Consider the following 144,179-nt stretch of genomic DNA (forward strand, 5'->3'; position numbering starts at 1 on the left):
TCAGTGTTGACCATCAGGTGATGTCCATGTGTAGAGTCATCTCTTTTGTTGTTGGAAGAGAGTGTTTGCTATGACCAGTGCGTTCTCTAGACAAAACTCTACTAGCCTTTGCCCCGCTCCATACCTGGTTCATGGTAGATACAAGCTAAACCATTGGAAAGCAAGTTTATTAGAGAAAAACATAGCTAAGCAGAGCACTCCTGAGTTCAGAATATACCTCAGATACTGACTTACAAAAGTTTCCCTGCAAAACACCCTGAACCCTTGGGGTCAGATGCTATTTATACTACCAAGATATTATTTAAAAAAAAAAAAAAACTATAGCATAATCCCTCAACAAATGGTGAAGGCTCAGTCAGTTCAGTCGCTCAAACGTGCCCAACTCTGCAACCCCATGAGCCGCAGGCTTCCCTATCCATCACCAACTCCCAGATCTTGCTCAAACTCATGTCCATCAAGTCGGTGATGCCAACCAACCATCTCATCCTCTGTCTTCCCCTTCTCCTCCCACCTTCAAACTTTCTCGGCATCAGTGTCTTTTCCAATGAGTCAATTCTTCACATCAGGTGGTGAAGGCTCACAGTAAGAAAAGAGGCAATCAGAAGGAGTGCTCTAGTAAAACCACTATTACCCCAGGGAATGTGATTATGCCAAAGCTGCACCCTCCATGTAGCCATATCAGAGCCTTTACACTGTTGGGGAAACAAAATTCACTTAAATAGTCTATTTAGTCACTAAAAAAATAATAGTAACAGTATCTGGAACTGGAGAGGACTAGTATTCAGAGTTCTCTATTATCTAAAAGTTACAGTTTTTAACAAACACTTCACAAGACATGTAAAGAAATAGAAAAATATGACCTTAATGTGGAAAAGAACTGGCAATAGTATCTGCCTGTGAGAGAAACTGATAATTGTTTCTAACAGGGAAAATATTCAAAGTAACTATTGTCAATGGATTCAGTAACTTAAAGGAAACTACCAAGAATACAAGACTTTGAACAAATTATATAGAAACTAAAATAAAAATATAAATGACTATAAGAGACTATTGGTATGTCTAAATGAAATGGACAACTTAGAAGAAATGGATTAATTATTGGAAGTACTCATCTACTTTAAGGAAACCATGCTTAAAAAGTAAAAAATTATAATAACCATGTTCCATCTGATAGTCTTTAAGCAAGAGATAGAATTCATATTTTGCAAAAGTAAAATGGAAATTTTGAAGTTGAAAATTAAAATATATGAAATAAAAAAGTCACTAGAGAATGTCAACAATAGCTTTGAAAAAGTTGATTTTTTAAAAAGCTGAAAACTTGGATATCAATCAATAAGATAATAAAATCCAAGGAACAATGGGAAAAATGAATGAAGAAAAAGGAGCAGAAGTATTGAAATCTGTGGGACATAATTAAGCACAGTAACATACACAAAATAGGAGTGCCATTCAAAATTTCTTCAATACTACTTTGAAGTTTTTCTGTGTTAGAGCCAATCATTAGTTCTTCTCACAGGCAGATCAGATTGTTTGCTTTTACCCCAATGCAGGTCATATCTTCCCATTTTTTAAATATGTCTTATGAAGTATTTGTTAACATACACAAAATGGGAGTGCATAGAACAGTATTTTTAAAAATAATGCCTGAAAATATTCCAAATATGATGAAAAGCATTTATCTGCATATCCCAATTGTTCAACCAATTCCAAGTAGGATAAACAGAGGAGAACCATACACAGACACCAATGAAATGTTGAAAACTGAAAACAGAAAATGTTGAAGCACTAAAAGAAATGTATCCATACTTGTGAACACCAAAAAGACACTATTTATATCTCAGCAGAAACAATGATGCTCACGCTGTTTACAATAGCCAAAACATGGAAGCAACCTAAATGTCCATTGACAGAGGAAAATTTAAGAAAATATGGTACATATATACAATGGACTATTACTCAGCCATTAAAAAGAATGAAAAAATGCCATTTGCAGCTATATAGACGGATAGAACTAGAGAGTGTCATTCTGAGTGAAGTATGACAAAGTGAAATCAGACAAAGAAGGAGAAATATCATATGATATCCCTTATATGTGCAATCTAAAAAGAAATTATACAAATGAACTTATTTAGAAAGCAGGCTCACAGAACTAGAGAATAAATATATAGTTGCCAGAGGGAAAGAACAGGGGGAAGATATAGGGCATTTGGGATCAACATGTATACACTCCTATACCTAAAACAGATAACCAACAAGGTCCTACTGTATCACACAGGGAACTCTGTTCAATGTTATGTGGCAGCCTGAATGGGAGAGGAGTCTGGGGGAGAATGGATACATGCATATATATATATATAGCTCCGTCCCTTCGCCTTCCACCTACAATTATCACAACATGGTTAATCAGTCACACTGCAATATAAAATAAAATCTTTTTAAAAAAAAAATGATGGAGGACTTCCCTGGCAGCACACTAGAGCCCTCATGCCACAACTACTAAGCCCAAGTACTGCAACTACTGAAGCCCATACCCCTAGGGCCTGTATCTGCAATAAGAGAAGTCACCACAATGAGAAGCATACATACTAAAATGAAGAGTAACCCCCATTAGCTGCAACCAGAGAAAGCCTGAAGCAAAAAAAGCAATGAAGGCCTGGTGAAGGCAAAACTGAATAAATAAAAATAATTTTTAAAAAATTTTAGAAAGAGAAAATGAAAGTAAAATAGACCACAATGATATCATTATTTAAAAAAAAGAAATATTGGATGTTCTCTGGCGGTGGTATGACATACTCAAAGTGCTAAAAGACAAAACTGTCAACCAAAAGTTCTGTATCAAGCAAACTACCTCTCAAAAGGAGAGCAAAAGATAGATATACTTCTCCCCCCACTTTGTCCTACCAAAAAAATTCATTGCTGGGAAATCTGCCCTATAGAAAAAACTGAAGGGAATTCTTCAAACTGAAGGAAGTAAACTTAGATTGCAATTCTAACCTCCACATTAAAGCAAATGCGCTGATGAAGATACAAGACCATGTAAGTGCATATATATCGTCTCCTTCTTTCTCTTAATAAACATAAAAAGCAAGCATGTAAAAAAATGTATAGAACTCTAGTCCTAGGCATTTGTCATATAGATAATATATTTGAGGCAGTCAGTGGTATTATATCCTTGAGATGACAGGGTTCAACAATGGCTTGGGTCCTTGGGGTCCAGGGTTCTATAGCAGCAAAGCCTGGAGGTGATGGGCCAAGATTCCAATTCTGGCCCTAGTGAAAGTCTCAGAGCAGCAGCAACGTGTTCCCAGTGATGGCCTGTTAAAGCCACAGGTCAAATCACCGGTGTGGGGTGCAGAGCCCCAGCAGTGTGGCCATAGTAATCACGGATCAGAACCCTGACTAGGACCCAGGGTGAGGAACAGAGTAGCAGCACTTTGATTTTTCTGTTCACTCAGTCATGTCCAACTAACTGTGCAATCCAGTGAACAGCAAGCAACACGCCAGGCTTCTCTATGCTTCACCATTTCCCAGAGTTTGGTCAAACTCATGTCTATTGAATTGAGGATGCCATCCAACCATCTCATCCTCTGTCACCCTCTTCTCATCCTGCCCTCAATCTTTCCCAGCATCAGGATCTTTTCTAATGAGTCGGCTCCTCATCTCAGGTGGCCAAAATATTGTAGCTTCAATTTCAGCATCAGTCCTTCCAACGAACATTCAGGGTCGATTGCCTTTAGGATTGACTGGTTTGATCTCCTTGCTATCGAAGGGATCTCAAGAGTCTTCTCCAGCACCATCGTTTGAAAGCATCAGTTTGAAGGCACTCAGCCTTCTTTATGGTCCAACTCTCACATCTGCACATGACGACTGGAAAAACCATAGCTTTGACTATATGGACCTTTGTCAGCAAAGTGATATCTTTGTTTTGGAATATGCTGTCTAGGTCTGTCATAACTTTTCTTCCAAGGAGCAAGTGTCTTTTAATTTCATGGCTGCAGTCACAATCCACAGTGATTTTTGAGCCCAAGAAATTAAATATCTGCCCCTGTTTCTATTTTTCCCCATTTGGCATGAAGTGATGGGACCAGTGCCATGATCTTAGTTTTTTCAATGTTGAGTTTTAAGTGGCAGTTTGCCCCAGCAATGATAGGCTAAAACCATTCTGACTTAGAACCCAGAAATGGTGTATAAAATAGCAGCTCAACCTACATAATAGCCACTCAAAGCCACAACTAGGAATACAGAGTTAGGTCCAAATAAACAGCAGCATTGCCCTAGTTATGGCCAGACAAAGCACTAACTTAGTACCAGGGGGCAGGGCACAGAGCAACAGTCCCAATCTCATAGAAGTCAAAGCACTATGACATCTCATCCATGGCAAGCAGGATACAGGAGTGGTGGGGCCCCAAAGTCAGGTCTCACCACAGTGACATTTCCAACCTCAAGAAAGATGCAAAAGCAAGGACTCTGGGCAGCTCTGTCAAATGGAATCAGTGCTGGTGAAGACTGTAAGTCCTCAGTGTCTAAAATCTGCACACGCCTATGATGGTGAGGCTTACTGGGATTCTCTTGCTGTCCTTTTCCCCATAGGGTGAAATCCCTTTGAAGGAATCTCTGCTGGTGCCAAGTTCCTCTGAACTAAAGGATGGGGTAATGTAGGTAAAATCTTTCCAAGCTTTTCTGCACAGTCATCCTCAGGTTTTGCAATCTGCAGAGCTTGTGAAACTTCTTCATTGTCATCCAGAACTTTCCCAAAGTAATTTATATTAGTTTGTAGTTGTTATTTATTGCTTTTGTTGTTTTTGTAAGGGATGCAAGTGTCAGAAATTCCTAAGTTTCCATCTTGTTGCTGTCTCCTTATCTCTAATTCCATGTCAAGGAGAAATTCTTACTTGCTTTTGTTTTTACACTAGTCTTCTCTGTTACACAATATAATTGATCTGCATGTGCAAGGTCTTTGCTTTTTGGATGGGTGACAGCATTGAGAAAACAAAATTAAACACATTGTATAAACATGAACTATTCTACACTTTACCATTTCACTTACTTTCCACAACTGCTGACTGCTCATATAAAGTCACTACTAAAGGCGTAGGAGTTATAATTTAACATCATGATCAATTTCTCCTTGGATATAAACATGAATGATGGCAAAAGGATACAGCAATTTTTGAAAAGTTCTGCATATGAATATGATGTCTATGAAATGGCTGTCATTTCTGCTGCTGCTACAGCTGACTTGCTACTTCAACTCTGGAAATTGTGGAAAGGTGCTGGTGTGGCCAGTGGAATATAGTCACTGGATAAATATAAAGGCAATTCTGGAAGAACTGGTCTCACGGGGTCATGAGGTGACTGTTATGACATCTTCAGCTTCCATTTTCATTAATACCAGAAAAGAATTTGGTATCAAATTTGAGAATTTCCCTGTATCTTTAACTAAAGATGATTTTGAGTATATTTTCCAGTATTTGCTTGAGAAATGGACATATATGGAAAAAGATTCATTTTTGTCATATTTTTCAGCAGTGCAAAGTTTATTTTGGAAATATTCTGATGTTGCCATGAAGATGTGTAAAGAAGCTGTTTCAAACAAGAAACTTATAACAAAACTACGGGAATCAAGTTTTGATGTCATTCTTGCAGATGCCATTGGACCCTGTGGTGAACTGCTAGCTGAGATACTTAAAGTACCTTTAGTGTACAGTCTCCGCTTCTCTCCTGGCTTTTTAATTGAAAAGTATAGTGGAGGGCTTTCATTTCCACCATCCTATGTACCTGTTATTATGTCAGAATTAAGTGATCATATGACATTCATGGAGAGGGTAAAAAATATAATATATGTACTTTATTTTGACTTTTGGTTCCGGACATTTAATGAGAAAAAGTGGAATCAATTTTACAGTGAAGTACTAGGTAAGTCATGTTTTTAATTGGTAGCATGAAGTCCTAACTTTCCTAGTGCCTTGGAAAATGAATTTGTATAAAGTCACAAAATTTTGTCTCATAAGTGAAACAACAAAATGAAAATATAAAATTATCTAATAAATATATAAAAATATTAAATTATAGAATAAGGTACAACCCTGTTGCCCATTACTTGTCCAGATACTTCAGGAAGTCATAAACCACAAATTTGAAGCACTTAGGAATTTTCCGAGCAGTTATATATTCATATGACCGAACTTCCTTTTTTAATGTAAAAAAAGTCACTAAAAACCTCATAAAGTGTCTCAATAAAAGAAGACAGATAGGTTGAAGTATACAAATATCTGTAGCACAAGTATCTAGGTAGCATTTAGAATTTTTTTTTTTCTATTTGTGTACCTAGGCTTCTGTATTATGTTATGTTCTATTATATAATGTGACAGGATATGATAAGATATAATATGATATTATATGCCACTGTTGTTGCTTAGTCATTAAGTTGGGTCCAACTCTTTGCAACCCCATGGACTGCAGCATGCCAGGCTCCTCCATCCATGAGATTCCCCAGGCAAGAATATTTGAGTGGGTTGCCATTTCATTCTCCAGGGGACCTTCCCAACCCAGGGGTTGAACCCACGTCTCCTGCAATGACAGGTGGATTCTTTTCCAATGAGCCACCAGGGAAGACATGTACTATAGACATTCATATTTATTTGCTTTACCAGAATACATACACTTTCAAATATCTTTGACTATATCATTCCAAGCTCCTTTCAAAAAATTAGCTAATATACTCACATGACAATTTTATCATTTCATCTAATTCTTTTTGTTTTTACTTTTCATTGTAGGAAGACAGACTACATTATCAGAGACAATGGGAAAAGCTGAAATGTGGCTCATTCGAACCTACTGGGATTTTCAATTTCCTCACCCACTACTACCAAATTTTGAATTTGTTGGAGGCCTTCACTGCAAACCTGCCAAACCCTTGCCTAAGGTTACCTATTCCTGTTTATTGTGTTTTGTCTACATTGCATTTTTGATAAGAGTAATCCTACATTATTTATTTAGAATGCTCAGTTATAATGAGATGTGGGATGCTAGATAGTGGCCTGCCAATTAGAAACTCTTATATTTATTTCTATAGCTACACAAGTATCTAAATTTCAGTATCAATACAGAATAAAGTGGGATCAGTGGGACAATTTGAGAATATGACAGTAAAAATATGACCTTCATTATTCAGCACATAGTAAAGAATGATATTTAGGAGAATTTTAAAATAAAAAGAATAATTTTTAAAATGACTAGCATATTCTAGAAGTAAGTGCTAATATGCAGAGAAATGGTGTAGATACAGTTTCTGCCACCAACCACTCTACTGGAAACATAGAATACCAATGAGTAATAAAAATTGTGTGAAAATTGTTATAATAAGGGAAGACCACAATAATAAGGAAACACCCAGCATGAATTATAGAAAGTGTCTCTGAAGCACTGATATTAAAATTGAGATCTAAAGGATGTTCAGGAATAAGTAGAAGAGATAGGGAAGATGTGGAGGAAGACTCAAAAGGAAAGCTGGTAGTATAGTAATGATGGTACCAAAGAAGTCCGACACCACCCTTATGGCAGAAAGAGAAAAAGAACTAAAGAGCCTCTTGGTGAAAGTGAAAGAGGAGAGTAAAAAGCTGGCTTAAAGCTCAACATTCAGGAAATTAAGATCATCATCTGGTCCCATCACTTCATGGCATATAGATGGGGAAACAGTGGTAGACTTTTTTTTTTTTCCATTTATTTTTATTAGTTGGAGGATAATTACTTTACAATATTGTAGCGATTTTTGCCATACATTAACAGATTTTATTTTTTTGGGCTCCAAAATCACTGCAGATGGTGACTGCAGCCATGAAATTAAAATATGCTTATTCCTTGGCAGGAAAGTTATGACCTGCCTAAACAGCATATTAAAAAAGCAAAGATATTACTTTGCCAACAAATGTCAGTCTAGTCAAGGCTGTGGTTTTTCCAGTAGTCACGTATGGATGTGAGAGTTGGACTATAAGGAAAGCTGAGCGCCGAAGAATTGATGCTTTTGAACTGTGGGTTTGGAGAAGACTCTTGAGAGTCCCTTGGACTGCAAGGAGATCTAACCAGTCCATCCTAAGGGAAATCAGTCCTGAATATTAATTGGAAGGACTGATGTTAAAGCTGAAACTCCAATACTTTGGCCACCTGATGTGAAGAACTCCAATACTTTCCACCTGATGTGGAAAACACTGATGCTGGGAAAGATTGAAGGTGGGAAAAGAAGGGGACAACAGAGGATGAGGTGGTTGGATGGCATCACCAACTCAATTGACATGAGTTTGAGTAAACTCCAGGAGTTGGTGATGGACAGGGAGGCCTGGCGTGCTGCAGTCTGTGGGGGTCACAAAGAGTCGGACATGACTGAGGAACTGAACTGAACTGAACTGAAGCATCTAGTAAGAGCATTAGGGAGAAAACGAAAAGGGTAAAGAGGGAGAGAGATGATCACCTTACCAAAAAAATCACACACAGGATTTAGTCACTGTGTTGCCTTGTAAAGGGGCAAGAGTGGAAAGGGACACCATTGAGCAGTTTGTTGTGAATTACAGGCAACAATGATGCAAAACTTGACTATGATATTCATAGAGATATGACCACACTAACTCTTATAATGATAGAATCAACTTCATATTGTCCTGGGGAAAAATATTTGTTAGTATGAAACAAATGCCTCTGGCACTTATTCAGTGAGTCAAAAGAAATATTAACTATTGTAATCATTTTCATTTTGTTGCTATTCTATATTATCAATAACCCAGTGTGTACCAGCCACTTGGATCTAATTTCTAAGCTAGTGGAAACTGGTTTTCCAATACATCAAGATTATATCAATATAATCTAGCAAAGTCCTAGAAAGTATACATCCCAAGGAGTTGTTTAAAAGTAAAGATTTTTTAATTAAAAAATAAAAGTAATTAAATAATAATGTTTAATAAAATTTAAGTTAAAATATAATTTAAGACATTCAATTTAAAAGTTTTTAATGTTAAGAATTTTTTTTAAGGTTTGGCTATCAGATAAAGATGAAATGCTAAAATTCTTTATAAAGGATTGCAGCTCTTCACCAGTCCTCTAGCTAAAATAGACCATTCTTCAACAATATAAATGTATGACTTAACAGTTTTTACAGTCAAATTCAGCACTACCTAGCTTTCACATCAACATTTAAACCAGTCTTCATTTGCAGTCCCAGGGTTTTACAGATTAAAAAAGGTCACTAAGTTTATTATGACAACTGTTTTGTGTCTACACCTACACTAAAGAAAAGCTCAGTAAAGCTCCCTTTAGGAATGTGCATTTCAACATCATAGTTGTCTAAGAGAATGAGCACAGGAAAAATATAAACTGCATGTAGAAGAACCATAAATTCTGCAAAGACACTAAAGAGCAAATAATTTGCACCTCTTGAATCTGAAAACTTCCCATACTTTAAAATTACAAAGAATCCCTTATGAAGGTAAGCAAGAATCTGAAGAGGAATAAGAAAAAAGAAAAGATTAATAGTAGGATAATGGAAACTAGTTAATAGTAGCTGTTGTTATTAAGTTGAAAACAAGATTTAAATCCAAGTCAATGATTGTAAAGATTTCATTATATAAAGAAACTATTCCATCAAACTCCTAACTTTTCCATTCATTATTAGATTCTCAGAAAATTTCTGTAATATTTTTTTATAAAGCCCACTTGACCATGATGTATGATCTTTTTTATTTTAAATTTATTTAATTTTTAATTACAGGATAATTGCTTTACAGAATTGTGTTGGTTTCTGCCAAACATCATCATGAATCAACTGTGGGTTATACATATGTCCCTTTGCTCTTGTTTAAAGAATTAAGACATTTGGGAAAATGCATGAAGAATCTTAAAAATGCTTACAGCTTTTGATTTCATAGTATACACCCATGAAACCATACAGAGAAAAATAAAGAAGTACAGAACAATATTTTGGGCAGTAATTCATAAAATGCAACACTAGAAGTAATTTAAATATCCAAAATTAAGCAATAATTAAATAAATTATAGTATACATATCATACCATGCCAATCATTTTATCAAACAGTACTTAATTACATTCAATTGGCTATAGTATGGAAAATATAGATATAATAAGATCAAGTTTTCTTGTAGGATAAAAATATAAGCTAAAATGCAACTTTCAAAATATATGTCACAATGTGTATTTCATTATAAGAGTGGAATAAAATTAGAATGAAAACACAAGTTTTAGCATAAAGCCCTCAAAGCCCATTTATGTTGTCAAAAATGGCAGGATTCCCTTCTTTCTCATGGATGAATAACATCTCATTCTGTGTGTCTGTATGTGTATTTAGAATACACATCTTTAATGTATTCATTCGTTAATGGCTACTTGATTCTTTCCCTTGGCTCCTGTGAATAATGGTACAATAAACTTGGGCTTCCCTGGTAGCTCAGCTGGTAAAGAATCCGCCTGCAATACAGGAGACCCCGGTTCAATTCCTTGGTTGGGAAGATCTCCTGAAGAAGGGAACTGCTACCCATTCTAGTATTCTGACCTGGAGAATTCCATGAACTGTATAGTCCAGGGGGTCGCAAAGAATCAGAGTGGACTTTCAAAAACATGGGAGCACATATATCTCTTTGCTATCCTGTTTTTATCTCTTCAGAATATGCATCAAAAATTGGAATTACCAGATCATATAGTATTTTTAATTTTTTAATAACTATTTTTAATTTTTTTAAACAAACCTTCATTTTGTTTTCCATGGTGTCTCAATAAATTTACATTCCCACTGACAATGTACAAGCATTCACTTTTCTCCACGTTCTCACCAACAGTTTTCTCCTCCTGGTGGTAAACTTCTAACAGGTGTGAGGTGATAGTTCATTGTAGTTTTGATTTGAATTTCTTTGATAATTAGTGACGTTGAGCATCTTTTCATATACCTAATGGCCGTTTAGATCTCTTATTTGGAAAATTGTCTATTTTATTTGTTTCCCCATTCTTTAACTAAATTTTTATTTCTGTGTTGTATGAGTTACATATAAATGTAATTCATATGTATATATATATATATATATGTATATATATATATATATATATATATGGTTTTCATGGTGGCTCAGATGGTAAAGAATTCACCTGCAATGCAGGAGACCCTGGTTCAATCCCTGGGTCAGGAAGATCTATATATATATATCTATATGTATGTGTATATAAGTATATATATGTAAATCATACAACACAAAAGAAAAATTTAAAGAATGGAGAAAAAAGAAAATAGCAGTTTTCGAAAGGAAACATCTAAATGGCCATTAAGTATGTGAAAAGATGCTCAACATCACTAATTATCAAGGAAATTCAAATCAAAACTACTGTGAGCTATCACCTCACACCTGTTAGAAGTTTGTATAATATGGGCTTCCCTGGTGGCTCAGATGGTAAGAATCCACCTATAATGTGGGAGACCCGGGTTCAATCCCTGGGTGGATAAGATCCCATGGAGAAGGACATGGCAACCCACTCCAGTATTATTGCCTGGAGAATCTCCATGGACAGAGGAGCATGCCCAGTTACAGTCCATGGGGTCACAAAGAATCAAACACAACTAAGCGACTAAGCACAGCACATGTATATAATCTATATTTATACATATTATGTATAAATATGTATATATGTATGATATTAGCCCTTCAATATGTGGTTTGCAAAATTTTTCTTCTATTCTTTATGCATATTTTTATCTGGTTGATTCTTTTATGGTGGAAAAGCTTGTAAGTTTCAAGTAGTTCTACTTATTGACTTTTTCTTTTGTCATGGTTTTGGTGTCATTTCCAAAGAAAATATTTCCAAAACCAATGTCAAGGAGCTTTCTCCCTATGTTTTCTTTTAGGAGTGTTATAGTGTTTGGCCTTATTTTAAGTCTGATTCCTTTTGACTTGATTTTTGTGACAGGTGTAACAAAGGGGTCTCATTTCACTTTTTCATATGTGTTTATCCAGTTTCCTCATTGAATGTTCTTGCCTCCTTTGTTGAATATTAGTTGACTATAAATGCAGTGTTTTATTTATTTATTTATTGTAATTGGAGGCTAATTACTTTACAATATTGTAGTGGGTTTTGCCATACATTGACATGAATCAGCCATGGGTGTACATGTGTCCCCCATTCTGAATCCCCCTCCAACCTCCCTCCCCATCCCATCCCTCAGAGTTGTTGCAGTGCACCAGCTTTGAGTGCCCTGTTTCATGCATTGAACTTGGACTAGTGATCTATTTCATATATGGTAATATACATGTTTTAATGCTATTCTCTCAGAACATCCCACCCTCGCCTTCTCCCACAGTCTAAAAATCTGTTCTTTACATCTGTGTCTCTTTTGCTGTCTCGCATATAGTCACCATCTTTCTAAATTCCATGTACATATGATAATATACTGTTACTGGTATTTTTCTTTCTGACTTACTTCACTCTGTATAATAGGCTCCAGTTTCACCCACCTCATTAGAACTGATTCAAATGCATTCTTTTCAATAGCTGAGTAATATTACATTGTGTATATGTGCCACAGCTTTCTTATCCATTTGTCTGCTGATGGATATATAGGTTGCTTCCATGTCCTGGCTATTGTAAACAGTGCTGTGATACACTGGGGTACAGGTGCCTCTTTCAATTCTGGTTTCTTCAGTGTGTAAGCCCAGCAGTGGGATTGCTGGGTCATATGGCAGTTCTATTTCCAGTTTTTTAAAGAATCTGCACACTGTTCTCGATAGTGGCTGTACTAATATGCATTCTGACCAACAGTGTAAGAGGGTTCCCTTTTCTCCACACCCTCTCCAGCATTTAATGTTTGTGGACTTTTGGATAGCAGCCATCCTGACTGGCGTGTAATAGTACCTCACTGCAGTTTTAATTTGCATTTCTCTGATAATGAGTGATGTTGAGCATCTTTTAATGTATTTGTTAGCCATATTATGTCTTCTTTGGAGAAATGTCTGTTTAGTTCTTTGGTCCATTTCTTGACTGTGTCGTTTATTTTCTGTAATTGAGCTGCAGGAGCTGCTTGTATATTTTTGAGATTAATTCTTTGTCAATTGCTTCATTTGCTATTATTTTCTCCCATTCTAAGGCTGTCTTTTCACCTTGCTTATAGTTTCCATCGTTGTTCAAAAGTTTTCGAGTTTAATTCAGTCCCATTTGTTTATTTTTGCTTTTATTTCTATTACTCTGGGAGGTGGGTCATAGAGGATCTTGCTGTGATTTATGTCAGAGAGTGTTTTGCCTATGTTTTCCTCTAGGAGTTTTATAGTTTCTGGCCTTACATTTAGATCTTTAATCCATTTTGAGTTTATTTTTGTGTATGGTGTTAGAAATTGTTCTAGTTTCATTCTTTTACATGTGATTGACCAGCTTTCCCAGCACCACTTGCTGAAGAGATTGTCTTTTCTCCATTGTATATTCTTGCCTCCTTTATCAAAGATAAGGTGCCCATAGGTGTGTGGATTTATCTCTGGGGTTTCTATTTTGTTCCATTGATCTATATTTCTGTCTTTGTGCCAGTATCATACTGTCTTGATGACTGTAGCTTTGTAGTATAGTCTGAAATCATGCGGGTTGATTCTTCCAGTTCCATTCTTCTTTCTCAAGATTGCTTTGGCTATTCAAGGCATACAAATTGTGAAATTATTTGTTCTAGTTCTGTGAAAAATGCTGTTGGCAGCTTGAAAGGGACTGCATTAAATCTATAGATTGCTTTGGGATAGTATACTCATTTTCACTATATTGATTCTTCTGATCCATGAACATAGTATATTTCTCCATCTATCTGTGTCATCTTTGATTTCTTTCATTGGTGTTTTTTAGTCTTCTATATATAGGCCTTTTGTTTCTTTAGATAGATTTATCCCTGAGTATTTTATTCTTTTCATTGCAATGATGAATGGAATTGTTTCCTTAATTTCTCTTTGTGTTCTCTCATTGTTAGTGTATAGAAATGCAAGGGATTTCTGCATGCTAATTTTATATTCTGCAACTTTACTATATTCATTGATTAGCTCTAGTACTTTTCTGGTGGAGTCTTTAGGGTTTTATATGTAGAGGATCATGATGGCATCTGCAAACAGTGAGATTTTACTTCTTTTTCAATCTGGATTCCTTTTATTTCTTGTTCTTCTCTGATTGCTATGGCTAGGACTTCCAAAACTATATTGAATAGTAGTGGTGAGAGTGGACACCCTTTTCTTGTTCCTGACTTTAGGGGAAATGCTTTCAATTTTTCACCATTGAGGATAATGTTTGCTGTCGGTTTATCATATATGGTTTTCATTATGTTGAGGTATGTTCCTTCTATGCCTGCTTTTTGGAGTGTTTTTATCATAAATGGATATTGAATTTTGTCAAAGGCTTTCCCTGTAAATGCAGGGTTTCAATTCTGGATCCTGTATTCTGTTCCACTGATCTAGTTGTCTTTTTTAGGCCTGTGCCATATTGTTTTAAACATCATAGTTTTGTACTATTTGAAATAGTGAGATATGGTGCCTTTGGCTTTGGGTAGTGTCAATATTTTAAAAATATTACCTCTTGAGATCATGAACATAAGATGACTTTACATTTATTTGTGCTTTATTCTATTTCTTTCTACAAAGTCTTGTAATTATCACGATACAGATCTTTCACCTCATTGGTTAAACTTATTTCTAGTTATTTTCTAATTTTTCATCCAACTGTGAATGGGATAGTTCTTTTTTCTGATGTTTCATTATTATTTAGAAATCCAACTAACATTATTTTTCAAACTCACTGTTAATCATGGAAATGCAAATTAAAATATGTTTCAAGCATCAGATTTAACAAATTTGTTAAAAGCATATAATATTCAGTGCAATTTAAGTACATTGTGCTTGAAGGCTCAGTCATTTTTCGTGCATGGACTTAGATCCCTGTGGCATGTGGGGCCTTAGTTCCCAGATGAAGGATCAAATCATGTACACTGCAATGCCAGATGGATTCTTAATCACTGGACCACCAGGAAAGCCCTTATAATGTGAAATTTAATACAACTAATTTCCTTATGCTAATTTCCTATCCCACAATTTTACTGAAGTTGCCAATTAATTCAGGTTTTTGGCTGAATCTCTGGGATTTTCTGTATTAAAAATATATATATATCACTTGCAAAAGAAGTGATTTTACCTCTTCCTTCCTGACTTGGATGTTTAATTTCTTTGTCTTGCCTAGTTACTCTGGCTAGGACTTCTAATACTATAATATATGTAATGAGTGTGATAGTGGGCATCCTTGTCTTGTTCCTGATATTAGAGAAAAAGCTTTCAAATTTTCACTGTTGAACATGATGCTAATTTTGGGTTTGTTATATATGACTTATGTTGAAATACCTTCCTTCTACAGTCACAGCATTGAGGGTTTTTATCAGGAAATAATGTTGCATCTTGTCAAATGTTATTCCACACCTATCAGCATGAACAAGTGTTTTAAATTTCATTTTATTAATGGAATATATTACATTAATTGATTTAGATACATTGAGCCATCCTTTACATCCAAGGAATAAATCTCATCTGGTCACAGTATGTAATGCTTTCAATGTGTTCTTGAATTTGACTTGCAGATATTTGGATGAGAATTTCTGCATCTATATTCATATCCTTATTGATTTGGTATAAAGGTAATACTGGTCTTGTAGAATGAGTTTCAGAAGCATTCCTTCTTTTTAATTTTTTGGAAAAGTTTTAGAAGAACTGGCATTAATTATTTTTTAAATATTTCATCTATTTTGTCAGTGAAGCTATTGAGGTCCTGGGGTTTTCTTCATTGGGAGGCTTTTGAAACTAAGTGAATATCTTTAGCTATTATGACTTGTCAAGATTTTCCAGCTCTTCCTGATTCAGTCTTGATAAACTGTGTGTTTCTAGAAATTTATTCATTCTTCTTGGTAATGTAATTTGTTGGTATATAATTCTACACAATAATTTCTTAAGAGTCTATGTAGTTGTAGTAACAGCTGTAATGTCTCCACTTTCATTTCTAATTTTATTTGTATGAGTCTTTTTCTTTCTTTTGTTAGTCTAGCTAAAACTTGGTATTTTTGTTTATTTTTTGAAAAGACAGAGAGAGCCAAATACTATATGATATCCCTTAAATGTGGAATCTTAAAAAGTCAAACTTTTAAAAGTAGACAGTAATATTAATATGATGGTTACCAGGATCTGTGGGGTAGGAGAATAGAAGAGATGTCTTTCAAGAGTGCAAACTTGCCTCTCATAGAGAAATAAATCCTGGAGCTCTAAGATAGAGAACAGTGAATATAGACAACAATATTATGTTATAATTGTCAAATTTGCTAAGAGACTACATCTTAATTAATTATTCCAATCACAAAAAGAAATGATAACTATGCAGCATGATAGAGGCATGAAATATCATGAAAATGGCAATTCTATTACAATATATAAATGCAAATCAATATATTACATGCATGATCATATGCATGATGCATATATGCATCAATATATTATACATATTAAATAATGTCTTATGTAAAATGTAAAAAATCTTTTTCATCTTTAAAATGAGCATATGAATTTTAAACTATTTCTTGACAGTGAAAATGAGTACATTTTACTTTATTTTTAAATTTTTTTTGTATTTTGCATACTTTTTCACCATGGGCTCATATTATTTTCATAAAGATGTCTAAAAGTGAGAATGAACAGTCCATATCAGTGATTAATTATTAAATAAAGGAACTTCTCCAATAATATGATAGGGATCCATTTACCACGGAAAAGACAAGCAGCTTTAGGTAGTAAGAGAATGAGACAAAACAATGAAGACAGGTAACTTTAAAAGCTGCTACAGGTCCTTGGAAATACAATACCTGGATGGACCATGTTAAATCATAGGAAAGTTCAGTGAACTTAATATTGAAACTGATATCAGAGTGACATTATACTTTCAAACAATGTACTACATAATATAGTCAGCAAGGTTAAAGTTTGAAAAAAAAATCTTATTCTTTCTGTAAAAAATGCTTTTTAAAAGAAGTTTAATGACAATGGTTATGATCAGAAAATAAACACTTTATGGTGAAAGAGTTGGGTCATTGTTTTCCAGAAAGAAAAGAATAATGAGTTTGAAACAGAAAAGAGAAATTTAAAAGATGAATATATGATTTTGACCAAATATCCAGGAAAATTTTTACCTCTACATTTTTTTTTTTTTTTGTAATGAAGGGCACCGAATAATGTGGAATTATTTTAGTGTGGAGAGTAATGATTTTTTACTTGGAAAAGTATGAAGGACAAAGTGACAAAATAATTATGAAACAATGCCAAGTGAATACAGCTTCTCCAGGAGCTGTTTAGTTTGATGTGGACTACTCAGAATGTGACAAGATCTCTGCTGCAGAAAGCCCTGAGGCACTTCTTGCACTGTGGGAAAGGTGCTCCCTGGGAAACTCAGTGAGGTAATGATGATGATGGTCCCTCAAAGCCGTTGCACATAGCACATCCTACTGTGACATCAATTACAAAAAATGAGTTCATGGCAAAGGGTGTCATATGTAAACAAAACCAGTAATAAGATTATTCAAATATGTGAGTACACAAGTATACATCTGGGTTATAAAAGATCTCATAGTATGAGACTGTTGGATTATAAATAGTCCTCATCAGACTGTTTCACAGAAACTTCAAACTACAATACCAGACTCCTCACTGTCACTGATAAGTAATATATAGAGAGAGTTAGGAAAGTTGTGACAAAATTTAAGATAAGGAACAAGGATTATAGAGCTATAGAATGACAGACATAAAGTGATTCTAATCATAATTTTTTTCAGTGCTAATAGCCATGGAAATGAAATTCGAAAGCCTATGCTAAAATAATTCTGCCTGGAAAAAAAAAACAACAATTTAGTAGAACTATAATAAAAAAAAAATAAGGGTGAGATAAATCCTGGAGTGTAGCTTTCTTCCAAGAATCTATGTTAATAATTAATAACATTATAGATGAAGAGTCTGAATCTAACAGTAGTCTTAGTCTAAACAGTAATTGTTTAACAGTATCTCCTCATCACTGGTGGCTCAGATGGTAAAGAATCCACCTGCATGCTGGAGACCCGGGTTCAATCCCTGGGTTGGGAAGATCCCTTGAAGGAGGACATGGCAAACCATTCCAGTATTCTGGCCTGGAGAATCCCCATGGACAGAGGAGCCTGGTGAGCTGCAGTCCATAGGGTTGCAAAGTGTTGGACACAGCACCTCATCACTACTGTGTACTGGCTCTATTTTATTTCTTACTTGTACATACACACAAGTGCACAAACACACACAATAGAAAAAATTGACCCCATATGACACATCTTCTTCCAAAGGACCTCAGAAATTATGTCTGATGGAAAAAAAAAAAAACACCCATTGCTTAAAACATTATGGAGTTTCCTCAAAAAATAAATGACCATATGATCCAGCAATTCCTCTTCTGGGCATACCCAAAAAGAATTGAAATGAGGATCCCAATGAGATATTTGCACACCATACTCATGAAAGCACTATCCACTAGAGCCAAAGGAGTGAAGCAACTCAAGTGTCCGTCAACAGATAAATCCATAAACAAAATGTGGTATCTACAAACAATAAAATATTATTCAGCCATTAAAAGGAAATATGACACATGGAACACCATGGGTGAATTTTAAATGAAATAAGACAGTCCAAAAAGTCAAATACTAAATAATTCAACTTATACAAGGTATAGAGACTAAATTTGTAGAAACATGGAGAGGACTGAAGTTTGCCAGATGCTGGAGAAAGAAGAAAATGGAGTTTCTTAGTAGGATCAGACATCCAGTCTTTCAAGATGAAGACTTCTGGAGACCGGTTGCACAACATGAATATACTTAACACTACTGAACCATAAGGGATTCGCTGGTAGCTCATCTGGTAAAGAATCTGCCTGCAATGCAGGAGACCTGGGTTCAATCCCTGGGTCAGGAAGATCCCCCTGGGGAATGGAATGGCAACCCACTTCAGTATTCTTGCCTGGAGAATTCTATGGACAGAGGAACCTGGCAAGATACAGCCCATGGGGTCACAGTCAGACATGACTGAGTGCCTAACACTTGACTTGACTAACACTTGACTGAATCATTTAGGAGTGATTAAGATGGCAAATTTATCTTATGTGTATTTTATAGTTTTTTAAAAGTCACTACTCTAATAATTCTGTAAATCCATGGCTGATTCATGTCAATGTATGGCAAAAACCACTACAATATTGTAAAGTAATTAGCCTCCCACTAATAAAAATAAATGGAAAAAAAAAGATTAGATTTTCTCTCTTTAGCTGTTTGTAGGCATCCTTTAAGTAATGTTCACTATGTTGTTGCTCTTTTGTGATAGAGAAAATTCTTTTTTTTTTTTTTTTTTTTTGAATTCTTTTTTATAGGAAATGGAAGAGTTTGTCCAGAGCTCTGGAGAAAATGGTATTGTGGTGTTTACTTTGGGGTCAATGATCACTAGCATGACAGAAGAAAGAGCTAATACAATTGCATCAGCCCTTGCCCAGATTCCACAAAAGGTACATATAATAATTTAAAAGTGTCAACTATTTAATGAGTCTCTTAAATAATGTAAAAGATCTGATTACAAATATATCCTGCAAGAAAAATAAACTATTACAATAGCTCCAACTTATCTCAAAATAAACGTGTAGATTATTAGTAATTTGCCACAATATTTTGACAATAGAATCAAAACCACCTAACAATTTCTTAAATAGTTAAATTTGTCAAGGAAAATCTCATTCGTCTATGGCATCATGTGTGAAATCTGACTGCATGCCTTACCTAATTTAACGTGACAAGTGTGTAAAATGTGTGCATTTCTGTTCAGGCCAATGCATTAGTAGTTTTTACTTAAAATCTCTGATCCTTATTTCCTTATCTGTCATACACAAGACATTTATCTAGATGTCTTTAAACCTGTACAAAATTCTAATGCTAGAACTGTGAAGTTCAACTTATGAAATAAGGTATTTCCTCTACTCTAACAGGTGCTATGGAGATACAGTGGCAAAAAACCAGACACCTTAGGACCCAATACTCGGCTGTATGAATGGATCCCTCAGAACGACCTCCTTGGTGAGACTTGGTAGAACAAACATTAAAACAAGAATAACAGCTGAGCAGACTGATAGTACTTCAATATGAAACAAACTTGTTGAGTATTTATTATTGAAAAATTAAAAAAGAAAAAGTTATTTCCTCATTGTTATTTCCAGCCTTAGGTGGAAAAAAAAAAAAGAAAATACAAAAATTCTAATTTCATTATACACAATACATTTCTTATGGTACAAATCAAAAATCTTTATTTTAACTGTAATTCCTTCTCACAGTGAAATTGTAAATAACTTTGTAGATTGTTGTTCTGCCTCTGAACTCTCTCTTTACACTTGTCCGCTCTATAGGGATCTTTTGAATGCTACTAAAACATAACAGCTCATCTTTTATTACCCATATTCTCTATTTCCTATAATAGAAAATATATATAATCTTGTTTTATAATAGAGTCTTGTTGGTTGCCTATTTTAAATATAGTAGTGTGTACCCTGTCAATCCAAAACCCCGTCTGTCCCTCCCCACCCCACAGTTCCCCCTGATAAGAATGAATTCATTCTCTAAATCTGTGAGTCAGTTCCTGTTAAATAAACAATTTCATTTGTATCACAATATTTTTCTTGAAAAATTATACATTTTATGATAAAATACAGATTTTCCATCCCTGGGTTCCATTACCACTAGTACTACCCTTCCTTTGGACTTGAAACCCTTCCTATCAAACTAAATGTCTTCAGAATTTCTTTAATAGACTATATTTCTGACATCCCCTCCCTGTTTGTTTGTTTTGATGTGATTGTTGTTCATGTGGTTTCTTTTACCCAGAATGTTCTTTCAATTTGTTTACCTGCCAATCTTGAATTTATGAAGTTCAAGTGACAAACTCTTCTTTTAGGAAGCCTTCACTTAACCTCTCCAGCAGAATTAGCGGATTCTTGCTCAGAGTTCTGATAGCAATTTAAATGAAGTTTCCTGTGTATAGTCATCTGTTATCTAAAATACACTGTTTCTTTCAGTGCCTTCTAGTACTCATTTTATTTCTAAGACTCAATTAATAATTTAACTGAAATTCACTCAATCCTAGGTCATCCAAAAACCAAAGCCTTTATAACTCATGGTGGAACCAATGGCATTTACGAGGCCATCTACCATGGGATCCCTATGGTGGGCATTCCTTTGTTTGCTGATCAACCTGACAACATCGCTCATATGAAGGCCAAGGGAGCAGCTGTCAAATTGGACTTGGAAACAATGTCAACAAGAGATTTGCTTAATGCATTGAATGAAGTCATTAATAATCCCTCGTGAGTATATATATATGTATATGTACATGTATATATATATATATTACTATTATTTCTAGAGACGTTCTCTTGGGAAGACATGGGAGGCAGCAAAGGGTTGTCACATAAAAACAGAGGAGTAAAATTTTGCTCAATGTTTTGAAAACAGTCAACAATAGCCTACTGTGTCACCTTAAGTTTTTTCCATGGTTGTAGGGAAAAGGTTTGTCAAAGGCTCAAGGATGGTGGATAAATTTTGAAAGAGATGGGAATACCAGGTTGAGAAGGAATATTAAGTTGAGAAGAATCCCTCAAAGGAAACAAGGATTAAGAGGAAGAACTGAGAACAAAGCTAAAGTAGGGAACCATGAATGCTATGAGTACTCATCTGCATACTTTCTTTCGGCATGTAAAATCCACAAATGTTTTAAATTCTTCTAAGATGGTTTAATTTTAGTAATTCACAGTGACATAATTCATCTCAAATTCCCACTACATTAGGACTTTCCAGGGAGCTCAGAAAGTAAAGAATCTGTTTGCAATGCAGGAGACCTGGGTTCAATCCCTGGATCAGGAAGATCCCCGGAAGAAGTGAATAGCAACCCACTCCAGTATTCTTGCCTGGAGAATTCTATGGCCAGAGGAGCCTGGTGGGCTACAGTTGGTGGGGTCACAAAGAGTCAGACATGACTGAACAACTAACACTTTCACTTTGTACTTCTTTATAGTCTCTCCCTATTGTATTACAAAAATATTTCTGAATCCCTGCCCTCTTCTCAAAAACGCAGTGCTTCCACTGTTTTTTATAGAACAAGTCTTCAATCTTTCCCAGCATCAAGGTCTTTTCTAATGAGTCTGCCCTTCACATCAGGTGGCAAAAGTATTGAAGCTTCAGTTTCAGCATCAGTCCTTCCAGTGAATATTCAGGGTTGATGTCCTTTAAGATTGGCTGGCTTGATCTCCTTGCAGTCCAAGGAACTCTCAAGAGTCTCCTCCAGCACCATAATTCAAAAACAAATTTTTTGGCCTTCAGTCTTCTTTATAGCCTAATTCTCACATTTGCACATGACTACTGGAAAAACTATAGCTTTGACTACGCAGACCTTTGTTGGCAAAGTGATGCCTCTTCTTTTTAAAATGCTGTCTAGGTTTGTCATAGCTTTTCTTCCAAGGAGCAAACATCTTTTAATTTTGTGGGTACAGTCACCATCCACAGTGAATTTGGAGCCCAAGAAAATAAAATCTGCTTTTTTAAAGTCACTGCTTTCACTTTCTCCCCTTCTATTTGCCTTGAAGTGATGGGACCTGATGCCATGATGTTAGTTTCTTGAATGTTGAGTTTTAAATCAGCTTTTTCACTCTCCTCTTTTACCCTCTTGAAGAGGCTCTTTAGTTCCTCTTCTCTTTCTGCCCTTAGAGTGGTAACCTCATCTGCATATATGAGATTTTTTATGTTTCTCCTGACAATCTTGATTCCAGCTTGTGATTCATCTAGTCTGTCAATTCACATGATGTTCTCTGAATAGAAGTTAAAAAAGCAGGGTGACAATATAGAGCCTTGAGATACTCCTTTCCCAATTTTGAAGTAGTCCATTTTTCCATGTCTGGTTCTAACTACTACTTCTTGACCTCCATATAGGTTTCTTAGAAGATAGGTAAGGTAGTCTGGTATTCCCATCTCTTTAGGAATTTTGCACATTTTGTTGTGATCCACACAGTCAAAGCCTTTAGCATAGGCAATTAAGTAGAACTAGATGTTTTTCTGGAATTCACTTGCTCTCTCCATGATCAAGCAAATGTTGGCAATTTGATCTCTGGTTCCTCTACCTTTCCTAAACCCAGATTGTACATCTGGAAGTTTTTGGTTCACATTGCTGAAGTCCAGCTTGAAGGATTTTGCTTATAACCTTGCTAATATATGAAATAAGCACAGCTGTATGGTAGCTTGAACATTCTTTGGCATTGCCCTTCTTTGGAATTGGAATGAAAATTGACCTTTTTCTGTCCTGTGGCCACTGCTGAGTTTTCCAAATCTGTTGGCATGTTGAGTGCAGCACTTTAACAGCATCATCTTTTAGGATTTGAAATAGTTCAGCTGGAATTCTATTACCTCCACTAGTTTTGTTCATAGTAATGCTTCCTAAGACCCACTTGATTTTACACTCCAGGCTCTCTGTAGTCTTTCCCTTCTCCAGGGGATCTTCCCAACCCAGGGATCGAACCAGGTCTCCCACTTTGCAGGGAGATTCTTTACCAGCTGAACCATATGGGAAGCCAAGAATACTGGAGTGGGTAGAATACTGGATTGGGTAGCCTATCCCTTCTCCAGAGGATCTTCCCAACCCAGGAATTGAACCAGGGCCTCCTGCATTGCAGGCAGACTCTGTACCAACTGAGCTAAGAGGGAAGCCCAAGAATATCCCTAAGAATCAATGTATTATTCCTCCAGATAATCAGAAAAGATACTATTCCTAACATTCCATTTGACAATTTAAAAAAAGCAAGCAATCAGAGTTAAGATTCAAACCAAGGCACTTCATTCCACACTTCTAAATATTACTTCACTAATATGATGTCAACATCAACTCCTGACCAGCACTTCCTGGACATGTCCCTGAGTCTCATCATGGATATGTCTCCTATTTCTGGATTATGATAGTATTTTAAAATCTATTACCAACTCCTTACTGCATGGGTCAAACTTTGAACACTCAAAATATGTATTTCCTTTCTCTTTTCTGGCCTTTGGGATTTCATTCATTCATTCTTTAAGTTACAAATGCTTCTCTTTCCAGTTTTCTCTTTTTTCATGGCTTAACATTCTATGCATTTAATAAATTACATAAGCTAAGGCCTCTAATCAACTTGGAGGGAAACAATCTGTACTTCTCCCACTCAATGAAGCACTCAATTTTACCATCTGTATGAAATGTTACATACTTCTCTTTTCTAGTTCATTCTATAAACTGATGTCTATCTGATTTTTCTTCAGATACAAACAGAATGTGATGTGGTTATCAACCATTCACCATGATCAGCCTGTAAAGCCCCTGGACCGAGCAGTCTTCTGGATTGAGTTCGTCATGCGCCACAGAGGAGCCAAGCACCTGCGGCCAGCCGCCCACGACCTCACCTGGTACCAGTACCACTCTCTGGACGTGATCGGGTTCCTGCTGGGCTGTGTGGCAACTGCTGCATTTGTCATCACAAAATGTTGTCTATTCTGTTACCGGAAGTTTCTTAAAACAGGAAAGAAGAAGAGGGAGTAGCTGTATGTGAGGCCTGAAGCAGATATGCCCCATAGCTGGAACTCTTCTAGCTAATTCCAACAGGAAGGAGTTAAGGCTCCCATCCTCCTGTGACAAAATGGCTAGTCACAGTTTAGCACCTCAGATCAAAATTAGTTTTTAAGGGATTTTCTATGCTTAAGAGTAGAGAGATGTCATGTCAGAGAAAGTTAAATAAAAATAAAACTATATGAGTATATATTGAAATTCATATATTTGTTTTATTCATTTTGATTTTAGTTCAAGTTATACAAAAAAGTATTGAATATAACAATGTTTCACATATTGTGCACAGAAACAAGTTTATTCATAGTACCCATGTTATCTTGTAGATATTTAGAATATTTTAATTTTATTTTGATGCAGAATTTTATAGTTTTAGCTTGCTACAGAAACTGTACAATAATCAGAATTGTGTTGATTCACCTTTTTGTTTCATTTATGAGACCAGTAACACTTCTTGCTTTACACTGTGCATCCAGCCTCACCATTATTTCTTACCTAAAGCCATGACATAGCATTTGCCTTCATCCAGCTTAACTCATTTCCCAGGGGAATGCTTGTAGAATTAGAAACATGGCCTCTGCTACCTGCTTCCTATTAAAAAATAAAAACTGAGATATTTGGGAAAATTTTTGATATTGTGACCTAATTATTTTTTCCTCATAACCTTTAAAAATAATTACCTTATCTCTTTAGCTTCTATATTCAGCCTTCAATAATGGATGTAGGTCTCAACTGTATTTTAAGATAATATAATAAATGGTCTTACTGAATTTTCATTTTCTCCAAATGCACATGAATATATATGTATATAAACTTAGGCACATTATGTCTGGCATAATAACAATGAGCAGAATACAAAAATTATGTAAATTTCATGGAAATTGATAAATCAAATGAAAGCAATCTTAAGGCACACCTGAAAATTGAACATCAGGAAAGCAGTGTACAACCAAAGTGGTCCAGCTGAGGAAAGCATACTTGTCTTATTGGTCAAGAGGATCACCATCCACGTCATATGGCAAACATTTATCAACCTGAGGCATAATTTATTTTAAAAATAAAGTAAAACACTGACACTTGGAGAATTATAGGAAAAATTTACCACTGAATTTTCCATGAAAACTGTCTAAATAATTGACACATTTTTAAAGAAAAACAGAACTAATATGGTGCCATAGTAGATAGTATTGTTCAATCACACATAAGTTTAAGTAATTTTTCTCAAATCTATCCTGCAATACAGGTAACAGAAAAAGGACTGGTAGTCACTGTACAATGAGAACTACTACAAATCTCCAAAGAAAAGTCAACCAGCCCAATATGAATATGAATATATGAAGTATATGAACAGGAATTTCACAGAAGTTAACTGGCCAGTGACATATAAAAGGTGTCAATGATCACTGATTCTTTATGAAATGGAAATTACATCAATAAACTACTTTCCTATAGATGATTTGCAAAACAAATTATATGGGAAGACTATTTTTCTGGAAGTATAATGTGGAAATAACTTTTTAAAGAAGATTTAAACATAATGCTGATATTGCCACTCTACATCTAGAAATCTGCCATGCAGAAAGATTTGCACATGTTTATAACTATATTCTGAACATTCCCAGTACCTCTTAAAGGGCTATCAGCTAATGAACACACTCATCTACAACATAAGTATGGGGCAATAGGTAAGAGAGAAAATAGATTATGGGCAATGTTGGTGAATACTGCCATGTCACACTGCTAAATAAAAACCAAGTTCTAGAAATTATAAAAAATAAGCATGACTTTATTCTTTCAAAATAAAATGAAATATATGTAAATTTGTATGCTACAGAAGAAATGATCTTAAAGAATACACCAAATTTCCAATGATGAGAATTTAAATTTTTATTCTATATATGTATTTATTATTTGACCTTTAACAATAATGTTTCCACTTATTAATTTTGGGGTTTAAAAATAATTGATTCCATATATTAAGTTCTAAGATGTTCATACAATGTAATCAATGTGTTAGTTTCATTCAGAACACTTGACTGAAAAAATCTGGCATACTATCCAATATATCAAATGATAAACTTTTTTAGGATACTTACTTTGTGTTTCAAATATTATAAGTAAATATATTAGAATATATATATACAATTTCAATAGCTTCAAAAATTAACTCACAAAATTTTAATGACTTTACTGTGGTTTTAATAACAATATTTAATGAATTTTACAAGAGCTTGGGGACCTCTATTGGCTTATTTCAAATATTTATATTTGTGGTCCTTTTGAGACATGACTACAAGTATTTTGACAGGTCTCCCACCAAGTCGGAGGAAGCAATGACAACCCACTCCAGTACTCTTGCCTGGAAAATCCCATGGACAGAGGAGCCAGGTAGGCTGCAGTCCATGGGGTCAGGAAGAGTCAGACACGACTGAGTGACTTCACTTTCACTTTTCACTTTCCTTCGTTGGAGAAGGAAATGACAACCCACTCCAGTGTTCTGGCCTGGAGAATCCCAGAGACAGCGGAGCCTTGTGGGCTGCTGTCTATGGTGTCGCACAGAGTCGGACATGACTGAAGTGACTTAGCAATAACAGCAGCCCACCAAGTAATTTCTTTTTTTTTTTTTTAGTTGAAGAGAACAACATCCTTGCTTTTATTTTTATTTTTCATTTATTTTTATTAGTTGGAGGCTAATTACTTTACAATATTGTAGTGGCTTTTGCCATATATTGACATGAATCAGCCATGGATTTACATGTGTTCACCATCCTGAACCCCCCTCCCGCCTCCTTCCCCATCCCTCCACTTCCCAGTGAACCAGCCCTGAGCACTTGTCTCATGCATCCAACCTGGGCTGGTGATCTGTTTCAAGCTTGATAGTATTCTTGTTTCAATGCTATTCTCTCAGAACATCCCACACTCACCTTCTCCCACAGAGTCCATAAGTCTGTTCCCACTCCTCAACATACACACCAAGGAAACCACCAAGTAATTTCCTCTCCTGAACTTGAGTAAGTCTTGTTGACATCTCAAAATGTTTCAGCTTCACCTTCAAGGCTCAGTTAGAAAATGCAACACATTCTGTATCTATATTTCTTCTGTGTGTGTATCTCTCCATAATCTCTCTGTCTCTCTACTCACTATGGAACCTTATACCATATGGAAAGTCTCTATGATAAAAGACCATTTGTGGACAGATATGGTTTTCCCAGTGGTCACATACGGTTGTGAGAGCTGGACCATCAAGAAGGCAGTGCGCCAAAGAGTTGATGCCTTCAAATTGTGGTGCTGGAGAAGACTCCTGAGAGCCCATTGGACAGCAAGGAGATCGAATCAATCAATCTTAAGGGAAATCAACACTGAATACTCATTTGAAGGACTGATGCTGAAGTTGAAACTCCAGCATTTTGGTCATCTGATGTGACTCATTGGAAAAGTCCCTGATGCTATGAAAGATTGAAGGCGGAAAGAGAAGACAGCATCAGAGGATGAGATGGCTGGATGGTATCAAATACAATGGACATGAACTTGGGCAAACTTTGGGAGATGGTGAGGGATAGGGAGGCCTGGCATGTTGATGCCATGGGGTCACAAAGAGTCAGACATGACTGAGTGACTAAACAACAAAATAGATATTTCCAGTGGTCATGTATGGATGTGAGAGTTGGACTGCGAAGAAAGCTGAGTGCCAAAAAATTGATGCTTTTGAACTGTGGTGTTGGAGAAGACTCGAGAGTCCAGTGGACTGCAAGGAGATCCAACCAGTCCATCCTGAAGGAGATAAGTCCTGGGTGTTCATTGGAAGGACTGATGCTGAAGCTGAAACTCCAATACTTTGGCCACCTCATGCAAAGAGTTGACTCATTGGAAAAGACCCTGATGCTTGGAGGGATTGGGGGCAGGAGGAGAAGGGGATGACAGAGGATGAGGTGGCTGGATGGCATCACAGACTCAATGGGCATGAGTTTAAGTAAACTCCAGGAGTTTGTGATGTACAGGGAGGCCTGGCGTGCTGCGATTGATGGGGTCGTGAAGAGTCGGACACAACTGAGTGACTGAACTGACTGACTGACTGAACTGAACAATTCCTCCTAATTCCAGCCCAGCAGCAGTTTGAGTCTTCATAAACCAATCACCAGGTATGTTCAGATGATTACAACCCCAGCCACCACAAGACAGTAACCACCTGAGAAACTTTCTGTAAGAACCACTTTGCTGATCCCAACGCCCAGAACTATGAGCTCTAAGTCCCTTCATTTAAGGGCAGTTTTTGTGCACTAATATATAACTGAACAATAATTATACTTCTGTAATAATATTATAATTATGACATATCTTAATGGGAAACTTAATATTTAATTTTGAAGGTAACTATAACACAGAACGGGGAGCCACCTTGCCATACTGTTTAAGAGGCTGCAGTTTGAACACAGTATATCCATAAGTCACCATGAAACAACCACAGAGTTACATGAGTTTGGACCAGATGCTTAACCTCCCTATGCCTCATCAGTGGAATGCAGATGAAGTAACAGTATCATCTATTTCATAGGCTGTTAAAAGTCCAAATATATTAATATTGTAAAGCACTGAATAGTTGCTGTATATAGAAAAATGTAGTTTGCATTGAGTATTCCCTGGTGGCTCAGATGGTAAAGAATCCGCCTGCAATGCAGGAGACCTGGATTCTATCCCTGGGTTGAGACCATCCCCTGGAGGAGGGCATGGCAACCCCCTCCAGTACTCTTGCCTGGAGAATCCCCTATGAACAGAGGAGCCTGGCAGGTTACAGTCCATGGGGTTGCAAAGAGTCAGACATGACTGAACAATTAAGCTCATTCTCACTTAAATACATAGAAAATTTCCACAATGATTTTAGTCTTCACATTGACTTAATATATTTTAATGTAACATGCAAATGACAATAAGAAGATCAAATCAGTCAATCCTAAAGGAAATCAACCCTGAGTATTCATTGGAATGATTGATGCTGAGCTAAAGCTTCAATACTTTGGCCACCTGATGCAAAGAGCTGGATCATTGGAAAATGCTGGGAAAGATTGAAGGTAAAAGGAAAAGCGGGGGAGGAGCAGAAGGTGAGATGGTTGGATAGCATCACCAACTCAGTGGACATGAATTTGAGTAAACTCGGAGATAGTAAAGGACAGGGAAGCCTGGCGAGTTGCAGTCCATGAGGTTACAAAGAGTCAGACATAACTTAGTGACTGAACAACAATAACAACAAAATGATAATTTCCTGAGAAATATTTAGAAATTAAATGTGTAGGAATTAAACTTATGGTTTAGAATCTGACAAGATAATGGTGTATGAGGATGTCAAACCCCTTTCCCTAGAAAACACATCAAAAATACATCTTCATGTGTAACAATTCACAGAGAAAACTAACTGGAAACTGGCAAAACTCCTATAAAAATATAGCTGCAGGAAACATTTCCTTGTAATCGAGTGCTTAGTCACTCGGTCGTGTCTGACTCTTTGCGACCCCATGGACTGTAGGCCCGCCAGGCTCCTCTTTCCATGAGAATTCTCCAAGCAACAATACTGGAGTGGGTTGCCATCCCCTCCTCCAGGGGATGTTCCCAACCCCGGGATCGAATCCAGGTCTCCTGCACTGCAGATGGATTCCTTACCATCTCAGTCACCAGGGAAGTCCCAAAACACTGGAGTGGGTAGCCAACCCCTTCTCCAGGGGAACTTCCTGACCCAGGAATCGAACAGGAGTCTCCTGCATTCCAGGCACATTCTTTACCAGCTGAGTTACCTGAGAAGCCTTATAATCATGTAGGACAGAAAAAAAGGCATAGAACTGGAACCTCAGCCCCTGAGAGAGATCTGAAAAAAAGAGAACTCCCTCACAGGTGGACTCTCATCCTAGAGAGCTAGCAAGCAGAACTACTGATCAGACAGCCCATCCTGGGGTCCTATATGGCTGCTGGGAAACTACTGAGACAAACATCAGGGTTGCAAATGCCTAGGTGCTGCTGTCAAAAGCTGCAGAAGTGGCTGACTTACTAACAAACAGTAAGGAGAAGCTCCACACCAGCAGCTGTCACTTTGCCATGCTCCTGAGTCCAAGCAGCACAAACACCCCAGGCCTGTTCATTTCACATATCAGCTGGGAAAAGACTTAGACTGACTATACATATACTACTATACTATATCTGGGGGTTTGGAGTATGGTCCAGGTGGGAAGTCACGTCAATACTGGCACTTATTAGGCAGTGTTTCAAGAGTCACCACTACCAGCATAGCATGATCCATCTACCAAAGACTGACCCTACCCACTTCATACCACAGCCTTGCATTGCATCTGGGACAACCACAGAAAAGGAAGTGACATGAATTTAATTCCAAGTTGCATGTGAGCAGAGCCACAGATGCCTACATAGGTTGTATATAGGACATCTGTGAGCACACAGACCTCATTGCTTCAGCACTGCCCACCCTTAAGGCAAGGAACACAATGATAGCTTATGGTGAATGATGTAGGATTCATGATATCCAAAGAAGATTTAGCTTTGGGATCAGGGACCAAGCTTGATCACTCAAGAGCTTTTGTGTAGCAGAGTTTTATTAAAGTGAAAAAGGACAGAGAAAGCTTCTGACATAAACATCAGAAGGGGGACAGAGAGTTCCCCCCTGGCTAGTCTGAGCAAGGAAGTTATATACTTTTCAATTGGTTATTACAGTAAATCAAAAGAATGTCACAAGTTTATAAAGTTCTTATAAAGTTCTTATAAATTTTTGATGCTGGGAAAGATTGAAGGCAAGAGGAGAAGGGGATGACAGAGAATGAGATGGTTGAATGGCATTACCCACTTGATGGACATGAGTTTGAACAAGCTCTAGGAGTTGGTAATGGACAGGGAGGCCTGGGGTGCTGCAGTCCATGTGGTCACAAAGAGTCGGACACGACTGAGCAACTGAACTGAACTGAACTGAGTCTGACCCCAAAGCTTCTACTCCAAAAAGCAAATATTAGATCCTACCTCTGACAGGGCAATGAAAGCCCTGTTCAGTTCAGTTCAGAAAGCCATGAGAAGAAGTCCTGCCTCCCAACCTGCACAGGCTTCAGACATTCTGACCACAACAACATCCCCTATCAAGGCGATAATGCCCAGGGCACATTGATAAAAGTTGTGACTGACATTCATTTCTAAACCACTGCTCACAACAGAAACACACTGGAAACAGGCAGCCTATACAGGGACACTCCCACATAAAAATGCCATTTCATGACCATGATAAAGAACTATTTCTCCTAAATTCATGGAGACAAAGTTAAGTGAAATGGAAAGCTAGAGAAAATACTCCCCAACAGAAGAGCAAGAGACATCCCCTGAAAGAATAAAAAATGAAACACAGATACCAGTCTACCATACACTGAGTTCAAAAAGTAGGTAATAAATATACTAACTGAATTAAGAAAATTATAGACATAAATACAGATCACTGTAACAAGGGATTAGAGATTTTAAATTTCAATTGATCAAAAAGGAACAATTTCTGAGATAAAGCACAATCTAGAAGCAATGAATAGTTGACTAAATGACACAGAAAAATGAGTAAGTGATCTGGAAGACAGAATAATGGAAATGACTCAATCAGAACAGCAAACAGAAAAAGAAATTTTTAAAAATGAAGGCAAATAGGAGATCCAGGGGATGATATAAAATGTGCCAATTTATGCATTATAGAGGTTGTAGAAAGAGAAGAGATAGAGAAGTGGATCAAAAATGTATTTGAAAAATTATGGATGGAAACTTCCCAGACTTAGAAAAGGAAACAGGTTTCCAGGCACAGAAAACACAAAAGGTATAAAACAAAATAAACCCAAAAAGAGACACAACAAAACATACAATTATATGCAAAAGTTAACAATAAAGACAGAATTTAAGGAAGCAAGAAAAAAAATATTTTTAAAAGAACCCTCTTAAGTCTATCAGCTGATTTCTTGATACAAATTTTGCAAGCCATAGAGTGAGTGCTGCCATATACAAAGTTCTGAATGGGAAAACCTTAAAACCTAGGATACTCTCTGACCAGCAAGGTTATCATTCAGAATAGAAAGAAAGAAAAAGAATTTCTCAGACATGCAGAAACTAGAAATTACATGAAGCATCATTTAAATCGCACTAGAAACCCCCTACAAAAAAGAAAAAGATGGAAAGAATTAATACATTGACACTATTCAGCATGCTTCTAAAGAAAACAATGGGTCAACAGTGAAATCAAAGAAGAAATGAGAAAACACCACAAGCAATCGAAAATGAAAACACAGTTGTACAAAATCTATGGGATGTAACAAAAACAATTTTAAAAGGAAGGTCATCGTGATGCAAGCCTTCCTCAAGAAACAACAAAAATTTCAAATGTAACCTACCTTCCAAAACAATTAGAGGGAAAAAAAAAGAACAAAGAAAGACCAAATTTATCAGAAAAAAAGAAAATGCAAGGGATTAACATCCCAGATATACAAACAGCTCATACAATTTAATATCAAAAAGCAAACAAGTTAATCAAAAAGTGGGCAGAACACCCAAAGAAAAGATTTTCTTTCCCAAAGAGGATATACAGATGTCTAACCAACACATGAAAAGATGCTCAACATTGAATTATTAGAGAAGTGGAAGTCAAAACCACAATGAGGTATCACTTCACACAGTTTAGAATGACTAACATCAAAAAGTCTATAAATAATAAATGCTGAAGATGTGGAGAAAGGGAACTTTCATATACTATTCCTGGAAATATAAATTGAAGCAACCATTATGGTAAACAGTATAGAGGTTCCTTAAAAAGTAATAATAGAACTACCACAATATCTAGCAATTCCATGCCTAGGTATATATCCAAAAAAATAGAAAAGTGTAATTCAAAATGATACATCCACCCCGATATTCATAGCAGTACAATAGCCAAAACACAGAAGCCCTGAAGTACCCAGCCACAAGTGACTGTCTTAGGAAGATGTGGGATATGTTTACAGTGAAATATTAGTCATAAGCAAGAATGAAATGATGTCATTTATGGCAATGTAGGTGGGCCTAGAGAATATTGTGCTAAGTGATATAAATCAGTCAGGGAAAGACACATACATAAGATATAAATTATATTCTGAATCTAAAAATTAACACAAATTGAATCTATATACGAAACAGACTCACAGACATAGATAATAAATTTATGGTTACCTGGGGAAGGGGGAAGAACAAATTAAGAATACAGTATAACCAATACAAACTACTATACTTAAAAGAAACAAGTATTTACTGAATAGCAAGGGGAATTATGGGCTTACCTGATAGCTCAGCTGGTAACAAATCCACCTGCAATGCAGGAGACCCCGGTTTGATCCCTCGGTTGGGAAGATCCCCTGAAGAAGGGAACGGCTCCCCACTCCGGTATTCTAGCCTGAAGAATTCCATGGACTGTGTAATCCACGGGGTCACAAAGAGTCAGACATGACTGAGCAACTTTCACTCATTCACTCACTCACAAGGGGAATTATACCAAATATCTAATAATAAACTATAATGAAATACAATCTACAAAAACACTGAATCATTTTGCTGAACATGTGAAACTAACAAAAAATTATAAATCAACTAACATAAATAAGCAATCAAATATATATATGTACAAATTAAGGGCTGCAAAACCATGGCCTCTGACCTGACTCTTGGTAACCATTTGTGTTTTTCCATTGAGGTAAAATTCATGTTACAGGAAATTCATCTTTTTAACTGTAATAAATTGTATAATTCTGTGTTAAGTTAATGAATGTACAAAGATGTGCAACTGTCACCTGTATCTGGATCCAGAGTATTTAAACTCTATAGGCTTTAGATAGTTATTTCCTGTTCACCCACTCCCAGGCCCTAGCAAGTAAGCCTTGTGGTTTCATCACTGTACAGCATTTAAGTAATACCAGAAAACAAACAAAAAAATGCAAGACTAAAACTTTAACCAGGCTTCTTTCTGTACTTTTCATGTATTTTCTTGGTTCTTAAATTAAAATTAGCTGATGAATTAAAATTTACTATTAATTCCTTGGTTGTTCTTTTATTGAATGTATATAAGAACATAGAATGTATCAAAGCATCAGAATATAGAGAAACTTTTCAAGAACACTTTGAACCTCCCAATTTCTGAATGGCAGTATGGCATGTTCCACAGACTAGCTCCCACGTGAAACAAGCATCACAGGTGAAAAATATTTTTAAGACAACTATTTAAAGTGTCTTTTAAAGAAATTTTCCTAAAGACATATAGCAAATAAAGATACATTTATTCCAGAAATACACTAATAGTAAAATGAGTGATGCCTGTAGCATTTGAACCTCAACTTGCTCCCTCTCTCACCCTCTTTACTCAGAGTGAGAAACTCTATTTCAGGTAGGTTCAGAAAGAGCATGGGGTTCTCAGTCCCCACAGCTCCCTTTTGAATGCTGTGGTATCTTCATGAAAGGGTCAAGTTACTTGACTTTCTATATCTCTCTCACACACACAGTTATGTGTTACAGAGGCAAAGTTCAGACAAGTGTTGCTGAGAGGGATCTTCCTTATTCCCTAGCCCCACTGATAGGAAGACGTTCCATTAATGCACAACATATTGAGAATACTAAATTTCAAATACTCATTGCCCCAGGTCATTCATAGGATGGAGTTTCCATGAGGAAACAGGCAAACTAAAAATAGAGGCTGTGGTCTTACTGCTAAAGTGGGGATGTCACTCAGAAAAAAGTATGCCACTGTTATTCCCCAGCTCTGGAAGACAAGGTTCAGAGAATTTGTCCAGAGGGAGACTCAGGACATAAACACAGAGCTCTAAGCTATTCCATAAGAAACTCACTTTATTTGAAAACTCCTGTGGGAAGTTCAAACCTAAGAATGCCCACAAACTATGAAAGATAATTTGGTAAGCAATTAAGAGAAATCTGGTTGCCTCATAACAGATACAGGTCAAACCATTGGCAAACAAGTTTATCAAGGACACAGCTATGAAGAAAGAGCCTTCCTGAGGTAAAAATCCACCTCAGATGCTGGCTTCAAAGAGTATGCCTGCAAAAGAGCCTAAACTTTCTGGGATCAGATTCTGAGGCAATTTATGCTCCCAAGATATTATCAGAAAATATTACTAATCACCCAACAATCAGCAAAAGCTAAAAGTAAGAAAAGGGGCAGTTAAAAGGAGCACCGTACTAAAATCACTGCTGTCCAGTAATGTGAATATACCCGAGGCTACATCCTCCAAGAAACCATATCAGAGCCTTAACACAGTAGGGGAAAAAGACTTCACTAAAATAGTCCATGTAGTCACTAAATAAATAGCAATAACAATACATGGAGCTGGAGAGGGCCAGTATCCAGAGTCGCTACACTCTATTGTCTAAATGCAAAGTTTAACAATAACTTCACAACATATAAAAAAAATTTGAATATGTGACCTATATAAAAAACAGACAAAACAAACTGCCTGTTAGAGGTACTAATGGCTGGCTTTAACAGGAAAAACTTCAAATTAGCTAATGTCAATGGGCTCAGTGACCCAAAGGAAACTACCAAAAAAAGTCAAAGCACTGAAATATGTAAAATGAGAAACTTCAATAAAAAATATAAATGATCATAAGAAACTATTGAGAATAGTATTATTCCTACAAATTGGAGGATTTAGAAGAAATGGACAAATTCTTGGAAGTATACAACCTACCCTCAGGAAACTATGCTTAAAGAAGAGAGGTATACTAAAAATGTCCCACCTAATAGAGTCTACAAGTAATAGATAGAAATCATATTTTATGAAGTAACAAATGAATATTTTGAAGTAGAAAATTAAAATATCTGAAATGAAAAATTCACTAAGGTGGGAGGTATTTAACAGTAGATTTGAAGAACTGATGAAAAAGCCAGAAAACTTAAGATAGACCAACAATCTAATCCAAAGAACAGAGAGAAAAAAAAGAGTAAAGAAAAATAAACAGAGGGGTAGATAATTGTGGAACATAATTAAGCACAATACATACACAAGGGGCTGACCCTGTGATCCAGTGGGAAAAAAATCTGCCTGTAATGCAGGACATGTGAAAGGAGCCATAGGTTCGATCTTTGGGAGGTCCCCTGGAGAAGGAAATGGCAACCAATTCCAATATTCTTGCCTGGAAAATCCCAGGGACAGAGGAGCCTGACATGACTCAGTGACTAAAACAACAATAACACACACAAAAGGGGAGTGTCAGAAGAAAAATGTAAAAGCAAAATCTTCAAAAAACAATGCCTGAAAACATCCCAATTATGATGAAAAATATTAATCTACACACTGCATTTGCTCAACCAATTTCAAGTAGGATAAACACAGGAAAGCCATAAAAAGACATTAGCAAAATGTTGAAAGCTAATGACAGAAAATCTTGATGCATTAAGAGAAAAATTATTCATCCATAAAACCAAACTCCAGTAAGATACTACTTATTTTTCATCAGAAACAATGGACGTTCTATGGCAGTGGGATGTTATGTTCAAAGTGCTCAAAGTCAAAACTGTCAGCCAAAAATTCTGTCAAACAAAGCTATCTTTCAAAACTGATGGCAAAATACATACATTCCTCTATACTCCACCCCCAGAAAGAATTCTTTGCTATGAATTCTGACATACAGGAAAAGCCAAAGAGAGGTTTTCAGACTAAAGAAAATAAATTCAGACTACAATTCTAATCACCATAATCAACCAAAGAGCACTGGTGAAGATAACTAAAGAATTACACAAGACAGTACAAACACACAATGGTTCTAGAGAAGACTCTTGAGAGTCCCTTGAACTGCATGGGGATGAAACCAGTCAATCCTAAAGGAAATCAATCCTGAACATTCATTGGAAGGACTGATGCTGAAGCTGACACTCCAGTACTTTGGCCACCTGATTGAAGAACTGACTCTTTGGAAAAGACCCTGATGCTGGGAATGATTGAAGGCAGGAGAAGGGGATGACAGAGGAAGAGATGGTTGGATGGCATCACTGGCTCAATGGACATGAATATGAGCAAACTCTCAGCGATAGTGAAGGACAGGGAAGCCTGGCGTGCCAAAGTCCACCAGGTCACAAAGAGTTGAATATGACTGAATGACTGAACAACAGCAAACACACATTTCTTCTCCTTTCTTCCCTTAACAAACATAAAATGCAAGCATGTAAATCAAGCTTATTGTTAAGCACATGACAATATAGTTAATATATTAATATTAGATGGGGAGCTGTTGCTGCAGTGGTACAGCATGACAGATTAAAGCTGTGACTTAGGATGCAGAGAGGCTGTGTCGAACAGCAGCAGCTCAGCCTAGGTATGGCCAAAGTCACAATTAAGAATACAAGGTGCTGTGCTAAGTTGCTTCTGTCATGTACAACTACGTGCAACCTTGTGGACTGCAGCCCACCAGACTCCTCTGTCCATAGGGTTCTCCAGGCAAGAATACTGGAGTGGGTTGTGTGGACTTCTCCAGGGCATCTTCCAGACTCAGGGATCGAACCTGAGTCTCTTATGTCTAATCTGCATGGACAGGTGGGTTCTTTACCAGGAACACTACCCGGGAACCTCCAGGAATACAGAGTGATGTCCAAGGAAACAGCAAATTGGCCCTAGTTATGGCAAGAAAAGCACTGACTTAGAACCTGGGGCCAGGACATAGAATAGCAGCTCCAGTCTCATAGATGGTAAGGCACTGTAACATTTCAACCAAGGAAAGCAAGGTACAGGAGTGATAGGGCCCCAAGCTCAGGTCTCACCACAGTGACATTTCCAGCCTCAAGAAAGACACAGCAGCAGCGACTCTTGGCAGTTCCATCAAATGGAATCAGTGCTTGTGAAGACTGTGGAAGTCCTCAGTAACAAAGGCTGCAGATGCTTATAGCGGTGATGCTCTTTGGAATTCTCCTGCTCTTTTTCTCTCCATGGGGAAGATCCTGTTGGAGGGATCCTTAATGCTGCCAAGCTGGTCTGAACTGAAGGATATATGTATGTAAAATCTTTCCCATGGCTTCTTACATGGACATCTTCAGTTTTTGCTTTGCCCTCTTCAGGGTTTCTACTCCTCCATTATAATAGAACTTTCCCAAAATAATTTACATTGGCTTGTACTTGTTCATTTATTATTTTTCTTGTTTTTGTGAGGGATACACGTGTTGGGACCTCCTAGCCCTTCATCTTGAAGATGTCACCTTATTTCAAATTCTGTGTCAAGGAGACTGCAGACAAAAGTGCCTCTCATTCCTACTGTTTTTACATTAGTCTTATCTCTTACATAACACAGTGAATTTGTTGTACAAGATCCTTGACTTTTAGATGACTGATAGCACTGACAAAGCAGTGTATGAAACACACCGTGTTATCTGGAAGCGTTCTACATTTTGCCCTTGCACTGCTTTCCACACCTGCTGACTGTTTATATCATGTATTTACTTGAAATGTAGGAGTTATAATTTAACTTCCAGATTGACTTCTCCTTGGCTATAAGCTTGAGCAATGGCAAAAGGATAGTTATTTTAATGAAGTACTGCATATGAACACGATGTCTATGAAATGGCTCTCGTTTCTGCTGCTGCTACAACTGACTTGTTTCTCTAGCTCTGGGAGTTGCGGAAAGGTGCTGGTGTGGCCAGTGGAATTTAGTCATTGGATGAATATGAAGATCATTCTGGATGAACTTGTCACGAGGGGTCATGAGGTGACTGTTTTGACATCTTCAGCTTCCATTCTTATTGATCCCAACACACCATCTGCCATCAAATTTGAGAATTTCCCCACATCTTTAACTAAAGATGATCTTGAGAATGTTTTCACGCATTTTGTCAGGAAATGGACAGATCTGGCAAATTCATTTTGGACATTTCTTTTGTCACTGCAAAGCTTATTTGAATATTATTCTGATCTTACTCTAAAGATCTGTAAAGAAGTTGTTTCAAACAAGAAACTGATGGCAAAACTACATGAATCGAGGTTTGATGTTGTCCTTGCAGATAACATTGGACCCTGTGGAGAGCTGTCGGCTGAGACACTTAAAGTACCTTTAGTGTACAGTCTTCGCTTCACTCCTGGTTATTCAATTGAAAGGAAGAGTAGGAAACTTCCGTACTCACCATCCTATGTACCTGTTATATTGTCTGAATTAAGTGATCACATGACATTCATGGAGAGGGTCAAAAATATGATATATGTACTTTATTTTGACTTTTGCTTCCAGATGTTTAATGAGAAGAAGTAGGACCAGTTTTACAGTGAAGTACTAGGTAAGTCAGGTTTTTAGTTGGTGGCATGAAGTCCTAACTTTCCTTGGAATAAAAGCTTGTATAAAGTCACAGAAATTTGTCTATTATAAGTAAAATGATGAAAAGAAAATATAAAATGTTCCATCAATCTCATAAATAGTGTAGAAACATTAAATGATAGGGTAAGATATAATCCTGTGGTCCGTTACTAGTACAGGACACTCGGGGAGTCATAAACCATAAATTGAAACACTTAGGACTTCTCTAAGCAATTGTAAATCCATCTTGCTAAACTTCTTTTTTAACTTGAAAAAAGTCACTAGAAAACTCATAAAATGTCTTAATAAATGAAGACGTGTAGATTTGAAGAGTTACACACATATTTGTAACACAAGCTTCTAGGCAGCATTTAATTTTTTTTATTTATGTAGTTCAGTTTTCAGATATTTTATGTTTAATATATATTATACACATACATATATATTGGCTTTATCAAGTACAGAAACATTCAAACATCTTTGGCTACATCATTCCAATCTTTTTTCCAAAACTTACCTAATATATACATATGGCAATATTCTCATTTGATCTGAGTCTTGTTTGTTTTTTTTTAATCTTCTTTCCAGGAAGACCAACTACATTATTAGAGACAATGGGTAAAGCTGAATTTTGGCTCTTTCGATCCTACTGGGATTTTGAATATCCTTGCCCACTACTACCAAATGTTGAATTTATTGGAGGCCTCCACTGCAAACCTGCCAAACCTCTGCCTAAGGTCACCTACTCTTCTCTGTTGTTCTTCTTTAACTTTGCATTTTCAGTAGGAATAATTTTACATTCTTTATTTATAATGTTTAATTATAGTGAGAGTGATGTAGGAAACTAAAGTGACTTCCAATTAGAAACTCATATTCCACACCAACACAGTATCTGAATTTCATTAACATTACAGAATAAAAGAGGGATACCTGGGAGATTTTGAGAGTATGTCAGTTAAATTATGAATTCATCATTTAATGCATAATAAAGCATTAGACACTCATTAAAAAATAATTATAAATTGACTAGCATATTCCAGAAGTATGTGATAATATGCAGACAAATGGTAGAGACCCAGTTTCTGCCACTTGACACTCTACCTGGAAAGACAGAATACAAACAAGTAATAAAACGTGTGTGTTAATTTTTACAATATGGAAAGACCATGATGATAAGGAAATATCTAACAGCAATCACAGAAATATCTCTGAGTCATTAATAATTAAGGTGAGATCCAAAGGATATTCAGGAATAATTGAAGGTACAGGGCAGAAGTGGATGCAAAAGGAAAGCAGGTTGAGTAGTAACAATAGTGGCCAAGAAGTCCAAGTTTAGTCAAAAGAGGAAGAGGCTGAGTGAAGAGGAAGATGATGCTGAAGAGGTAAGTTGGAGACAGATGATTATAAGGGGTTTGAAACATCTAGTAAAGGTGTTTGGTAGAACTTTAAAAGGGTCAAGTGAGAGACTTGATCACATTAAAAAAATACCTACCAAGGATATAGTCACTGGGTTAGATTGTAAAGGGGGAAGAGTAGAAAGGGACACAGTTTAGCAAGTTGCTATGAAATACAGGAAACAAGGATGGAAAAGATATGGCCACACTAAGTCATGATAATAGTGCCAACCTCATACTGTTCTTGTGGGGAAGAAAACTGTACATATGAAACATCCAAAATGTCCCTGACATACACTCAGTGGTCTAGGAGAAATATTAACTATTGTTTTTTTGCTGTTACTCATTATTGGTGGAAAAATTAGACTGATATCTTTTCCAAAGGGAAAACTGTCTAGATTGCAAATTGTTTGAGTTACCTGTGGTAATTTTCACTACCTATGATAGTGTCCAAAGGCTGAAATAAGATTAGTGACAGTCCTTCACTACTTAACCATGTATTTTGAAAGATTTCACCATTCTCATTTCAGGAACATGATATTGTTAGTAGGAAGGGAGGTTAGAAGGAAAGGGATAATGACAAGGAAACATGAACAGTAGGATAATGATAATAATCAGTAAATGTAGCTGTTGCTATTAAGTTGTAAAACAAGATTTGAATCCAAGTCAATTATTGTGGTGATTTCATTATACAGAAAAACTATTCCTTCAAACAATAACTTTTCTATTAATTATTAGGTTCTCAGAAATTTTCATTTTTAGTTCCTCTTCACTTTCTGCCATAAGGGTGGTGTCATCTGCATATCTGTGGTTATTGATATTTCTTCCAGAAATCTTGATTCCAGCTTGTGCTTCCTCCAGCTCAGCGTTTCTCATGATGTACTCTGCATATAAGTTAAATAAACATGTTGACAATATATAGCCTTGACCAGCCTAGACAGCATATTAAAAAGCAGAGACATTACTTTGTCAACAAAGTTCCGTCTAATCAAGGCTATGGTTTTTCCAGTAGTCATGTATGGAAGTGAGAGTTGGACTATAAAGAAAGCTGAACACTGAAGAATTGATGCTTTTGAACTGTGGTGTTGGAGAAGATTCTTCAGAGTCCCTTGTACTGCAAGGAGATCCAACGAGTCCATCCTATAGGAGATCAGTCTTGGGTGTTCATTGGAAGGACTTATGTTGAAGCTGAAATTCCAATACTTTGGCCACCTGATGTGAAGAGCTGACTCATTTGAAAAGACCCTGATGCTGGGAAAGGTTGAGGGCAGGAGGAGAAGGGGATGACAAAGGATGAGATGGTTGGATGGCATCCCGACTCAATGGACATGGGTTTGGGTGGACTCAGGGAGTTGGTGGTGGACAGGTAGGCCTGGCGTGCTGCAGTTCACGGGGTCACAAAGAGTCGGACACAACTGAGCAACTGAAATGAAGTGAACTGAACTGAACTGATGGGACCAGACGCCATGATCTTAGTTTTCTGAATGTTGAGCTTTAAGCCAACTTCTTCACTCTCCTCTTTCACTTTCATCAAGAGGTTCTTTAGTTCTTCTTTGCTTTCTGCCACAAGGGTGGTGTCATCTGATATCTGAGGTTATTGCTGTTTCTCCCTGCAATCTTGATTCCAGCTTGTGCTTCATCCAGCCTGGCATTTCTCATGATGTACTCTGCATACAAGTTAAATAAGCAGGGTGAGAGTACACAGCCTTGATGTACTCCTTTCCCTATTTGGAACCATTCTGTTGTTCCATGTCCAGTTCTAACTGTTGCTTCTTGATCTGAATACAGATTTCTCAAGAGGCAGGTCAGGTGGTCTGGTATTCCCATCTCCTTTAGAATTTTCCACAGTTTATTGTGATCCACACAGTCAAAACTTTGGTAAAGTCCATAAAGCAGAAATAGATGTTTTTTTTTTCTGGAACTCTCTTGCTTTTTCAATGATCCAGCAGATGTTGGCAATTAGATCTCTGGTTCTTCTGCCTTTTCTGAAACCAGCTTGAACTTCTGGAAGTTCAAGGTTCACATACTGTTGAAGCCTGACTTGGAATATTTTGAGCATTATTTTACTAGCGTGTTAGATGAGTGCAAATGTGTGGTAGTTTGAGCATTATTTGGCATTGCCTTTCTTGAGGACTGGAACAAAAACTGACCTTATCCAGTCCTGTGGCCACTGCAAATTTCCAAATTTGCTGGCATGTTGAATGCAGCACTTTCAGAGCATCATCTTTTAGGATTTGAAATAGTTCAACTGGAATTCCATCACCTCCACTAGCTTTGTTCATAGCAATGCTTCCTAAGGCCCACTTGACTTCATATTCCAGGATGTCTGGCTCTAGATAGTGATCATACCTTTGTGATTATCTGGATCGTGAAGACCTTTTCTGTATAGATCTTCTGTGTATTTTGCCACCTCTTCTTAATATCTTCTGCTTCTGTTAGGTCCATACCATTTCTGTCCTTTATTGAGCCCGTCTTTCCAAGAAATATTCCCTTGGTATCTCTAATTTTCTTGAAGAGATCTCTAGTCTTTCCCATTCTATTGCTTTCCTCTATTTCTTTGCATTGATAAGGAAGGCTTTCTTATCTCTCCTTGCTATTCTTTGGAACTCTGCATTCAAATGGGTATATCTTTCCTTTTCTCCATTGCTTTTTTGTGTCTCTTCTTCTCACAGCTATTTGTAAGGGCTCCTCAGACAACCATTTGCCTTTTGCATTTTTTTTTCCTTAGGGATGTTCTTGATCCCTGTCTCCTGTACAATGTCATGAACCTCCATCCATAGTTCATCAGGCACTCTGTGTATCATATCTGGTCCCTTGAATCTGTTTCTCACTTCCACTACATAATCATAAGCTATTTGATTTAGTTCATACATGAATGGTCTAGTGGTTTTCCCTACTTTCTTCAATTTAAGTCTGAATTTGGCAATAAGGGGTTCCTGATCTGAGCCAAGTCAGCTCCCACTCTTGTTTTTGCTGACTATGTAGAGCTTCTTCATCTTTGGCTGCAAAGAATGTAATCAATCTGATTTCGATGTTGACCATCTGTTGATGTCTATGTGTAGAGTTTTCTCTTGTGTTGTTGGGAGAGGGCATTTGCTATGACCAGTTCATTTTCTTGGCAAAACTTTATTAATTTTTCCCTGCTTCATTCTGTATGCCAAGGCCAAATTACCTGTTACTCCAGGTGTTTCTTGACTTCCTACTTTTGCATTCCAGTCCCCTATGAAAAGGACATCTTTTTTGGGTGTTAGTTCTAGAAGGTCTTGTAGGTCTTCATAGAACTGTTCAACTTCAGCTTCTTCAGCATCACTGGTCGGGGCATAGACTTGGATTACTCTGATATTGAATGGTTTGCCTTGGAAATGAACAGAGATCATTCTGTCGTTTTTGAGATTGCAACCTAGTACTGCATTCCGGGCTCTTTGGCTGACCATGATGGCGACTCCATTTCTTCTAAGGGATTCCTGCCCACAGTAGTAGATATAATGGTCATCTCATCTCATTCCATGGGTCATCTTCACCCATTCCAGGCCACTTTAATTCGCTGATTCCTAAAATGTCGATGTTCACTATTTCCATCTCCTGTTTGACCACTCCCAATTTGCCTTGATTCATGGACCGAACACTCCAGTTTCCTCTGCAATATTGCTCTTTACAGCATTGGACTTTGCTTCTATCACCAGTCACATCCACAAATGGGCATTGTTTTTGCTTTGGCTCCAACTCTTCATCCTTTCTGGAGTTATTTCTCCACTGATCTCCAGTAGTATATTGGGCACCTACTGATCTGGGGAGTTCATCTTTCATTGTCCTATCTTTTTGCCTTTTCGTACTGTTCATGGGGTTCTCAAGGCAAGAATACTGAAGTGGTTTGCCCATTCCCTTCTCCAGAGGACCACGTTTTGTCAGAACTCTCCACCATGACCCATCCGTCTTGGGTGGCCCTACATGGCATGTCTCATAGTTTCATTGATTTAGACAAGGCTGTGGTCCGTGTGCGGAGAAGGCAATGGCGCCCCACTCCAGTACTCTTGCCTTGAAAATCCCATGGATGGGGGAGCCTGGTAGGCTGCAGTCCATGGGGTCGCACAGAGTCAGACACGAATGAAGCGACTTAGCAGCAGCAGCGGCAGGGGTCCGTGTGATCAGATTGATTAGTTTTCTGTGGTTGTGGTTTTCATTCTGTCTGCCCTCTGATAGAGAAGAATAAGAGGCTTATGGAAGCTTGCTGATGAGAGAGACAGAATGAGGGTGAAACTGGGTCTTGTTCTGATGGGTGGGGCCATGTTCAGTAAATCTGTAATCCAATTTTCTGTTGATGGGTAGAGCTGTGTCCCCTCCCTGCTCTTTACCTGGGCCAACTATGGTGGAGGTAATGAAGATAATGGGACCTCCTTCAAACGATCCCATGCATGTACTGCTACACTCACTGTCCCCAACTTTGCAGCAGGCCACCACCAACCCACACCTCCACTGGACTCTCCTGGACACTCCCTGGCAAGTCTGGGTCAGTCTCTTGTGGGGTCACTGCTCCTTTCTCCTGGGTCCTGGTGCACACAAAGTTCTGTTTGTGCCCTCCAAGAGTCTATTTCCCAGCCCTGTGAAAGTTCTGGCAGCTCTATGGTGTGGTTAATGCTGACCTCCTCCAAGAGGGCTTATCCATACCCAGGTCTGCTGCACCCAGAGCCCCCATCTCCGTGGCAGTCCACTGCTGACCTGTACCTCCACAGGAGATGCTCAACACAGCTGTGTCTCTGTGGGGTCCCTGGGTCCTGGTGCACACAAGGTTGGTTTGAGCCCTCTGAGCCTCTCTGGAGGAAATGGGGTTTGATTCAAAATCCAAATTCACCCCTCCTACCGTCTTGCTGGGGCTTCTTGTTTGCGCTTAGGCGTGGGGTACCTCCGCACAGCCGCTCCAACGCTGCGCGGCTGCCGCTCCAGGGCCTATCCTCTTGCTGGGGTTTCTCTGGCCTTGGACATAGGGTACCACCTCATAAGCATGGGGAGATATAAGCATGAGCAATGGCAAAAGGATTCAGCAATTTTTGCATATGAATAGATGTCTATAAAATGTCTGTCATTTCTGTTGCTGCTAAGGCTGACTTGCTACTTTAGCTCTGGAAGTTGTGGAAATGTGCTGGTGTGGCCAGGGGAATATAGTCATTGGATTAACATGAAGATGATTCTGGATCAACTTGTCACAAGGGGTCATGATGTGACTGTTTTGACGTCTTCAGTTTAACAAACCATCTGCTATTAAGTTTGAGGCTTTCCATGCATCTTTAGCTAACAATGATTACAAAAAATTTATCAAGCGTATTGTCAAGAAGTGTGTATGGATGTGTCAAAAGACTCATTTTTGACACATTTCTCAACACTGAAAAATGCAATTTTGGAATATCCTGATACTATCATGAAGCTTTGAGAAGATGTTGTTTCAAACAAGAAACTTATGACAAAGTTACAGGAATCAATGCTCAAGGTCGTTCTTGCAGATGCCATTGGACTTGTGGTGAGTTTCTGGCTGAGATACTTAAAATACCTTTAATGTACAGTTTTCGTTTCACCCCTGGTTATTCAATTGAAAAGTATAGTGGAAAAATTCCATTCCCACCATCCTAGGTACCTGTTATTATGTCAGAAATAAATGACTATATGACATTCATGGAAAGGCTAAAAAATATGACATATGTACTTTATTTTGACCTCTGTTTCCAGACATTTAATGTAAACAAGTGGAATCTGTTTTACAGCGAAGTACTAGGTAAGTTATCTTTTAGTTTTTAGGATGAGCCCTAACTTTTCTAGTGCCTCAGAAAGTGTGTTTGTATAAAGTTCCAAGAATTTTTCTCCTGTAAGTGTGAAGATGAACTGAAAATATAAAATGATCCACTGCTCTCATAAATAGTACAGAAAAACTTAAATTATATGGTAAAGTAGAACCAGAGATCAAATTGCCAACATCTGTTGGATCATCGAAAAAGCAAGAGAGTTCCAGAAAAATATCTACATCTACTTTACTGACTATACCAAAGTTTGTGGATGACCACAAACTGTGGAAAATTCTTAAAGAGATGGGGACACCAGACCACCTTACCTGCCTCCTGAGAAATTTGTATGCAGGTCAGGAAGTAACAGTTAGAACTGGATATGGAACAACATATTGGTTCCAAATAGGGAAAGGAGTATGTCAAGGTTGTATATTCTCACCCTGCTTATTTGGAAGGACTGATGTTGAAGCTGAAACTCCAACACTTTGGCCACCTGATGTGAAGAGCTGACTCACTGGAAAAGACCCTGATGCTGGGAAAGATTGAAGGTGGAAAGAGAAGGGGATGACAGAGGATGAGATGGTCGGAAGGCATCACTGACTTGATGGACATGAATTTGGGTAAGCTCCAGGAGTTGGTGATGGACAGGAAAGCCTGGCGTGCTGCAGTCCATGGGGTTGCAAAGAGTTGGACACAACTGAGTAACTGAACTGAACTGAAAGTAGAACCCTGTCGACTATCAGTAAGACAGATCATTTCAGGAAGTAACAAGCCACAAACTGAAGAACTTGGAAATTCTCCAAGCAATTATATTTCCAACTTAGTAAATTTTTTTTTAACTTAAAAAAAAAATCACTGGAAACCCCATAAAATATCTTGATAGCTGAAGTCATTTAAATTGAGAAATGACACACATATTTGGAGCACAAGTATCTAGGTAGGATTAAGAAATTATTTCTATTTGGTTATCTCAGTTTCTATACTGTATTATTTGTGTCCAACTCTTTGCGACCCCATGGACTATACAGTCCATGGAATTCTCCAGGCCAGAATACTGGAGTGGGTAGCCTTTCCTGTCTCTAGGGTATCTTCCCAACCCAGGGATCAAAACTAGGTCTCCTGCATTGCAGGCGAATTCTTTACCAGCCGAGCAAAAAGGAAAGCCCATATTATATTGTAATATAATATTATTCTATTGTTATATTATTATATTATAGGGCTTCCCAAGTGGCTTAGTGGTAGAGAATCTGCCTGCCAATGCAGGAGATGCAAGAAACCCAGGTCTGATCCCTGGGTTGGGAAGATTCCCTGGAGGAGGACACAGCAACCCACTCCATTATTCTTCCCTGCAGAATCCCATGGACAGAGGAGCCTAGCAGGCTACAGTCCATGGGGTCTCAAAGAGCTGGACATGACTGAGAGGCTGAACACACATGCATATTACATTATAAACACATCTAATTGCTTTATCAAAGAACAGACACTTTCAAACATCTTTGGCTATTGTGGGGAGCCGGCCTGCTCAAGGCCCAAAAAGGCCCTGGGAAAGCCTTGAAAGAGGCCATTCCCTGTCCCGCCACCCCATGATAAAGTAGTAGAACATTTGCTGGGTCTCTTTTATTCTTCCTTGAGAGAAACATAGTAGTGACCTTCACTTAGTAGTTTATCTTGGAATACCAAAAACAAGATGTAAACTTCTGCAATCACTTAAGACAAAGAAATTGTATTGATGTGGTTAAAACCAGGTGGCATTCCTTATGTATGATGTCTCCTACTTGTACTAGTATAAAAGTAGCTGTTTCACTCAATAAAGTTGCTGACTTGCCTAAAGAGCATTCAGTCCTCTCGACCCCATTCTTTACTTTCGGCTTCCTTTTTCTCAGGATTCCGTGCCATTGCGATTGGGACTTGTTCCTTTTGCTGGCTGGTCCCTGGCAGGCTGTATCATTCCAAGCTCCTTTCTAAAAATTACTTAAAATATTCACATGGTAGCATTCTCATTTTGTCTAATCTTCCTTCATGCTTTTGTTTTTGTTTTTCCTTTCAAGAAGACCCACTACATTATCAGAGACAATGGGGAAAGCTAAGATGTGGCTCATTCAAATCTTCTGTGATTTTGAATTCCCTTGCCTTCTGCTACCAAATTTTGAATTTGTTGGAGGCCTCCACTGCAAACCTGACAAACCCCTGCCTAAGGTGGCATATTCCTATTTGCTTTGTTTTGTTTACTTCGCATTTTCAATAACAATAAGTCTGCTTGCTTTATTTAGAATATTTGATTTCAATGAGTCAGATGTAGAAAGCTTACCAAAGTGATCTGCCAACTAAAAACATTTATTTCTATGCCAACACAGTATCTGAATTTTATTATCATTACAGAATAAACTGGGAAGGAGAGTATCCTGGAGAAATGAGAAACCCAGGAGACTTTGAGAATATGTTGATCAAATTATGAATTCATTATTGAACACATAATAAAGCATCAGACATTCATTCAAAAATAACTGAAATGGTGACTAGCATATTCCAGAAGTGCTAATATGCAGAGACATGGTGTAGACACAGTTTCTGCCACCTGATTCTCTATGTGGAAAGATAGAATGGGAAAGTCGCTCAGTCATGTCTGACTCTTTGCAACCCTGTGGGCTGTAGCCTACCAGGCTCCCCCATCCCTGGGATTCTCCAGGCAAGAACACTGGAGTGGGTTGCCATTTCCTTCTCCAGCGCATGAAAGTGAAAAGTGAAAGTGAAGTCTCTCAGTCGTGTCCGACTCTTAGCGACCCCATGGACTGCAGACTACCAGGCTCATCTGTCCATGGGATTTCCCAGGCAAGAGTACTGGAGTGGGGTGCCAGTGCCTTCTCCATCCCAAGAAGTCTAAGTTTGGTCTAAACAGGAAGAGACTGAGTAAAGAAGCAGGTGATGCCAGAGAGGTAAGTTGGAGACATAATTACAAGGAGTTTGAAACATCTAGTAGGAGCACTACAGAGAAAATTAAAACGGTTAAGAAAGGGAGAGAGATGATCACATTTAAAAAGAAACACAAGATTTAGTCACTGTGTTGGATTGTAAAGGGGCTAGAGTGGAAACGGCCATCATTTAGCAGGCAAGATACAGACAACAATGATGGAAAACTAGACTACAATGTTCATAGAGATATAAGCACACTAACATGATAACGGTACCAACCTCATATTGTCAATTTAGGGAAAAAAAAATTTAGTAGGTATGCAGCACCTAAAATGTCTCTGACACATACTCAGTGATCCAGAAGAAATATTAACTATTGTCATTATTGTAATTTTGTTACTATAGCATACTATCAATAACCCAATGTGCACCAGCCACTTGTATTTTATTTGTGAATTGATACTTAGAAATCAGTTTTCCAATACATCAAGATTATATAATCCAGTAAAGTCCTAGAGAGTAGATATCCTAGGGAGTTGTCTAAAAGTAAATTTTTAAATGTTTTATGTTAAAAATAAAGGCAATCAAAAATTTTAATACATTAAATAAAGTTTAAGTTAAATGAAATATAATCAGTTCAGTCACTCAGTTGTGTCCGACTCTGTGACCCCATGGACCACAGCACATCAGGCCTCCCTGTCCATCACCAACTCCTGGAGTTTACTCAAACTCATGTCCATAAAAAAAAAAAAAAATTCTTCAACAATATAAATGTATGAAATGTATGACCTAACAATTTTTGCAACAAAATCCAACATTTCCTCACCTTCACACCAGCATTTAAACCATTCCTCATTAAAAACTCCAGGGTTTTGCATCTTACAGCATGAAAGGGAGGATTTCTTCTCATTTATTCTAATGACCAGGTGTTTTCTGCCTATACTAAGCCTAAAGAAAACATCAAAAAAGCTCCCTTAAAAGAATGTAGGTCTCAATATCATAGCTGCCTGATAGGATTTACACTGCACACATAAGAACCATAAATTCTGCACATGTAATAAAGACCAGGTAATTATTCATACATGAATCTGAAAATTGCCCATATTTTCAAATTATAAAAAATTCTCTTCAGTTTAGATAACAGTCCATATGAAGGAAAGAAAGAATCTAATCTGTGAACTATTTTGTGATCTCTTAAGAAATCCTTCTTGTCTCTTATTGGTGGAAAAATGAAACATCTTTTTCAAAGGTAAAACACAGTATCACTTTTGATTTAAAAAGCTTGGATTATCTCTGGTAACTTTCAGAGTGTCCAAAGGCTGAGATAAGATTAGTGAAAGTTCTGTGCTACCTAACTCCATTTTTTGAAAAATTTCCCCATTCTCATTTCAGCAAAGTGACAAAGTTAATAGGAGAAGAGATGAGCAGGAGAGGAAGAAGGTAAAAGAGAAAGATGAATAGCAGTAAATCACAATAATTAGTAATAATATGTGTTGTTATTAAGTTGAAGAAACAAGATTTGAATCCAAGTCAATGACTGTGAAGACTTTATTATACAGAGAAACTGTTCTTTCAAACTACCACTTTTTCCATTAATTATTAGGTTCTCAGAAAATTTCTGTACTTTTTAAGAAAAAAGATGTTCAGCAAATGTGTCCAGAATCTTAAAAATGCTTATAGCCTTTGGCTTCACAATATACTCCTATTAAATGATACAGAAAAAAATAATCAAGATGTGAAAAAACAATATTTTGGGCAGTAATTCACAAGAGTCAACAAAGGAAGCAATCTAAATATCCAATATTAAGCAATGATTAAACAGTGTATCAATCACTGTTTAATTGATCACTGATGTGATCAATGCACATCACACCATTATAATTGAGTACTTAATTACCCTAAATAATCTACATATGAGACTTATTTGGAAACAAGTGGAAACAAACATAACAAGATCATAATTTTCTTGTAGGATAAAAAAGAATATAAGTTAGATTACAATTTTCAAAATATATGTCATAAACATATTTAATTGTAGAAGTAGATAAAAGATTAGAATGAATGAAGAAATTCTAGCATAATATTGTCAAAGCCCATCAATGTCATCAAATATGACAGAATTTATTTCCCATGGATGAATATTATTCTGTCTGTGCCTCTGTGTGTGGGGGTGTGGGGGTGTATATTTCAGATCTTGTATATGCATTCAAGTGATGGGCACTTAGGCCTTTTCCCTTCAGTTCAGTACAGTTCAATCACTCAGTCGTGTCTGACTCTTTGCAACCCCATGGACTGCAGCACACCAGGCCTCCCCGTCTACCACCAACTCCCAGAGTTTACTCAAACTCATGTCCATTGAGTCGGTGATGCCATGCAACCATCTCATCCTCTGTCGTCCCCTTCTCCTCCTGCCCTCAAGCTTTCCCAGCATCAGGGTCTTTTCAAATGAGTCAGCTCTTTGTATCAGGTGGCCAAAGTATTGGAGTTTCAGCTTCAGCATCAGTCCTTCCAATGAACACCCAGGACTGATCTCCTTCAGGATGGACTGGTTGGATCTCCTTGCAGTCCAAGGGACTCTCAAGCATCTTCTCCAACACCACAGTTCAAAAGCATCAATTCTTTGGTGCTCAGCTTTCTTTACAGTCCAACTCTCACATTCATACATGATTAATGGAAAAATCATAGCCTTAACTAGACGGACCTTTGCTAGCAAAGTAACATCTCTGCTCTTTAATATGCTGTCTAGGTTGGTCATAAATTTCCTTCCAAGGAGTAAGCATCTTTTTAATTTCATGGCTTCAACGACCATCTGCAGTGATTCTGGAGACCAAAAAAATCAAGTGCCACTGTTTCCACTGTTTCTCCATCTATTTGCCATGAAGTGATGGGACTGGGTACCATGATCTTAGTTTTCAGAATGTTGAGTGTTAAGCCAACTTTTTAACTCTCCTCTTTCACTTTCATCAAGAGGCTCTTTAGCTCTTCTTTGCTTTCTGCCATAAGGGTGGTGTCCTGTGCATATCTGAAGTTACTGATGTTTCTCCCTGCAGTCTTGATTCCAGCTTGTGCTTCATCCAGCCCAGCATTTCTCTGCATATGTACTCTGCAAATAAGTTAAATAAGCAGGGTGAGATTACACAGCCTTGACATACTCTTTTTCCTATTTGGAACCAGTCTGTTGTTCCATGTCCAGTTCTAACTGTTGCTTTTTGACCTGAATACAGATTTCTCAAGAGGCAGGTCAGATGGTCTGGTATTCCTATCTCTTTCAGAATTTTCCACACTTTATTGTGATCCACACAGTCAAAGGCTTTGGCATAGTCAATAAAGCAGAAATAGATGTTTTTCTGGAATTTTCTTGCTTTTTTGATCATCCAGCAGATGTTGGCAATTTGATCTCTGGTTCCTCTGCCTTTTCTAAAACCAACTTGAACATCTGGAAGTTCACAGTTCACGTATTGCTAAAGCCTGACTTGGAGAATTTTGAGCATTACTTTACTAGCGTGTGAGATGAGTGCAATTGTGCAGTAGCTTGAGCATTCTTTGGCATTGCCTTCCTTAGGAATTGTAATGAAAACTGACATTATCCAGTCCTGTGGCCACTGCTGAGTTTTCTAAATTTGCGGGCATATTGAGTACAGCATTTTCAGAGCATCATCTTTTAGGTTTTGAAATAGCTCAACTGGAATTCCACCACCTCCACTAGCTTTGTTCATAGTGATGCTTCCTAAAAGCCACTTGACTTTGCATTCCAGGATATCTGGCTCTAGGTGAGTGATCACACCATCATGATTATCTGGGTTGTGAAGATCTTTTTTGTACAGTTCTTCTGTGTATTCTTGCTACCTCTTCTTAATATCTTCTGCTTCGGTTAGGTTGATACCTTTTCTGCCCTTTATTGAGCCCATCTTTGCATGAAATATTCCGTTGGTATCTCTAATTTTCTTGAAGAGATCTCTAATCTTTCCCATTCTATTGTTTTCCTCTATTTCTTTGCACTGATCACTAAGGAAGGCTTTCTTTTTTTTTTTTTTTTTTTTTCATTTATTTTTATTAGTTGGAGGCTAATTACTTTACAATATTGTAGTGGTTTTTGTCATACATTGACATGAATCTGCCTTGGATTTACATGTATTCCCCATCCTGATCCCCCCTCCCACCTCCCTCTCCACGTGATGCACTGGGAAGACCCAGAGGGATCCGGTGGTAAGGAAGGCTTTCTTATCTCTCCTTGCTATTCTTTGGAACCATGCATTCAAATGGGTATGTCTTTCCTTTTCTCCTTTGCTTTTTGCTTCTCTTCTTTTCACAGCTATTTGTAAGGCCTCCTCAGACAGCCATTTTGCTTTTTCATTATAAAGGACTGGAATTTTTCCCTTGGCTCCATGAATAATGCTGCAATATACATAGGAGCATATATCTCTTCACTACACTACTTTTGTTTTCTTCAGGTATATACCCAGAAGTGAAATTTCTGGATCACATAATAGATCTATTTCTAATTTTGTAGAAAACTTCATTTTATTTTCCATAGACACTCAACTAATTTAATTTCCTTTTCTTCACATTCTCATCAACACATATTGCTTATATTCTTGGTGACAGACTTTCTAGCAGGTATGAGATGGTATCTCACTGAGGTTTTTATTTCCATTTCCCTGAGTATCAGTGATATTGAACATCTTTTCATATACCTGTTGGCCATTTGTGTACCTTTGGAAAAATATCTACCCTGTCTATCTGCCAATTGCAATTAATTTTTTGGTTATTGAGATGTATGAGTTATATATATTAGATGTTAATGCCTCTTTTCATGTGTGGTTTGCAATATTTTTTTCCTATACTGTAGGTTACATTTTTATCTTACTGATTGTGTCTTTTGCTGTGGAGAAACTTTTAAGTTTGATTTAGTCTCACTTAGTTGATTTCTTTTTCTTCTGTTGTGATTTTGGTGTTATATCCAAAAAAGTCATTTTTAAGATCAAGGTCAAGGAGCTTCTTTTAGGAGTGTTATGATTTTTGTCTTATATTTAAACCATTGATCCATTTTCAAATAATTTTTATGAGTGTTGTAAGTTAGGGGTCTTATTTCATTCTTTTTTTTTTTTTTTTTTACATGTGTTAATCTAGTTTCCTCAGAAGAGAAAGAAAAGACTATCCTTTCAAGATTGCCTTCATTGTCAAATACTAGTTGACTGTACATGCAAGGATTTAATTCTGGATCCTGTATTCTGTTCCATTGTCCTATGTGTCTGTTTTTAGGCCAATACTATATTGTTTTAAATACTGTAACTTTGTAGTATAATTTGAAATTGAGAGGTGTGTTCTCTTTGGCTTTGGATAGTGTAGACACTTTAACTATTAATTCTTCCAATCCATGAACACAAGATGCCTTTCCATTCCTTTGTGTTTTATTCTATTTCTTTCAACAAAGTCTTGTAGTTATCATTATATAGATCTTTCACTTCATTGGTTAAATTTATTTACAATTATTGTCTTATTCTTGATGTTACTGTGAATGGGATATTGTTTTTTTTTTTTTTTTCAGATGTTTCATTGTTAGTATACAGAAATACAACTGATTTCTGTACGTTGATTTTATGTCATGCAACTTTACTTAATTTGTTGATTAGTTCAGTTTTATGGTTGATTGTCTGGGATTTTCTATACAAAAAAGTTTGTCATCTGCAAAAAGTGATTATTTTTATTCTTCCTTTTTGATTTGGATCCTTTGATTCCTTTGTCTTACCTAGTTGCTCTAGCAAGAACTTCTAGGTTAAACTGACTAAGTGTGGGAGTGGGCCTCCTGGCCTTGTTCCTGATCTTAGATAAAAACCTTTAACTTTTCACCATTATGTATAATATTACCTTCGGATTTGTCACATATGGCTGTTTTTATTGAGGTGTGTTCTTTCTATATCCAGTATGTTGAGGATTTTTAATCATAAAAGGATGTTTTTGCCTTGTCAAATGCATTTTCTGCATCTACTGAGATGATCAAGTTATTTTGTCTTGTATTCTACTGGTATAAAGTATTATATTTGATTTTGGTATGTTGAACCATTCTTTCATCTCAGGGATAAATCTCATTTGGTCATGCTATATGATCCTCTTAATGCATTCTTGAATTTGGTTTGCTGATATTTGGATGAGAATTTTTGCATGTATATTCATCCTGGATATTCTTATAGTTTTTTATTGTAATGTTCCTATTTATTTTGTATCAAGGTAATGCTGTCCCACTGGGGAGCAGGTGCTCTCTGGGGTACCCATTGAGGTGATGGCAAGAGTCCCTCACAGCAGTTGCATATAGCACAGCCTACTGTGACATTGATCATACCATATGAGCTCAGGGAAAAGGGTGCAATATGTAAACAAACCCAGCAATATGGTCACTGAAATATGTAATAACAGGTATATCTCTGGGTCATATATAAATAGGACTCAAAGGATTGTTTCACAGAACTTCCAAACAATAATATTAGACTCTTCAATGTCAATGATTAGTAATTTAGATATAGAGTTTGAGATTCTGAAAAAATTTAAAGTAAGGCATAAAAATTACAGAGCTGACCAACTGATAAAGTCATTTATAATTCTTTCTTAGTGCTCATAGTCAGAGAAGTGAAACAGTAATGACTAAGCTAAAATAATTCCCTAGAAAGTCTGACTGGAGTAAACAGATGATATAGTAGAACTACAACAATAAAGAATTAAAGGTGACTTAAGATCCTGTGGTCATGCCTCCTGCCAAGAATCTATGTTAGTAATTAATAACATTACTGATAAAGAGTCTAAGTATAATTTGTTACCAAGATGATATTATTCCCTCATTACTATGTGTACTGGCTCTATCTCATTTCTTGCTTACACACAGACACATATACACATACACAAACATTCTCATAAATATACCTAATAGAAAAAAAACTGTCCTCAAATCACACATATCCTTCTCAAGGACCTAAGGAGAGAAGTCTTAAAAGACAGCTATTACTGAAAACAATTTGGATATTCTTCAAAAATTTGAAAATATAATTATAGTCCAGAAATTTCTCTTCTGGGCATGTATCCAAAAGAACTGATATTAGGATCCCAAGACCTATTTGCACACCACATTCATGAAAGCACTATTCACAAGAGCCAAGACGCTGAAGCAACGAAACTGTCCATCAACAGATAAATCCATAAACAAAATGTGGTATCTACAATGAAATATTACTCAGGCTTTAAAAGAAAATTTTGACATTTGTCACAATGAAGAATCTTACATGACTGAAATAAGTAAATCACAAAAAAACAAATACTGCAAAACTCAACTTATATGAGGTATCCAGACTAGTCAAATTTGTAGAAACATAGAGAATAATGAAGGTTGCCAGGAACTGGGGAAAGAGGAAAATGGAGCTTCTTAATGGACACAGACCACCACTTTTGTCAGATGAGAAAGTTCTGGAGATTGGTTGCAGAATATGAATATACTTTACTAAGCTATACATTTAGGAGTAGTTAGGTGGTAAGCTTTATGTTACTTCTATTTTACCACAATATTTTGAAAAACAGCTGCAACTCTAATAATTCCTCAAAATATCAGATTTTCTCTTTAACTTTTTGTAGTCATCCTTCAACAAATGTTTGCTATGCTGTTGTTCTTTTGTGATGGAGCAAATGCTTTTTTTCACAGGAAATGGAAGAGCTTGTGCAGAGCTCTGGAGAAAATGGTATTGTGGTATTTTCTTTGGGGTCAATTATCACTAACATGTCAGAAGAAAGAGCTAATATGATTACATCAGCCCTTGCCCAGATTCCACAAAAGGTACGCACAGTAACTTAATAGTGGACAACTACTAATATTTAATGTCGGTTACACTCTATAAAAGGTCAGATTTTAGACATCTTCTGTAAGAAAGGTAAACCATTTTAATAGCTTCAGCTTATCTCAAATGTTTCTGTTGTTGCTATTGCTTAGTCACTGAGTTGTATCTGACTCTTTGGTGGCCCCACGGACTATAGCCTGCCAGGCTTCTGTCTGGGGGATTTCCCAGGCAAGAATATTGAAGTGGACTGCCATTTTCTTCTCCAAAGGATCTTCCCAACCCAGGAACTGAACTGTATCTCCTGCACTGCAAGTGGATTCCTTACCATTGATCCAGCATGGAAGCCCCTCAGATACATACATATATAAACCAAAATATACACAGCAGGTGCTAAAGTAGCACAGAGTGTCTTTGATTGACAAGAATTTTGAAGTAATATTGTGATAAAAAAGAAGTATATTTAAGAGATGCATTGTGAATTTTGGTATTGCAATAGTAGTGTGGCAGGTACAGAAATTGCCAAATTATGCCTTGTCATTTACTCCTTTACCTTGAAGGACTCTTGAGGATACAATACACATATAGATGTTCTCAAGAGTTAAATTTTAACAGTAAGCATCGGTCAGTCAGTCAGTTCAGTCGCTCAGTTGTGTCCGACCCTTTGCAATCCCATGAACCGCAGCACGCCAGGCCTACCTGTTCATCACCAACTCCCAGAGTCTGCCCAAACCTATGTCCATAGAGTTTGTGATATCATTCAATGATCTCACCCTCTGTCATCCCCTTCTCCTCCTGCCCTCAATCTTTCCCAGCATCAGAGTCTTTTCAGATGAATCAGCTCTTTGCATCAGGTAGCTAAAGTATTGGAATTTCAGCTTCAACATAAGTCCTTCCAATGAACACCTAGGACTGATCTCCTTTAGGATGGACTGGTTGGATCTCCTTGCAGTCCAAGGGACTCTCAAGAGTCTTCTCCAACACCACAGTTCAAAAGCATCAATTCTTCAGCGCTCAGCTTTCTTTATAGTCCAACTCTCACATCCATACATGACCACTGGAAAAACCATATCCTTGACTAGACGGATGTTTGTTGATAAAGTAATGTCTCTGCTTTTTAATATGCTGTCTAGGTTGGTCATGGAGAAGGCAATGGCAACCCACTCCAATACTCTTGCCTGGAAAATCCCATGGACAGAGGAGCCTGGTAGGCTGCAGTCCATGGTGTTGCGAAGAGTCAGACACGACTGAGCGACTTCACTTTCATTTTTCACTTTCATGCATTGGAGAAGGAAATGGCAACCCACTCCAGTATTCTTGCCTGGAGAATCTCAGGGATGGTGGAGCCTGGTGGGCTGCCATCTATGGGGTCACACAGAGCCAGACCTGAATGAAGCAACTTACCAGCAGCAGCTAAGTTGGTCGTAACTTTCCTTCCAAGGAATAAGCGTCTTTTAATTTCATGGCTGCAATCACCATCTGCAGTGATTTTGGAGCCCAGAAAAATAAAGTCAGCCAGTTTCCACTGTTTCGCCATCTAGTTCCCATGAAGTGATGAGATCGAATGCCATGATCTATTTTCTGAATGTTGAGCTTTAAGCCAACTTTTTTACTCTCCTCTTTCACCTTCATTAAGAGGCTGTTTAGCTCTTTTTAGCTTTCTGCCATTAGGGTGGTGGTCATCTGCATATCTGAAGTTATTGATATTTCTCCTGGCAATATTGATTCCAGCTTGTGCTTCCTCCAGCCCAGGATATCTCATGATGTACTCTGCATATAAGTTAAATAAGCAGGGTGACAATATACAGCCTTGACATACTCCTTTTCCTATTTGGAACCAGTCTGTTGTTCCATGTCCAGTTCTAACTATTGCTTCCTGACCTGCATACAGGTTTCTCAGGAGGCAGGTCAGGTGGTCTGGTATTTCTATCTCTTTAAGAATTTTCCACAGTTTATTTTGATCCACACAGTCAAAGGCTTTGGCATAGTCACTGAAGCAGAAATAGATGTTTTTCTGGAACTCTCTGGCTTTTTGATGATCTAGTAAGCACAGTAGCATAATAATGTTAATTGTGACAAAAGCCTGAAACGTGCCATGCTATTTGTACTTGCCAGGTAATCCTAGCTCCTTTCATTTCCTCTAAATTTTGGTGTGCCATTCAGTGTGCTTTTCAGCTTTTACCTAGAGAAAGGATGGTCAGGGCTCCCCAAACTGCCTCCAGACATCCGACCAGCCCCAGTGATTTAGAGAAAGAGAAACATCAGCATCCCTGGTTGACTGGGCCCTGCCAGATCAGAGATCAAAGGTCAAGTGTGAAGGTGGGCTCCTGCCCTTAGAATGAACGCTGTCCATTGTAGAGTCTGACCCTTAGTGGACTCTGTTTCTCCTCCAAGCTGAGGAAGGAAAAGAGACTATTAGAAGGTGTCATGTATGAGGAAGACTGGCATGGAAAAGATTCAGTTGCCTCCTCCTCCATAAAATGTAGTAGTAATTTATTTTCTACTATGTAAAATACCCTTGGGTGTTATTTTCTACTATGTAAAATATCATTTTGGAAATTTGTGAACTACTTTTTAGTTTGCTATCTGATATTATAGTCTTCTTCTAAGCACCTACACTAATTTTTTGCTGAGAACTTAAAGTTATTTTACATTCACATGATGAGCAGATGTCAAACGCTAGTAAATTAAAATACAGTTAAAGGAATTGCTTGGGAATCAAAGTTGGTTATCTTATTTTGGTACTGGGCAAACAAACCACATTAATCAATGCTGTCAATGCTTTGTGCTTCATTGTTAAAATATTCAGGGTTGGTTCAGTCAACTTCAGCAACATAATTTTGGAACTTAATTTGTAACACAGTTTTCTTTTCTAAATTCAAACAATTTTCAAATTTGTAATAGTGCTAATACTCTGGATTAATGTAAGATACTACTAGTTGCCATTTTTGTTGGAAGCTGGGCTTAACAATTTGTAATATAAAAGAACTTATTCTTCCTAGGCAGCATAAATTAAATTGATTATTGATAAATTAAAGACTTCCCTATAACTCAGACAGTAAAGAATCTGCCTGCAATGCAGAAGACCTGGATTTGACCCCTGGGTCAGGAAGATCCCCTTGGAGAAGGAAATAGCAACCCACTCCAGTATTCTTGCTGGGAGAATCCCATGGACAGAGGAGCCTGGCGGGCTACAGTCCATGGAGTCACAAAGAATTGGACACAATTACATCAATTTGTAATTGATAAATTACAAATAAGAAAAAATATTTCTCATTGCATGCATGATTGCATGCACTTTCCTTTCTGTAAATAAAAAGATAAAAACTCTAATGAAATAATGAGCTATATTGTGGATATAAGTTAGCTCCCTTCTGTAACAGTCAAAAAGAAATAAACCAGTAACTGTTAAATTTGAGAGCTAGTATACAAAATAAATTGCAAGTTATTAGTAATCTGTGACTGTTTTTGCACTAGAATTAATACCACCTAATGATTTCTCAAATATTTATACCTGTCATTGAAAATCTCATTTGTCTATGCCGTTATGTGTAAAAGGTCATGGCTGCATACAAAGTGATAAGTACATAAAATGTGGGCCTTCCATATCACATTTCATGATAAAATTTGGTTTTTCCTCCCTCTGCTTGCAGTTCCACTACAATTATGCTTCCTGTTGCCTTGACTCCCTTCTTATCTGAATAAATGGCCTCACTATTTCTTTAAGAGAGCATATTTCTGACATGCCCTTCCCTGGTTTTTTTGTTCATGTGCTTCCTTTTATCCAGACTGTTCTTTCAATTTGTTCACCTGCCAATCTTGGATTCACTTGTGGAATTAAAGTGACAAAGCACTTTTTTCAGGAAGTCTTCACTTAGGTCTTCAGCAGACTTAATGGATTCTTGCTCCAACTTCTGAAAGCAGTTTAAATGCAGTTTCCCATATCATCATCTGTTATCTAAAAGACACTGCTTCTTTCAGTGCCTTATAATACCCATTTTTCATTTTATTTCTAAGACTTAAAGTTATTAATTCTACTGAAATTCACTCAATCCTAGGCCATCCAAAACCCAAAGCTTTCATAACTCATGGTGAAACCAATGGCATTTACAAGACAATCTACCATGGGATCCCTATGGTGGGCCTTCCTTTGTTTATTGATCAACATGATAACATCAGTCATATGAAGGCCAAGGGAGCAGCCATCAGATTGGACTTGGAAACAATGTTAAGAACAGATTTTCTCAATGCTTTGACGCAAGTCATTAATAATCCTTTGTAAGTACAGTTTTTTCTAGATACTCTTCCTAGAGAAGTTCTCATATGAAGACAAATGAGTCTCCATATAAACACAACAAGGAGTAAGATTATTCAACACTTTGAAAAGTCATCAGTAACCATTTTGAGTGTCACATTGAGTTATTTCTCTGTGGTTTTTAGGGAAAAGGTTTGTCTCAGGTTTAGGGATAGTGGAGCAATTTTGGAAGAGCTACTCATTAGAATGAGAAGAATCACTGAAATGGTAACAGAAGGATTAAGAAGCATCCAGAACAGAGTAAGAGTAGGGACTGTGAATGTTACAAGATTATTCATCTGACAGTTAACACTTTCTTTTGGTATGTAAACTCCACAAATGCTTTGGAACTCCTCTAAGATGGCTTATTTTCAGGAAACCAGCATGACATAATCCAGCTCAAATTCCAATTACATTGCATACTTTCCAAATTTTCTATGCTTATATTTTGACCCCACCACTGATAAACAGTAAACCACCAGAACCTTCTAATTTACCCAATTTCAACTATGTAGATACCACTTACAAATATAGGTATATTCTTAGTTCTTTTGGTTGTTATCTTATTTAGAAGAATGTAAAATCATAACATAATTGATTTAGAAGATATACATTGGGACACTCCTGTAGAAAAGCCAAATTTTCTAAAACCAGGAATATTTGATTTCCAAATTATTTCAGGATATGCATTAATTTGAATTATTAATATCATTACTATGATGTATATATTTTCCCCCATTTGCTTCATGATAACTTTGGAAAGAAAACATTTTGAGAATATATTGGTAATAATAGCACAGTGACAGTGGACAATTTTGTTTTAAAAGTAGTATTATTTTTATTTTATCACAAATACAGTAAATGAGTACCATATAAATCACATTGTCTTCTTTTTTAAGAGCTATATTTCATTTGGTGGCTTTTATGTAAAAGTACATCTCTCTAGTATCTTTATACATTTCTTAATCTTTAGTACTGTAAAGCTGTTGTCCAAAAATGAAAATAATTTATTACCTGATATATACTGAATGTTTATGGAACTCTACAAGGTGTACTAAGTCTTTTGCACATACCAAGTAACTTTTTCATCCATAGTCTTTCCCTAGAGTATAACAAAAATGTTTCTGGATTACCAACCTTTTCTCAAAAACCCAGTGCTCCCCATGTGTTTTGTACAGAACAGGGAGATAAATTACCCCAATAATTATTGCTACAGTGCCATGTTGTAGCACTTTGTGATCTAGAGCTCCTGAGCCATATTTCTCTATTCCTCCTTCTTTCTTGACTGTTAGTTCATCATCATTTCAACTGTAGAAACAAATGTAACTGTAAAGCCTGAAAATGAAATGTTGAGCCTTCTCCAGATTCTAAAATAACTAACAAGGAAAACAACAACAATACTAGCAAACATTTACTGAGAGTCTACTTTATGCTAGAACTGCCTCTAAGAATCAATACATTATTCCTCAAAATAATCAGATAAGGTACTATTTCCATTCATTCCATTTAACAATAAAAAACTGTGAACTAGGAAGAATGAAAAACAGGCAGCAAATAAGTGTCAGTCAGGATTCAAATCAAGGCAATTCACTTCCACACTTTTAACTGCTACTTCACTAATAAAAGGTCAACATTTGTGGGCTCCTCCTGCTCATCCCTGCCTGGATGTGTCTCTGAACCTCATCATAGATATACCAGCTATCTCTCGGTTATGACAGCATTTTAAAACTTACCTGGTATCGGGGAGAGAGGGAGGTGGGAGGGGGGATCGGGATGGGGAATACATGTAAATCCATGGCTGATTCATGTCAATGTATGACAAAAACCACTACAATATTGTAAAGTAATTAGCCTCCAACTAATAAAAATAAATGGAAAAAAAAAGAAAAAAAAACTTATCTATTAAAAATTCTTTACTGGATGATTCAAGCTTTGAACACTCAAATCATGTATCTCTTCTCTTCTTTTTCTTTGCCTTAGGGACTTAACTCATTCAACTCTTTAGGCTTTGATGTTTCTCATCTTTTCTCTTTTTCATAGCTTGAAATTCTATGCATTTAACAAATTCTAGCCCATAAGCTAATTGTCCCTAAGGAAAATGATATATTTTCCTTCCTCTATGTGGCATTAATTTATACCATCTACATGAAAATTTCACACGTTTATCTTTTCTGGCTCATTGTATAAATTAATGTCTCTGGTTTTCCTTTAGGTATACAGAGAATGTGATGAGGTTATCAGCCACCCTACATGATCAGCATATGAAGCCCCTGGACGGAGCAGTCTTCTGGATCGAGTTTGTCATGTGCCACAAAGGAGCCAAGCACCTGTGGCCAGCTGCCGACCTCACCTGCTTCCAGTACCACTCTCTGGACGTGACTGGGTTCTTGCTGGCCTGTGTGACAACTGGTATTTTCCTTATCATAAAAGGTTGATTGTTTTGCTATCAAAAGTTTGTTAAGACAGGAAAGAAGAAAAAGAGGGAGTAGACTTTGAGACCTCAGGCTAGCAGACATGATAGATAGTATTATTCCATTTAATTCAACCACTATGGATCAGGTTGTGACAAGATTTTCCTCCATATTTGACAAGAACTGTGCCTTCCTGTTTTACCCAAAATTTTAATCTTGATTGAACATATTGTGTTAGTTAATGCACTCAATTCTAAGGATGAAAATAATCCTGTGTATTTCTTGATAAACACTTAAATATTCCTCTTGAAATGATCAGTTCTGTTCATCAAACCAAAGAAAAATGGTACCTAAAAATATAAGGTGGATTATCGTCAACTTAAAATTCTAATTTCATAAATCTTTCAGTAATTAATTCTACTTTTTAAAATGCTGATTTATGTATTATTCTACAACAACAAAAAAAGAAAATTACAAGTGAATATCTTTGATGCATATTGATGCAAAAATCCTTTTAAAATATTAGCTAACAAAAAAATTAGTAAACTGAACTCAATTATACATAAAAATAATCACATACCAAGATCAATTTGGATTTATTCTAAGATTACAAAGATGGTTCAACATATGCAAGTCAATCAATGTGATACACTACAGTAACAAAAGACAAGATAAAAATCACACGAAACTCACCAATTTGATAAATTTCAGTATCTATTCATGACAAAAACTCTCATCAAAGTGGGTACAGAGGAAACATATTTCAACATAGGGGCTTCCCCAGTGGCTCAGGGATAAAGAATCAGCCTGCAATTCAGGAGACACAGGACATGCGGGTTGGAACCCTGGGTCGGGAAGATCCACTAGAAGAAGGAATGGCAACCTACTTCAGTACGCATGCCGAGAAAATCCTATGGACAGAGGAGCCTGGCAGGCTACAGTCCATGGGGTAGCAAAAAGAGTCAGACACAACTGAGCATATTTCAACATAATTAAGGCCATTTATGACAAACCCACAGCAAACATGTTAATAAATAAATAATAAATCAAAATACAATAAGATATGTCTGTATCACAAAGCTGAATTTGGAGTTGAAACAATAAATTGAAAACTGGTATAACAGACAACAATAGAACTTCAAATTTTTCATCCATTAACATCCCAAAGTTTTTTGCATCCTTGGGCACAGCATCATAATAAAATTCAGGTGAATAGAGGCATGTGTGGGTGCTCAGTCATGTATGACTCTGTGATCCAATGGACTGCAGTCCACCAGGCTCCTCTGACCACGGGATTTCCTAAGCAAGAATACTGGAGTGGGTTGCCATTTCCCTCTCCAGGGGATCTTCCTGATCCAGGGAATGAACCTGTACCTTCTGCACTGGCAGGCAGATTCTTTACCACTGTGCCACCTGGGAAGCCAAAGAAAAGGCAAAGCTTGTGTTTAAAATGAAGTTCATAGAAGTGGTAGTAGATAGAGCTCCTGACAAAAGTGAGTAAGAGTAGGCCCCCTTGGGTCTGCAGCACCCCTGGTGGTCACTTCTTTAATGTCCAAATGTATGGTAGAAGAGATTAGATTTTTTACTTCAGTAACAGCTAGCTCAGTCTAGGTTACAGGAAATCCATTATGTTGGACCTGGAGGTGAGCCGAATATGCCATCCCAAACTATGCCACTTTAGCATGTTACTTTGAATTAAATACTTAGGAAAGTAACTTCGGAGAAAGCTGGTGTAAGGATACTCCGACTTTCTTCTATCCCCACTGATAGCAGGAAATAAATTGCCCCGTGAGGCTACCCTGTATTCCAGAATAGAAGACATCCTTATCAACAGAGATAAGGAATCTAGGGCTGAGAAAAATATTTAAAGAAAACTTGTTACTTTTTCATGAATTTGCTATGCCAAGGGCAAACCCCTTTATCTTGCCAATTCTTCTTCAAGGTATTATTTGTCTAAAAAGTATAAAATCTGCCTGTTTGGTCATTTCTTAGAGTCTCATATTTTTATGGGCTCTTGTATATACAAAATTAAATTTGTTTTTCCCTGTTTATTTGTCTTGTGTAAATTTAATTATTAGATCAGACAATGAACCAGAAGGAGAAGGAAAGTCTTCCTCCCCTAAAAGCCCACATAAGCTTTCATCTCTGAACCCATCACCAATCTGTTCACACATCCATCAAACCAGCACTAGAGTGACCAGGTAATTGGTGTTTCTTCTATGATGGATATTAAATCAAACAATCCAAAATATATGGAAATACAGTATTTTATTAACTGGCAAATCTCTATTAATATGATTGCCCATTTTTTGGTCTGGTGGTTTTGGTTTGTTGTTGTTTTTTAATCCATTCCAGACTCTTTTTTGTATGTACTGAACTCTTTTTCTATTATGGTGCTTTTCTACTGATTCTTCCTTGGCTTAGAGAAGGTATGAAAGGTCAATTTGTCATTTGTAAAAACAAAAAATCTAGAATCCCAGAGTCATGGATGACCATGACTGAAAGTGACTGGCAAAGAAACAAGATTCACAAAAGATAGATTAACTAGTGAAAATTAACCAGAAATTCAAGGTCAGAGAAGTTGAGCTTTGGAGCTGGGTTGATCAGGCATAATGAGGACATGCAGGTTACATGACCCAGGAAAGAATGAAATAAAAAGGGAGGCAAACACACTGAATCAGATCACAAATAACACAATGTAGCACAGGATGGGTAAGTACGGCCAAGGAAACAATTAGAAACATGAGAACTTCAAAAGCACCACAGATAATCAGGAGAGCTCTGATGTAATGTATTAGCAAATAAACACACATTCTAATCAATTCACTGAAAACTCCTAGAGCCTTCAGGTCTAGAGGCTCTATCTCTTAAGGTTCAGTCAGAAAAACAGAAAATTCACTAATTCTATCTACAACTTCTCATATCCATTCTTCTGTTCATCCATTCAGTTCCATTTTAGTTCATATAATCAATGAATATACTTCTGATTTCTAGAATTTCTAAATGGTTCTTTTTATAGTCATCTTCCCACTCCAACCCATTCTTAACTGCACTTTCATCTCTGAACAGTCTAAACATGCTTTCCGAAAAAAAAATTTATTGGCAGTTGATTTACAATGTTATGTTAATTTCTGGTGTACAGCAAAGTGATTTATATATATATATATATATATATATAAAGAATATATATAAAAGAATATATATATATCTTTTCCATTAATTAGAGTTTATTACAAAATACTGAATACAGCTCCCTGTGCTATACAGTAGGACCTTGTTGTTATCTATTTTATATATAGCAGTTTGCAGTTTTTATCTGCTAACCCCCAAATCCTAATTTATCCTTTCCCTAACTTCTACTTTGGTAACCATGGATGTGTTTTCTATGTGAGTCTCTTTCTGTTTTTGTGAATAAATTTGTATTATTTTTTAGATTCCACATACAAACGATATCACATGATATTTATCTGACTTACTTCACCTAGTACAATAATCTCTAGGTCCATCCATATTGTTGCAAATGGCATTATTTCATTCTTTTTATGGTTGAGTGGGGCTTTCCAGGTGGCTCAGTGGTATGAGAATCTGGCTGCCAATTAAGGAGACTTGGATTCAACCCCTGGGTTGGGAAGATCCCTTGGAGTAGGAAATGGCAACCCACTCCAATATTCTTGCCTGGAAATTTCCATAAACTAAGGAACTTCGCAGGCTACAGTCAATGGGGTCACAAAGAGTAGGATATGACTGAGCATGCATACACTTATGTTTGAGTAATATTCCACTATGTTTATGTGTGTTTGTGTGCACGCACTACATCTTCTTGATCCATTCATCCGCCAGTGGACATTTAGGTTGCTTCCTTGTCTTTGCTAAACAGTGCTGCTATGAACATCAGAGTGATTGTATCTTTTCAAATTAAAGCATTTTCAGGTAAGACATTTCCTTTAAATTATTTTTTATTTTATTGAAGTCAACAGATGTTTCATATAAATACTTTAGAATTCGTTGAGATTTCATTTGTGACCCTGCCCAAGGTCAATCTTATAAAAATGTTCCGTGTGTGTGTGCTCTTGAAAAGAATGTATATACTCTATATGGAGCTACAGAATTCAGAAGATGAAACTTGTTTCTGTTCCCAATACAATCAAGTTTCATACTAATTTTTGTTTCCTTGATCTATCAGTTTCCAAGAGTACATTAAAATCTCACAATTTTTATGTGTTATTTCTTAGTTACTTCTATCCATACAAATGTTGGTCTTTATCACATTTCATACTTTTCATTTTTCATTCTACTTGTTTGCTATTAATAGTATTACGTCAATTTTTATTTAGTATTAGAATGTATACATTGAATAATATATACATAGAATTCTAAGTAATTGAAAAAGCAAGAGAGTTCCAGAAAAACATCTATTTCTGCTTTATAGATTATGCCAAAGCCTTTGACTGTGTGGATCACAATAAACTGTGGAAAATTCTGAAAGAGATGGGAATACCAGACCACCTCACCGGCCTTTTGAGAAATCTGTATTCATGTCAAAAAGCAACAGTTAGAACTGGACATGGAACAACAGACTGGTTCCAAATAGGAAAAGGGAGTAAGAAAGGATATATATTGTCACACTTCTTATTTAACTTGTATGCAGAGTACCTCATGAGAAACGCTAAGCTGGAGGAAGCACAAGCTAGAATCAAGATTGCCGGGAGAAATAATGATAACCTCAGATATGCAGATGACACCACCCTTATGGCAGAAAGTGAAGAACTAAAGAGCCTCTTGATGAAAGAGGAGAGGAGTGAAAAAGTGAAGAGGAAAAAGGAAAAAGTGAAAGTGAAAGAGGAGTGAAAAAGTTGGCTTAAAGCTCAACATTCAGAAAACTAAGATCATGGCATCCAATCCCATCACTTCATGGCAAAAAGATGGAGAAACAGTGGACACAGTGGCTGACTTTAGATGGTGATTGCAGCCATGAAATTAAAAGACGCTTGCTTACTCCTTGCAAGGAAACTTATGATGAACCTAGACAGCATATTGAAAAGCAGACACATTACTTTGTCAACAAAGGTCCGTCTAGTCAAGGATATGGTTTTTCCAGTGGTCATGTATGGATGCGAGAGACGGACTATAAAGGCCGAGTGCTGAAGAATTGATGCTTCTGAACTGTGGTGTTGGAGAAGACTCTTGAGAGTCCCTTGGACTGCAAGGAGATCCAACCAGTCCATCCTAAAGGAGATCAGTCCTGGGTGTTCATTGGAAGGAATGATGTTGAACTGAAACTCCAATATCTTGGCCACCTGATACAAAGAGCTGACTCAATTGAAAAGACCCTGATGTTGGGAAAGATTGAAGGCAGGAAGAGAAGGGGACGACAGAGGATGAGATGGTTGGATTGCATCACCGACTCAATGGGCATGAGTTTGGGTGGACTCAGGGAGTTGGTGATGGACAGGGAAGCTGGGTATGCTGCAGTTCATGAGGTTGCAAAGAGTCGGACACAGCTAAGCAACTGAACTGACTGAATTCATTTTAAATTTTAAAAATTTTAATTGTACAGTACAGAAACCTGCAAGCATCATCTTAACCAAGTGATCAAAGATAGTATCACCATTAATGAGACATAGAAATATCCTCTGTCTCCTGAAAATGATATCCTAAGAAAAGCACATCACTGCAGTATTTCCAAAAACACATAATTTGAATTGAATCATAAGTAAACATCAAGCCTACCTAAACTGAGGGTCATCCTATAAAATAACTAGCCAATAATTTATCAAACTGTCAAAATTAAGAAAAAATGGGGGGGGGGGGGAAGAGACCGACCAAGGATTATCTAAAAGATTAATTATCTAAGATTAAAAGAGACTAAAAAAATCACAATGGTCTGATCACTCAACTAGAGCCAGACATCCTGGAATGTGAAGTCAAGTGGGTCTTAGGGAGCATTACTACAAACAAAGCTAGTGGAGGTGATGGAATTCTAGTTGAGCTATTTCAAATCCTGAAAGAAGATGCTGTAAAAGTGCTGCACTCAATATGCCAGCACATTTGGAAAACTCAGCAGTGGCCACAGGACTGGAAAAGGTGTCTTCATTCCAATCCCAAAGAAAGGCAATGCCAGAGCATGCTCAAACTACCCAATTGCACTCACCTCACACCCTAGTAAAGTAGCGCTCAAAATTCTCCAAGCCAGTCTTCAGCAATACAGGAACCGTGAACTTCCAGATGTTCAAGCTGGTTTTAGAAAATGCAGAGGAACCAGAGATCAAATTGCCAACATCTGCTGGATCATTGAAAAAGCCAGAGAGTTCCAAAAAAACAACTATTTCTGCTTTATTGACTATGCCAAAGCCTTTGACTGTGTGAATCACAATAAACTATGGAAAATTCTGAAAGAGATGGGAATACCAGAACACCTGACCTGCCTCTTGAGAAACCTGTATGCAGGTCAGGAGGCAACAGTTAGAACTGGACATGGAACAACAGACTGGTTCCAAATAGGAAAAAAGAGTACATCATGGCTGTATATTGTCATCCTGCTTATTTAACTTGTATGCAGAGTACATCATGAGAAACGCTGGGCTGGGAGGAAGCACAAGATGGAATCAAGAATGCTGGGAGAAATATCAATAACCTCAGATATGCAGATGACACCACCCTTAAGGCAGAAAAGTGAAGAACTAAAGAGCCTCTTGATGAAAGAGGAGAGTGAAAAAGTTGGCTTAACACTCAACACTCAGAAAACTGAGATCATGGCATCCTATCCCATAATGTCATGGCAAATAGATGAGGAAACAGAGGAAACGGTGGCTGACTTTATTTTTCAGGGGCTCCAAAATCACTGCAGATGGTGATTGCAGCCATGAAATTAAAAGACACTTACTCCTTGGAAGGAAAGTTATGACCAACCTAGCTGCTACCGCTGCAGCTGTCGCTTCAGTCTGGTCCGACTCTGTGCAACCCCATAGACGGCAGCCCACCAGGCTCCGCCATCCCTGGGATTCTCCAGACAAGAACAGTGGAGTGGGTTGCCATTTCCTACTCCAATGCATGACAGTGAAAAGTGAAAGTGAAGTCGCTCATTCATGTCCAACTCTTCGTGACCCCATGGACTGCAGCCTACCAGGCTCCCCTGTTCATGGTATTTTCCAGGGAAGAGTACTGGAGTGGGTTGCCATGCCTTCCCCATGACCAACCTAAACAGCATATTGAAAAGCAGACACATTACTTTGTCACAAAGGTCTGTCTAATCAAGGCTATGGCTTTTCCAGTAGTCATGTATGGATGTGAGTTGGACTGTGAAGAAAGCTAAGCGCTGAAGAATTGATGCTTTTGAACTGTGGTGTTGGAGAAGACTCTTGAGAGTCCCTTGGACTGCAAGGACATCCAACCAGTCCATCCTGAAAGAGATCAGTCCTGGGTGTTCACTGGAAGGACTGATGTTGAAGCTGAAACTCTAATACTTTGGACACCTGATGCAAAGAGCTGATTCATCTGAAAAGAACCTGATGCTGGGAAAGACTGAGGGCAGCAGAAGGGGAAGACAGAGGAGGAGATGGCTGGATGCCATCATCGACTCAATGGACATTGGTTTGGGTGGATTCAGAGTTGGTGATGGACAAGGAGGCCTGGCGTGCTGCAGTTCATGGGGTCGCAAAGAGTCAGACAGGACTGAGGGACTGATCTGATAAAGATATGACAACTAAATGCTAAGATTAAAAGATTAACTAAGATTAAAAGAGACTAAGATATGACAACTAAATGCAATCTATGAATCTGGATTGGATCCTGGTGCAGAAAAAGTTAGTGAGAGAAGAGAAAAATCTGAAGCTAGACTGTTATACTGTGGTTTCTACATTCTACCTACCCTCATTTGTCAACCCCCCCCCCCCAACTCCAAGAATTATAGTTTTTTTGTAAAGAAATTGAAAAATTATCCAGGGAGAAATAAAGTACCTAAAGTCACTGTAACACATCAAAGTAAATCCTTTCTCATTCTGACATGTATGGGTCCCTTGGGTAATGTCTAGTAATACACACAGCATAAAAATCAAAAGCACATAATTAAGAAGTCCTTTACAGGTACAGAGCAATCCCAGTGATGTCTTTGATCTATTGCTCATGCTAAAATACAGAGAGACAAGCAAAGATCAGAAAATATTTATGGATAGCTTATAAATGGCAGATTAAGGCCAGCACATACAATACACACACACATGCACACAGCAGAATAAACATAATGAATTAGAAATTAAAAAAGTTTAACCTTATTTAGTAACCTCAGAAGTAGTCAAAAATATTCCATTCATAATTACTACAAAATGAAATGAGGAAAAAGGGAGGGCTCTTGTATATTTCACACCTCTTATGTCCTATCTCCTACCTTTTTAACCCATTTTGCTCACTAGCTTTTGCTGTGCCAAGGAGCTTCTGCAGTTATAATTTGATAGCAGATATCTCTTTCTACACAAGAGCTTCTTTAACACCACTGCATGAAACTGCTGAAGGAACTCATCTCACACATGCATAATCTAGCAGAATGTTGAATAGGAGCCCTCTCCCATCGTTCAGGTGGTCATTTGTGAGTATATTCTACATGGCTTCTTACTGGGTCCCAGTAGACTTAGGTTCCACTTGCTCATTAGCTTCGTAATACATGTACTAACTTTTCTCGCTTCCGGTTTCATCCTTTCCAGTTACCTACTCCTGTACCCTAGGATTTCTCAAAATAAACTACTGCTTTCTGACCCTCATCTCAGGCTCTGTTTTCTGAGAATATACTGAGATAGGCTGTACCAGAACTGGCTCTAAAAAGCAGACCTGCATGATAAGATGTGGGAACTGTCTAACTCATTAATAACTAGCAATAACAATCTCACTCCTGATGACATGTGCAACACTGAGAGCTCCTAGCATTTGATAACATTACAATTTATAAGAATCGTACAACCGGTGAGGGGTGTGGAGAAGATAAAGTATTGATTTATGGACAGTACACTGTGAAAGTGTTAGTCACTCAGTCATGTCCAACTCTCTGCAACCCATGGACTATAGCCTGCCAGGCTTGCTTGTCCATGGAGTTCTTCAGGCAAGAATACTGGAGTGGGTAGACATTCCCTTTTCCAGGGGATCTTCCCGACCCAGGAATGGAACCCAGGTCTCCTGTGCTGCAGGCAGATTCTTTACCATCTGAGCCACCAGATAATGCCTCTGTGGAAATTACTATTGGTAATAATACAATTTACAGAATGACATTGTTTTTCTTAAACAAAGTTTTAGAAGTCTTGTAAATGATAAACTCAATTTAAGTAGACAGCAAATCAAAATACACTGTTCAATTCAGAAGTTCTCCCTGGCAGTGTTTAGACTCTTTTCTTCTGCAGCAGCAGCAAACAAGGCTTAGAATATAATTGCAAAGAAAGCAGTCTACTGAGAAGACTCAACTGACAACCTCAACAGTTTTCCTACCAAAGTCAGGGTCTAGATAGAAAAATGGGGAACTCTTGAGACCTGGGTTGGGGGAGTGAGCCTGAAAATGCTCAATACCCAGGTCCTTCTAGGTTCTGCTTCTGGGGGTACGATAGTGAAGACAGTTCTATCAGGGGTCACAGTAAAGTTACCACTAAACATAAAGCTATGAATATCACATTTTGGACTCCTCATACCAGTGACACGCTGGGCAAAGAAAACAGTAACTGTTAGCAGGGACAACGGACCCTGCTATCAGTCAGGAGATGGGATCATAGTTACATGACAGGGAAAGAAGGGATTAATCCGAGACTCAGGATGCAGTGTGCTATGCTGTGTGCTCAAGTCTATCAGTCATGTCCAACTCTTTGCAACCTCATGGACTGTAGCCTGCCAAGGTCCTCTGTCCAAGGGATTCTCCAGACAATACTGGAATGGGCTGCTGTACCTTTCTCCAGGGTATCTTCCCAACCGAGGGGTTGAACCTAAGTCTCTTACTTCTCCTGCATTGGCAGGTGAGTTCTTAACCACTAGCACCACCTGGGAAGCCCCAGGATGCAGAGGGGTGCCTAAAATTTAGGGGGGGGTGGAACTCAGTGCTAGTGATAACCACGAACTGACAAGGGTAAGGTAGTTAGAGGGTCAAGGTTCATGTCATCCCATCAGACTAGCAATTTAGAACAGCCAAAGTGCTGGCAAAGGGAGAGAAATAAGAGAATCTGTAGTAAAGGAAGATGATGAAGAGACAAGCAAAGCTTTTTCTAAAGCAAAAGATAGTGGTCACAGTTCCTCTGTGGAGGGATTGAGATAAAAAACACGGCTGATACTGAAAGAAGCAAAAATTTTTATGATGGTTGGGTAACTAAATTAAATGTATGTACACATTTCCTGATGCGTGGAAAAATTGAAGGCGGGAGAAGGGGACAACAGAGGAAGAGATGGTCGGATGGCATCACCAACTCAATGGACATGAGTTTGAGTAAACTGCGGGAGTTGGTGATGGACAGGGAGGCCTGGCGTGCTGCACACCATGGGGTCGCAAAGAGTCAGACACAACTGAGCAACTGAACTGATATTAACTTGTAAAATGTACTGATGAATATAAACAAAATGTTAGTGAAATGCATTACCAATTGGTTTAATCAAAGGCAATGTTGATTCAGAATCAAGGTTTCTTAATACATAGGTGTTCTTTCTTCTCAACCCCACTGCAGAAATTTAAAATAAATCCTTTTTTTGAAAGACTCTCTGAAAGGCAGGAAGAGAAGGGGATGGCAGAGGACAAGATGAATGGATTGCATCACTGACTCAATGGACATGAGTTTTTGAGCAAGCTCCAGGAGATAGCGAAGGACAGGGAGGCCTGGTGTGCTACAGTCCATGGGGTCACAAAGAGCCAGACACAACTGAGCAACTGAACAATATATATCTATTAGGCTGGTACAAATGTTAACTGTGGTTTTGGACTGTGAATTTTAATCATTATAACTAGACTCAAACACATCTTTATTAATCAAAGTAGGAACCACTGCAATCAACACATTTTTGCCAACCAGAAGCAAGTTTGCTTACTCCTGTGGCACAAAAATCCATGCTTCAGGATTCAATGAACTCTTGGAAAGCATTTTCTACCTCCTGCTGGTTGTAGAAGCATTTACCCTGCAAAAAGTTGTCCAAATGCTTTAAGAAGTGGTAGTTGGCAAGAGGTCAGGTAAATACAGTGAATGAAGCAAAACTTCATAGCCCAGTTCTTTCAACTTCTGAAGCATTGGTTGAGCGGTCAGGCATTGTGGTGGAGAAGAACTGGGCGTTTTTGGTGCAGCTCATCAATCTGCTGAGCATACTTCTTGGATGTAATGTTTTGCCGGGATCCAGAAAGCTGTAGTGGATCAGACTGACAACAGACCACCAGTAACCATGACCTTCTGGAGGTGCAAGTTGGCTTTGGGAAGTGTTTTGGAGCTTCTTGGTCCAACCAGAGCTGATTGTCGCATAAAAGCCATGTTGAACTCAAATTAGAAAATCGCTTGAATTTGCTTTTTGTCTAACATCATTTTTCTAGTCTAAATTAAACAGCAATGTCTTTAGCAAAAACATAAAGTGAGAAATATGCTAAAATGATGTATAACATAACCACATTTATTTAAGAATATATTTCAATATCAAACGACAAATCCAACAATGCAAAACCACAATTACTTTTGCACCAACCTAAATACTAATTGCGAGCACATGAAAAAATATGATGTCAGTGAGAATATGAAAGCAGTAAACTGACAGTTTTAAAAATTGTTCAACAGTAAAGATCTTGTGTTCTTTTGAAACTAATAAAATTATAAACATGATCTAGCACAGAATTATGACAATGTATGAAAATGAAAAAATGTTATCAAACATGCAAATATCCCAAATATTTAAATATTCAACGTAACAAAGGCCAAAATGGTAACTTAAAATACAGCTCTTTCAGCCATCTTGGGTCCTGTGGAGGCCTGCTGGGAACAAGATGTCTAAAACGACAGATATGTCTGGAAGGCTGTGGTACAAGGCCATTTTGCTGGCTAAAGGTGGGGTCTATGGAGCCAGAGGGAGCACACAGCTCTGCTGAAAATTGTATATGCTTGGGATGAATTCTATCCAGGCAAGAGATGTGCTTACGTGTACAAAGCAGAGAACACCACAGTAACTCCTAGCAGATAATCTAACAAAACCAGAATAATCTGGAGAAAGATAACTCACGCTCATAGAAACAGAGGCATGGTTCATGCCAAATTCCAAAGCAACCTTCCTGCTATTGGACACAGAATCTGTGTGATGTTGCACCCTTCAAGTATTTAAACTTACTGAAAAGTAAATAAATAAAACATGTGGATTTATGAAAAAAATTTTAAAATCTCTTACAAACTAGATTTTATACAGCTTGTTACTACTGAGAGGGATTAATGATCAACTTGAGTAACGATATGAGGGTTAATTTTAAAGATGTATTTTAAAAGTAAAATAGGAAATAGCTAACTTATCAAAGATGAATACAAAACCTGAAAAACCAAAATAATAATCCTGTAACCAAAGTAGATCCAAAAATGCTACCAAATGAATAAATATCTTAACCAAAATATCAATGGGAAATTCCACTGTGTACCATTAGTTCTTACATTAGAAACAAAAGTAAGCATTCATATATAATTGACTTAGGTTATTCACTTTCGATAAAATATGCAAAAAAGATAAATGGGGTTCCCACAATTCTAAGCACAAAGCATTTTTTTATGTCCACTAATAGGTTGGTCAAAAAGTTCATTTGGGTCTTTCCATAACATCATACGGGAACATCCAAATGAACTTTTTGGCCAACCCATACATCATACACAAGAAACCAAACTTGCGTTCAGACAAGAAAGAAACACAAGAGATAAGTGTCAATCTTTACCAATTTATTTTATACAAAACAGTAGCAATGTAGAATATGGGAATTATCTTCCGCTGCCACACACGCAAGTTGTGAACATTCCAAGCCAATGTATACAGTTTGGAGAAGGCTAAACCAATAGCATCAACCATGCTACTGAACATAGGAATTTTTCCTATCTAAAAAGATTAAAAATTAGATAGCAATGTCTTCTTAATATTGCTCTCATCATTGAAGACGAAGAAAAATAAAAAGTGACTTTTTTAAGATTAAAAAAAAGAGGGAAAGGAAGAAACCAAGAGGCTGCTACAACACTGCCATAGAGTCAAACCATCATACTTCAATATTTGCATACTTGATAGCAGCATTATTTTTACTGAACCGTGTGCAACTACATTTAGAAATACATCAAAGCAAAATACCATGGCAGTCATCAATCAAGATCCAAAACAAAGAAAGTGAACAAAAAATAACTCTAGGATGAACACCCTATAAGCAGATGAAGATTTACAGAGACTGAATCAGTATCTACATTCTTGGACTGTTCCATTTTGTCCCAATAAAAGTGTCAACTCAAATTGTCAACTGTGCATTTTTGGAGGATTTGAGTTTTTCCAGTTCTTATTATACTGCATGCTTGGAACAAAGAGGGTCATAATAAATCCTTCTACACAATGAACTTTAAGTAGACAGTTGAAAATAAATTTACTACTTGTAAACACACACAAAAAGAAAAATACAAGATTCTGTATTTTTAAACAATCAGTGCTTCCAAAAGCGCATTATCTCCTATATCTACCTCTCTCCCCTCGGTCTCTGTCCCGATCACATAATCGCTCTCTTTCTCTTTCTCTATCACGTCCTCTATCTCGCTCTCTGTCTCTTCTGTTATCTCTAGGGCGGTCTCGTTCTCGCTCCCGATCTCTTTCACGGGGTCTACTTCTCCGGCCACTGACAACAGCCTGTGTTCGACGGAGGAAATCATCCACCCTCATATCATAATCATGCTAGAAAAGGTAAGAAATGGATAAGGTATGTCAAATATCAAACGGAATTTATGAGTCCATTTATGGTAATTATTGTCTGGTAGAGAGAAGAATCTAAAGAAATACCTTAATGCATCAATTCACAGAAAGCAATTTTGACACTGTTTAGAAAAAGGATTCTGATGTCTTATTACACAACAGATGATTTACTCAGATCTCATTAAAAAAATCATTTCTTGCAGTCAGTTTTCTATTTAATTTCTCTACCCAATCTCTTTAATAAGACTTATGCCAAAATAAACACCTAATGATGACCTTCAACCACATGATCAATAACATCAGTACATGCTGCCACCTATGCTAAATGTCACTGTTTTTCTGCAACAGGTGGATTCTACCTAATTTTTCCTCCTTTGAGTCTACAAACTAAAGCAAACCAACTCCGCCCTCTAAAGGTGAAATTAGGAATTCTTCCATTCCTGATTTTCTTTCAAACTAAATCACTGTTAACAATTTATGGAACTTGACAGAATTTTTTTAAAAAGATTGTGAAGTCTACTTCACACAGAGCTAATAATACACATAAGGCTGAGGAGGACCGTGAAGGGTAAGATAAGCAACTAAGTGAGGTGCAAGGCTGTCACTGTGGCTACTACTAAGCTTGACCCCTGCTCTAGAGTTCCTCTTTCAGTTCTCAACTCATCTTTACTTACTGAACTTTGTTTCTTCAAAAGTCAGCTTATAAGGTTCAAATTTTCACACTACCTTTCATATATTTTTTAAAAAAGCGATTAAATAAATACAAAATATATTATACATATATATTAACCAGAAAGCTACTATATAATGGTGCATGAAGCACAACCTGTTAAAAAGTACAAAAATATTTTGTAAGAGTCTCAGAAAAACTTCCTTTTTGAAAATAATGTGATCATTTAAAAAAGGCATTTTTAAAAACACCACAACCTAGCTATTCAACGAAGATTTCATCATATATTGGCTGTGTACTTCTTTGAGTGGTGGGGAAAAAAACAAACACTGCTAAAAGTCTACTGCTGTTCAGTTGTGAAGTCATATCCAACTCCTTTTGTGACTCCATGAACTGCATGCAGCCTGCCAGGTTCCTCTGTCTACAGGCTTTTCCAGGCTAGAATACTGCAGTGGGCTGCCATTTCCTTCTCGAGATGTCTGTTAGAATTCTCAGATTGTTTTACTAAATATTAATGGTCCTAGTGTGACTTTATTTTGAAGGATTAATAACTTAATGAGATAAGGAAATAAATGACAGATGAAAAGTATCTCAAAGATAGGAAACTACTGCTCTGATTGGTTCTCAGACATGCATGTTCTTCATCATGTGGGAAGATAAAAAGAAGTTTATGTGGCCCAGCAGAGTCATCATGTGTGTAGCATTTAATAAACAAACCCAGCCCAACTATTATATTGAAGACCCAGAAATATTAACTCAAAAATAATCCACTTAAATAATCATAGGGATTAGCCTAAACAATCTGCAGTAGGAATATGAAACCATTATCTGTTAATCAACATAATCTGGTTGTTGTTCAGTCAGTAAGTTATGTCAGACTCTTTTTGACCCCATGGACTGCAGCATACCAGGCTACCCTGTCCTTCACTATCTCCAGGAGCTTGCTCAAACTCATGTCCATTGAGTTGGGATGCCTTCCAACTATCTCATGCTCTGTCCCCCTTTTCCTCTTGGTCTCTAATCCTTCCCAATATCAGGGTCTTTTCCAGTAAGTCGGTGTCCCCCACATTTAAATTATCTACAGAATTCTAAGTAGTTCCCTCACGCTTTTGCCTTCTTGTGCACTTACTACTCGTTTATCTCTGTATCTTGCTTCATGTGGTACTGGGTGATGTCCTGAATAAGGGGGATGAGCTTGAGGAGGTGGAGCATGGTGCTGATAGTAAGGATGGTGGGGAGGTTGTTCCATTCCAGGATAAGGAGTCTAAAAAAAGAAAACCATTCCCATAAGCATCTAAAAAACATCCTTGTAACAAGTCATTCTTAGAATCCGCCATCCAAACCACCCATCCCAAAGAAAGAATTTACTCTGTTCAAGCTATTTACTTTGATGACATTAACATTCTTTAACACACCTCTTTATTTGCTTGTTGAAAGAAAATGTGTGTAATAAACTCCTGAATATTTAAACTCCATCATCGAACATTTAACGTTTATACTTACATATCATATAAATACCACTAGAAATCAAAAGCCTATCCTATGTAGTGATTACTATTGTCCAGGCACCGTCCTAAGCACAAGTCTCTAATCCCCACAGCAACCCTACAGATAGGTACTAACAGAATTACAGGTAATAGTATTATTATGTAATCCTAGTTTATAAAAAGGGAAATTGAAGCACCAAATGGTTAGGTCACTTGCTCAAATTCACACTGCTACTAAAGGGGGTAGAAGTTAGACACAACATCAGACATTCTGACTCAAGAATCAGTCATCTTAATACTATGTACAAATGTATTTAAAGAGCTAATGACTTTAAATGCAATTATAAAATGAATGATGGAAAATCAAGGTAGTTCTCCCCCTAGTTAGGGCCAAGATATTACTATTAAATATTTTTTAAACTTCATACTCTAAAGGAAAGAAATAATTCATCTGTCTATATACAGTACCTTAAGTGAAACAAAAGTCAGATGAAAAGGCCACATTACAGGCAGCATTTTAAGATAAAAAGGTAAGAAACAATCAGAACAAATTAAACTTCCAAGTTGTTTTATTTTATTAGGAATTAATGCTTCAGCTATATTTAATACCTTAAAATATACTCTAAGAAGAACATCCAGTTTTCTTAGAGAAAGAAAAAAATTAAAGTTTAGGAACAAGATTTAGTTAACCTTATTTAATATAGAGAATTTACTGAATATCAGGGTCAGGCACTATGCTAAACTTAACATGTATTTTGCAAACTTAGCTTCTTGACAGTCCTACAAGGCTGACACTATTCCACTGCATTTTAAACTATACAAGCACAGGCATACGGTCCGATTTATTCACCGATGTGCACCCAGAGCAAACAGTGCCGTGCAAAGAGCAGGTGCTAAATAGTCTGATGAGTCAAAGAATGAATGGATGCCCGAATTTCACAGATAAGGAAAACTAAGACAAAAATGTATTATGAAACTTATCTAAAGTCAGAGTTGAGAAGGGAAGGTATTTGAACCCTGTAGAGTTTACATTACTAGCCACCACAATAATAAATCATAACATTTATCAACTAAGCCTCCACTATACAAATCCAACCATTCATAAGCCTTTACTTTAAAAACAGCATGCAATTTTACTTATCACCAAAGACATGTATTTTAAGTCTCTTAATGGGTAACTATAACAATCATACTCCAAGTAAGCATTCAAAACATATGGAACTGCCAATGAAGTTATATAACTTGCAAAAACAGAATACAAACCATTCCTTGCCAAGGTGGTGGTGGTCCCATGTTATGAAATTCCCTCACATAATCATTGTAGGACTAAAATGAAAGATGATAATGTCAATAAATAAAAAACCCAGAACTTACGAAATAAATCAGATACTGATTTTATGTGCATTAAATAAAAAAAAATGAAATGCTTACCCCATTTAAAAATACATCTCGGCGAACTCCTGAAAACCGTCTGTTGGGAATAAGATTTGTGAAACTAAATTCAGGTGGTTCATAAACTAGTTCCAAGAATGTAATTCAAAACTGAACAAAAATGAACCCAACTTACCTATCTACTTCCTGGTATCGTGGATCCTTTAAATACCCTGTTCAAACATCAAGCATTTTAGTATATCAAACTTATATTTTTTATTATGGCATCATAATTAAACCTTCCTTACCACTCATTTCAATTCTTCCCAAGATATAATAGTGATGCTATTAAATGATGCTATTATCATACTGTTCCATTTTCAGATTTTCTTCTCAGATTACATGATAATTAGAAAGTAACTAAATAACTTACTGATATCACAGAATTATAAACTGTTAGAGGTTTGTATATGGATCTTCTAAATCCACACCCCAATTCTTGCTAGACAGAAATTTCTTCATGCTGCACCATAGGAAGGTAAGGACAGAGGAATTATCTTGAGGACACTGTAATAGGTCTTCCTTAAAACAAATGTTTACCTTCCACCTTGCTAAGTCAACCAAAACTTTAAAAAATGCAAACTTAAGGGGAGAAAAACAAAATTAAAAGTTGCAAAAAGTAAAATAAATACATTTTAAAGGAAAGAACCATGGTAATCAGAGAAATATTCTCCCCTCTTCTTCTCATAAGGACTTAGTAAATTAAAATGTGAAAAAGTCTAAGTGGCCAAGTTACTAGGGAAAAATTTTACTTCTTCAGAATATCTCAGTTTGGAGAAGAATGAGGCTTATCAAGCCATCTGTCATGTAACAATGCTGTAATGCTCGCTAATGCCAACTTCCAAATGGTCTGCTCTTTATAAGTGTATCACTGACTTTTAAATAAATACCTTCTCTTGACTACAGTGTGCCTTTTTCAACTCCAGTAAGGGAAAGGTTAACTGAAAAGCTGTTTTTAGATTACAAACCAAGCATTTCCCATTCCTCTCTAAAAATATGAAAGTCAAAGATGTTTTTATTTAGAAAAATATAGCATAATTTCAGTTTCCAATTAAAGCTTTCTACCACAGGAAATACGAAGTATCAAAGAGAATAAAAATCCTACTAATAGTGTAAGATCACTGCTTTCCCTAACTACATTTAAATCTTAAAACACAAGTGCAGTTTTCCATTTCCTGCAATTTCAGGTAGGTAATAGCTGCATCCTAAAGTTTTCTCACTTTTAAAATTAGAGGGTCATCATAGAAGATTCTGTGCTGTTGTTGTTTTTAATAATTTCAAGTCAAATATCTGCAGGATTATAAAATATTAACCTGGTCTCTGATGAAACTCAGGGGCATAGTCAATCCTTGGTTTCTTTCTGCTGTTATGAATATCATAATCTTCTGGTCGACGCCTACATAAATTAGACACATTAGAAATTAAACCAAAAACTGCTAGGAGAACAAACAGCAAAGCAAGAGTTTCTGACAGGAATAAGTACAAAGAAAAGCTCATTATTTACTTTAAAATAACAGCCTCATCTTTGGTGGACAAACATCTTAAAATCTCTAAATTTTAATTCCTCAAATTATCATACACCAATCCTTAGATGTATTGCTAGAAACATATTCTCTAATCCTTGTGTTATTATCAGACACTTAAAAGTAATCTGCTCAAAATACTTAAATCACATTTTAGTAATCTAAACAAAAGTAAATGAGCTACCCTTTTAAAGCTAATATAAATATCCAGTTTAACAATTAAAGCACTTTTCTGAATAAAGTCTTCATTCAGGTAAAAGGGGAAAAAACCTCTCATCATTACACAACAGGTAACCCTAAAATCTATATATTTAAACTTATTAATGTCATTTTAGGTTAAATCTAAAGAAAATTATGTATTTCTTAAATATTTTTCTTCTGCTTTGTACAAAATTATACTTTTCACATGATCATACAGAAAATTTGATACTTATTAAAAGTTGTTTTACAGGAAAGTTTTGAAAATGTTTAAATACTTTGAAAAACTAATTTCTAAAGTTAATAACATTTACAAATTGTGGGAATTTTTTCCCAGAAACAATGCCTTAAAATAAACTGGTAAATAATGGGGCAGAGTTTTAACAGAGTTTCATAATACAAATTCAAAATGTATTCTTTAGAAGGTGAAATTTTACTATCTGCAGCAGGCTGCTCTTCACTATCTTCCATAAATCTCAATGGTTAATGTAACCATTAAGGTTAACATATATACATCATGAAATACACTTCATTTTACTTAGCATTTAATAAAGAGCTACACAAAATAAAAAACAAAATTTCAAGTTTTTTAAGGTAATAATAAATATATCTTTTTACCCTTACTGTCAAAATCTCTGTAATAACGTGGGCGTCACTAGCTTTCCAGTTATTTCTGAATGTTTACTGCTTTCATAAACTTCTGCAACACAAGTTCACTCAAACTACAAAGCTGCAATAAACCCAAGCCCCCCAACATAATAAAAACAGTTGCATCTACAATAAATAAGACTAAGAAAATTAAAAACTGGTTTAAAAAAATAAACATACCGCTTTCCTGTAGTTTGGGGAGTGCATTTACGACCGGTATAAAACATGATAGTAACAGTTCATAAAGTAGTCCAACTACTGACTTTAAGCTGTAAGCCACATACAAATATGGAGGCCCTGGCAGGCTTGAGAGGAGTAGTGGTGTAATAAGTATAGTTTACAGTCCATTGCAAATTTGAGGTAAAAACTTCACTTGTATGTACTGTATTGCACTGGAAATCTCTTAGCTTAAAACTTCAAAAGACATCTTGGTGATCAGTCCTTTTAGGCCAAAAGTAAGGGGGCTCTGCCAGGTTTCCTCCTACCTACTTGACAGTGTCCTTCTTAAGCTCAAAGAAATGGGGACTCTTGTTGGATTATCTGTACCTACCACAGGATGTTTCCACCAAAAGGAAACTTAACCAAAGGTTTCATCCCATCAACCACACATCCAACAGTCTTTAGCAGAATATTTTAGATTTAGCTGTATGCAAATCTACTCAGGGGAAGGTGTTGGGTGAAGGGCTTAAATCAGTCCTTTGCAAAGACTTCTCCAATTCTGTAACAAGTTAAAACCCCTTTTCCTGGAAAATGCTGTTTAGTTCATAAAGTAGTGATCAAGAACCATGGCGATCCTCTAAAAAACACTTTAAGTCCACAGGTACTGCCAGCATCTGGAAAAGCTGTAAACAGACACAGCAACAGCCCTTCTTTTTGGTTTGTTGCCGGGTCTCCCAGGGCCACTTGATCCCCTTTGGAAAGAACCTACTGTTTTCAGAAGCTCAGCAAGATGTGTGAATTCACGGGGTACATGTTAGACAATATTGAGAATGGGGTTAACACATCACGATGATAAAATCTGAGATAGTCCCAACAATGCTCCTCTTGAATATCAAAATAACTTAAAATATTTTATCCTCTAATAAATGAGGCGTCATCTTCTGAAAAAATAATAGTGATCCTTTATAAAAGTCCCATATCTGATAAGGCTTATCCAGAGACACACCTGAAAGAAAAGGCTTTTTACAAAATATTAACAATTTTTGCAAATAAAGACTTCCTCCTCTTCCTCCTTTCTAGCCTGTTCTTAGCAACAAAGGCCTACCTTTTTCAGTGGTATACATTGTATTATCAGATTACAATCTAATCTAAACTGGTTATCGCTCTTTAGCAGATAATTTTTTCTGCATAAGGAAAGATCCCCATTTTCCTCTTGAAAAATGACTGAGACCAAGGTGACCATCTGAAATCCTCAATGAAGCCACAAACTAGTCCATGCAGCTTGATTTGAGGATTTTCTCTTTCTTCTTTACCGCAGGACAAACTTTTGACGAATCACATTCCTCCATCATGTTATTCTGATACATGTGCCTATTATCAGTCCAAAGAACGTTTCTAACCTTCCCACATCCCGGACTGGTTCTCGACGGGATGGTCGTCCTCTTGATCGGGGCTGAGAATGCATTCTTCTCTTGTGACGCATTTTATGAATGACCTGATACAAGTCAATACTTTCATCAGGGGGAAATAGAAGACAAAGCTGGGTTCCACATTCAAGTTCAATTTCCTAGAATAAGAAAGCAGTAATTTAAAAAATGAAAAAAAGGAGAAACTTTTGATACACTTTTTGTATTTTCCTGATGTACAGAACAAAAACAGGCTGACTTGGAGGTTTCCTTCCCAAGGTTGATGATCCCATGAGATTCCAATCAATTTCCTTGAAAGACTTTTTTAAAAAACTTTTTTCAAAAGTGTTTCATGTATTTATGTAAGGGGAAAAATGGTTTCCTTGGTGGCTCAGATGGTAAAGAATCCGTCTGCAACGCAGGAGACCAGGGTTTGATCCCTGGGTTGGGAAAACACCCTTAACGAGGGTATGGCAACCCATTCCAGTATTCTTGCTCGGAGAATTCCCATGTACAGAGGAGCCTGGTGGGCTACAGTCCATGGGGTTGCAATCAGTGGGACAAAACTGAGCGACTAAGCATAGCACACAATCTCCAAGATTCTGTCACAGAATCTGTGACAGTCACCCTCTGTAACAAAGGAATATTTCTTTGTGCAAAATACATTAAGTACCAGGACGAAGTCATCCATCTTAATACAATGGAGAAAAAATGTTTAGTGTGTGTCAACAATTTTCATGGTTATGAATTGCTAAATGCCCTGAAATATATAAACAAGGGCAAACTAATCTATGGGCTTGGTATAATTTTTATTTTAAATTACCAATATTTTCACTTATGAGCAATAAAAACTGGGTTCAAAATTACATTTAGAAAACTAAGGGTCACAGGCCTAGGTTTATTTTAAATTTTCAACTTCATCTGCACATTTTCTGCACATCTGCACATTTTCAATTTCATCTGCAGACTCAACAACTTGCGTATACACATACTCATCTCCTTTTAATAAAGTTTTCTTCTATTCAGAAAACTTCAGTAAAGATATTAAGTGGCATTTATAAAATGTATCAGAATCTGTTAAACAGTAATAATACAATGAAAAACCTAAACCTGAAAGGTTTTTAAAATCATGCCAGTTCTCTTCAAAAACTTTTCCTTCAATTGTATAAATCAAGTACCATATAAATCTACCTTTTTACATTAATGGAGGTCATATCAGTCAGTCACAGTTACAGTAATCACAAACTTCAAATAAGAATATTTTCCCCAATCATTCCCACAAATTCACTCAAAAATGGTTTTAAAATATCTTTCAATAAAGATTTCTAGAAGAGTGATTAAATATATGTTTTTAGAATCAATTAAAACAACAAACCTGTCCATCACGTCCAATCTTTACTGGCTTATGTTCATTCCAAGGATTGGTGAGATGAGCTGACTTAGTAAAGGGTAATTCACGCCTAAACACAAAGTGATATCAATTATATTCTTTTACAGAATCCTTTAAAGACCTTATACTACACTTTAGTAGTGAATTCCTATTAATCATGACTTAAATGCAACTAAATAAGATTGATAGAGATTATTTCCCAGAAACAAAGCCACATTCAGAGACACACTTTGCACATTCTCCTGTATTCTCAAAAAGGAAAAAACAAAAAACAAAAGAGCTAGATATGATTAAAAAAATGAACTAGGATACCAAGACAGTTTGGTCTCCCTCAACTTTTCTGAGCCTGAGTTTCTTCATCTTATAAATATAAGGATAGCGCCACTGTCTTCAAACTTGTTTTAGGTAGCTTGCAAATGAAATAACACATCAAATGTTTACATCTTACATCTATGTACTAAAAATCTTGTATTTTTTAATAACTGATCAATAAAGAAATGAACTTTATTTAACCAGGCAGTTAATACCACATGAATACATGTCCCCTATCCTTGGTTCAAGACTGCTTTCCCAGATTCAAGTATCTTCCCCTTTTGCTAAAGCAATATTCTCTACCACACATAGAACAGCTCTTGATAATACAAAATTTTATACTTATAAATTTACATATTTGCATGTATTAATTATGCACTACCCCTCCTCTTGTAGACACTACAATGCTATACTTTATTTTTTAATTAATTATTAATTGGAGACTAACTACTTCACAATATTGTGGGTTTTGCCATACATCAACATGAATCAGCCACAGATGTACATGTCCTCCCAGCCTGAACCCCACCCCCCCCCCCCCCCCGCCCCGCCCCCTCCCTCCCCACCCCACCCCACCCGCTTTGGGTGGTCCAAGAGCACTTGCTTTGAATACCCTCTTCATGTCTTCTATTTTACATGTGGTAATATACATGTTTCAATGCTATTCTCTCAAATCATCCTGCCCTCGCCTTCTCCAACACAGACCAAATGTCTGTTCTTTACAATGCTGCATCTTTTGCTGTCTTGCATATAAGGGTCGTCATTACAGTCTTTCGAAATTACACATATACGCCTTAATAACCTGTATCGGTGTTTCTCTTTCTGACTTACTTCAGTCTCTATTATAGGCTCCAGTTTCTGAGCCACAGGGCAAAATAGTCTCACCAAGTTAAAAAAAAAAATACCCTTCATTTTTATATACCCTCCATTTTTATAGCACAACAATGAACATAAACATGACACATAGTAAATACCTGCTGCCAAAAAAGTGAGAAATTAACATCATTCAATAATGTTTCATCTATTTGTGCATAAAGTAATGCCAAATTAAATAAATGCTTTAATTAAAGAACTATATCTACAATACAAATGAAACTGCTCAAAAGACATATAAAGATAAGTGAGATAAAAAACTTTCATTCCAGTAGTTTTTGTCATACATTGAAATGAATTAGCCATGGATTCACTACTGTAATGATGTAATTAGCCTCCAACTAATAAAAATAAATGGAGAAAAAAAAAAAGGGAAAAAAAAAAGACTATAATGCTGCTCAAAAACTAAAAAAAAAAAAAACTTTCATTCCTAATCTTTTTAAAAAAAGCTTTCACCAAACAATAAATAAGCACATACAAGTATTTTGTAAAAAGAATGAGTACCATAGAGTATAGAACTTTTGCTTTTAATGTGAATGGTCATATTTATCTTGGCAAGCAAGAAAGAAACAAATAAAAAATGTTTCCTGGAAAAAGTGGCATAAAGGATATGCCTGAAAGAAAAGTGACTCAGGAAAAGTCATAGGTGGAAAGGTAAAGCAGAGACACTTCTGAAGCAATGAAAAGGACCTAAGCGAAGACAAAATGGAGAAGAAAAATTACAAGCAAATAACCTGGTCCAGTGGACAAGCTATACAACCATTTACTTCTAGCCTTATGTGAATTTTCTTAAAGATGAATATTAAATGCTCAAATCTTGGACTTTTTTAAACCTCAGAAAATATTTTTAACACCTACTGGAAAAGATTAAAGTTACAAAGTGGCATGACATGTTGTGGTGGTGATGTGAATGTATGCGAGAAGTGAGCAATGAGTGGTGGAAATAAATGCCCACTAGGTACTACTAAAAGGCCTGAATCTTCATCTAAAAGACATCTTACCTCACACATCAAGAGTGGTTCAAGAGTGTATACAAACAAAAATATGTGTGTACATATACACATCTATACACACATCCCCACACCGCCACTTCAGGGAGGGCTGGGAGGAAAGAGATCATCATTAAGCTAGACTAAATCCATACCAAAGCCTAAAATATCCAGACATAGATCTATAGTTAAAAACTGTATTTTAATAGTTTCTTATATTTTTCTTCTAAATTGCCAGTTAAAAAATTACAAAAAGGAATAACCTACAACCTTCCCTGGTGGCTCAGATGGTTGAGTCCGCCTGCAACGCAGGAGACCCAACTGGATTCTATCCCTGGGTCTGGAAGATCCCCTGCAGAAGGGAATGGCAACCTACTCCAATATTCTTGCCTGGAGTTCCACGGACAGAGGAGCCTGGAGGGCTACAGTACATGGGGTTACAAAGAGTTGGACATAACAGAGCAACTAACACTTTCAACTACCCAAAGCACAGGAAGGTTGTAAGTTATTATTGCACAGAATTATAACTGTTATTTAAACATTAGCCATGGATTACCCTTGGTCCCAAAAAAAGGCATTATGTTGAGCTGGTTGAGTCACTGGGGTTAAATTCTTTTGTGGCTCTTTGATGGCACTGGTTCTAACTAGATTCCAGAGACATGTGCCCACTGTTTTGACAGATTAGTTAATCTCAGCCTGAATATCACAGGGAACTATGAGGCCTTAGGTAAAACAGGGCTCAGGTTAAAACTAAGAGAAATTGTACATCTGTGGTTATCACGATTATAGAGCAGGCATCCTAAAAGCTAGCTTTTGAGCAGACATGTAATGAAGAGGCCTACAGATGATTATCTCTACTGTGAGTATTCTAGGTAACATGGCAGTGATTCTCTACTTTAAGGAACTTAGTAAATGGGGCATATTTAACAAAAGAACATGAACTGTACAAAGACTGTATGTACTAATCGTTGGTCATTAAAGCTAACAGGAATAGCAGAGAAACCATGAAAGCAAAGAGAAATGGGTTATTTGAAATGGATGTGATAGGGGTGAGATTAAAATATAGATTTAATTCTGATCAAATGATATTTTATAAATTTAGTCTTATTTTGATCTACTTCCCAGTGGCAACTTAAATGAGTGACTTTTTATGCATGCCTCCTTCCTTATTTGCTACCATGCACCATCTAGTCTTAAAAACTCAAGTGTGCCTATGGGGCTTCTGCAATGGCTCAGCGGTCAAGAATCCACCTGCAAATCAGAAAAAACAGTATATAAAGGAGACTCAGGGTTGATCCCTGAGTTGGGAAGATCCCCTGGAGGAAATGGTTAACCCACTCCAATATTCTTGCTTGAAAAAAATCGTGTGGACAGAGGAGTCTGGCGGACTACAGTCCAAAAGGTTACGAAAAGTTGGACACAACTGAATGAGTGAGCATGAGTGTGTGCATACAGGTTTGAGGCACATGTCAGGATCCTACATTCTAATAATCAGATACTACTAATGCAAGTGATCCAAGGACCACACCTAAAAAAAAACTCAGAGCCAGTTATTAAATCCAAAAGGCACTTAAATAAAACTCTGATAACTAAAATATCTGATTTATATTTATTAAAGTTTAATCCTTTTAAACTGGATCATCGAAAAAGCAAGATAGAAAAAAAAAAAAGAAAAAGCAAGACAGTTCCAGAAAAACATCTATTTCTGCTTTATTGACTATGCCAAAGCCTTTGACTGTATGGATCACAATAAACTATGGAAAATTCTGAAGGGATGGGAATACCAGACCATCTGACCTGCCTCTTGAGAAACCTGTATGCAGGTTAGGAGGCAACAGTTAAAACTGGACACGGAACAACAGGCTGGTTGTTGTTGCAAAAGGAGTATGTCAAGGCTGTATATTGTCACCCTGCTTATTTAACTTATAAGCAAACTACATCATGAGAAACGCTGGGCTGGAAGAAGCACAAGCTGGAATCAAGACTGCCGGGAGAAATATCAATAGCCTCAGATATGCAGATGACACCACCCTTATGGCAGAAAGCGAAGAACTAAAGAGCCTCTTGATCAGTGATAGAGGAGAGTGAAAAAGTTGGCTTAACACTCAACATTCAGAAAACTAAGATCATGGCATCTGGTCCCATCACTTCATGGCAAATAGATGGGGAAACAGTGTCAGACTTTATTTTTCGGGGGCTCTAAAATCACTGCAGATGGTGATTGCAGCCATGAAATTAAAAGACACTTACTCCCTGGAAGGAAAGTTATGACCAAACTAGACAGCATATTAAAAGCAGAGACATTACTTTGTCAACAAAGGTCCCTCTAGTCAAGGCTATGGTTTTTCCAGTAGTCATGTATGGATGTGAGAGTTGGACTATAAAGAAAGTTGAGCGCCAAAGAATTGATGCTTTTGAACTGTGGTGTTGGAGAAGACATTTGAGAGTCCCTTGGACTGCAAGGAGATCTAACCAGTCCATCCTAAAGGAGATCAGTCCTGGGTGTTCATTGAAATGACTGATGTTGAAGCTGAAACTCCAATACTTTGGCTACCTGATGCAAAGAGCTGACTCAATGGAAAAGACCCTGATGCTGGAGAAGATTGAGGGTGGGAGGAGAAGGGGACGACACAGGATGAAATGGTTGGATGGCATCACCGACTCAATGGACATGAGTTTGGGTAGGCTCCGGGAGTTGGTGATGAACAGGGAGGCCTGGCGTGCTGCAGTTCATGGGGTCGCAAAGAGTTGGACACGGCTGACTGACTGAACTGGACTGAATCCTTTTAACACTAACAGTTAAAAGTAATTCTCATTTTATGTGGAAAACAGTTCAAATGACTTACCCAAGGAAATATCAATATAATAATGTCATGTGCCTCCTCAGAACTTTTAAGTACTATAAAATTACTCTTGAACATACTTGTGGCTTTTTCTTTTTAAAGCTGCAATTTTTTTAATTTAAAAATATTCTTTTCAGGTAATCCTTAAAACTTATTTAAAAATAAGAATTACTACCCAAAATTTTGTACAAAGTGCTAGAAGGATGGAATATTTGAATTTGTACCTCTTCTGTTGCTAATATAAATAAGATAGTAAAACTGCCAGTAAGTCAATGAAGAAGAAAATGAGACAATAATCTGTGAATAAATTAATCTTCTAAAAGAGAAATTTCTTAATCAATAATTTGAAAATAAAAGTTAAATAATATCCAAAATAAAATTTGCTACCACCAATCTAAAACTGGGTAATTACTTTTCTTCTATTCCTAAGAAAGCATCATCTCCAAATATCTTTCAGTTACATCAATAATGTCTCTAGTCATAAAACCACAGACTTAGCAAACCTTTCCTCTGGCCTTTATCTATCAAAAAAATTATAAGTAAAAATGTCTTATCTCTTGAGACTTGTCTTCCCTATAAACTACCACCAGATTTCTAAACTTTGTAATTTTGATTATGATTAATTTTAGAAATAAATTACTACATTTTAAAACCCTGGGTACAATGGAGTATAGGAATATTATCTATAGTCTCACCATGCTAACAATGCATTTCAATGTAATTATGTATCCTTTCATCTGTTACAACTTTCCATGTTACACGTATTACATTACAAACCATAATTTACTTAACCAATTTCCTATACAGGAGAATTTAGATTGTTTCTCATTTTTCCCTATAGAAAGAAATGATGGGATGAGTAATGGTGATATATTTATATGTATCTAACATTTTGCTATTCTATTAAATATCAACATAGTCTGCTGTATCACTGCCCATGCATTTTCATAGTTCTTCACTGTCCCAAAGTAAATAACTCCTTAGGCTGACCCATATTAATAATAATCTTTGCCTTTTGTTGTTCTCTTTACTGACTCTGCTTCATTAAAAAGGTGGCTCCCTGTATCACCCAACATACCCCACCTCCCACCCCCAAGGTTTCTGACTTCATGGTTCTTCTCTGTGTTAGTTCTTCTGTGTGTTAGTTTGCCTTCCTGAAAACAAATAGCATTTTTCCTTCTTATCCAATTCCTCTATCTCCCTCAAAATCCACCTAAGTCAACTTATAAAAACAAAAAATCCATATGGTCCCTTTCAGGTAATTCTTATTTAACTAAAATTAACTTTACAAGCAGAAGATCTGTGCATGCCAAGTTCACTTAAACAACTAGCTTTCCAGACTGCTGAAATACCTGTTTAGGCCCAAGATGGAGTTACTCCTGCCCCATGTGCCAACCAGCAAACTCAAAGTTAGGTGACTTTCATGTCCCTGTAAATGCTCCACTTGACCAGAAATGCAGTATGTCCTGTCGGCCAATCCCCAAACACCAAGTAAGCTCTGGGCTTCCTCATCCCAAGCAAGGTTGACAATGTTACCCCGCCCAATCAAATAATTTCTTATTAGTAGCTTGCTTGTTCATTATTATTTATCGTATAAAACCTTTCTGCCTTCACCCCAGCTGGCAGTTCCAGACAACAAACTGTCCATTTCCTGAGGTGTTAAGGTTTTTTGCATTACCTAAATTGACTGCTTTAATAACTTTTTTTTAAAAAACAATGTACAATCATTCAGTAAAGTCAAAAAAAGTAGTAAATAACTGAGTACAAAATAAGTCTATTTTTATAACAAACATTTAAATCTTAATTATTTCAGTTTCAAGGATCACAATGCTAACTAACATGACTTTGCTAACTTCCTTAAAAAACACTACTTGTTCACAACTAGTCACCCCCAAAATGTTATTTAGCCAAGCCAGAGTGACTATTTTCCCACTTTACAGTAATAAAATGCCAAGTTAAACCACTAAATATAAATGTTAAATAACATTCCAAGCAATGTCTGATTCATGAATTTCTGCTATGTTACTAACACAGAGAACCAATGAAATACATAAAACTCTTGATAAATCTTTGCCCCATGCATTTAGATTATAAATGTAGTGAACAAAGTATATAATGTTATTTTTATTTTCAACATTGTTGAATAAACCCCCACAGATCCTAATCAGATAAGGAGTAAGACCAAAAAAGGGAGAATAATTAGGATAATAAATTACAACTACATAACTGTGGAATGTTATTATCAACTGGTAGCCCATTCAAAACAAGGCCAATTTTAATTATCTACAGTGAAGTGTGCAATTTACCTGCAAATCCAATCAATTTTAAAGACACCTCCCAGCATTTTAGCACTCATTCCTGCTGGAAGTACCCAATGTATAGGAGATCCTCCATGATGTGATTCTGAAGAAAGTCTTGCAAATCCTAAGGGAATAAATTATAATATATTCATGCAAATATAATTAAATGTTTTTACATATCCAAAGTATTTTTACCTTGAAATTTCCCTTGAAAAATTAACAATGAAATTTTACCTTGAAATTTTCCACTCTCTCTCACAGAAAATATTAAGATAACACTCCTTGCAGATCTGAATGCAACATTTAATTTCTTCTCATTTACAGGCAGTGTAGACCATACACCCTATATAAATAATGTGAAGATCACAGATTGTAATTAATGTAAATCTTTTATGTTTCCAATTATATTTGCAAAAGACCAAGGCTACCAATAAGCTATTATGAATAAAGGTTCTATTTATCAGCAGTCAAAATAATACAATACTCGGGAAAAATAGAGAAAATTAACCAAACTTAACAAAAACATTAAAACTACGAGTAAAACACATGAGGGCGAGAGGTGACCAAAACATATGAGCTAGAATTTTATACAATAAAAACAATCACCAACAGTTACTCTAAGTTAGAACCATTTACTACCGGAAAAACATTTTGTTTGATGGTGATTCATAATGTGTACATTTCTTCTTTAAAAACTGTGTCCAGACTTACAACGGCTAAGTCAGAGATCTCTTCTAGTAAATGTCACAGTGCACTCAAAAATGTGTGTATTATTTTCAAATATCTCTTGACACTGATTTCTAACATAATTCCACAGTGATAAGAGAACAGACAGTATGATCTCAATACCTTTAGACCATGAAACTTTTCACTTTGTTTTACATCCCTGGATATGTTCCAGCTGTCTCCTGGATTATAGTCTATGGGAACATGAATAGAATTTGTACCCTGCTGTTATGTGAAAATTGTATAAATCTTAATTATGTTGAATTGGTTCATAGTGCTTTTCAGGTCTACTATACCGTTCTACTTTTGTATATTCACTCTATTAATTTGAGAGTTTGATACTGAAACTCCAACAAAAAAATCTTAATTCATCTACTTAAAAAGTTAACCTGTAGTGGAATTATATGTAACTTTGTTCTGTATTTTCCAATAAATGTGCTATCCTAGTTCCATAATTTGAAAAAACAAAAACAAAACTTGCTCAGGGACTTTCCTAGTGGTCCAGTGGTTAAGACTCTGTGCTTCCACTGCAGGGCACACAGGTTCAATCCCGGGTCAAAGAACTAAGATCCCACATGTAGTGCATCAGGGCCAAAAAAAATTTAATTTAAAAAATAAAAGTAAGTAAAATAAAAACTGCCTAATGATGAAAAAATATGTTAGTAAACCCCAGAGAAGAATTTCTATTAAATTTTAATCATTTCTCTTTTCAATTTAAGTTCAAATTTTCAAATACCAATAGTTTGAAGAGACTTGTGTTTTATGTAGAGCTGGAACACAGCTACCATTTTCAAAACATTTTAATCAATTCTTTCTTCATGAAAGATTAAGAGGCAGAATGGTAAAGTAAAGCAGAAGCTCCAATTCAGTTTGATCTGCTGACACATTCTAGATCTCATTCACACTAGATGCTTAAATACTTTTGCCTAAATCCACTCCAGCTGAGGAACAGAATAAATTTCCATTAGATAGTTATTTAGCATATTATTCCTTCCATCTGTAAAATTTAATGGGTTAACCTCAAATCAGAAATAGGATCATTAATACTGACAAACATCTTTAAAAATTGTTTAGTTTTACCTTTCTTGAAGTCAGTAGAAACTGTCTTAAACCAAAAATATGAAAATATTGTAATAGTTTGTATAAAAAGTAGATGTATTTTACAGCAGAAACATTAGAAAACAATTAACCTTACAACATCTGACAGCAACCACATATATCCCTTTTGTAAAGGCTAGGGTGGGCCTGTAAACTGAGTCTTCTCTTTTCTTCAAAATCCAAGTGATCTTACTTTTAAAAACTCAAAGAGATTCTCCATAGAGGAACACCTTCTTTTCAAGAAAACCTCAAGGTGGAAAACAAGCAGTAATATAAAACAAAAACTGGCTGACTAAAAGAACCTTTTTTAAAAAGTGTTGGTATAATAAACTAGCAACTTGAATAGAGAAACACAAAACTTGAACCACTTCTGCAGTATAACATATAATGAAATATAGTCTTCAAATATTGAGTAATTTTACTTCTAAACTCATCTTCAGAAGATTTAAAAGAAAACTTAAAAGTTACTACTCGGTTGCTTAACCAGTCAAAAAAGCAGACCCTGCAGGGCAACTGGGGGAAAGAGCTTTAAAGCTTTAATGAAAATTACAGTATCTCATGTACTCAAGTGATACTTAAGTCCACCTTCACAATTAAAATTTTCAAGGTTAGGATAGTTTCAACAGAACTGATGCTAATACCTTAGCTTTGGCAAGGGACACATTCTCATGGTTGTTACTCTTTATGAGAAAAAATCTTGCATCCTGTAGAACATATTTGAGTTTACTGGTTTGATCTGAAAAAAAGAAATCCAAACTGATTAACCAGAGGCCATTGTCACACGGAGGAATTTAAGTTGTACTAACTGAAATTAGCCCTCCGCAACCCAACTAAACTTTTAAAATTCATAATCACCCATTCAACCTGAAAAGCTAAGCCACAACACGTAGTAAAGCAAAGCTAAGAAAAGACACCAGCATTTTGCAAGAAGGCAAACCTAATATAGTAATGTTCTGATATATCAGATCCATATTTTGTGTGAAAATAGCAATATATTTTATGGATTTTATCACATTAATCATTTAAAATTGTTAATAAGTTCTTATGCTATTAAAATATATTTTAAAATATATATATATACACACACACACATATACACCATCCACTCTGTCCAGAAACTAAGCTAGCTTAAGATGTTTGCTATTTTTCTAAAAGATATGGTAGTAAAAAGTGAATATGAAGCTCTGTGTAAGACATTATTTTTTCCCCCTTTAATGCAATATATCAGAACATTACTACATTAAAACCAACTATTAATGGAGAACCAATAAAGAAAAATAATGACTTTAAGGCAGCATGCAATGAAAACAATTTCAAATTTAAATGATACCTTTTCGGACAGCACGAACGGAAGATGATAATTTCTCATGCTTCTTTTCTGAACCTGTATTTAGCCAAAGTACATTTGTTCAGATTGGGCTTTAATAGAGATAAGACAAAATTTCTACAGTCTTGTCACATAAAGTTCTCATTCAAGACAAATTATTCTTCCTGGCGCACCCACACACACAAAAAAAATACTTCTCAATGTGTACGAGTGTTTTGCTTTTTGGGTTGTTTGGATGTTTTTAAAAATATTTGAACAGTTTCTCACTCAGAAAACTAGTCACTGAATCATCATCTTCCAAGAAAAAAAAAAAAAGTGAAATTCCACTTAAGCAGTAACAGAACAGGATTAAAATAATAAGAAAAAGCTTAGTTTCTTCTAGAATTATTACACTGAACATGCCAGAAATCAATACTAATGAACATCAACAAGTTCACGCTAAACTACAGCCTCCACACTTTTTACAGCAGATTACATTAGAATCAGTCAGATATGATCACAAATAAAAGTAAATGAGAATACCTGCATATGACTCCGATGCAGAGCTTCCACTTCTATCAAAAATAATAGGAGATATGCCTCTAGCTCTCTTTCTTTCCTTCTTTTTCTCATCTAAGAAAGAATTAAGACAAGATTTTTAAAAACATTACAATGTAAGTTAATCAAATAAGAATGTATCATCATGTCTGGATTTTCCCTAAGTATTATTCACTACTAACCTCTCCTGACCCACTTAACTTCCTCAGAAGAAAGTGTGCCAATTCAGACACTGTTCAAAAGCTAAGCACATTTTTTATTTCTCCCACCAATTTTAATCAAATAAAAATACACAGCCGTTAATTAAAAACTACTTACCCTATATATAAAAGTCTTAAAAGTTATAAAAGGGGGGGGGAATTCTGCAAAGCAAACACTGTTTTTCTTTCAATTAAATTTATGGTATTCCCTCACACCAGCCAGAATGGCTGTCATCAAAAAATCCACAAATAATAAATGCTGGAGAGGGTGTGGGGAGAAGAGAAACCTCCTACACTTTTGTTCGAAGTGCAAATTGGCACAGCCACTATGGAGAACAGTATGGAGGTTCCTTAAAAAACATCCAGCTAGTATGACCCTGAATCCCACTCCTGGGCATATATCCAGAGAAAAATATGATCGAAAAAAATACATACACCCCAATGTTCATCGCAGCACCGTTTACAATAGCCAAGACATGGAAGCAACATACAGTCTACCAACAGAAGAATGAATTAAGAATATATGGTACATATATACAACGGAGTATTACTCAGCCATTAGAAAGAATGAGATAACGCCATTTCCAGCAACAGGGATGGAGAGAAGAAGAGTGTCATACTGAATGAAATCAGACCTAGAAAAACATCTTATGACGTCCCTTATATGTGGGATCGAAAAAGAAATGATACAAAGAAACTTACAAAACAGAAACAGACTCACAGACTTCAAGAACCAACTTATGGTTGTGGGGGAGGGGGATGGGGATGAGGGGAAGGGTTAGTTAGGGAACTTGGGATTGATATGTACATCCTGCTGTACTTAAAATGGGTAACCAACAAGGACCAACTGTATAGCAGAGTAGGTACTCTGATCAATGTTATGTGGCAGCCTGGATGGGAGAGGAATCTGGGGGAGAATGGATACGTGTGTATTTATGGCTGAGTCCCTTCCCTGTCCTGAAACTATCACAACACTGTTAATCAGCTATACCCCAATAAAAAATACAGTTAACAAAAAATTACAATGTCCCCTTCTATGCACCAAGTAACACTGTTTTAAGTCCTCTTTTAAAAAAGTTTACTATCATTCTTCAGCAAATTCCAAGTCTGATTTTGAGATGTCCAATGAACCCCAGAACTCAAAGGTTTTCAACTGTTCAAAAAAAAAAAAAATTACACTGAACTCCCTTCTGGTTGCCACTGTTTGCTTCTGTGTCTTCAAATACATTCTTTTTGACCATTTCCTTCCTGAATTACTGCTTATTTTCAAATTCAATTCAAAATTTATCTCTAAAATCTCAGTGATAGTCTGTATAGTGCTATTTAAAAGCTGGGAATCTTCAATAGACAGAAAAGGCTTGCATTACTTATAAGAACAACTTCAGGCTTAATTTGAAACTTTATAAGCATATAAATGAAGACCTAAAATGGAATTAGGCTCTCCTGTCACTGTTTATCAGTATTTTAATTACATCATGATAAGCACCTTTACTTTTCAGCTATGAAAAGGAACATGATGGGAGAAAATACATATACTTATTTTTATAAAAATAAGAGAATGTTGAAATGATAATCAATAATCTTTCATATGAACTTCTATTTTAAAAGCTTTAAATCCCTTAATCCTTATAACAAACTCATGAGATACACAGTACCATTATTCTCACTGACAGAAGGGAAACCTCAACTCAGTGGTGTGGTTAGGGAACCTGGCCAGGGTCCCATGGTTCCTGAGGGGCAGATCCTAGTTTCTAACTTTCAAGTACAAGCCAAGAGCTCTATTCTTAATGACAGAATAGAAAAGATATTTTACTACTGTTCCTGAAAGGGGATCCTAACTTTAAGCTAGTTTAAAGAGAGAAAACTACAAGGTAATAAGTTCCTTTTAAGTAAGCATTTCTCCCCCTTGTAATTCACTACTAATACCTTCTCCAAATGAGATTGTTAACAAGAAGTTTATCAATGATGCTGATGTTTCTAACTCTAGGCAAACAGGAAAGGCCAAGGCAGTATACACTGACACAATTAAAAAACCGAGCCCATTTAAAGCTAGCAACTGGGGAGCATACTGATATTCATATAATTAGCTATAGAAAAAAGTATTCCTAGGCTTGCCAGCTTTGAATGAGACCTAACTTTCAAGTTTTAAAATCCTCTCCTTCATGGTAAACTGTAACACTTCAAAAGAAATTAAACTGAAACTTTAGTACAAAATAACTGAAAACCTCAACCAAACAGACGAGAAACAGGAGTTTTTGTCATATCCCAAATCTCTTTCTCATCATGTCTGTTTTGTTCACTGACTACACATTCTTAAATAACGTCTAGCATACAGAAGGAACCAAATTAATTGAATCAATTGACATGCACATGAAGGAGACTAGAAAAATAAACTTCGTTTTAAGAAAATCATTTTAAATTATTTCTTTCAAAACATCTAACATGTTTGTTTCACTTTTTCCTATTTGAACAGTTAGGGAATCTAAGCATTACAGGGTTTCCCTGGTGGCTCAGATAGTCAAGAATCTGCCTGCAATGCAGGACACTCAAGTTCAACCCTAGGTCAGGAAGATCCCCTGGAGAAAGGAATGGTAATCCACTCCAGTATTCTTTCCTGGAGAATTCCACAGATAGAGGAGCCTGGGGGGCTACAGTCCAAGGGGTTGCAAAGAGTCGGACACAACTGAGTGACTAACACTTCCACTTCCAAACATTACAAATTGATCACAAAGAATAATACAACTCCTACTGCTGTTTAAAGATAATACTTGTACGAAAAGAATCTCTCACTAAGATGATGCAGGAAAAATAACAGGAGCAGATCTTGCCCAACAATTTTTATATAATGTTAAATATTGTATTACCATGAAACATCTCCAAGGAGTTTTTATCTTTTTTGTACAACTAACTTTCACTGTTCTTAAGTTTATGATCCCCTCTCCTGACTATTATTCTCACATCAAAAAAATAGTCACCTAAAAAATAACTTTTAACAATCACCAACTGTGTCACTTATACTATAAAAGAAGTTGCTAAAGTTCTGAGGAAAAAATGAGGTAAAATAAACTGGAGTCTAGAAAATTCATGACAAGGAAACTAAACTGTCATCCTTTGTATTTAAAAACTGGTACCCCTCTTTTAAAGAGTTTCAGGTTCTTTTTCTTTCACAGTACTAGAAACTGCTCCGTGATAAAAATAATAATATCCTGCATACTAAATAGTCTTTAAAACAAGTTCCATGTAAGAGTTCTTCCAAAGAAAAGTCACAAAGCTTCCTTTAATAAGGAAAGTAAGAGTTCTAGGTATCTCTAACAATAAATCTCTTAACAGTTTTAATATCCAGGTTTTCTAAAAACCATTGGCTAGTATTCAATACAAAATATCTAATCCACAAAAAACATAAAAAGTATGAATAAATATCTTGCTAAGTATTAGCATCTAGGAGCTTATTAAAAATACACATTACTGCATGTCCGATCTATTTATACCATCTCCTTGGCATGCGTGTTTACTCGCTCAGTCGTGTCCAACTCATTGCAACCCAATGGACTGCAGCCTGCCAGGCTCTTCTGTCCATGGATTCTCTAGGCAAGAATACCGGAGTGGGTAGCCATTCCCTTCTCCAAATAAGTCTCCCCTGTTTAACTTAAACAAGATAAACATTAAAGTCTGAGAAATATCATTCCTAACGTGAACACCAAAAAGAAGATTCCACAATAAAATATTATTTTTTTACACATTCTCCACAATAAATGAACATTCATACTTTCAATGCAATTTTTGTTCTCTATCCATTATCATAAATTATAAATGCATATCCCATCAGTCTGTGCAAAGTATGATGGAATAATAGTAATAGATTCCACAAGTTTTTTTTGTATTAAATCCAACTACCCATCTGTTCAGTTTAACTCTTTAACCACCTCCAAAAACCTGTCTAACTCCCAAACCTAGAACTCTGATGAGTAAACGGCTAGAAGCACTTCAGCTGCCAACTGGAGAACACCTGACCATCTTCTCTAACATTTACACTATCAAGAATACGACTTACCAACAATGTACTACTAAAATGATAAAATTCTACAATGACATTGTAACTATCACATATATCAAAAGAATAGAACTTTTCTTGTATTCCAGTGTTTGTTACATTTGGCCTATGTAGCAGATCTGGTGGCACCTTTACATTAAGACAGCCATGGGACTATAATCATCATAGAATGGCCAATGATCTTTAAGGACCCTGACCGCTCCTTGCTCTACCTTCTGAACTTCTCCCCAAAAGAGGGTCCCTTCAGCCTTAGTGACTGCAACTATCTACCATTCCTACTTTAAGTCTCCTGGGTCAGAGAAAGTGGCAAAGCATCTTTCTTTCCCAGTCTCTCCACAAGAATTTTATACTCTTTATTTTCCATCTAATACCTTTTACACCCAGCCCTCTGGAGGCATTGCCCCAGTCAACCCACAGGTATAAAAATAAAAGTCCATGCTCCCAAGAGAGAAAGTTATTCTGATTTCTGTTGCCATATGATGGAAATCCAGAGGCATTTAACATGAAAATATTGTAATACCTAGCAGATAGGTTCCATATGAATATACTTCAAGTACAGCAGTGTTTAAATAAGCTGGTGTCAACTCGTATGTAAATCTAAGAATTTATAACATTAAAACCTCAGATATATTTCCTTATTAGAGAAACAAATGAAGTAATGTGCATTTGCAATACAATCAATTTGGAGCTAAGAAACACCTTGACTAAGATATGTAAATCTTATTCAAGTGCATAATATATCCCAAAACACACTGTATTAAAAAAAAAAAAACACACAGGACAGTCTTACTAACATCCCACATTGCCTCGAATTTCATAATTCAATTTTAAAATATTCACGAAAAACACCAATCAGGTCAATTAAAAAATAAAGACAAACTTTTATATTAAAAGTGAGTACCTGATCCATCTGTTCCTGAACCAGATCTGACGGAGCCATCCGTGAAGGTAACAGATTCAGAATCAGAGTCGCTAGCCTCACTTCTAGTGTCATAGTCATTTCCCTCTTCCTTCTGGTCTCTCTCATCCTGTTCATATTCTTCTTCCTCCTCTTCCTCCTCCTCTTCTTCCTCCTCCTCCTCCTCTTCCTCCTCCTCCTCCTCACCATCTTCATCCACCTCTTCATCTTCCTCTGCATCTTCTTCTACCTCTTCGTCTTCCTCCACATCTTCCACCCCCTCCTCCTCATTCTCAGTGTTGTTGCCTTGCTCATCAGAAGAACCACTGCTGCCAGTCTCGTGGTCAGAGCCATATTCTTCAGAGTTCACTTCCTCCTTAGAAGACTGGCTGGATCTGCTTGCACGTCTATCCACTTCAAGCCCAATTCTCTGATGTTTAAAGAAAAAGGGAATCAGCTGTCATACAACAGACAAGGTCAGAGTGAATAAACAGTTCTAGCCTCAAACAGAAATGAAAGAATTGCTTTCTGTTATTATATCTGCAATAACATTTACTACCTCAGAATCATCTGGTGTAGGGGATTTGACCCTCCTTTCAGGATCCCTTTTCCGCAGACAAGTTTTGTCAGGCTGACTCTTATAAGGTTCTCTAGAGGCACTGCTTGACAAACGAATCTTCCGATCAGCTTCTAACCGCTTGTTTCTTTCAGATCTTTGATACTCCTCATTTTTATACTCTGTGACTGATTTTCCTTTTGTACTAACCATTCTTTTGTTATTGTTAACTGATGAGGTCAGTGGCTTAGAAATCAATTGTCTTGAATGAACAGAAGGCTTTTGTCGCTTTGTGTCAGTTGATTCCATTCGGTCACTTTTTCTTTTTGAACCTTAAAAATACCAAAAAATAAAAAAGTTTGGGTATTAAGACTTATTTCACCAAAGTTCAACAAGTAAACATATCAGAGAGGGAAAAAAAGCCTCATTTCTTTAAAATGTCTTCTGAAATATTTGTACTCCAAAGTTAATCATAGAGAAAACACAGCTTTCAAACACTGGAATAAATTCACTTATCTGAGACATTTCACATGTTTGAAAAAATATGTATTACTCTCTTTCATGTGGAATTTGGTACCACTGCTTGTTATGATTGTGCTTTTGGTGTTAAGTGCCTCAAGGAACAAGTACAAAAGAAAAGACAAGACATTTTTCTCTATGCACACTGTTATTTTAACAAAATAAACAGAAATCTTACCCTTTTTCTCATTTTTATCTTGTTCACTCTCTGGATTATAGAGCTCATCATCCTGTTCTGGTACTTCAGTCAAAATATCATCTAGAACATTAAGTTCTCCATCTGAAATCAAGGAAATTAAAAAGTAATGGGGAAAAATCATTAGCATTAAGCATTTATCTTTGAGCACTTACTGTGAAGCCATTTAAGTATGAGAACTTAACCTTTAAGGAGCTTTTACTTCAGGATCAAGACACAGTAATAATTCCTATAAAACCATATAAAGTAGAGGATATGATACAGAGCCCTGGTTTACAAAGTCTGGACTATATATCCCATAGGGTATGAAAGGATACGCGCTGCTGCTGCTGCTGCTGCTAAGTCACTTCAGTCGTGTCCGATTCTGTGTGACCCCACAGACGGTAGCCCACCAGGCTCCGCCGTCCCTGGGATTCTCCAGGAGAGAACACTGGAGTGAATTGCCATTTCCTTCCGGGGTACAAAAAGTGAGAACTTATCTGTGCGTCATCCTTTCATCTCTAGTTTTTGTCAACTGCTTTAAAATGTGCACAATAAAAAAATAATACAGGTGCATAACTTTTAAATAAAGGTATTTATCAAAGGGATTCCCCAATGGTAAAGAACCTGCCTGCCAATGCAGGAGATGTGAAGAGATTTGTGTTTGATCCCTGGGTCTGGAAGATCCCTGGGGAAAGGGCACGGCAACCCACTCAAGCATTCTTGCCTGTAGAATCTCATTTAGAAGAGGAGACTGGTAGGCTACAGTCCATGGGGTCACAAACCATCAGACACGACTGAAGTGACAGCATGCATATTTATGAAAGATTGTGTACTTCAGGAAAAATACTTACTGATTACCATTTTACAATTCAGAAACTCTGGCAGACTCCAGCTTAAACAAGTAATCAAAGTTAACGTCACCCACAGTGGGTCAAATCAGTATCATGGACCCTGGTATGGCGCACTACTCATGGAACAATTCTGCAATATTCCTATGCAAAATGCAAAACCTAAACCTACACATAAGGAAACAAATACAAAACCAACCCAAATTTAGAGGCATCCCAAAACATCAATATCATGAAATACAAACACTAAGAAAACACTTCAGATTAAAGGAGACTAAAAGATATGTGATACAGCACATGATCTGAGACTTAACTGGAAAAACTAGTGAAATCTAAATAAGGTCTGCAGACTACAAGTATCAATGTTAATTTCCTGATTTTGATAGTACTACTGTTAAGTAAAACAGAATTATACTTTTTAGAAAATACATAGGTTTACATATTCAGGAGCAAAGAAGCATCATGTCTGCAACAGACAAAAGACAGAGTGTGAATGAATTAGAAAGACAAATATGGTAAAAAGGTTAACGTGTGAAATGTGGTTGAAAAGCAAAAAAATCTTTGTACTATCCCTACAGCTATCCTGTTGTCTGAAATAACATTGAAGCAGGTTAAAAGAAGAAAACTAGTGATGGGGTACACAACCAGAAACATTTGAGGCTGCTGGTTTGGACTATAAAAAGTGTAACTTGTCCAGACAAAGAAACCATTGACTGTAACTGATACTTTCAAAGATCACAAAAACTTACAACTCAGTTTCATCATCCCATTCCCCCTTCATACCGCCCCCATCCTATCTAATGGGACAAAAAAATCCTCAGAAATACATGCAATTATGTTATTTACTACTTTAAACTGATTCCCCCCACCCGCAAATAAGGCACTAAAACTAATGGTTAACATTTTAAACACTAAGCATACAAGCATCAAAAATATCTTTACAAATTTAAGGTACCATAACAAGAGGTATAAAATCATAAAAACTGATGAGACAGGACAACTGTATCCATGGCTCCAGCCAAAAGCAAAGCCCACTCAAAGTATAACAAGGTTTATTAACCTGAGGTCTTTGAACAGGTTAGATATAACTCAAATTTCCCCAAAGAGGGACAGAAATCAGGGAATGAAGAGAAGTGAAACAGATTAATGTAGGTAAAATAAGAGGAAAAGCAAGGTGACACAGGATACAGTAAAGGAAACACATCATCTGTACTTGGAGCCACAGCTGCTACTTAGAACACTGAAAATTATATATGCCTGAAACAGCACAGTAGCTGATTTCTTTGAGCCATAAAAACGCTTCTCTGTACTTTACCATTTTTCTAAAATGAATATATACTATATGGACTACTTCCCTTTTTTTTTTTTTAATGTTATTGAAAACCAAGATATGTGAACCAGAAAGGTTCCTCTCATCCTCTGAGTTCATGTTTTCACTGAAGAAAATCCCCTCGAAACCTGAATAGTGCAAACACAATTTTTGGATACCATATTAAAAATAAAGAATAAAAACATATAGTTTGATTTTTAGAAATCCATGTTTTTCAGATATTAAGCAATCCTTGGGTCAAAGTTCTCTAGTCAGTAAAAAAGTGAGTCCAACAAATTTTGAAAGATAAGACATCTGTAGAACCAAAAGAAAAAAAAGAAAAGAACTATGACATGAGAGCAAATAAGACAATTAATACAGTGCTATCTAAATCTTTGCAAGAAATTGCTAGTTCTTGATTAGAAATATCCACCCAAAAGCTTGACCAGTCACATGAAATTATATACTCTTATACATGCTAAATCTAACACAGAAAGAAATAGTGTGAGGCTGATTTATCTATTTAAATTTCAGACATGCCCAAATCATGGTTTCCCTACAAAAACGGTACTACTCTCTTTAAAAACTTTAATAATTAGACAAATCCAAAGATTAGTTGCAGTTTTAGAAAGTATCTACAAATTTTTAAAATACTAACCAATACTTGCTTTTCTAACATTTTATCACTTTCATACATGACACACATAAGGTTTATTTTAGATAGACTACTTTGCAGATAAAGAAATAGAAGCTCAGAAGTTCAAGTTAACGCAAATTCACTTGTCTAGAGTTCAGGATTTCTAAAATATAGAGTTAAACTACATTGCAAACAATAGAAGTATCTTTAAACAAAGTGTAAGAAAACAAAACTACAAAGCATCACTGAAAGGTTGGGTGCACTAGTAATTAATTTCAAATTAGTGCATCAGAAAGCTCTGTATCCCAAACATTGCAGCATCTTAAATTTACTTTAAGTTCAAAAATAATATCCTCATTTGATGTCTACAAATTTTTACCCATTTTATACTCTATGACAACAAAAATGTAACTGGTTTTATGACAGAATTGGCAAACTAAGACCTGCAGGACAAAATTCAGCCCACAGCCTATTTTTGACTGTCAAGACAAGAATGGTTTTGACATTTTTAAGGTTGTGTTTTTAAAAAAGAAAATAATATACGCCAAAGACCTTATGAGGCCTACAGAGCCTAAAATATTATTTTCTGACTTCCTGATATAAAAGATCGTATTTAAGTTACTTTTCTCCACCACTGAAACCATTTATTTGTTGAAATATGATACAGACAAGATTTGTGTTTGGAAGCAAGAAAATCCAGGTCATCATTTAAGAGCTAGGTATCTTTGGGAAAGTCCCAATCTGAGCTCCAGTTTCTTCACCTCTGATAAGAGGCATTTAGAATAAAAAGATCACTGTTTGGGGTGGGGGTGGGGGGGCAGGTATTTGATCCTCCTGAACCTTGTGTTAATAATGACTAGGGTACATAATAAACAAAATATGGTCATGAATACAAAACAAAATTCTCTTTTCTCAATAGCACAAATATATAAATATTCTGACTATTGCAGTAAATTTAACATGCTATCCCAAAACTTGGTGACTTAATACAGTAATTCATTATTATTGCTTATGGTTCTGAGGCTCAACTAAAGTCTCGCATGTGGCTGCAGTTAAAAGCTGGCTAAAACCATCTGAAGGCTTGCTTATTCACACTGGCTGGGTAGATTCAAAACAACTGGGGCTCCTAGGGCATGCCTTTCAATGGTATTCTCTATCATGACAGCTTCAGCATAGGTCAACCTCTTTCATGGTGGTTTAGAGCTCTAAATATATATTAATACAGCCTAGAAGAAAAAGGGCCATAGTATTTTACTCAAAGACAATCATAAAAGTCTACTCAGGTTCAAAGAGAGGATCCAGGGACTCCAACTATTGCTGGAAGAAATGTTCCAAATACTTGGAAGGTATTATCCAAAGTATCACCATTTGCTTAGTTTTGCTTATTTAATTATAAATGTAAGGTGTATTCTTAAAATAGTGAGAGAGTATTGGGTTATAAAGCCAATAGACTGCTTCCTATGACCATTCATTGGCTAGAAAATGTACTTTGTATGTATTTTAATTCATGTTTTTAATTTAAAATGAATTAGCTATAAAGGATTATTTTAGTAATCTCAGAAGTTACTACTATGAAAGATTAATCTATCCCTGGTACATCCTTTTGGGGAAGAAGAAAGTAACATCCACTGGTTCTTCAGTATGACTTCTTTTATGCTTTAAATCACTCGTTCTATCCTGAAATTAAACATTATTCTGCATAGTGATATGCAAATGTTCAATTTCTTCACAGTAGTTTGACAGCAGCACCATAAGAATATTAGCAATAAAACGAACAAAGGTTAGCAGATGGCTGGTTAAGAATTCTATATAAAATATAACTCAAATGCAGCATTTCCTAATAGGATTTTTAGATGAATTTAATTTATTTAAAGATCTATTTATTTGTATTTTTGGCTGTGGTGAGTCTTCACTGCACAAGGGCTACTCTTCTGTGGTGCTCGAGTTTCTCATTGTGGTGGCTTCTCATTGCACAGGCCCTAGAGTCTGGGCTCAGGAGCAGTGGCGCATGGGCTTCTCCTTGCGGTAGCGTCTCTTGCTGCGGAGCAGAAGCCCTAGGGCGCGAGGGCTTCAGCAGCGGCAGCACATGGGCTCTACGGTTGAGACCCCTGGGCTCTAGAGCACAGGCTCAACAGTTACGGCACAAGGGCTTAGCTGCTCTGTGGCATGTGGGATCTTTCCCAACCAAGGATAGAACCCGAGTCCCTTGCACTGCAAGGTGGATTCTTAACCACTGGACCACCAAGGAAGCCCCTCAAATGCAGTATTTAAAGTGCTTTATTTATTTTTTGAGAAAGCTATATAGTCTTTAAAAAACTAAACAAAACCCTTTTAAAGCCACAACAAAAAATGAATTTTTCACAATATGTCAATGCAACAAAGTAACTCAAATGAAACACAAACAGTATTCCCATTTACAGTTAAAGTTCAAATCCATTCAAAGTTATACACTAAGAGCCTGTAGAATGAATTTAGCTCTTGGAAGCTTTGTTTTTGAAAGCTCCAAGGGTTTAAGTTCAGTTCAGTGGCTCAGTCGACACTCTGCGACCCCACGACAGGCAGCACGCCAGGCCTCCCTGTCCATCACCAACTCCTGGAGTAAGAATATATATTCTACATTTTAAAAAAAGACTATTTGATCACTAGGGGTCCAGATTCTTACCTGAAAACTACCAGTTGGAGCAGTCCTGACAGTCTTTGGTAAAGACACAGACAAGGTAATTTATGTCAAAGTTTTGCATGAGACAATCTAGCTTTATGTTCTTTACATCAGGGCATTTACCAGTATTTCCTGAACACAGACCACACTTACCCCTTTATTCTCTATTAACTCAATACCTGCCATTACCTATTGTATTAATTAAATAGGGCTTCCCTGGTGGCTCAGATGGTAAAGAATCTGCCAGCAATATGGAAGACCTGGGTTCCATCCCTGAGTTGTGAAGATCCCCTGGAGGAAGGCATGGCAATCCACTCCAGTATTCTTGCCTGGAGAATCCCCAAGGACAGAGGAGCCTGGTGGGCTACAGTCCATGGGGTCACAAAGAGTCAGACACAACTGAGCGACTAAGACACACACAGTTCAGTTCAGTCACTCAGTCCGACTCTCTGCGCACCATGGACTGCAGCACACCAGGCCCCCCTGTCCATCACCAACTCCTGGAGTTCACTCAAACTCATGTCCATTGAGTCGGTGATGCCATCCAACCATCTCATTCTCTGTCGCCCCCTTCTCCTCCTACCTTCAATCTTTCCTAACATCAAGGTCTTTTTCAGTGAGTTCTTCTCATCAGGTGCCAAAGTATTGGAGATTCAGCTTCAAAATCAGTCCTTCCAATGAATATTCAGGACTGATTTCCTTTAGGATGGACTGGTTGGATCTCCTTGCAGTCCAAGGGATTCTCAAGCATTTTCTCCAACACCACTGTTCAAAAGCATCAATTCGTCACCGCTCAGCTTTCTTTATAGTCCAACTCTCACATCCATACATGGCCACTGCAAAAGTCATAGCTTTGCCTGTACTGACCTTTGTCAGTAATGTCTCTGCTTTTTAACATGCTGTGTAGGCTGGTCATATCTTCTCTTCCAAAGAGCAAGCGTTTTTTAATTTCATGGCTGCAATAGCCATCTGCAGTGAGTTTGGAGTCCAAGAAAATAAAGTCTGCCACTGTTTCCACTGTTTCTCCATCTATTTGCCACACACAAATCTATTTGCCAAGACACACACACACTCTATTAAAAAAAGCATTTTATCTCTCTGACCCTAGAATGCATGTACCCATAACTCTTAACACAACACTGATATTAACTAAAAAAAATTTAAGGTTCAATTCAAGACACTGAAGTAACAGGAACACCAAACATATATTTTTAGTACACAGGATACCTTGTGAAACAGTAGGAATGCTAAGGGGACAAGCCTACTCAACTCCTGTGGATTCACTGTCTTAAGAGAAATGCAAGTACCCTGTCAAATCATATAAATTTTCAAGAGGATTTCCAAATTCAGATTTTTATTTGAACTGTCTGACTTTCAAATACTCCTTGATTGAAAACAAAACAAAGCAGGCTGCTGCTAGCTTGATTCCTTTATGGAAATACAATCATCTGTGAACTTTTTGCATTCGCAATATATGATGTTCATATATGGACTTCATTATCATAACTGGTTAAGCAAGCATAACCTTATATTACCATCACAAACTATTAACAAACTGAGTTTTGGGATAGATAATCAGATCCACAATACAGGAAACAAAACAAAGAAAGAAAAAAATCACTGTTTTTAGAGAACCTGTTCAAAACTGTCAGTCAACAAGGCTTGTCTTCTGTAGATGGGGGTATTTGTTTGTATAAGATAAAGACAGAACTTTAAAATCTAACTGGCTTTCCAAGTAGTTTAACCTTTAGAAGGTTATGTATGGAACAAGTATTCCAAAAAGAAGCCCAATGAATTCAAGTACTGTGACTAAAATCCTACAGTTCTGAATCCAAATTTAGTACTCTTTCTACTTTACCAGAATTACACCTCAACCTTGAAATTCCTGGCCTGAAAGGCCACAATCCTTAACTCCAGGGATATCTGTGTTGTTAATCTTTATTTGAGAAATGATTCATTTTTTGTTTTTTGGACCCTGGAAGCTTCTGGGTCAGGAGATACAGAGTACTACTTATTTCAGGATCCAGGTTCAGACTAAGACCTTAAGTATTTAAATGGAGGAAAAACTAAAAACACCTGAGTGGTTAAATATATCGTGCATTTTGTGTCTAACACAGGGCACCAATACGTTACAGCTGCTATTTTAATTCAGCTAATACAGTTACAGCGGGGTTTGACAATGGAGCAGCATTCCCCGCGCCTCCCATTCCATTTTGTTTTAGAGGAGACCAGTCTCTCAGTTATTTTGCCATTCAAAATTGTCATTCTTCTAAAAGAAGAGACTTGGATTTCCCATCCCATCCAAACTTCCTGTCTTTCAAAACACAAATAACTGAAGTCTACGGAGAGCATTTGTAGCTTTCTGTCCTATTTCTATTATGGATAAAACAAATATATTGGAATATCAAACATACTCTGCTTTATAAAGCCCTAACTAAAGTGAACGAAGACTATCTAGCCCTAAGGACTTACTAGAGTGAGGACTAGTGTGTGTGTGTTACCAAATGCATATATTTGTATGTACTTGCATGAATGTATGTTATGTATAAACTGAGAAACTCTTTAACTTTGGACAGCAACAGCAAATATCACATAACTAATTTTTCATGAAGTCCAACCTTGAACTAATGATTTATGATTTTCTAAATCATTTATTCAAGGTACTGAGACAATTATTGTACACCAGGAATCAGGTAAGCAAGACAGACATATTCCTGGCCCTCATGGAGCTTCCAGTTGGGTAACACGCAAAAAACATGTTACTTTTTAAAGTGGCACCTCATTACCCACATTTTAGATATATTAAACTTGTGTAACTGTTCTTCAGAAAGAACTTTTTAAGAACTTAAAAAATAAAATGCAAAGATGTTTATACAGAAAAACGGCAAATAACATTCGATAATACTACCAACATTTCAACATCTTCCAAATCTCCATTTCGGATAATCATCACAGGAATCAAGCAGGCAATTTCTCCAATTACAGACTTGAGCTTTCAGGTACAGGTATTACAGAAGCATTTACAGAAGATAATGTCTGCTTATTATATAGCTAATGTGCAAAGCCCAATAATACAATGGGCTTATGAGCAAAAGTTTAACTGTTCTTTTATTTACAGCAAATTTTTGCAACTTAAACTCATTTCTTATCAAGATCTTATGCCACTTATAGATCTTTAAAGAAAGGCCTGAGGTTTGTGACATGCCTAAGATTCTTACAGGGCTTATCTTTATCATTTCTTAATGTTTCATACAAGACAATTGATGACAGTAAGTACTGAGCTGCTCATTTTTCCTTGTTCAATGTGAAAAGAAAGTCAAGTATTAATTCTAATTCTAGCTCTTTTCCAGCTGTTTGACAAATATCAAGAAAGTAAGACACCCTAGGCCTCAGTTTCCTTATTTGCAAAGTAGGCTATACTAGAAATCTTCCCATTTCAAAATCAAACAAGCAACTCCAATAGGTATGTATCCGCTAGCTTTCCCAGTAAACTACAGACACTCTTAAACTATAAGATAAGCCCTTTTAGCATAAATTTTGAAATAAGCTGAATTATGGAAATTAAGTTTTTAAAAACTACACAAATGTGAGGCCTTTCAAAAGCTGGACAATTTATCCTAAGTATTGCTCATAGGTGGCATTACTACTTTCCAGTAAGTTCATGAAGTTAGACATTTTCACCTCTAAATCCATTTCTAAAAAAAAAATTCAATACAGCAGCTACTCTTTTTCCTCGTGGACAACTGTGTCTACTCCATAACTGACTGACAACTATTTTCATCTTGAGACAAGGAACTCTTGAGAAGTACTGAGTTTTACTCATTTTTTTAATATAACTCATCTCACATACCACAACCACCACCACCACCACCCCCCACCCCCGCCCCACACAGCTCATAGATTACACTCTTGAAACAATCGTAGACTGAGTTAATTCTTACTGATTAAAATCATCTATTTACTACTACTATACTTCTAATTAAAAGCAGTTTGTTTTATTCACTAACATCATGCAATATTATGATCACATTCCTTCTGGATTTCTCAAAAGGGGGGAGAGGATTTTCAGGGCTCAATTAAGGAAGGAAAATTAAACTACTAAAACCTAATCAATCCCATGACTGAATTCCTTCTGGATTTCTCCAAAGGAGGGGAGAGGATTTTAAGGACTCCTTTAAGGAAGGAAAATTCAACTACTAAACCCAGTCACCATCTCCCGCTTTAAGCAGGAGCAGTTAATTATCTTAAACATATTCCCACCCAGTCAAATTCCCAAGGTCGCCCCTATCCCTAGAACAGTTCACTGATTTCTCCAGTTCACTAACTCTTCCTTCTTCTAAGGAGCAAAATTAGAGATCACAAATCTAATAGAACTTGACTCTATAGTCCATTTAACAAACTGCTCCCCTTGCCAAGTTAATTAGCCACACAAAAGGGTAGATCCGAGAAATGCAGGGCAGCAGCTAACTATATATGTGTGTGTGTGTATATATATATATATTTTAATAATCAGCTATATCCTTCCCAAAACTATTATAGTAATCTTAGGGTTGTAAAAATCCTTAACGCACCACCCAATCTAGACCACTCTTCAGACTAGTATTGATTCCGGATCTACATTAACATTTCTAAGCCCCGGAAGGCCAGTATTTCAAAAGACCTGACATTTCATTCTGGCAACATCAGTTCCTCCCAAATTTCAAAGCAACTATATCCCTCCGACTCTCTATAAATTAATTTATTTGTTCCTAGTTACCCTCCAGGAACTACGCAAAACGTGTGTCTTTCAGAATAGCGGCCAAGATTTCTTCTGCCTGGCCTGAACCACATAATCATCTTTTCAAACATTACCTTTCCCAAAGTAAGTAAATATGTAACCAAACAGGCCATTCCTGCCACTGCCTATTTAACAGGAACAGCCAGAAATTACTTGTCGACATTTCCCTGGACTAATCATCTATCTATACCACGTCTTAAACATCCTTACTTACTAAACTACCAGCTTTAATCGTGGCATTTAAGGGTTTTCGAAATTCTAACAAAAAAAACTGTTCTCAAAATACGCACTACCTCCGCATACTACTACCAGGAAATAAACCTAAGGGCCTGCAACTCAGAAGAGGCCTTCTCTCAGCCGCGCCCAGGACGGATAAACGTTACGTGAAGAAGGAAATTAGGATCAAAGAAAAAATCCAAGGCTAGATTAGGTCATGTGGAGACCGAGGACGAAAGGGCAGGCCTGGTCTTTGCCAGTGAGTCCGAGTCTCTCCATGGGGAGACCGGCTCCGCGCGGAGCAAGCTAACCTCCTCAACCCTCAACTCACAACGACGACCACGATTCGGGCGACCACTCCAGAGCCCAGACTCCGCCCGTCACCTTTCTCCGCACTAACCTTTCTCCTCTCGGCTGTCGGCCGCCATTGCTCCCCTCTTGTTTCCGCTGCTGCTGCTGCTGCTGCTACCGCCGCCGCCGCTTCGAGGCGACTCGCGCGGGCGCCGCAGCCGCGGCAGCAAAACAGGCGCGTCCGTCAGTCCGGCCGCTGGGCTGCGCGCTCCGCACCGTGGCCTCTACACTGACCCTTCCCGATTCACCCTTTCTCCCCGCTTCTTCCCTTTCTCTCTTTTCCCCTTCCCTCCTTTCACTCTAGCCACCCACAGCTTAGGCCCAGCCTTCCCGTTGGGGCTTAGAGACGGGAGGGGGGTGGGGGAAGGCGGGGGGCTGGGGAGAGGGAAACAGATGGCGACGGCGGGCGGCGCTAAAATGGAGCCTGCTTCCTGCGTGAAACAATCCAGCTCCCGAAGTGCCCTGCGCTGTTTACGCTACGTTCCTCCCTGGGAACGTCACAGTGCGGAGAGGGGCGAGGAGGCGGGACGGGCGAGGGAACGTGACGTAACGTCCGCACGTCGTGCCGCCTCCCGCAACCCGGAAGTCTCTGGAATGAGTTTCATTTCTAGTGATGAAGTATTCCGAGTTACATGCTATCCTGCGTACTCCCTGGTTTCTGTTTTCTCACCTGAAGCGCCTATACCTTACAGCTTCAAGGCAAAGATGCTTCCTGTCTCTCCGCGGGACACCTGATTCAGTTATGAAAATTGAAGGCTTATTTAGAACAAGTCGGGGCCAGTCCCTTTGCGGCCATCACTTTCTACACTCAGTACAGGATGTACTTTCTAATTTGGTGCTGAAGGCTTACCGAAAGGCAGCGCAGGATGCGATCAGCTCACTTGTAACAAAAGCCTACTAGTTTTGTTTTTTACTGGGGAAAGGAATTATATTGTATTTTAAAATAGCTTTGTAAGTCACATAAATTTGATTGAAACATGTATCGAGGTCCTAGGGTACACAGTTGAGTTAAACAGACTTGAGAAATTAAAACTACGAGAGTGACCAAAAGTCATTTTACATGATAGAGTAAGATCTTCAAGGACACTTGCTTAAAGTTCATTGTCAAAGGGATGAAAATGTAATTTTGCTTCACTGTTCCATAACTGAGTTTACAAGGGAAAGAAAATTTGAACGCAAAAAAAAAAAAGTGACATTGTTAAGATATAAAATCAAAGTAATGACAAACTTATAGAAAGATCTATGCTGCCTTGTTCTTTGATTGACCTTGATTGGTTTCTCTCTTCAAGGAGTTACTTTATGTTCTACTGAGGAAGACAAAACATAAGTAAAAAATTAAAAATCATGATGAAGTCTATGAAAGAAACAAAAAGCTAATATGGCAAGGCAGGGGATAGGTGGAGGCTTTTTATATAAAGTCCTGAGGAGGTGAAGTTGAGACTGATACCTAGCAAAAGGTGGAGATAAGGGTCTTCCAGGCAGAGACCAGCACACGGAAAGGCTCTGATCAGGAAAGAGGCCTTGGTGTGGTCAAAGATCTACAAAGAACATCACTGAGCTCCCACCCAGATAATGAGCGAGAGAACAAGTGGCTGAGATAATGCTTGAGAAACAGGCCACATCTTTAGGAGTAAGGGCCTAATCAGGACCCAACCAAAAACAAAAGCAGCTCAGTATCTACTGCTACTGCTACTGCTGCTGCTGCTAAGACACTTCAGTCGTGTCTTACTCTGTGCGACCCCATCCCTGGGATTCTCCAGGCAAGAACATTGGAGTGGGTTGCCATTTCCTTCTCCAATGCATAAAAGTGAAAAGTGAAAGTGAAGTCGCTCAGTCATGTCTGACTCTTCGCAACCCCATGGACTGCAGCCTACCAGGCTCCTCCATCCATGGGATTTTCCAGGCAAGAGTACTGGAGTGGGGTGCCATTGCCTTTCCCGTCAGTATCCACAGAGAGACATAATTTCAGGGGAGAGCCCACTGGAGGGAGAAGATGGAAAACACCTTTGGCTTTCCACAGATCCACACCTATAAAATGTGAAAATAAGCCAACACAAGTTCAAGATGAGCAGCACACCTAAGAGGAAGACAGCAAAATCTTAAACATCTCTGAAACATTTTCCGCAATGTTTACTATTAAATCAGACCAGGGCCAGGTCCTATAGAACAGGTTGCAAACTGGTGCCTGCTAACCTAAGACATCTTGAACCATCAGTGAGTGCTTTTATTAAAGCTTAATTCCTTTAATTGGGGCATACACTTTACAGTAAGACTCTTCCTCCACCATCCCTCTCAACTGCCTTACCTTTGACCAGTGTTACTGACTGAAGTATATATCTATGAAGTGTGTGGATTTAGGGGAAAAAAAATGGTAGTTGGATTCTGTTGCCCTGGGAAGGTCATGTAGAGTGAAGAGTAAAGGAAACTCAGTACAGAGTCTTAGCGAGTATCAATAAAGGGAATATGCAATATGAACCTAGAACATCTTGTCATATTAGAAAGGAGTAATTAGAGAATGCTAGGGCCCTATCAAACTGAGGCATTTTGAGCAGCTATAAAGACAAAATTGCAGTGGACTGCAATATACCAAATATGTTTAAATCCTTGAATTCATCATAGTTCAAAAAAATCTATCAGTCCCCTTTGGGTGATGCTAGGGAACCAGTTCATTATTTTGAAAATTAGGAAACAAGAGAAGTTATCATTTAACCTGCCTTTCTAACTAGAACTGTATCTCATGGTTATCAGGCAAGTAGTTGATGAAAGAAAGTTTCTCTTTACGGAGGTATTCAAGCTAATATGTGTCCAGGGCAAAGCAATGTTAGAAGTTAGGACATCATCATTTTATAACCATGAATGAGATAAACAGATCAAGACAGTAGTTATTAATGGTTGCTAATTTGTATAACAGAAAGACTAAAACCAAGGTCCAGAATGAGCCACAAGAGGAAACAAAATGTGGAAGTTGAGTCTTGCATATTAGAAAAGGTTAAAAAACATAAATATGCAACCTACAGAAGTTCAAGGTAATTAGCCTTCATATGACTGCAGCCCTAATCTGACCTCAATTTCCTGAGCCAGAACTACCCAGCTAAGTGGTTCTGAAATTCCTGATCCACAGAAATGACAAAAGATAATAAAGTTTGTTTTTGAATCCACTAAACTTGAGGATATGTTGTTACGTGGCGCTTAGAGAAGTAATATAAAATGCCATATGTTAAAAATCAATTGTATTTCTAAATATAGCAACACACAATTGGAAAATAAAATTTTAAAACATTTATAATAGCATTAAAAATATAAAATACTTAGGAATACTGAAAACTATAAAACAATGTTGCCAGAAAATTAAAGAAGATGTAAATAAGTGAAAAGATACTCATCATGCATTGAAGGACTCACTATTGATGTCAACCCTCCCTGAGTTGATCAATAAATTCAAAGCAATCTCATTCAAAATCCCAGTAGAGGTTCTTAAAAGAAATTGACAAGTGAAATTAAATTCATAGGGAAGTGAAAAGGACCTAGAAGAGTCAAAATAATTTTGGAAAGCAAGAACAATTTGGAGGATTAGCACTACCTGACTTCAACACTTATCATAAAACACATAGTAACACAGTGTGGTAAAGTAAGACAGATGGATTAATAGATCATAAAGTATGATATAACCATACCTAAGCATGGAATACAGAATTAAATGTATAGATAATTTGTGTTATATTCATATACAGTTTTATAATACAGAATTAAAAATGAACAAGAGCTACATCTAAAACATGGTTAAATTTCAAAAACATAATGTTAAGTGAAATAGGAGCTTTCAAATTGAATAGAACTGGGAAGGGGTACAAGGAGGATTTAATGCTCATCAGATATGCTTTATTTAAAGACAAGAAATACCTGAAATACATGTCCAAGCAATGGCATTAATACATGTCACATTAGATATTAATAATAATTAATACATTAATAACATGTCATACATGAGGGTTATGCTACTGTCTTCAGTGTCTTTGAAATATTTCATTTTAAAAAATTACATACGAGGAATTTTAGGCAAATTTCTGAATTGAACTTATCATTGAACAGATCATGCAATTGTGTTTAAAATAGTTGCTCAATGCAGTAAAAAAGCCGAGCCTCCCGCTGCCATTGTCTTTTGGCCTTTTCCACTAGAGGCCTTGTTTCTGCTCATTCTGAAGAGTTTGATGCAGATGAGAACATTTCCTATTTCTAAACAAGTGCATGTAGATGAGAGGAAAGCAGGAGATAGAGGAGTCTGTATCCTTTCCTGAAATGCTTATGTGGACTTCCAGATGCATAAAGCCTAGCGTGCCTTCACCTTCCACCCTCTTTTCTATTTACTGCCTGCCTGAGTGTCTCTGTAAACTACTATGTGAGCTAATTTAATAGGACCTGATTTGATGCTCCTGCCTCTGTATTTTCCCATCTTCACCTATGCCTGGTAAGGATAAGGTATCTTTATAAAATAATACATCAAAAAGTTAATTATAACTGAGACTTCCCTGGTGGTCCACTAGTTAAGAATCCTCCTTGCAGTGCAGGGAACCTAGGTTCGATCCCTGGTTGGAGAACTAAGATCCCACATGATGAGGAGCAACTAAACCCGGTGAGCCACAACTACTGAACCTGTATGCCTCATTGAAAGATCTCTCGTGATGTAATAAAAACCTGACACTGCTACTGCTGCTGCTAAGTCACTTCAGTCGTGTCCGACTCTATGCAACCCCATAGACAGCAGCCCACCAGGTTCCCCCATCCCTGGGATTCTCCAGGCAAGAACACTGGAGTGGGTTGCCATTTCCTTCTCCAATGCATAAAAGTGAAAAGTGAAAATGAAGTCGCTCAGTCATGTAGGACTCTTAGCGACCCCATGGAATGCAGCCCACCAGGCTCCTCCATCCATGGGATTTTCCAGGCAAGAGTACTGGAGTGGGGTGCCATTGCCTTCTCCAAAAAACCTGATGCAGTTAAATACATATATATACATCTATCTAAAAAGGGACTTCCCTGGTGGCTGAGATGGTTAAGAATCTGCCTGCAATGCAGGAGACCTGGATTCGATCCCTGGGTTGGGAAGATCCCCTGGAGAAGGAAATGGATACCCACTCCAATATTCTAGCCTAGAGAATTCCATGGGCAGAGGAGCCCGGTGGGCTAAGTAGTCCATGAAGCAGCAAAAAGTCAGACACAAATGAGTTACTAATGCACATACATACACACATATTTAAAAAAAGAAGTTTAATAAAATAAGAGAATACAATATTAGGAGAGCTACAACAGCTTTAAGATGACTAAGTTCAGGATCTAATGTACAGCATGGTGACTATAGTTAATAGTACCATATTTTACACACGCTTGTAATTTTCTTAAAGGCTAGATTTTAAGTATTCTCACTACACCAAAGGGAAAAAAAGTTACTATAACTATGTGAACAGATAACGATGTATATTAACTTGATTGTGGGAATCATTTCATAGTATACATGTATGTGTGTGTGTGCTAAGTTGCTTTAGTCATGTCCGACTCTTTGCCACCCTATGGACTGTAGCCCACCAGACTCCTCTGTCCATGGGATTCTCCAAACAAGAATACTGGAGAGGGTTGCCATGCCCTCCTCCAGGGAATCTTCCTGACCCAGAACTAAACCTGGGTCTCCTGCATTGCAGGGAGATTCTTTACCATCTCAGCCACCAGGGAATGTAACCCTATAAAGGAAAACTATGTATTTATTTGTATATTGGGCTTTCCAGGTGGTGCTAGTGGTAAAGAATCCACCTGCTAATGCAGGAGACATAAGAGATGCTGGTTCAATTCCTGGGTAGGGAAGATTCCCTGGGGAAGGAAATGGCACCCCACTGCAGTATTCCTGCCTGGAGAATCCCATGAAAAGATGAGTCTGGCAGGCTATGAGTCATGGGGTCCCAAAGAGTTGAGCATGACTGAGCATCTGAGCACAAACATTTATATATTCCTTTTTTTTCTTTTTTAATATATCATCCAGCCTGTCTCAGGTAATCACTGTCTGCCCTGTAGTTCCACAACACTTGCTGTTCTCATTGTGGTTACTTATTAACATGGCTATGCAAACTGCTGTTTAGCTATCCAAACTCACAGTCACCTCTTAGCAGTAACAACCTTAAAACTGCCATATTATTTTTTGAACCAACTATACTTCAATTTATTTTCAATTTTTGGGCTTCCTTGCTGGCTCAGAAGGTAAAGAGTCTGCCTGCAGTGCAGGAGACCCAGGTTTGATTCCTGGGTTGGGAAGATCCCGTGAAGAAGGAAATGGCAACCCACTCCAATATTCTTGCCTGGAAAATCCCATGGACAGAGGAGTCTGGCAGGCTACAGTCCATGAGTGGGCAAAGAGTCGGACATGACTGAGCAACTTCACCTTATACTTCAATTAAAAAAAAATTTTTTTTTAACTGTAGAAGCATCAATTGTATTATCAATTGTATTACAGTTAGTTTAAAGGAACTTGTCTTCTAGTACAATAGGAGATAATAAAGGGTTTTGATTCCTTTAATTGGTGGTGAGCTGGTAGATATTTAGCAATCAGCTCTCCAGAAGGAAAAACTATCTTTGTAGTGTTTGCCCATTTCTATGGTGTAGATAATTCCATCATGACCTATTTCAAGCTACCAAAGTAACACCATATCATGAACAAAGTGATATGTTCAGTTGAAAAGTGTGCAGTAACACAATTGTGTAGTATTTTCACCACACATCTGCAATAGATGAAAATATAAATAAGCTCAAGAACAGAGACAGTATTAACTTTTAGTTGAAAGAATTAAAAGTGGTGAGTTTTGAAATTTATTACTTTTGTTTTTAAAATCATCTATTTACAACTTTTTGTTCAGTATTGATAAATTGTGTCCAACTCTTTGTGACCCCATGGACTGCAGCATGCCAGGAGGCTTCCCTGTCTTTCATCGTCTCCCGGAGTTTGCTCAAACTCAAGCCCATTGAGTCAGTGAGTTTGCTCAAACTCAAGCCCATTGAGTCAGTGATGCCATCCAACCATCTCATCGTCTACCACCCCCTTGTCCTCCTGCCCTCAAATCTTTCCCAGCATTAGGGTCTTTGCCGATGAGTCAGTTTGTCACATCAGGTAGCCAAAGTACTGGAGCTTCAGCATCAGTCCTTTGAATGAATATTTAGGGTTGATTTCCCTTAGAATTGATTCGTTTGATCTCCTTGTTGTCCAAGGGACTCTCAAGAGTCTTCTCCAGCACTACAATTTGAAAGCATCAATTCTTTGGCGTTCAGCTTCTTTATGGTTCAGCTCCCACACTTATACATGACTACTGGAAAAATATAGCTCTGACTAGACAGACCTTTGGCGGCCAAGTGATGTCTCCACTTTTTAATATGTTGTCTAGGTTTGTCATAGCTCTTCTTCCAAGGAGTAAGTATTTTTAATTTCATGGCAGGAGCCACCTTCCACAGTGATTTTGGAGCCAGAGGAAATAAAATCTGTCTTTGCTTCTACTTTTTCCCCTTCTACTTGCCATGAAGAGATGGGACCTGATGCCCTGATCTCAGTTTTTTGAATGTTGAGTTTTAAGCCAGCTTTCTCACTCTCCTCTCTGACCCTCACCAAGAGGCTCTTTAGTTCCTTTCGCTTTCTGCCATGAGAGTGCTATCGTCTGCATACCAGAGGTTGTTGATATTTCTCGCAGCAATCTTGATTCCAGGCTGTGATTCATCCAGCCTGGCATTTGGCATGATGTTCTCTGCATAAAGTTAAATAAATGTGGTGATAATATACAGCCTTGATAGACTCCATATATAATCTAATTTTAAATAATCCCTTTGTTTAACAACCAGCTTGCAAAATTTCTGAAAATCTCACTGTTGGCTCTTGTATAGGGCTTCCCAGGTGGCTCAGTGGTAAAGAATCTGCCTGCCAATGCAGGGGATGTGGGTTCAATCCCTGGATCAGGAAGATTCCCTTGAGTGGGAAATGGCAACCCATTTTAGTTTTCTTGCCTGGAAAACCCCACGGATAGAGGAACCTGGCAGGCTACAGTCCATAGGGTTGCAAAGAGTTGGCCATGAGTGAGCGACTGAGTACATGCACACAAGTCATTATAAGCCAGTTCCAGCAAACCACTGCTCTCACACATACAACTCCCAGTGGCCATATCTGTATAATGTCATGGTCGCTCCTGGCCACAGGTGGTGCGAGTAATGTAGGATTTAGGAGTGAATTAAGACCAAGGATCATTTTCTGTGTGTGACTGAAGCTATAATTAACACTTGAATATTTGAACTTATCACCATAATGTGGACTGAGTAGAAGGTAAAACTGATCTTCTAATAAGGAAGAAATACAAAGGGGAAGCAGAAAAGGAAAATACCCTTCGTGGTTGTCTTACAGCATTCTAGTTTTCAGCTGCAATTCTTTCTGAGATTTGGCTGCATTTTATCCTTGCATTTGGACAGATAATCTTACCTTTGTGAAATTAATTAAACAATGAAGCCATTATACTGAGATGGCTCTATCACCATAGGGGCTGATGTAAGCAAACCAAATCCTAAGCCTGTAAATGTCTCAAGGTTATGAAATCAAATCACTAAGTGCAATCCATCACAAATAACCAACTAGGCCTTAAGCTATAGCCAGATAAATATTTTCCTTTCTTTGCTTCTATGCTTTCTTATATAAAGTCTTTCCCCTGACTCTTTTCAGCCAAGTGCTCCTAACTACTTGCAGTTTGAATCTATCTTTTTCCTCAAATAAACTAATGATTTTTAATTTGCCTCAGTTTATCTTTTTACATTGGTGACAATGTGAAAGAGTACAGCCATCGGAAGGCAGTTTGTCTATTTCCTACAAAATTAAGCATACTCTTACTATAGCGTCCAGCAATCATCCTTCTTGGTTTTTACCCAAAGGAGTTGACAATTAATGCCCAAAGAAAAACCTGCACATGGATGTTTATAGTAACTTTATTCATAATTGCCAAAGTGTGGAAGCAAACAAGATATTCCCCATAAGTACATGGATGAACAAACTATGGTACATCCAGACAATGGACATTATTAATCAGCACTGTAAAAAGATGAGCTATTAAGCATGAAAAGATATGGAGGATCTTAAATGCGTGTTAGTAAATGAAAGAAGCTAATCTGAAAAGACTACCTACTGTATGACCCCATATACATTCTGGAAAAGAAAACTATGGAGTCAGTAAAAAGATCATAAAAAGATCAGTGGCTATCAGGGGTTGAAGGTAGGGAAAGGATGAATAGGTGGATCAGAGAGGATTTTTAGGGCAGTGAAATTACTCTGTCTGAAACTGTAATGATGGATACATGTCATTATACTAATATATTTGTCCAAACCCAAAGAATGTACAACACTGAAGATTTGCTTAAGATAAACTATGGACTTTGAGTGATTATGATGCTTCAGTATAGATTCATCAATTATAACAATTACCACTCTGGTGGGGAATGTTAATAATGGGAAACACTATGCATGTGTGTGGGCAGGGGTTAAACAGAAACCTCTATACCTTCCTCTCAATGTTACTATGCACCTAAAACTACTCTAAAAATAATAATGTCATCTTAGGGACTTCCCTGGTGGCCCAGCAGCTAAGACTCCATGCTGCCAGAGCAGGGGCCCAGGTTTGATCCCTGGTTGGTGAAATTGATCCCACATGCCACAGCTAAGACCCAGTGCAGCCAAATAAATATTTTTTAAAAAATAGTAATAAAGTCTTAAGATAACTGGGACAGTTTTTAGTTGGGTAAGTTGGACTTAAATTGTGCCAGACTTTCTGAAACACCTTTCAGGTCATATTTCCAGGAACATTTTAGAAATTCTGTGGGCTAACTAGAACAATCCTACTGTTCTAGTTGTAGTGACTGCACCACAGTCTAATAGTGACTGCAGTCACTACTTTCGTAAATGTGTGATTAGGATATCAACACAAACTGTGCTCCTATACATCATTGCTTCCATCCAAACTGACTCATTTGACCAGAACAACCAGTTTGCATGCCAGTGCAAGCAGAGAAAGGAGAAATGAAAAGGAATAGAATGAAAGGCATTTAAAAGGTAAGTAGTTACATTCATGCTTAAGTTAATGCATTTGTTTTTCAAGGGCTACCATCTTTTGAAGAAAGAAAAACAAGACAGAAAACAAATCCTGGAACGTGTACAGGATTTCTGCAAGAAATCTACTCTGTCTTCCGATCTCCATTTTAAGCCTTAGTTTTATCCAAAACTTAAGTAGCCGAACCTACTTCCTCCCCTTCTTGCCTCTTTGGATTTCTCCCACAAGTATTTATTATACATCTGTTACACAGCAAGTACTGCCAAGACATTTGTTTTTGTCCCAAAATACAGAGTCTGAACTTGACCCTCTTGATTTAGAGTTCTCAAAGTATACTGTACATAGGATTCATAAGGAAAATTTATTGAAAATGTAGATTCCTGGCCTTGAATCTTGAGTCACTGATGGGAATAACATGATTGGATTATTTTAAATATGATAACTCTATCAACTTCTCCATGCATCTAGTAATTTGGTTTTTGATGGGCCTGAGTCTACAAATTTTTCTCTCTTTAAGTTCTGGAATCAGGCTCTCTGTTATAATCCAGACTCTGATTAAATTAACCCCTTTCTGTTCTGTGTCCTAATGTAAGGGTATGTGGGAATCAGAATACAGTATCTGCCTCAAAGAGTTACCTTTCAGATTTAGCAAGTAAAGCATGTGTGGCCTTACAGCAGTAAGCACTTAAAAAATGGAAGTCCTTATTGTTGTTGTTCTTGTCGTTACTGATAGTAGTTTTATCACAGTTTTGTTTTTTAGAGGGAAGAAGAGTAGGACACACTTCCCTGGTGGCTCAGACGGTAGAGAATCTGCTGAAATGTTCAGAACCAGGTTTGATTCCTGGGTTGGGGAGATCCCCTGGAGAAGGGAATAGCAACCCACTCCTGGAGAATCCCATGGATGGAGGAACCTGGTGGGCTACAGTCCATGGGATCGCAATGAGTCAGACACGACTGAGTGACTCACACACTAACACATCTAACAGTCACCTTGTTTAATTAATTTAACACAAGAGAACATGCAGAAAAACCACTGATAAATTGTTCAGAAAAAAATTAAACCTACCCTCCACATTCCTTCTCTCTCCCAAGAAATAGATGAGCAAAAACAACAAGGAGGAAAGCAGGATTTCTACCATCTGTGTGGATTTTAGCCAAATTTGTTTGAATGATACAGGACAGACAGATACCTAAAAACAAATGCTTTTATTGGAAAGAATGGTACAGCAACAGAATTGTGGCTTAGCTGAAAAGCAGAAGGGAACTCTATTAAAGGACTGTGTTTAAAAAAAAATCATTTTTAATTTTCCTACAACCACGTTCAATTGTTAGCTCTTAAAGCTAATTTTAAGTGAACAGTTTTTGAGGCAAATGATTAAGCTATAAAAAATGAACGACTGAGCCGTAAAAATAAAATTACAGAATTTACTCCTATGTGCTCAACTTTTGACCATGTAATTTTTAAATTGACGTGTGTCGTATTCCATCGTATGAATGAGCTATTGGCTATGGTTGCATACCATTCTATCTGGCCCAAGTAGGAGAAATTTATTACCCGATATTAGATGGCTTAAACTCTGGCATCCAGGAGCTTCCGAGAAGGACTTCCACTCATCAGAACCACACCGCCAACCCTTACTCCCAAGTAGCATTGCCATTAGGAAGTCATCAAAGCGCGAGGTTGTGGGGTACAGAACAATACAGGCTCCGCCAGGGTTCGCAGCATCAAAACCAGTGAACACTGCGCTCCGGCGTTCACTGATCTCTGGTCTCTGAGTGGCAGATCCTAAACCCATCCCAACCCCAACAGCTAGGGTATCTGGGAAATGTAGTTTTTACTTTCCAACTTCGACGGCACAGAAATAATACTAGAAGCAGACAGGAATGCAAGTAGAACATTGTTATAATTTACTTAAATTCCTTAAATTTAGATTTTTAGGTTGTTACATATTTTTCTCTTTGATAAATAAATAAATTCCTCTAAGTGGAATCTCAGTCAAATGATATAAATACTTTTCAAGTTTTTATAATTATTGCAAAATTCCCTTCTTGAAAACTTATACCAGTTTATTTTCTTTCCAACCATCCTATTCCATATTGTCAATTGCAATTAATGTAATTTAATTTCCTTTAAAAAGGAAAATGACACATCATTTTAAAATTTCTAATTTTTTTGCTAGTAAGTTTGAACATCTCCGTTCTTACTGTAGGTGAAGTACAATGAAGTCCTTAGACTACCCATTACCCCAGTATTTCTCAATAGGATAGGCTACCCACTCCAGTGTTCTTGGGCTTCCCTTGTGGTTCATCTGGTAAAGAATCCGCTTGCAATGCAGGAGACCTGGGTTCTATCCCTGGGTTTGGAAGATCCCCTGGAGAATGGACAGGCTACTCACTCCAGTATTCTGGCCTGAAGAATTCCAAGGGGGTCTCAAAGAGTCAGACATGACTGAACGACTTTCACACAAAGCCTGTAGATCATAACTTGATTATGATACAACTACTTTAGGTACAAATACTGCACTTGAATTGTAAGTATCTGAGTATCTATCAATATGATTTTTTTTTGCTTTAATATTTATTTATTTGGCTGTGTGGGGTCTTAGTTGTAGCATGCTGAATATTTGATCTTTGTTGCAGCATGAAGGCTCTTTTAGCTGCAGCATGCAAACTCTTGGTTGCAGGTTGTGACCAGGGATTGAAGCTGGGCCCCCTGCATTGGGAGTATGGGGTCTCAACCACTGGACTGCCAGGGAAGTCCCTATCAATATATGATGAGTATATATATGTTTGTATATATATGAGTTTAAGTATAATTATGAGTATATATATATATATATATATATATCTCAGAATTTTATGAAATCTGTGGGTTACACGTCCAGGCTCTGAAACTCTTGCCATTCACTGTAAGAACCGTGGAAGGAGGGAAGCTCTGTGAGGAAGCACTCTACAGCTCAGGGAGGTCTGTAGGTCCAAGGTCATTCCATCAGCTAGAATCCACTAACAGAGTCACTACCCTTCTGTGATTTAATGTGGCTTGATGAATTCCCCAGGAACCCTTGGGCTGTCAGGACACGAGTTCCCACATCATTTTCTTCCAGCAAGTAGCATGTACAGCATGCACTCTGAAATGGTAATGAAAATTTTGGTATCGTTTCCGGGGACTCCAAAGAGCTCGTGATACCAGAGTCCTTTATTTCTCTGCAGAAAAGAATTCAGCAAGAGATAAAGCAATAGATAAGAAGTGATTTATCAGAAGAGGATGCTTGTGAGGCTTTCACGTGGGCAAGCGAGAGAGAATTTCCTGGGCTATAGTTTTATAATCAAAGGAAAAGCAGGGAAGAGAAGAAGAGCTGCTTTTTCTTGAGTAGTCATCCTGCTTCCAGCATCAGCTCCTCCTCCAGGTTGGGCAGGGGAAGTTTCTTGTCCCTACATGGTCAAACTAGATCCACATATTATTATTTTTCATGTGTGCAGAGAGCATGTCCTAGGGATCATTACACTACTGAGCTCACTGGGCTGGCTGTGTGTCTCATGCCACCATTGTTTTATTGTTTGGGGGGCATGTCTCATGCTTCTGTTGCTTGGTTTTGTTGCTAAGCACAGCTACTTGGTTTTCCAGTTAAGCAAACCTGCTTTCTTGAGTAATCATTAACTTACAGAGTCTTCCATATTTTTTGTACTTACAATCCCCTACTGGGATTAACTCTAATCACCCACTTTGTTCCTTTATTCTGTCCCTATTGGTAAGAGATTGAATGATTTATTGATTGATTTCTTACTATTCTTGGGGTTAAAGAGCCTCTCTTTTCTTCCCAAAATAAACATAGGGATGTTTAGTGAAGGCATTAAAGATATGGCTTGTTTTATTAATATTTAGTGATTTAGAAGGGGAAGAACTTGTTATAAATTCACCTTTGAAACTAAAATATTAACTTTTCACCAAATTAAGACAAGACTCTGTACAAAGGCATTAAATGGCTATCTTTAAAAGTTGTTTGAGGGCTTCCCTGATATTTCAGTTGATAAAGAATCTGCCTGCAATGTAATCAAGACCCTGGTTAGATTCCTGGGTCAGAAAGATCCCCTGGAGAAGGGCATGGCAATCCACTCCAGCATTCTTGCCTGGAGAAGCCTCATGGACAGAGGAGCCTGGTGAGCTACAGTCCATGGGGTTGCACGGAGTCAGATATGACTGAGCGACTAAACACAAAAGCTGTTTACCACAAGTCCATAAACAGTCATTACTCTCCACCTAGAGGCAAGATAGGTTAGTTGAAAGCAAGAAATATTCTGACACTTGAATGTTAAAGCCAAATATTATTTAAAAAGAGAACAGTAAGTATTTACAGCATCAAAAAAACCTGACCACTGTTCTATTTTAGTATAAATTAAAATGCTGTGTAAAATAATCCATGATTGTAATTTGATATGGTGTCAAGTTGGAAATGAAAATTCTTGCGGGATGATAAACAGAATATTCATAACTACAGGTCTTATCTTGAAAGCATTTCTTCGTAACATCTTAAATATTTTATGACCTTAAAAATCTTATTGTTCTTAAGAAAATGCCACATTATATTTTAACTGTTGCAAGGAGGTTTAGAAAATATATTACCAAGCAATTTTAAAGAAAATTAAAATCAGCATTGGGACACTAGGCAGGATATTTTTAGTACAAGAACTTTGTAATCTGGGGCTATTAATCAGGATATAGTAGTACTTATAACTAGCAAAGGTAGCTGATGGTCTCAAATTAAGCTGACATTCAGTATTGAGCCCATATAGGGTCATTGCAGTGGGCATCCATCTGCTCAAATGTGTTCAACATTCTATTAAGATTAGTCCATGCAGTCTGCTTATTAAATCATTTGGGTATTACTCTGGTTCCTAAGGGACATAAGAGAAAATAAAAAAAATTAGGAAGAATGCAAGTACTATGAAAAGAAAGTAAACATGCTGAGAAATCTTTAGTGGAAGGCAAATGAATGGACCAGACCAAACAAGAAATTTAAAAAAAAAAAAAAAACATACAAGATAACACTAGAAAGCTAAAGGAAGAAATTGGAAGCATGAATCAAGAAAATCAGGTATGAAAGACCAATTGGAGACATTGAATATGAAAAATCTATGAGATGAAATTGTGTAGTAAGAACTGTATCAGAAACACCTTACTGCTGTTTTGTGGATAGTATTTATCTGAGTGAATATACTTGAGAAACAGATTAGTAAAATGAAAAATCAGGTCAATGAATATTTTTGAAGGAATTAGCTAAAGACGAAGTGGTATTAAAACACTAAGAGAAGGGACTTTTCTGGTGGTCCCATGGCTGAGACTCTCACTCCCAATGCCAGGGGCCCAGGTTTGATCCCTGGTCAGGGAACTACATCCCATATGCCTAAACTAAGAGTTCCCATGCCACAAGTAAAGATCTTACATGTCACAACTAAGACCCAGTAGCCAAAAAATAAATAAAATCAATATTTTTTTTAAATGAGAAAAAAGTTAAGACATACTGACAGATTTTTGCAAAAATTAAGAATGATATTACTATCTAAGTGGAAAGCACTCAGAGAAAGTGCTGAAATAGGAAAAATTCAAGTTAGCATTTTTAAATCTAATTAATTATATTTAAGAATGAATCTGAAATACATTATTGTAAGGTGCACAAAACTTGAGAAGGCTGCCACAGAAAGATCCTATCTGAAAGCATTGTGGGAAGAAGTGTTTGGGCAAGAAAAAGAATGACTCCAAGAGGTAATGCAGGTGACATGGAAAGTATGGGAGAAGCACTTTCACTTGGATCAGAAGCCTCCAGAGGGTCTTTAAAACACCTTCAGGGACAGACAAGATTGGAGAGCTTCCTTGACCCCAAAGATTTTATAGAGTATACATACGTGTGACACATGTCATTTGTATATGTGTGCATTTGCTGGAGGAACAGAGGCCAAAAAAACCTCCCATGAATTTATTTACAGGTTGTACATGCAAATATGTACAATATAATCAGAAATTATATTTAAAATATATAACATCTAGTACAGGGACTTTTCTGATGGTCCAGTGGCTAAGACTCCACACTTCCAATGCAGAGGGCCCAGGTTCCATTCCTGGTCAGGGAACCAGATCCCACACACTGCAACCAAATATCCTGCATGCTGCAACAAAGACCGAAGAACCTGTGAGCCTCAGCTAAGACCTGGACCGGCCAAATAAATAAATAAAGAAAGAAAGAAAAGAAAACCGAGCATCCGGTGCAGCATGAAGCATGGACCACTCAGAGCAGGTATCGAAGGGCTGGAGCAGATTCCAGGAGGCTCCTACCTCCCTCTTCACCTGGGGAATAGGAGTACATGTGGGGCGGGCTGGGGCAGTGCGGAGGCATGGGAATGGGGATCAGGGTAGCTTCTATTTACCAACAGATACCACATAGTTCAACATTTTAACAGTCAGTATGATCGTGTACACTGGCAGATGTTCCTTCAAGTTTGATGATGCCACACAATTTTCTAAAACATGCTTAACTTGTTTTTTAAAACAAACCTTGGGTAGATGTTATTTTCCTGAGAGGTGGAAACAGTCTCTGTAGTAAAACAATTGGACATGTTGGAGATCCCTTTTTGATGATCTTAAAACATCATGGCAAGTAGAAAAAAAGAAACTATGAAATTTACAAAAGAATGCCTTTCAAGGAGATTAAATGCACATACTCAGAAAGCAAAACTGTATTTATTTTTAAGGATACATGTGTATCTAAATAAACATGGAAAAGCATATATTTTAATATTATACACAAGGATGGAAGAGAGATGAGGATAGTATATGAATGGAAAAATAGTGAAACAAAAGTAGGAAAAATAAGAGACACTTGCTGATAATGTAAAATGAAGTAGGAGAGGATGATTAATTCGATTTTGTGCACTTGATCATCAAAAAGGGATAATACATTGTCAAAGCTGGAGTGTGGGGTCTGGGGTAATTTGAGAGCATAAGAAAACCAGTGCTATCTGAGCATGAGCATGTTGAATTCTCAGGCTTCTGAAGACCCCTTCTCATATTCTTCCTGGGATAAGTGGAGGATAGTAAGTATCATAGTAGCTATATTTTAATTCTGTTTTAGTTTAGCAAATGATAACAAGATAAGCCATAAAGCTCTGACACATCTATATATATCAGTAAGCAAATGTAAAAAAAAACTTTTAAAAAGAACATGATGTATCATGTTCATCGAAAACTTCACATTTCTAATGTGACAAACATGATGATTTTTTCATAGTGGGAATTCTTTTGCAATTATCTTGTTAATTGGTATAATGTAGGCCTTAAATTGCATTCATGGATTTAATATGTTATCATTAGAAATTACTTCAATGGAAGCTTTCATTTTATCTTTCTTTAACTATCATTCATGACCTTGAATGAGGATTATCTTTGGAACTCAGTGCCTCTCAAAATTTTTTGTCTTGGGATTTACCCTCTCCTCTACATTCTTTTCGGAGAAGGCAATGGCACTCCACTCCAGCACTCTTGCCTGGAAAATCCCATGGACGGAGGAGCCTGGTAGGCTGCAGTCCATGGGGTCGCGAAGAGTCAGACACGACTGAGAGACTTCACTTTCACTTTTCACTTTCATGCATTGGAGAAGGAAATGGCAACCCACTCCAATGTTCTTGCCTGGAGAATCCCAGGGACGGGGGAGCCTGGTGGGCTGCCGTCTATGGGGTCGCACAGAGTCGGACACGACTGAAGCGACTTAGCAGCAGCAGCAGCAGCTACATTCTTTTGTCTTGGTTCCTGTGAAAAAAATCACAAGAGGAAAAGATTGCAGTGGAGTCTATAGCACAGCCTATTAGAGAAAATAGATGAAATAATATTTTCTTAACTGTTGCATGTGAATATTAAGAGGGTATTATGCTTCCCTGTAGAACATCTAATTATATTCAGTGTGTTTTAACATCACTGACTGCTTCTTAGTTGATGGTGTAATGAAAGTTTGTCATGTGGAAAACTGCCAACTTGACATCTCAGGGAATCTGAAGAGAGTCTTCGGCTGCTGATTAAAATGCTTCAAAAAGTTTTAAAAGAGGAGTGTGTGGGTTTTTGTGTGTGTGTGGTGAGGAATGATAGACATTACCATTTGAGAAAGAAAGAGCTATTATATTACGCAGAGTTGACGATTACAATTCAGCTGTCATCTTTTTTTTTTCATCTTCAAGCTAGTGAAAGGTGGGTTACTTATTTCTTTGACTAGATGAATTGAGAAGGAATAGGTTCAGAAAGATTACCTAGGATAATGGATAATTATGGTAAACTGATTTATATTCACTCTGTAAATGAACATGATGCTGCTTTCCTTTTTATTTTCATCATAATTATGCTTATTTTCTCTGGTTATTTCAAGTGAATGTCTAGATACACTGTATTTCAAAATGATTCTGCAGTTTCAAAAACGACTGAAGACAGATGAACAAGCTAACCCTTGGTGTCTGATTGTGTTTGAACTATAAGGTCTTACTTATTTTTCTCAGCATTTACCTTCCAGTTGCTGATTATCATTCCTCATGATTTGTTCCCCCCAAAAGCAGCATTTGTGAGACTTGGCACCTTCACTCCTGATTTTGATCACTCCCTATGAGACAGGTAAGTTACAAACTCCCTGGTTCATTACCAAAGTAAGAAGTGTAACTAGGAATGCCCTATAGGATTTGCTTTCAAAATGAAATGGAGCAAGACTCTATGGTCCTCACCCCACCATGTCTTCTACCTGCCTTTTGTCTATGGAAAAACTTTAGCCAAAGAATAAGTTTAATCAGAGAAGTGAGAACATGCAGAAACAAAGGAGAAAACACTCATAGGAGACCAAATAATAATAGTTTAGTCATTAAGCATAGTCAAGGACTTTTAATGCCTTCTCGAGGTCTATAGGTAATATTCTGAGCCGTATCCTGTGAGCTGTCTTATGGAGACTGAAGCCCCTATTAGATGGAGAGGTTAACGCCATGATGTCCAGAATGTAGTCATGTCATTAGCCACTACAATTCTAAGAACTGGCCTCAAGAACTAGAAACAAACTGACCTTGGAACTGAAGATTAACTGTACTTAAACAATCAAGATGATGTTAGTCAGACCACCAAAGACCAATTTCAAGATAACATGTAGGCCCCTCCCTCAGCCTCTAGCTCACAACTGTCAGTGGAGGGAGTCGGTCTTTGAACAGGAATCTGCCCTCCCTTGAGATTGCTGGCATCCAAAGTAAAGCAAACCTTCCTTTCCACCAACCCTGGCCTCTTTAATGGCTTTTGAGTACTGAGCACCCAGACCCCACTTTCACTTACAATAAAACTTGTGAAATATGAAACAAAACAGAGTCACTTATGTCAAGGGGTTTTAAAATGGAGTTGGAAGGCCATAAAGAAGGTGGACTTTATACATGTCCCATTGAATGGAGCCATGGAATTCTGAACTGGGCCAATCCACAAATATTGCAAGAACTCTGCAAGAATGCCTACAAGTTGTCACAATAATAAACTTTTCCCTCTTTCTAGTGGTAAAGAAACTGCCTGCCAAAGCAGGTTAGCTATAAGAGACTTGGGTTCAATCCCTGGGTCAGGAAGATCCCCTGGAGGAGGACATGACAATCTCCTCCAGTAATCTTGCATGGAGAATCCCATGGACAGAGGACCCTGGAAAGCTACATTCCACAGGGTTGCACAGAGTCAGATGTGACTGAAGTCATTTTGCATGCACATAAGGATAGCCGTAGCACTCAATCATGACTAGTTGCTATCTCTAGCTCCAATTAAAATTCTTTGTAATGCAAGTCTCCCTTCTTTGCCTTTAAAAGCTCCTGACGTTTGCTCCTTAGTGGATGCTATTTGGATTGAATCTGTGTATCTGTGCAATCCTTTGATCCCAAACAAACATTTTTTGCTTGATTATTGTTTCCTAGGTTTGTTTAGGTTTGCAGACTGGTAACTAGGATGTGGACTGAAGTCATTTGTGCCACTTCCAGACCTGGCACCTTAAATGTCTCTTCAAAAAATTTTATGCACTCTCTTCATTTCCCCAAGACTGTAAGCAAAGAATTCTGAGAGTGGAGCTTCCTTAAATCAACATTTGGAAGAGAGCTGTGAGACCAACTGTGGACTGTGGCTCCATCAAATCACTAAGATTTTGAGATGGCAAAGACAGTAGTTGTCACATTCAAAGATACAATCCAGAAGAAATTATATAAGCACAAATCTGAATTTAATCTGTTGGAATGTTAGAAAAGAAAGGGTATCTTATTAAAGAGAATTATTGGATTCCTTGGAATATTGCACAGTATACAATTGTCATGGAAATGTAATTGTAACTGAGCAGGACTCTGGTGCCTTCCTGGGACAGGCCTTCCTCCATATCCTCTGCTTTAGTTCCTCTCCAAAGTGCTTGGATAATAGTATTGATGCACATTTCCTGAAATGTTCTGCAGATGAAAAAAGCCTCCTCTCCAACACATGGAAGATGTTAACTACTTGACAACCATGAACGCATAGCTCTAGGTCTCCTGGAACCTAAAGACTGATAATGTTCACCTTGTGTGACACCACCCTGCTACCTTACATCAGCCAGGGAACTTAATCAAGCTGATCATGAATCTTGTGACTCAACAACAGGGAAGGCTCTTTGTTGTTTTTCAGTGGCTAAGTCATGTCCAACTCTTCATGACCCCATGGACTGCAACACACCAGGTTCCTCTGTCCTCCACTATCTCATGGAGTTTGCTCAAATTCATCTCCACTGAGTTGGTGATGCTATCTAACCATATCATTCTCTGCCACCCCCTTATCCTTTTGCCTTCAATCTTTCCCAGCATCAGGGTCTTTTCTAGTGAGTTATCTCTTCATATCAGGTGGCCAAAACTTCAGCTTCAGCAACAATCCTTCCAATGAATAATCAGGGTTGATTTCCTTTAGAATTGATTGATTTGATCTCCTTGCTGCCCAAGGGACTCTCAAGAGTCTTCTCCAGCACCACAGTTTGAAAGCATCAATTCTTGGGCATTCATCCCTCTTTATGGTCCAACTGTCACATTTGTGCATGACTATTGGAAAAACCACAGCTTTGACTATATGGGCCACACTCCACCTCCCTCACTTGGCATTTAGAATTGCTTTGCCAAAAGTTTTGGGGGAGATCAGACGCTTTTTAGTATATGAGCCACCTTATCGCCTTGCATGACCTTGCAAGGAACATTTCTCTGCTTCAAACTCCACTGTTTCAGTTTGTTTGGCCTCACTGTGCTTCAGGCACACAAACTTGCATCAGCAATTTGGTTCGGCAGCCTGAAAGCTCTCAGAAATTTTTCTTTTTCTAAAAAAATTTTTATTTGGCTGTGTTGGATAGTGGCAGCATGTGGGATCTTCCTTGTGTCATGTGGGACCTTTTGTTACAGAGTACGAACTCTTTAGTTCTGGTGCTCAGGCTTAGCAGTTGTGGCACACAGGCTCTGGAGCTCAAGGGCTCAGCTTAGTTGCTCCAGTGTGAGATCTTCATTCCCTGATGAGGGATGATCCCTGTCCCTTGCATTGGAAGGCAGATTCTTTTTTTTTATTAGTTGGAGGCTAATTACTTTACAGTATTGTAGTGGGTTTTGTCATACATTGACATGAATCAGCCATGGAATTACCTGTATTCCCCATCCCGATCCCCTCTCCCACCTCCCCCTCCACCCAATTCCTCTGGGTCTTCCCAGTGCACCAGGCCCAAACATTTGTCTCATGTGTACAACCTGGGCTGGTGATCTGTTTCACCCTAGATAATATACATGTTTCGATGCTGTTCTCTCGAAACATCCACCCTCACCTTCTCCCGCAGAGTCCAAAAGTCTGTTCTGTATATCGATGTCTCTTTTTCTGTTTTGCATATAGGGTTATTGTTACCATCTTTCTAAATTCCATATATATGTGTTAGTATGCTGTAATGTTCTTTATCTTTCTGGCTTACTTCACTCTGTATAATGGGCTCCAGTTTCATCCATCTCATTAGAACTGATTCAAATGAATTCTTTTTAATGCCTGAGTAATATTCCATGGTGTATATGTACCACAGCTTCTTTATCCATTCGTCTGCTGATGGGCATCTAGGTTGCTTCCATGTCCTGGCTATTATAAACAGTGCTGCGATGAACATTGGGGTGCACGTGTCTCTTTCAGATCTGGTTTCCTCGGTGTGTATGCCCAGGAGTGGTATTGCTGGGTCATATGGCAGTTCTATTTCCAGTTTTTTAAGAAATCTCCACACTGTTCTCCATACTGGCTGTAATAGTTTGCATTCCCACCAACAGTGTAATAGGGTTCCCCTTTCTCCACATCCTCTCCAGCATTTATTGCTTGCAGACCTTTGAATAGCAGCCATCCTGACTGGTGTGTAATGGTACCTCACTGTGGTTTTGATTTGCATTTCTCTGATAATGAGTGATGTTGAGCATCTTTTCATGTGTTTGTTAGCCATCTGTATGTCTTCTTTGGAGAAATGTCTGTTTAGTTCTTTGGCCCATTTTTTGATTGGGTCATTTATTTTTCTGGGGTTGAGCTGGAGGAGTTGCTTGTATATTTTTGAGATTAATCCTTTGTCTGTTGCTTCATTTGCTATTATTTTCTCCCAATCTGAGGGCTGTCTTTTCACCTTGCTTATAGTTTCCTTTGTTGTGCAAAAACTTTTAAGTTTCATTAGGTCCCATTTGTTTATTTTTGCTTTTATTTCCAATATTCTGGGAGGTGGGTCATAGAGGATCCTGCTGTGATTCATGTCAGAGAGTGTTTTGCCTATGTTCTCCTCTAGGAGTTTTATAGTTTCTGGTCTTACATTTAGATCTTTAATCCATTTTGAGTTTATTTTTGTGTATGGTGTTAGAAAGTGTTCTAGTTTCATTCTTTTGCAAGTGGTTGACCAGTTTTCCCAGCACCACGTGTTAAAGAGGTTCTCTTTTTTCCATTGTATATCCTTGCCTCCTTTGTCGAGGATAAGGTGTCCATAGGTTTGTGGATTTATCTCTGGGCTTTCTATTCTGTTCCATTGATCTATATTTCTGTCTTTGTGCCAGTACCATACTGTCTTGATGACTGTGGCTTTGTAGTAGAGTCTGAAGTCAGGCAGGTTGATTCTTCCAGCTCCATTCTTCTTTCTCAAGATAACTTTGGCTATTCGAGGTTTTTTGTATTTCCATACAAATTGTGAAATTATTTGTTCTAGTTCTGTGAAAAATACCATTGGTAGCTTGATAGGGATTGCATTGAATCTATAGATTGCTTTGGGTAGTATAGCCATTTTGACAATATTGATTCTTCCAATCCATGAACATGGTCTGTTTCTTCATCTGTTTGTGTCCTCTTTGATTTCTTTCATCAGTGATTTACAGTTTTCTATGTATAGGTCTTTTGTTTCTTTAGGTAGATATACTCCTACATATTTTATTCTTTTAGTTGCAATGGTGAATGGTATTGTTTCAGAAAAGAAGAAATGAAGCTGTCACTGTTTGCAGATGACATGATACTGTACATAAAAAACCCTAAAGACAGTATCAGAAAATAGAGCTAATCAGTGAATTTAGCAAAGTTGCAGGATACAAAATCAAAACACAGAAATCACTTGCATTTCTATATACTAACAATGAAAAATCAGAAATTAAGGAATCAATCCCATTCACCATTGCAACAAAAAGAATTAAATATCTAGGAATAAACTTACCTAAGGAGACAAAAGAACTGTACACAGAAAATGATAAGATGCTAATGAAAGAAATCAAAGACTACATAAACAGATAGAGAGATATTCCATGTTCCTGGGTAGGAAGAATCAATATTGTGAAAATGACTATAGTACCAAATGCAATCTACAGATTCAATGTGATCCCTATCAAATTGCCAATGGCATTTTTCACAGAACTGGAACAAAAAATTTCACAATTCATATGGAAACACAAAAGATCCCGAATAGCCAAAGCAGTCTTGAGAAAGAAGAATGGAGCTGGAGGAATCAACCTTCCTGACTTCAGATTATACTACAAAGCTACAGTCATCAAGACAGTATGGTACAGGCACAAAAACAGAAATATAGACCAATGAAACAAGATAGAAAGCCCAGAAAAAAAAAACCCATGTACCTATGGGTACCTTATTTTTGACAAAGGAGGCAAGAATATACAATGGGGCAAAGACAGCCTCTTCAATAAATGGTGCTGGGAAAACTGGACGGCTACATGTAAAAGAATGAAATTAGAACAATTCCTAACACCATACAAAGATAAACTCAAAATAGATTAAAGACCTCAATATAAGACCAGAAACTATAAAACTCTTAGAGGAAAACATAGGAAGAGCACTTGATGACATAAATCAAAGCAAGATCCCCTATGACCTACCTCTTAGTATAATGGAAATAAAAACAAAAGTAAACAAGTGGGACCTGATTAAACTTAAAAGATTTTGCATAGCAAAGGAAACTATAAGCAAGGTGAAAAGACAACCCTCAGAATGCGAGAAAGTAATAACAAATGAAGAAACTGACAAAGGATTAATGTCCAAAATATGCAAGCAACTCATACAACCCAATGCCAGAAAAACAAACTACCCAATCAAAAACTGGACAAATGACTTAAACAGACATTTCTCAAAAAAAGACATATAGATGGCTAACAAACACATGAAAAGATGCTCAACATCGCTCATTATTACAGAAATGCAAATCAAAACTAAAATGAGATATCACCTTACACTTGTCAGCAAGGCCGTCATCAAAAAGTCTACAAACAATAAATGCTGGAGAGGGAGTGGAGAAAAGGGAATGCTCTTGCACTGTTGGGAATGTAAATTGAAACAGCCACTACGGAAGATGGTACGGAGATGCCTTAAAAACCCAGGAATAAAACCACTGTATAACCCAGCAATCTCACTACTAGGCATACACTCTGAGGAAACAAAAACTGAAAAAGACACATGTATACCACTGTTCATTGCAACACTATTCACAACATCTAGAACATGGAAGCAACCTAGATGTCCATTAACAGATGAATGGATAAAGAAGTTGTGGTACATATGCACAATGGAATATTAGCCATAAAAAGGAATGCATTTGAATCAGTTCTGATGAGGGTGATGAACCTAGAACCTATTATATAGAGTGAAGTGAGTCAGAAAGAGAAAAATAAAGATCATATTCTAATGCATATATACAGAATCTAGAAAAATGGTACTGAAGAATTTATTTACAGGGCAGCAATGGAGAAACAGACATAGAGAACAGACTTATGGACATGGGGAGAAGGGAGGAGAGGGTGAGATGTATGGAAAGAGTAACATGGAAACTTACATTACCATATGTAAAATAGATCGCCAACAGGAATTTGCTGTATGGCTCAGGAAACTCAGACGGGGCTCAGTATCAATCGAGAGGGGTTGGATGGGGAAGGAGGAAGGAGATGGGAGAGAGGTTCAAAAGAGAGGGGATATATGTATACCTATGGCTGATTCATGTTGAAGTTTGACCTAAAACAACAAAATTCTGTAAAGCAATTATCCTTCAATAAAAAAAAATTAAAAAGAATGAAAGGATTCATTTATCTACTGAAAAATTACTGCCTCTTGTCTATAAAAAAAGAGTTTTTGCTTTTTGAAAATGAGAAACTGTTAATTTCTTAATTTTATTCCCAGGGATTTTCCAAATTTCAGACATTTTTGTGAATGAGTCTGCCCAGCATTCAGAAGGCTACAAGCAAAGGGAAGAAAGCTACAGAGAAGCATCAGTTTTGCCCCAGGGCTTTGCAATGAAAGTGCCACCTGCTTCTTTTTGGGGTGACTACACCCTGTCTTCTCCAGGCATTGTGGTTTCTCCTGTAAATGTAACAACCATTTGTCTTTCTGACAACATTTCATTGTCAGGAAGTTTCTAGATAGGGATCTCTGAGCTAAAATCTCAAATTATATGCATCCACCCACCCTTATATGATAATTACTCTTTTGGGCTTTTAAAAAATTACTACATGCATCACCAGTTTCACAACTGCTTAAGTGAGTGGTATGATTAGTAGGCAAACTACTAGAGAAATCATGCTTGTGACTACAGTTATTAAAGTGCACATTGTTAAAATGTGTGCATGTTTTCCTAACTGCTGGACCACAAAGGAATTTCCATAAAATGTTTGCATGTTGTCAGGGAGGCACCAAAGTTTGAAGATTTCTTCAACATGATAGTACCGACTTGGTACTTCAGAACAAAAATTAAGGGCTTTGTAAGGGGGTTGCCTTAGCTGTATGCTGCCTACTTTGGGATTTCCCCTGATAAAGAATATCATGCAGTATTTTGGGTGGACATTAAATTTTCCCTTTTAAGGAACACAGATAAAATTACGTTTTGTTAGCTGCTTTATTAGGGCTTCCCTGGTTGGCTCAGATGGTAATCTGCTGGCAATACAAGAGAACTTGGTTTGATCCCTGGGTCAGGAAGATGCCCTGGAGAAGAGAACAGCAACCCACTCTGGTATTCTTGACTGGATAATGCTATGGACAGAGGAGCCTGATGGGCTAAAGTTCATAGGGTTGCAAAGAGTCGGACATAACTGAGCAACTAATACACACACAGCTGCTTTATCAAGTCTTTATATGATAACTAGTCATCAACAACTCTTTTCTTTATCGATCTTAGTTTGGTCAAATATTTCCCAGAGTAAAATTAGAGGACAGGATTTTCCTGCACAGATATAAATTAATTTATAATGATATATAAATTATTTATATAATTTATAATGATATATAAATTAATTTATAATGAATATATTAATATTTTATATACAATTAATATATTTAATATATTTATATTGTATATAAAAATATAAATATATGTAAATATAATTAATATATTAATATAATTGATAAATAATTTATAATAATATATAAATTAATTTATAACAAAACAATACACATATTAGACAATTAGAACTGAAAAGGCAATAGAAATATTGATATCACTAATGAATAAACTATTTGGTCCAGGAGATGAAGTGATTTGTACATTCTGGTGTGTGGGGCCAGCAAATTTACTTAAGTTATTTCTGGACCCTTTACCTTAATTTCTAACTCAAATGAGCATTATATAAGTGATCAGACAGTTCATAGAGCAGTACTGACACTGTGAATAAATTGGGCTTGCTATCTGCATTTCAGATCCTTTCTAGCTATCTATCTTTCTGGTCAGATGAAAGACAGGACTTGGTTTAGCAGCTCACTTTATTAGAAGGGATAAATTTACCTAGGTCTAAACCAAAGCTTAATCAGTTAGGCCCAGAATATCCATCTATACCAGTGATATAATACTTCTACTTTTGTTGATTCATCATTTTTAACAGAATGCTGAAACGTTTTTACTGTGCTGGTGTTTAAATTATACCTTTATATGCTCCCAGCATTCAGACTAAATAAACAATTTCATCACTGAGGTCTCTTTAGAGATAAAATAATTATTACTTTTTTCTTATGACATGTGTTTATGGTAAACAGAAAAACTACATTAAAATAGAAAAAAATCACTTGATATGAGAGAATATTTTTTAGATAAAAAAGAAAATTTGTGTTTGTTCTTAATCTATAAATAGTAAATCAATGCTTTTTACAGAAACTTTATTTATTTATTTGGCTATGTCCCATCTTAGTTTCAGCTTGCAGGACCTAGTTCCCTGACCAGAGATCAAACCTGGGTTCCCTGCATTGGGAGCTCCGCATTTAGCCACAGGACTCATCAGGGGAGTCTGTTCACTACTGAAATTTCAGATAATACTTATAATCAAAATCAGTTAAAAAATTAATCTAGACATCATGTAAAGATAGTCACTGTTATATTCTCATTTGTGTTTGTTTTTCTATATGTGTGTATTAATTTGGTATTTGATGATTTTCAGATCTAAGTAATATCAAAGTAATAATTAAAAAAATACAGACACCCTAAATAAAAATCCAAGCAAGCCTCATGCTTGTTGCCACAGCAAATATACTGAAATTGGAACTACACAGAGAAGATGAGCATGACCTCTGCCCCAGGATAACATATAAATTTGTCAAGTGTTCCTTATTTTTCAGTTATGCAAGATAAATATGACACCTCAATCAAGGTGGAAGAAAAGGGCAAGCTTATATATTTTCATAACAAGACTGGCCCTACATGAACTATGACAGTGAAATAATCCCTTCTGACATGGTGCAATCGCTATAGCTATAAACATAGGTGTCGTGGCAGATGTTAGCTGCAGAGGCTCCTGGGCCGCTGAGAGAACACTTGTCAGCTTTGTTCAGGTGGGTGAGGCACTCTTCTGTGGGCGCCACGCCCCTGCTTCACTGCAAGATGCGCCTGAAGGCAGGATGCTGTCTTCCTTCTGGACCTGCCTTTCTTTCT

General features: G+C 37.2%; 2 protein-coding genes, 1 non-coding gene and 2 pseudogenes across 9 annotated transcripts; 4 read left to right on the forward strand and 1 right to left on the reverse strand.

The window, feature by feature from the left end:
• Window positions 1-5,132: 5,132 nt before the first annotated feature.
• Window positions 5,133-25,344, forward strand: LOC110149699 (UDP-glucuronosyltransferase 2B17-like). The gene is made up of 6 exons (XM_020912278.2): window positions 5,133-5,916; window positions 6,780-6,928; window positions 19,473-19,604; window positions 20,079-20,166; window positions 21,227-21,446; window positions 24,418-25,344. The coding sequence occupies exons 1-6, from the start codon at window positions 5,187-5,189 to the stop codon at window positions 24,692-24,694; spliced, it is 1,596 nt and encodes a 531-aa protein (XP_020767937.2). The 5' UTR covers window positions 5,133-5,186; the 3' UTR covers window positions 24,695-25,344.
• A 13,948-nt stretch (window positions 25,345-39,292) lies between these two features.
• Window positions 39,293-43,147, forward strand: LOC110149698 (UDP-glucuronosyltransferase 2B4-like; annotated as a pseudogene).
• A 1,615-nt stretch (window positions 43,148-44,762) lies between these two features.
• LOC110149701 (UDP-glucuronosyltransferase 2B4-like) lies at window positions 44,763-58,030 on the forward strand (annotated as a pseudogene).
• A 19,487-nt stretch (window positions 58,031-77,517) lies between these two features.
• Window positions 77,518-116,056, reverse strand: YTHDC1 (YTH N6-methyladenosine RNA binding protein C1). 7 transcript variants are annotated; one of them, XM_070458335.1, is made up of 17 exons: window positions 115,698-116,055; window positions 104,852-104,953; window positions 104,158-104,486; window positions 103,602-104,055; window positions 98,435-98,524; window positions 97,916-97,969; window positions 97,227-97,321; window positions 94,996-95,104; window positions 94,768-94,885; window positions 87,430-87,514; window positions 86,049-86,215; window positions 83,434-83,516; window positions 82,257-82,293; window positions 82,121-82,160; window positions 81,953-82,015; window positions 80,332-80,466; window positions 77,518-78,514 (listed from the first exon to the last, which is right to left on the reverse strand). In XM_070458335.1, the coding sequence occupies exons 1-17, from the start codon at window positions 115,723-115,725 to the stop codon at window positions 78,290-78,292; spliced, it is 2,214 nt and encodes a 737-aa protein (XP_070314436.1). In that variant the 5' UTR covers window positions 115,726-116,055; the 3' UTR covers window positions 77,518-78,289. The 7 variants fall into 7 exon arrangements, with proteins under 7 accessions (XP_070314436.1, XP_070314435.1, XP_020767944.1 ...); XM_070458334.1 differs by having other exon boundaries at window positions 82,121-82,184; XM_020912285.2 differs by having other exon boundaries at window positions 82,121-82,184; window positions 103,602-104,028; window positions 104,365-104,486; window positions 115,698-116,054.
• A 27,704-nt stretch (window positions 116,057-143,760) lies between these two features.
• On the forward strand, window positions 143,761-143,863 carry LOC139032089 (U6 spliceosomal RNA). Its single transcript, XR_011484636.1, has one exon. It is a non-coding gene; the product is annotated as a U6 spliceosomal RNA (small nuclear RNA).
• Window positions 143,864-144,179: the final 316 nt, after the last annotated feature.

The sequence above is a fragment of the Odocoileus virginianus genome, chromosome 29 (assembly GCF_023699985.2).
Source record: "Odocoileus virginianus isolate 20LAN1187 ecotype Illinois chromosome 29, Ovbor_1.2, whole genome shotgun sequence".
In the NCBI taxonomy this organism is placed as follows: Eukaryota; Metazoa; Chordata; class Mammalia; order Artiodactyla; family Cervidae; genus Odocoileus; species Odocoileus virginianus.

Coding starts and splice junctions, on each gene's coding strand:
- YTHDC1 (XM_070458334.1), bottom strand. CDS start 115,725: ATGGCGGCCGACAGCCGAGAGGAGAAAG. Junction 94,886..94,995: donor AGAGAGTGGAAAATTTCAAG/GTAAAATTTCAT, acceptor TTATTCCCTTAG/GATTTGCAAGACTTTCTTCA. Junction 87,515..94,767: donor AAAATTGATTGGATTTGCAG/GTAAATTGCACA, acceptor CTTTGTGTTTAG/GCGTGAATTACCCTTTACTA.
- LOC110149699 (XM_020912278.2), top strand. CDS start 5,187: ATGAATATGATGTCTATGAAATGGCTGTCATTTCTGCTGCTGCTACAG. Junction 19,605..20,078: donor TTGCCCAGATTCCACAAAAG/GTACATATAATA, acceptor CTACTCTAACAG/GTGCTATGGAGATACAGTGG. Junction 21,447..24,417: donor GAAGTCATTAATAATCCCTC/GTGAGTATATAT, acceptor ATTTTTCTTCAG/ATACAAACAGAATGTGATGT.